Source organism: Mus musculus, chromosome 1, assembly GCF_000001635.26.
Source record: "Mus musculus strain C57BL/6J chromosome 1, GRCm38.p6 C57BL/6J".
Taxonomy (NCBI): Eukaryota; Metazoa; Chordata; class Mammalia; order Rodentia; family Muridae; genus Mus; species Mus musculus.
Window position 1 is genome coordinate 143,920,278 of NC_000067.6, and position 142,528 is coordinate 144,062,805.

Sequence of the window (142,528 nt, forward strand, 5' to 3'; positions counted from 1 at the left end):
CCATCCTCATGAGAGTCTGAATATGTATGAGTTTCCAATAATATGCGATGCTTCACTAATAGGCTCACCCTGAGGACTTAAGCCACGCTCTTGTGCTTTGTATTTATGCAGTCTTCTGTATTCTGTTCACCTCATCTTTTCAGATAGAGTGGAGGGTCTCTGCCAGCTCACTCCTCATCTATCTTAAAGTGCACGTGAGCATCAGACACTGAAGGACACGAAGCTGGGAGCTTGCCTCTTAAAATTGGAATTCCCTGCCCAGTGCTCCGTTCAGTGATGTAGTCACAGCAGCTACTCTGTAAGTGTTCACAGGAGGATGCAGCGGGTGAGAGAAAATTATCCAGTGCTGCATCGCCTCAGCCTTTACCTCTCCAACCTTCACTTCCTTACTTGAAAATTAGCAGGAGAACAGATGTTTACTCATTCATTGTCAGTACTTAGATTTGATCTTCTCATTCGCTTAATTTCGATGTGCACCCAGTACAGTAGTGGCTTTGTTAATGTAAACCTCGCAACTCTTTCCTAAAGTCTGCTTAATGTGCCTTTTCCTTCTTGCTACTGCAGACATTTTTTTTTCGTGTGTGTGTGTGTGTGTGTGTGTGTGTGTGTGTAAGAAATTGACCTAATGAAAAAATGTAAGAGGACTTCTAGTAAGAAGGTGAACTTGGTTTTGTTGTCGTTGTTTTGAAAGATGTTTACCAAAGTTTACCCCAAAGACAACTGTCTTTCCGTTCTCTCCATGCTGAAAATATGTCTGCCCATCATGTTATGTTGTAAAGTTCTGCCTTCTGGACATGACACAGCCATTGAAGTCATGAATTTATAGTAGCCGCGGTTACCTGCTCGAGAGCAGCACAGGATTGGGCTCTTCAGTGTTCTGCTGTGGATTGGAGAGGGGGTCATTCGGCCCCATTACTCCCTGAAAGGCTACTGGATATTATTTGGTTCCAAAGGAGAGGAGTCATTTCCTTCTGTGTTTTAGCCACTGCTGTTACTGAGGCTGCAGTAAATTCATTGCCCAGGGTCATGGAAATTTCTCTAATGTTCCTTGACTTGCAATTAGGCAGTCATCATGGCAGCCAGAACACGTGACATATGAGTGTCCACTCAAGAAAACCTAGGACAAAATACCTGCCAGCTAACATCAAACACACACATGTGGCTTATGATCTTCAGGTAGGCCACACTTCTAAAGCTTCCAGAACTTTCCAAAATAGTACTTAGCTGGAAATGAAGCTGTAAATACATGAATCTTTTGGAGGGATACTTTATACTCAATCTGTAACAACCAGGGTCACATGACTGTTCAATCATGCTTAGGTACAAGGTTAAGATGGGAGATTCTGGAAGACATGAAGAAACGTGCCAAAGAACAGAGCAAGCTGTGAAGTAAGATCATGAGAATAGTTTTGGCTTTCTGCATTTTGGCACCAGTCTTTAAAAGCTTCAGGAAAAGATCTTTGAAATTTTAGTAAAGGGGAGTTAATCAGATAGTGGCACCAATTATGAGGAACGTAAAATGAGTCATTTTGATGTTTCAGGACATGTAGCAGACACGCTGCCACAAGGGTAGTTTTGCCTGGCCAGAAGTGAGAATGGAGAATCTCTATTTCAAAGATTTTACTTCAAATATGGAAAGAAGGGCTGGAGAGATGGCTCAGTGGTTAAGAGTTTATATTACTCTTCCAGTGGTCTGATGTAGGTATTGGTTCCCAGCACCTACATCAGGTGGCTCACAACTGCTTCTAACTTCAGTTCTGGGGAAAAAAACCACCCATGACTTCCATGGGCACATGTGCTCACATGCACCCTCTGCAATAGACACAACTGAAAATAAAATAAATCTTTAAAAATGAGGAAGAGAGAAAGACTTAGGGATTTTATACCTTCAACTCCCTTTGAAATTAGTTTTGCTTGAATGACTAGCCAAATAAAACTTAAATTTTATCCAGTAGTAGAGGGCACTCTAGGTAAATTTTCAAGCAAGATCTCTTGTCACTACCTCCCTACCTCTTCTCCTTTGAAGGAAATGCTTTTTCTCTTCTCTTTCTTTCTCTTTCTCTCTCTCTCTCTTTCTTTCTTTCCTTCTTTCTTTCTTTCTTTCTTTCTTTCTTTCTTTCTTTCTTTCTTCCTTCCTTCCTTCCTTCCTTCCTTCCTTTCTTTCTTTCTTTCTTTCTTTCTTTCAATGAGAGGAATTATGTAACCTTGGTGAGGAAATGGTTTGAAGCAATGTCATCTGAAGCAACAATTATTCCAGTATGCAATTCATCAAGAAAAGCTAAATATAGGAACACAGGCAAAGCTACTGTCCATGAGAGCCAAGTCTTGTGTGAATCAAGGTTTTTACTTTCTTATGTTTTGGTTTTAGGTTTTTGGAGACAATGTCTTACTATACAGCTGTGGCTGGCCTGAGAATCACAGTCTTCTTCAAACTCAGCCTTCCTCCTGAATGCTACCATTCCAGATGTGTGTCTGCTCATCACACTCAAGGTTACTCCTGTATGGGTGTGTGTGCAGTTGGCTGGGATGCTATAGATGATCTGTGCTGTTAAGATCCACCCATAGCCCTCGTTTCCTTTGAGAGAAGGTCTGTCCTTGCACTTGTGCCTTGACTTATGTGCCCCATTTTCAACTGTGAGGAGCTGCCACCACAGGCTGTGCCACGTGGTCTGACTTTAATTTTATTTCTTTGGGTTTGTGTTATGACAGAGAAGTGAAAGCAAACATTGAGTCTTTAATTCTGGAAAGACAACGAATATAAACATAAATATAGCATATTTCCCCACATATGATCTAAATTAAGTTTCATGCGATTTACATTGGGATTTGTGTAAATGTTGCTTTAAATTTTTATTCTTCTTTACACAGCGACAGAAACTTTGCTTCTGATTTATTATATAATTTTTTATCTCCTTCAAATGCTTTTGAGTATTTACATAAAAACCATAACTAAAGAGGTCTGGGAAACGTGCTTTCTCTTGCCAAACACCTTTCTTTAATCCGGGCTTTGGGTTATTAGGAAGCAAACCATGTAATTCACTTTATAAAAATATTTATTAAAATGCTTCAGAAAAATACAAATAATTGAAATAGTCTTGAAAGTTGTTAATTTTTTTTTAAATGAAAAGCAACAACCTCCTTTCTGGTACTCAGCTCAATTTAATTTATATGGAAATCTCTCTTCAAAAAAGGAGCCCTATTGTAATAGAAGGTGATTTATAGTCTTAACATTGTTGTTCCATTCTGCTTGCCAAATTTAGTCCAAATAGAGGCTCCACACACGTGGACCCACAGCTGAGCTGCTCTGTTAAAGCTTGCAAGGAAAGGTAAAGGCTGAACCAGACAGGGCAGAGTGGGTTTTCTGCAGTGTCTGTGGTATAGCAGAATTGTGATCTTCAGGCCACTGGACTGTCACAGGTTGAATCCTCACTGTAGCCATGTGGCAGTGTTAAGACCCTTACAAAGAAACTTTCTGGATTGGGGATGTAGCCCAGTCTGCAGAACACCTTCGTAGCATGCATGGGATCCATCTCTACCACTACACAAATTAGTTATGATAAAGACCTGCAATCCTAGCACCTAGGAAGTAGATGGAGGCCAGCCTATGAGAAACCTGTTCAGGAACAAACAGGCAAGCAAGCAAGCAAGCAAGCAAGCAAGTCACTTCTTTGACTTGATTATTCCAGTGTGTGAAGGTCATACTAGATATTTGGTGTAATGGTTGGTGATTTGTTAGCTTTCTTGTTTTTCTATTCAATCCTTGTGATTGTTAAAGCAGTTTGCCCAATTCAAGGCCAAAATTCATCCATGAGCTCTTGAATAAAAGAAAAAAGGAGAAATTGTTTTGATTTGGTTTTGTCATTAAGTACATGACTTATTGAAAACTCCCCACTATTACTTCTTACAGCTTGTTACTGAAATTCTTATAGTGATGTCTGCTTGAGTTTAGACATTATTGACCCACTGCATTAGTAGCATCAAAGAGATTAATGGAAACTAGAATTTCCAGGCCCAAATCTAAGTCCTGATTCAGGGTCTTGGATGGGGTTCAGGACTCTTTTTATACTGAGATTCTTAAATAATTCTTATACAGAAGGAAGGACCCTGAAGCAACCACTGAGAAACACTACTTCTGCATTTGTTCTTTTTCCCCATTAAAATCCAAAAGAACACACACATACAGACACATTAACATACACTCACATACACACTCACACATACATTTACACACACATACACACACATACAAACATACACACATTCACACTCAAACACACATGCACATACACTCACATACACACACACTCACACACATACACATACATTTACATACACACATACACACACATAGAAACATACACACATTTACACTCAAACACACATGCACATACACTTTCACACACATATACACTCACACACACAAACAAAACAAAACAAAACATCTTTTTGATAAGAGATTCTTGTATGGATTTCATCAAGAAAACAAATTATAACTAATGCAGGTGAACATTTATGGCAAAGGGAACACTTATACACTGATGGAGCCATGGGAGTGGAGGTTCATGCCTGTCACTCTACTTGTTGGGAAGTGGAGGCAGGACAGGAGTATCAGGTGTTCAAGGTCACCCTTGGGTATATATCTGTCTTGGCAGAGGCTACAGGAATCTATAAGAAAACTAAACAAAAAGAAAAGAAGAGAAGAGAAGAGAAATGTAACTAGCTTTTAGTGTCTGTCAACAGATGAATGGATAAAGAAAGTGTGGTGCATACACATACACACAATGGAACTCTTTCAGCCATAAAAATGATGTTATGACATTTGTGGGAAATAAATGGAACTGGATATCATTATGTTAAGTGAAAGAAGTCAGATTCAAACGGGTAAATACTACATATTTCCTCTCATATGAAATCTGTATTTAAATGTGTGTGTGTGTGTGTGGATGTGTGTCTAGGTCATGAAAGTTGAGAGGGGAGCATGAGAGGGTGGGGAAATCTTAAACAAAGAGAAGAAGGGGAAGAGCAGGTAGCAGAAAGCATGTTACATGAAAACAGAAGTCAGGGAGATTTGCGGGAAGGAGGAGTACCAGAAAGAGGAGGGTGAGAGGAATGGGGCAGAGCAAGAGGAGATAAATAATCATAACCTATAATGACATAGAGATGAACAGATGGCCATTAAAAAACCCAGCATTTTATATGCATATTTAAAACAGCAATTTAAAATGGTCACAGAATCCTAGGGAGTCTTCTGAATAGACAGCTTTTGTTGCTGGATTACGCTGCATGTGCTCAGACCTCATCATACCAGAGTGAAGACTTTTTCTCTTTGAATCCCTTTCACCTTACCAGGGAGAAAATTTGTGCCACAGCTGCTCTTGAGAATCATGATCAAATACAGGTTCAACGGAAATTTAAAAACAAATAAAGAAACAAAAAAATACCGTAATGATCAGATTTATTTTGTAGATATTTCAGTTTATTGTCTCTCACAGTAAATGTTTTAGTTCATTAAGAATGTCTGGTGTCAGGCTGGAGAGATGGCTCAGTGGTTGAGAGCACTGGTTGCTCTTCCAGAGATTCTGAGTTCAATTTCCAGCAACCACATGGTGGCTCACAACCATCTGTAATGGAATCTGATGCCCTTTTCTGGTGTGTCTGAAGACAGCTAAAGTGTACTCATATAAGTAAAATAAATAAATGTTTAAAAAAAGAATGAATGTCTGGTTTCTTAAAGTCATAATGGAAATGTGAGCTGCCTTTGCTATGGCTTTGGAAGTCATGGATTCACACACACCACCATCATTGACCCACAAACGTATTTCACGATTGAGCAGGTGGCAAATTGGTCTTAGCTGAAAAGTGGGAGTGAGCAGAGAAAAAGGGTTGCTGACTATCTAGAATGCTTCCTGGAATTTGTCTGAAGATTCCACAGCCACATCCAAGCCTCAATAAAAAGAGTCCCAAACCCTGTTCCAGATATTCTAAATAATCCCATATTGGGAGCCTGGAAACCTGGTTTTTATTAGTTTTCCAAACAAGTCTAATATAGTGGGTTAAAGATCTTCTAAATAATTTTTTTTCTTCTAGCCCCTCAATTCTCTTCTTTACAAAGTTTATTACATTAAAATATTAATTTTAGTAAAGTTAATATTTTAATGCAGCTGCTGTGTTGCTGTTCTTGCAGGTGGGAGATGACTGTCTCCATCATAGAGAAAAGCAACAGTAATCCATCTAGAGTTCTCCAGATAGGACTCTTGTAGGGGGTGACTTAGAGGGCGAGAAGCTTTCAGGAGGTCTTCATGAGGTTCCCCTCTTCCTTGAGGCTATATGAATAATGAACAGTCTTGAATGGGGGCATTTTTGTGTGATGTAGCAACCATAAGTTGCATAGGAGACTTCATGATGGAACACATATCTTTTTATCACAACGTTGGTTCTGTAAATAACCCCAATGAACTTGTTGGCTTACCAAGTGGGCTGTTTGTTTAGCCCATGATTGCTTTATGTGTGATGGGTTGATGTTTCTTTACGTCTTCTTAAGAAAAGTCATGTGACAGCAGTCATTGTTTTACCTATATGTATAGAGAGATACTTTAATACTTACTTATCTAAAAATTAATCATAAATGACTGCATAGATTGTTGCCAGATTTTCAAGGAGGACATGTTCAGAAAACTGTTTTTCTAGGTTAACTCCAGAATGTAGAACGTTTAAGTTAATAGAATTATTAAAACTATGAAGTAAAAACTTGTATATTATTTTCGTAATTTCTTTATTTCCTTAAAAACAATTTAACATTTTATCATCACAAAGAACAAACATCTTTCCTTACAAAGTGCTTGAAAGTAAATGTTATGCAAATCTACTAAAAAACAACAGCAAAAGGACACCGTGGTGCTTGTTGTTACCATAAAACAGTAAATATAAAGCAACTCAGGTTAAACAAATACTAACGAAAAAAATTTAAAGCTAGATTAGATTTTGTGTTCTGTGTATCTCAACTTCTAAGGCCTTTTCTGTCTTTTGAAGCCTCAGCAGATGGACTTACTTGAGATTATAAGTCTCATGTGGCTAATCACTCTTTTGTTAGGCTAGAGAGATAGCTAGTTAGGTAAGTAAGTGCTTTGTGAATATGAGGATTCAACTTCAACCTTCCATAACCTGCATAGGAAGTCATGCTCTATATAGTATGTGTGCAACCCCATGATGGCATGGTGGAGATAGAGGAGCCTTGGTGCTTGCTAGCCAATCTGTGCAGCCAAATTGACACGCTCCAGGTTCAATGAGAGACCCTGTCTTCAACAAAGCAAAGAAAAGCAGAGCAGAGCAGAGCAGAGCAGAGCAGAGCAGAGCAGAGCAGAGCAGAGCAGAGCAAAGCAAGCACAATGCAACACGACACAACACAATACAACAAGTGGAGATCAACCTCTGATTTCTACATTCAGGGACAGATCAACATGTGTACCAATACCCACCTGTACACACATGAAGGGGCACACTCCCATATCATTAAAAAAATCATCTCTTCCCCAAGAATAGTGTTTTTTTTTTCTGATCATTTCAGCATTATCATTTAGATTGTTGTTGCAGCTAGCATTTTCAATTCGATGCCATAATTTGTATATGTCCAATTACAAAAATATTTGTGTTCCATGTTTCTGTGGTTACATAAGGTAGTACTAAAACAATGACAAGGCAGAAGAAATAAATGACCTCAGGTCTAGGGAGAAGAGAAAATCCTGCAGTGCCACTTGATGCTCTATGTCTCTAAGTGTTAATAACTTCGTTGAGCCATTAATCAAATGTGCTGGGAGTGTAACGGTGTTTGGAAGAAATTTATCAGAATTCACCACAAACTTATATTTATCAACCTCTATAAGGCTGGACTTTGTAAAAAGGAATTTTTGATTACTGTAAATGGCTTGTATGCTAGGGGAAAAATCAGATTATTTCTGGGACATGAGCCAGATACAATCAGGTTTAAATAGATTTCTGGAAATCTGCTTAAGCAGAAATAGAAGTCCTTGAAATAAAAATACATACATACATCCATACATCCATCAGACAGACAGACACCCACCCGTCCTGAGGACTGTGAGAAATGAGGAGCCACTCTGTCCAGTGGGTAGTGGGCAGACTGGCTGGCTCTTTCCCAGCACGGGTGCTTCTTCCGGGCAATGCTGATGTTACCTTGACTGTGTCTCTTATTTCTAGGACCCACTGGATGCATTAAGCACAAAAAGGAACATTTATTTCTTAAACTTAGAAAATGGCAGTGACAAGGACGTTTTGGTTAGCTGAGTAAATGGATGTCTGTGTGTGCGCGCTTGAAATTGAGCTTGGCACATGTTCAGTCTGCTCTTACCAAGCTATTCCCACTGGCCCTAGGTGTCTTTACTTCTGACCTTGATAAGTTTTAAGATGCCTATGGATGAGACAGTTTACTTCAGCTTGTTAATAGCAACAGTTCATATATTTTATCATATAGAATGCTACTGTAAGCTGAGTGATGATGGCACATGCTTTTAGTCCTGCCCTCGGGAGGTAAAGGCAGATGATTTCTATGAGTTCGAGGCCAGCTTGGTCTGCAGAGTAGCCCTATAGAGTAACCCTGTCTCAAACACACAAACAGACAAACAGAGCAAACAAACAACAACAAAAAGAATTCTACAATAAACTCTTAGTTTTAATCCTCTGATATATGCTTGTGTGTATATTGCTGAAGTACTGTTAAAGAAGAGGAAATTTCCATGGACTCAAGTATTGATATTCTCGTTTGACAATTTTAATATTCTATGCAGTACATTCAGCCCATGCCCCCTGCTTTCTACATGACAAAACAGAAACTGTACAGATATGAGGAACCTACTTAAATTTACACAATGAGAAACAGAATTATCTAGAAACTAGATTTTCAGACTTCTGACCCAAAGCTCTTTCTGCTGCCTTCACACTTACTGGAATCTGAATCTTTTACCTTTAGCAGTTTTGGAAGCTTCTGATCTGAGATGTCAAGTTGTTTTTATCTTACGTATCATCAACTGCAGAAGAGATTGATGCCCTAGAATAAGTTGTCTTCTGTCTGTCTGAATATATATTACTTGGGGTCATTTTGAAGAATGGGAGTTGGTTTAGGGCATTTATTTTCTTGGAGCCTTGAGCATCACAGCACAGAGCAGGAAGAAGCTCGATACAGAAACTAGAATTGTAGGTCCATCTTAATTGCTGACCCCTCAGAAGTCAGTTCAGCTCATGATGTCTCAGTGTTTCCACCTATGGAATAAAGATTGCAATACCTGCTTCTATCTTTCCTACCAGTGGCATGATGATAAACTAATTATATCAATAATGACAAAAACATGATAAATAAGCATGGTTTTGTAGTTTATGTATGTATCATGTATGTAGTTCATTGTGTATTTCAAAAATGATCATCTGAACTCATGTTAATGTGTGCAGGCAGACTAGATGATAAGCTCAAGAGGAAGTATTTGTGTCTGTTCTGCAAATATTAGGCTGAGTTCTATACCATTGCCAACTAAAGGCATGCAATAAAAACAGATATCCTATCTATTTCATCGTGTAATTCTGATGAAACACATAGCTGTGAGCCTAACAGAGCAATGACTTCTTCTAATTAGCATCATTCGAACTTTATAACTTCCCAGGGAGGGCTGAGCAGGACTGACTCATTTCTCTTGCACATGGTGTTCCCATTTGACAAACAAGAACACAATGGACTCCTGAAAGTTGAGACACGAACATTTTCTATTAATTTAAAGGAACTTGTACATTGTTTGCACAGCTGTCGGGTTCCTTTCACAGGAGGCAGAAATTACTTTTAAGAAGTCTCTCGGGAATAATAATGATAAAAAAATAATAGCTGTAATTTATTGGTCTTCTATTTCTTGTCAGTCACCATGCAAGAGGGTTGCATACATTTCTTTTTCCTTTCTACTTCTCAAAGCAACTCTGTGAAAGGTAGGTATTATCATTATGCCTACTTCGCTTTACACCATCTTTATAGAAAGAAAGTAGGATATGCTATGATTTGAGTGCCTTAGTTTCCATTTTTCCCTTGGTAGGCATCCTTGTATTTCAGTTCTTCCCATGGGTGTTCTCTAGTATAATCAGCAGCATCATTAATTTCAATTAGCAGACAAATCTAGAACAAGATAGAGTTAGTTACCATGCTCAAACACCAGTCAGGTTTATGACTGGGGCCTTAATATTATGATGTCCCCACTGACATATTTTGTCATTAGATCATTGCTTTGTACTTAAATGAATTTGATAGTTGCACAGTACAATGTGCTGGAGTTTTGAGAGACAACAGACATGGCCCCCATCCTAATTGAATGAGGAAGACTTTAAATTGGAACATTTTAAGCAGCTACCGCTGGGAGTTTCACACGACTTGGATTCCTCTGACATCGTGTTTAAACTCATTAATGGAGCCTTGAATAGTTAAAATTAATCACACCACTGTTACTTATTTAACATGTTTAAAGTGCTCAGCCTATATATCTTATTTCTATGGCATCAGGAGAGAGAAGGGGACACGGCATGAATATCAGGAGTGATAAAGGGTGGAAGCCACCACCAGAGGCTAATATCTTATTCTGTGCTGGCAGCCAGCCGCCCAGCCTCTTTCCTTATTTAGCCTCTCTGTCCTCCAGGGCAGGATGCTCTTCAGGAGTACCTGACTCATCCATCCTCTCACCCACTCTGTTCTTACCGAATGAATGAGAAGAAGTGAGGAGCTCAGACTTTGGAGGAAGCAGAAAGTCTAGGATATTGGTCTAGTTTAGGATTACTGTAAGAACATCACAGAGAATGCCTGGTAGTAGCAAACTGTGGGTATAACTTGGTTTTTGATCCCTCTCCATTTTGTAGCTTTGTTGAGGCACCAAGGACAGATGCCAAACTGAAACCGAGAGAAGTGAGGAATTTAGGGAGATCATGGAGAAACTACAGGTGAAACGCTTCAGAGCCCTCAGTGGGAGTCATTTCCGGTTTTCCAATGTACGTTATTATGAACTAAGAATAGTTCAAAGAATTTAGCTCATCTATATGGTGTGATCACTTTTAAGCAATTTTCCTCTTTATTTATTACTTAATTTATCTTCTTTAATTCCAAACATTTAGTTCTTTGAGGGCACCAGTGCCTGTTTATGGGCTTAGCAGGTTGGCTCTCTGCTGGCTGGTTCATCACCCTAAGTCTCTTGTTTATGGAGAACTTCCCAAAACATGTGTACGCAGGCTGGGGAGACAGTGTAGTGAAGTGCTTGCTTTATAAGTGTGAGACATTGGGTTTTGATCCCCAGCTCAAATAACCTACATAAAGAGTTAGGCGTGGAGGTGTGCACCTCTAATACCATCCCTGAGGAGTCACATCCCTGGGGCTCGAGGCCCAGCAAGTCTAACCTGATCAGCCAGCCTCAGGTTCCCCCCGAGATACCCTGCCTAGAACAATCCCAGGTGGACAGCTCCTGAAGAATGACAGCTGTGGACTCCATACACGGCCACAGCTCTACACACACACACACACACACACACACACACACACCCCTCAAACAGAGATCTACTTGCCTCCAGGCTGCTGAGATTAAATGCCTGTCCAATGTCCACCACACTCAGTTTATTCATGTACTTTACATTAGGTAACTAGAATCAGTTTTAAGGTGATTAACTTCATATTATCCTTTATACCTAGAATATTTTTAATGGATAGCTACACTTTTTTTCCCTAAATTTATTAAAAATTTTTGAGTTTTCCGAGTTTTTAAAATTTATTCATTATTTCATTAAAATTAACTGTGCACTCTTTGTCCTCTTGGGCAATACCGATTAAAGCTTAAGGTTCGTTCACTATCAGGCTCCAGGGGATTAGGCCATAAAATGACAGTTCAATATTTATGTTCTCTTAACATTTACTAGAACAAAGCAATACTGGACATGTTTGAGTATCTTACAAATGTTTAATAAATGACAGTATTCTATTTGATTTTCGTTATTGACAAGACATCGGGGGAAATTATCATGTTATAAAATGATAATAGTACACGCTCCTTGTGCTAGAGAAGGGAAAGAAAAGGAAGGCAGAGCTCCCTTTGGGTTTCTGGGCTTCCATCAGGACAGAAACAAGGACATTTCCAGCTTCCAGTTACAGACAGGAATTACAACGGCTCCCTTTGAGGGCCTCTGGTCCTAAACTGCCTGACCAGTTTCTTCTGCTGAGTTAAGGCAGGTGCCCTTCCAGGATGCCCTCCCCCAGTGCAGTAGTAGCTCCCTGCCCCTTTGCGTTCTTCCTGTGACATTTCCAAAACCACAAGCATACTTTTCCTGCCTTACAGGCCTGCTCTCCCTGACGCTTTGCGTTTCTTACTTCTGAAGTCCTTTCTGCCATGAGCCAGTGTGCTGAGCTCTACTGCAAAACGCTTGGCTTTCTCCTCTCCTCATCACCATCTTCCTCCTCCACGCAGCTGCTGGAGTCTTCAGCTTGCCTGGTTCTCCCTCCCTTTTCCCCCTCCTTCTCCCCCTTCTCATCTTCCTCCTCCTCCCCCTCTCTCTTCCCCTCATCCTTCTATTCTTTCTCCTCCTCCTTTTTCTCAAACTCTAATAGTCCTGCAACATCTGTCTGCTGCTTTTTAAAAAAATTCTCTTATTAACAAGATCAATAACACACAAAGGGGACTCTGATTTTCCTAGTAAGAGCTGCTTATGCAGCCATTCCTTTAAATGAAAAATAAACAGATCCGCTATTGTGGATCCTGAGTTTTTCTGTTTTTTTCCTTTCTGCTCTTTCTAGTCTACCGGGTGAATGACAATGCTCACTTAGAGCAGCCCAAATTCTAAAATGTGTGTGGAAACCTATGAGTTAGTTATATTTCCTGCAGGTTGCAAATTCAACATTGACAGTATTATCTTCAATTCAGGCTCTGAAGAAGTCAATATTAACATCCTGGTCAATAATATCATAAAGTTTTAACTCCTGTCTCTTTGGCAACAAAGATTATTTCATCATGAAATTTTCCATGCTTTATTTTTTTTTAAGTGTTTGACATTTCCTATGCATGAAATGACAGATTTATCTGTAACCACTTCCATTTGTGCTTTGCAAAAGGCAGTCCTTTGGAATAGTTACTAACTGATGCTAAATTTGTAAACAGCACTTTTATTATGACATTTTTGTCTGGAAATCCCATTACACATTAGTTCAGGACATCTTTACCCTGAGCTACTGAAGAATAAGAATAAAAATGAGAATAAGAATTAGTATACAATAACAATAACAACAGCAGCAACAACAAAACCAGACAACCAACCACTAACCCCATTCACATACCAAAACAAAGCAAAAATCCAACCAACCCAATCAACAACAACAACAACAACAACAACTGTTGTCTCAGTTGCTAAAATTGCTTGCCACCAAACCTGATAACCTAAATTTGATCTCCAGTACCCATGTGGTGGAAAGAGAGAAATGATTTCTGTAAGTTGTCCTCTGACCTCTACACATGTCGTGGCATGCACATGCACACATATAAACACTCCATAAAATTGAAGTAAAAAGCCACCATTCAATCACAAATCATTTAGACATAACATATGACAAGGTGAAACCTAGACAGTTTGGCTTGTTTGGTATTTGTCTTAATAATACCTTAGCCGCTCCTACCTCCTCTGTCTAGCAAACGAACATTTGAAGTTTATTCTCTTTCCTTCTCTGCTCCTCTAAAATTTGAAGCAGTCACTTCTAATTGACTTTTGATTGAAACGATGATAGAAACACCACAGCAGCTGCCTCCAGTTGTTTTTAAATAGCCCTGTTGGTAGCTGGCATTCCCTTCCCTTTTGTGCATTTCATATTTCTGCTTCTGATCTGATCTTCCTGACCATCTTGTTCCTTCTATTGTATCTTCTAATCATTTCCTCTTCCAGCTCTTTTCCAGTTGCTCGCTTAGGAAAACAAGTCTCCAATTTCCATTTGTACCAGTTCTTCCCGGGTAAGTTCATAAACATCTTCCATCAGACAACTACCCTTACTTTGTATTCACACTTTAGTCTCTGTAAATATTTGGGGACAGAAGTGGTATGGTGCCAACTTGTCTACTGAGTGTCTGATTGGAAAAGAGAAAGCTCGTTAGTACCGAATCAGCTATTGAAAATTAGTCTCTACTTTGAAGCCTATACACACACACACACACACACACACACACACACACACACACACACACTAGATGTTGTCTATGAAAACAGAGCAGCATTTAAGTAGACACAAGAACAGTTTATAACCTACTGCAATATATTAAAATAAATAAGACTGTGACTCTAAAGCCTGATAGTCGATGCTTCCTCCTGTAGTCCATCTTTGTGGGGTACACAAGCATTCAGTTCTTTTGGGGAGACTAACACCAAATTCAGAAGAACTGGTCTCAGTGCAGGTTAGGCAATGCAGACCTGTCAAACTGACCTGGACCAGGATCTGAAACCAAGAGAGGACCATCCTTGTAGCTGTCTCGTGTGAGGCTATGCCAGTGCCTGGAAAATACAGAAGTGGGTGCTCACAGTTATCTATTGGATGGAACACAGGGTCCCCAATGGAGGAGCTAGAGAAAATACCCAAGGAGCTGAAAGGGTCTGCAACCCTATAGGTGGAAGAACAATATGAACTAACCAGTACTCTCAGAGCTCGTGTCTCTAGCTGCATATGTAGCAGAAGATGGCCTAGTCAGACATCATTGGGAAGAGAGGCCCCTTGGTATTGCAAATTTTATATGCCCCAGTACAGGGGAACTCCAGGGCCAAGAAGTGGGAGTGGGTGGGTAGGGGAGCAGGGCGCAGGGAGGGTATAGGGGACTTTGGGGATAGCATTTGAAATGTAATAAATATCTAATAAAAAATTGAAACAAAAAAGGATTGACTCAGCTACTCAAGCCCAGGGAATTATATTTTTGCTTTTACATGATCACTAGTAGAAAAGCTAGAAATATGAATTTCCAATGAATCAGTAGTTTGTGGCTAAATCTGCTTCAATTTTACCAGCCAAATGTGATGAGAAATAATTAATCTATCGAGTTTGTGTTCTCTCTCTCTCTCTCTCTCTCTCTCTCTCTCTCACACACACACACACACACACACACAGAGGTTTGAAAAGCACTGGTGCTGATATATAAACACAATCATTACACCAGGAAGCTAGATAATTTTAATAGAAAAACCACTATAAATTAAGCTTTAATAGTCAATTTGGCACAATGTAGAATAAGATGAGAAGAGAGCCTCAGGCGAAATTGTCTACATTGAGTTAGCTTGTCAGCAAGTCTGGGATGGTCCTGATTGAGTCCGTCACTGTCAGAAGACCCTGTCTACAAGTCTAGTCAGGAAGTTCTAAACTGTATAATGGTTGTATTCTTTATTGAAGAAATTATTATTTCATATTAAAGTATACAAATATATAGTAAAAATGTAAAGTATTTAAGCAATCAAATGAGCAAAAGTAATGAACAAGTGAGCATCTGTGTATTTATTTCTTGTGGCTATTGACTGTTGATGTGAGGTTATCATTGGCCTCGAGTTCCCACCACTGTAACTTCCTTGTAGTAATAGATATCAAATTGTGAGAAAAAAAATTCACTTTCTCCCAAGGTTCTTTTTGCCAGGGTATTTTATCACACCAAAAGAAATGAAACTAGAACAGCAACCATAATCGCATTAATCAGGCAGGAGCCATCAGTAAATGCTAACATTTGTGTGTGAGAGTTGAGCAGCAACAAGGTATTTACACAGTATTAAAATAGTTCCCCTCTAAAGTCTTAGGGATTATAAAGGCAAAAACAGTGACATTATAGCAGAGAAACTTGGCAGGAAATACCTCAACACAGTGCTTGATGTGACATTTCCAGGGAAGGGCAGCCCAACCTAAAACAATATGGGCTATTGCCACTACTCTTAGTTGCCCACAAAATCTTGATGATGAGCTCTTTTAAAAATTATTAATTTTTATTTCTATGGATATTTTGCCTGCATGTATATCTGTGAGCTGAAGAGGCTAGAAGAGAACTTCAAATTCCTGGGACTGCAGTTAGACATGGTTGTAAACTGCCATGTGGGCTCTGGGAATTGAACCCCAGTACTGTGGAAAAGTAGCCAGCACTCTTAACCACTGAGATGCCTCTTCAACCCCAATTAGTAAGATCTTATTGTTGAAAATGTAGTATACCTTGGCAACTGGACATGACAAAATCAAGTCAGTACTGACCAGGAAACTTCCTGGCAGGTAGGTTTTGTAAAATTGGGAGTTGTTGTGGGGAAGGTCTGGTGGGGATAAAAATTAATCAGTAATATTACCCAGTTCCGAACCTTGCTAGTTGCAATAATGTCTGATGTGGCAATATGTGCCCATGGATATCATAGCGGCACAGTGTTATGGAGGTAATCAACTGTTTTTTGGATTGGATTTAAGTTCCACTTCATACTAGGACACATCTCCTAGTATGGTACTATAAATCTGGTCAAGAATTGTGGTTGTTGAGCTCACAGGCCACAGCGGTGAACCTTCTTATTATTTTGCTGACTCAACATAGCATTAAACTGCCCTCTGTGTTCAAATTTCTATTCCTGTAGATGACTGCAGCTCTTGGATCTCATCAGAAGAGTTTATTCGGTGGACGGTGGTTAATGCAGAAACTCATAACCTGTCAAAGGGTTGAGAATAATTGTCAGGGGAGTGTTCAGCCACAAATGGGACGTCTGTAGCTCACCCCCTTTCCAAGGCTCCAGAACAGTTGTAAGATCCAGAGGTCAGGGAGGGTCAGCAGAAAACAATGCCTTCTGAATCTACAGTACTCCTAGAATCATGAGCTCAAAACAGCTGATTTTTCCCTGTTTAAGACCTGAACAGGGTTGGGCCTGTCAATATTCTAGCATCGAGGGTGAAGGCGTTCATGAGCCTCTACTACTTACTGGGGAGCTATGGACACCAACATCTTCTGGAGGAAGGAGGGTCAGTTTTCTTTAAGGTTGCTTCTGCTGGTAGGTCTGATGAATGGCCTCACACCCAGAGGTGTGTGGGCAGGACAGATTTGAGTTTATGGGTTATTTGGGTTAAAGAGGACACAAAGTTGGGTAGAAAGTGAGGTGGGGGCATGTCTTAGTTTGAGTTACTGTTGCTGTAATGACACAACACAAAGTAACTTGGGGAGGAAAAGGGTTATTCAACTTCCATTTCTACATCACAGTTCATCATTGGAGGAGATCAGGACAGGAACTCAAGCAGGACAGCGACCTGGAGGCAGGGGCTGATGCAGAAACTTTGGAGTTTCTTGCTTGCTGGCTTGCTGGCTTGTTCAACATGGCTTGCTCAGAGTACTTTCTTGTAGAACCCAGAATCACCAGCCTAGGGATAGCACCACTCACAATAGGCTAGGTCCTTCCTTATCAATCAGTAATTAAGAGAATGCCCTTTGGGCTTGTGTGCAGCCTGCTTTTATGGAGACATTTTCTTAATTGAGGTTTCCTCCTCTCAGATGACTTTAGCTTGTGTCAAACTGACATAAAAGTAGCGTAGATCCAGTAGTGGATCCTGTGGATTTAGGGGTAAGAGTGGGTATGTGAGTATAGTTAAGTACAATGTATGAAATTCTCAAATAACTAAATATATGTTTAACTAAATACAGACATATTTAAATGTATGTATGTATGTATGTATGTATGTATGTATGTATGTATGTATGTGTACTGGAAGCAGCTTCTGAAGAACAATGGCTAAGTCTTCAGGACAGGGTGTTGGCAATACCAGGACCCTGTAGCTGCATCTTCCTTTTGGTACCACTATTCTGTTCAAGGTCCTAGCTTTAGCCTTACCTATTCACAGGAGATGAAAAACCCAAACTCTCTGCAAGTTAATGCTCAGACTCAAGGCTGCTGCTTTCAGGAGCAATTTTCACTCATATTTAATTTCAGTTTCAGTGTTTTCAGGGAGCATCCCTCAATTCTCAGTTTTAGGGTTTAATTTCTAGCTCTTAATATTATTTTTACCCTTCTTCTGGGGAAATTATGTGTCGGCTTCAGTCTCAATTAAATAGCTTTAACCTTAATTAAACTGCTTTAATATTTAAAACCCCATGTTCTTTAAATGTGTAAAATCTTTAGTGTTTCTTGGTTTCTTTGTCCTGGGCCTAGTCCTGGGCACTTGAAGGACGAACCCTCACTTTTGCTTATTATAGCTATGCAGAAGATTTCAGAAAATACACTGATGTATTGTTCAGCGAGCGTTTTGGAATTATAAGGAACATTTCCATTTCAATGAGGTTTGACTGAATTGCAGTAGTCTCTGCAAATTATCTAAAATGGTTACAGTACCTGCATTGGAAATTCAGTCATGCCTATGTAGGGATGAGAAGAGGAGAGCCGATTTCCACGCTGGTCTCTTCCATAAAAGGAAAGAGCTGCTGCATAAGCCACTTTAATAGCAGAGGAAGCTGCAAATTGATTTTTTGACAGGATTGCTGGAGAGAATGATTAGGAGTGGGTGGAACTGACTGAGCAAAATGAGAAATGAAAGAGAACAACCAAGGGTAAGCCGGGATCCTGGGAGTAAGGGTTGGCTGTAACTCAGAATAATAAAATCTATTCCTGAACCTGCTTGGCAGAAGGAAAGCCATACTTAGACAAAATTTCCAACAACTGAATTAACAATTTTTTAAGCATGTTATGGAAACCATTTTGTGAAAAAACTGTATATTCACCAAATATGTTGTATATGACGGTCTTGGTTAGTGATTTACTGCTGTGAACAGACACCATGACCAAGGCAGATCTTATAAGAATAACATTGAATTGGGGCTGGTTTACAGGTTCAGAGGTTGAGTTCATTATCATCAAGGCAGGAGAACATGGCAGCATCCAGGCAGGCATGGTGCAGGAGGAGCTGAGAATTCTACATGTTCATCTGAAGGCTGCTAGCAGAATACTGACTTCCAGGCAGCTAGGATGAGGGTCTAATAGCCCACACTCAAAGTGCCATGCCTACTTCAACAGGGCCACCCTTTCTCATAGTGCTACTCCCTGGGCTAAGCATATACAAACCATCACAATGACCTAGGACCTAATATTGCTTTATAGTTAGAGATTGAAAAAATATACATAATAAGCAGAAGGAAAAAGAAAGAACATGATGGTGAGGGGGTGTAAGGGAGGGGAAAATGGTTAGGAAAGCTTTGCAGGAAAGACTGGAAAGACCCTTTGAAATGATGGTAGAGAACTGAAATACAGTAAGTAAGCTAGAGAGGGGCTAGACCTGGGCTTGCAGAGTGACTTGCAAAAACTGCTAACTGGTACCTTAGACAGATGGACTGTCTGAAACAATTTGCATGATTGATGTGAGCAACACTCACTCATACAAAGCTCAAAGCTCAGAACTGGCAAATTGTTCGAATTTTAGTCATGAAGCAGCTAAGACAAAGGATGAAGTGAAGCAAGCCTTCTACCCACGGCTGGGGGAGAATTTGCTCATGCTTTTCATAAGAAAAAGGAAAGCTGTTTTCTCTCTCTCCTTAAGGGGGAAAAAAAAGATCAGGGTAGTGGCTCTGACAGATGAGAAGGAAGTGCAGGCAGGATGTCTCTCATCAGCTAAGGAAGAATTAAGGCTGGTTGTGCTCAAGAAGATGACCCTTCAGGTTCCACAGATGGGCTGTTCAGCATCTGAAAGTTGCCCGAGGGAGAGAGCTTGGTCCGTGGTTATCTCATCCTGAGTTGACAGACAGACCCGGGCTCAGACTTGGACGTCATCCACACGTTCTGTTATCTTCTTTCCTAATCCCAAACTTCAAAGCTATATGTGCAGTAGTTTCTCTACATTTCCCATCTTACTTTTATTTTTAGTCCAGAGAATTGAACCTGGGTTCTGTGTACACTAAGGACATGCACTCTGTCCCTGTTATTATTATTTTTCCAATGTTGGTGCTTGCCTTGTGTGAAAGGCTCTTCTCTGCGTGAATGAGGGGCTCCACCTCCTCTCAATTCCCCCAGGATTGTAGAGCATCGCCTATGATAAGATGCTCCTCTTCTCTGGATCCCGTCACGTGCATATACGCATGCTTTAATACCCCATCTAGCAGGACCACTCACGAGTACGCATCTCTCTCCCTGATTTTCAGCCTCCCCTTTATAACCCTGCTTCCTTCATCTCACTTCCATGTACTCAGCTGCCTCCAACCTGAATTCAGTCACACTCGAATGTTTTCTTTGTTGACATTAGTGACTTCCACCATGTCTCCTCCCCCCACTCCCCAATTTGATTACCGCAGTAGCTGGATAGTAATACTTCAATACTCCCTTGACTCACTTCCACATTACGCTCTTCTACACTTTCCAATAGAAACCAGCCAAGGTCACCAGTGCTTTACATAATGTTTTCTGATGGCCCTGGTGTCCCTCTTATGACTTTTCCTCAGTTTCCATAAGGAAATAGTATGCCGTCTTATTCAAAGCCAGCGTGTGGCTTTCTTTCTTGAAACAGAGCTGAGTACTTAGTATGGCTTGCCAGTTTCCATGTCTTCTTTCTGGTATCCCACATCCCTAGCACCTTTGTGAACTGCCTTACCTTTCTAATTCTCTGTTGACAATTTACCAGCAGCAGCAAATTTCCTATGACATGATCAGCCCAGTCTTGTTCTGTCCCGTGGTGTGGGCTTTCCCCATTCCTCTCTGTGCAGTGCCTACTCGCTCTTCCAACCCTATGTACTTTCCTTGCATTCTGTCACCCCCTTCAAGGACCCCCACGGTCTCCCTTCCTGAGTGGCCTATCTTGACCAATAAAATGAACTGGCCTTCTGTCTCAATCACAATCAATCTCAGTTGCTTTTCTTCATTTTTCTTGTTTCTCCCACCACTACTGTGCAAACTCAACAAGAGACTGGATTTTGTTTTACATTTTTAACCCTAAAATGGGCCACATGAATTAATGTACCCAAAACTATTTTGGGAATCTGTCTCTCAAGCTTTTCTACTTAAGTGAAAGTTTTGCTTCTTGTTGGTAAACGGAGAAGGTGACAACATCTCAACGTACTGGAGCTATCTGTGGCACAGACAGAAGAGCTTTGGATCTTTTTTAGCATCTCTCAGATCTCAGTGCGTAGATGACTGCATCCTTACGTGTTCATGAGGCTGGCGCTACCTGTTGCCAAAGTGAAACTTCCTTTGTGAAAGATTCTGGTTCAGCTTTAAAACATTCTGTGGACGGGGATGCATCCAAGTGATACAGGATGACTCCTCATGGTCCCTCAACACTCTTGGCTGTCTTTTCTCGGCTCCACCCAGTCACCTACTGCCAGTTTAAAGTGACACTGCTTCCTTTCAGGGCAGGCCTGAGCTGATTCAGAGGGAGTGAATGTGCCTGTTGGCCTCCTGCCAACTCAGAGGCGGGCACACTATGACTCCATCTCCTATTGCCTGGGCCATGACCAAGGGCATTTTGGTTTCTGTGTGAAGCTTTATGGAGCTTGCTCTGAGATGGCGAATGGAATCTCTTGACTGCACAGCGTCCTTTCTAGTAACAGAACATAGCTACAGAATATAAAACCCTGAGAGGCCTTTGTACTAATGCCAAACTTATACCTGAAATTTATTTATAAAACCTTGGTTTAAAAAGAGCGATAGGAGCCAATTGGGCTGCAATTATTTCTTCCCCTTTTCTTGAGTTTTTCCTTCTTACAGTCCAGGCATCTGGAGTGCAACCAGAGTCCTATCTGCTCTTAGGCTCAATTTCATTTAAGTTAAGCCTCAGTTTCCACACAAATCTTTAAAAAGTAGCATTTTATGATGTGTTAATAATAAGAGTTAAAGACTCAAAAAAGACACTTTGGAATATGTGAGTTTTTGGATTTTCTTCGTCAGTGGCTATGTGCCTGAGAGACCTGTCTGCCAGGGACCACGTGCCACTGCTGGCAGTGATTTCAAATACTGTAGTTAGCATGTTTGTCTAGTACAATACAGGTTCACACAGTCATGGGGGACTAATTACTACTGAGCATCTCTAAGTGTGATAACTTAACTACCATGTTGCCTTTAAAAAAATAAATCTGTAAGAGATACTTAACTTCTAATAAAATGCAGAGGAGGGTTAATTTTCCTAGTTCCTAAGTTGGGTCCCTGGCATCAGCCTTTTGCTGGCTAGTTTATGTGTCTGGCTCAGCCAGATAAGCTTTCCTCAAATACTATTTTCTCATGGAGTGCCACAATTAAAATCATTTAGTTGTTTTACATTGAGAATAGAAGCCAACTCACCTTCAAACACATGCAAATGTGCACATGCATACTCATGTGGTACACACACACACACACACACACACACACACACACACTCACTGGGACCCTACCTTTTGAGAGGCAGAGAATTGGGCTAGGAGGAAATGACAGAAATGGAGGTCTTATTCCTTAAGAGAACACATTTTCAAGGTGGGGTAAGAACTCAATTGGAAAGCTTTACACAATCAGGGATCTTAATATCTGTTCTTAATTTATGTTTCTAATTTTATCCTCACTTGAGTCTTAATCTCTTTGCTGGAGTCCAAAACACTCATTTACTCCCTTCCAGTACACCTGGTGCACATCCATGTATCTTACCTATTTTCTCTTTCCTTTCTTAAGACTTTAAAAAACATCCTACTTTTTTGTCTCATTCCTAGTCCTTAAGGTGATATTCTTCATTCTGGGGTTAGTATTCTGCTATAAGGAATAAAATAAAAATTCCTTAGGATCCTTTATTCCCATATGACTCCTATTTTTAGAAATTCTCCTCATTCGAGTACTATTTGTGAGGTTTATGTGCATGCGAGCGGGCCATAGCCCATGTGCTCGTCAGCTCTGATTGGTTTTGGGATCACTATGTCATGCTTCACTGTAACGTGTCATCATCATTCATTGGAATATCAGGTTCCCAGCAACAATTTGATTACTTATTGTCCATGGCCTTTGCTCTTCACTAACCACATCATAGCCCCAGATCATTCTGGAACATTCTCCAGCAGCTGACCTGTTCAACAGGCTGAGAACTTCTCTTCCCTCTACCCCTCTGAATCTTCTACAAGTTCATAAAAATCATGCGTATACAAAATCATTGATTTGGTTCGGGATATATCTCAGGAGTTAACCACTTGTTTAGTCTCTGTGAAGACTTGAGTTTGACTCCTGATGCTACAAGCTATAGTAATAAATTAGAAACTCTCAAAATTATTAGAGACCACAAACTCTAGGCTACCTAGTTTCCCAATATAGTAATTTGCAGCACCACACACAACATAGTCCCTCAGCTACTGCTTGTAGAGGTGTAAGCTAAGTATTTACCATGATACTGAATTTTGAGGAAAATACTCAGGTTGACCATACTCCTTCTCATGCCCTGTTAAATTTCTAGTTTGCCCACATCTGTCTGTAGCTTTGCTGAGGGGTGGATCAGGATCAGAGTGATAGTTGCTTTGCTTGAAGCTCTTTCTGTTTCCTGGGCTTGTCTTCTTTTGAAGCTTGATGCGGGAGCTAGACAGCCTTTTGGGATAGCTCCTGCATCACATCAGTCTTAGACATGGTTTTGTTCTGAGCATTCATTTCCTTGTAACATAGCCAAACTGAATATTTGCTTGTAGTAGCTACTTAACACTAAAGCCTGGATAAATCTTGTGGGTAGTGAAAAATCATAAGGTTATTTCTTACAACACATTAAATTCGTATCGAACATAAATGTGTGAGGTATAGATTTCGAAGCTTTACAAGTGTGTTTGACTGGCTTCCTTCCAGTTTGCATGTAGGCATTAGATTTTTGCAACTTGCTTTTACTAAGGGGCTAACATCTCTTCTAGCCTACCACCCAGCAGAGGTAGTGGAAGAGAAAAGTTAGTAGGATATGTGGGATGTGGACCTGTTTAGCAATATTTCTTTGGGGGCAGGTTGATCTTCTTTGGCAGCAGTTCATCCCTATAGTAAACACCAAATACGACTCAGCAGTGACAGACTAGTCCTCTCGGCAGGCAGACACCAGGCACGAACCAGCAGCAGTAGTTCAATCCTGAAGACACCGTGAGGCTCACCAACCAGCCTGAGGCAAGGCTGCTTTGGAAGCAGCAAGCAGTTGCCACAGGAACCTCACAAGCAGTTCTTTGGTGAGTTTCTCTCAATGGCAAAGCAAACAAAATCAATGCTCAATGCTTCTCTCCCACTCCCACTGTCTGTGGGGGTCATATTTATACCCCTTCATCATGGGTCCTTTCATGTGTTTGCTCTAGCAAAACATCTTTTTACCTGTATCTGCTTCAGGTAAACATTCTTTCACCTGTCAGCTTTCACATCCTTTCACCTGTGTGTCCCAGCGAAACATCATGTGACGTAACTAACCTTTCAAAGAAGCTAGAAGTTTCCACTTCAGTTGCATATTTCCCCAATAGTCGAGAGTCAGCCTAGTGTTACTTTTCTCCAGGGCATCCTTCTGAGCTGGTGCCCACGTTGAAATGTTCATTCTGTTTACTTCAGTCCTCTGCCCTAAAAGCAATCCAGGCAGGTCATCCAAAGTCCTGTGCAACAAAGCTCTTTAGTGGCTCATAAATGCCTAGGGAGAGAGCTGGGCACTGTTGAAGGAACATTGGATAAATAGTCAACAGATCTATTTTCTATCTGGGCTCTGAAACTTTTTCCTTGATGGCTTGGGACATCACTCACAGAGAGACTCAGTTTCCTTTTCTGTGTTAACACTGGATGCCAAACACAGGAAAACATGCATCATGTGCTCAATCTCACAAGAGAAAGCTACAAAAATCAGCTTGGATGCAGCTTGGATAGCGGTCACTAGAGGCTGGGAAGGTAGAAGATGGATAAAAGGAGGCTGGATGCTAAGTACTGAAGCCAGGAGTTTATATCAGCCTATTCCATAGCCTATGAATATCTAGAAAGGAGGATCCTAAAGGCTCCAGACATAAGAAGTAAGAGGGAAATGTTAACTGCCTTGACTTGATCAGTGTAAGATGGATGCATGTATTGAAATAGCACACGGGGCCCCACTAATGTGGCCAGCTACCCAGTGGGTATTCAGTTTCAGGCAAATAAAAGGAAGTTCTGGAGTATGATAGGATGACTATAGATAGTCATAATGAAATATAAAAATACACACAGCTAATATATTTTATTAAAAAATAAGTTGGGAACAAAATAGTTCATATATCAAATTTAAAGGTTAGGGGGACTTTAGAAAAGATGATGCATGTGAAAATTTGGACCTATAAGATGTAGAGATTTTTAAAATTGATTTTTTTAAGATTAAAATTCAAATTACTGGGCTTCACCATGACATCATCATACATGTGAATCATTATGCTTTGTTTTCAGTTGTTCACCAGTTCCCTCCACCATCCCATCTCCCATCCATCTTGTTGCCATTAGTTCCCAAATTAGTCTCAACTTCAGCTTTCTTGGTACATTTGTTCCATCACCCTCTAAAGCCCACCCCCCCTTTACAGGCTCTCCAGCTCCCTTCTCAATATCCCTTTGTGAGTCTCATGATCCTGCACGCATTTATACATTTGTAATTTTAAATTTAGGTTATGCATGTCTGTCTTTCTAAATCTAGCTTATTTTGCTTAACAGTTATTTTTAATGCCATCCACCTTCCTGAAAGTGTCATGATTTCATTTTTGTTTACTGCTGTGTAAATTTCTATTCTGCCCACCTCTTTACTAATTTGTTGATGAATATGAATGCTGGCTCTATATACTGGCTATTGTAAATGGTGTAGCATGGAATGTATGTCTTATTAAACATTTCTTTCTTCATTTTGTGGGTACACACATGGATCGTGTGCATGTTTGAACATGTACTCTATTGTGACCACAAGTGTACCACAGTATGCCTGTGGATGCTAGAAGTCAGCTTGTGGGAGTCACTTTTCTCCTTCTATCATGTGGCCTCTGGGGATTTCAGTCAGGGTTGACATGAGGTGCCTTTACCCAATGAGCCATCCCATTGGTCCATGTAGATCTAATGACACATAGAACATGAAGCACTGAACTTGTTTTTCTCTGGCTCCTTCACTTGCTCCTAGGTCGAGGCCAGATTCAAGTGTGACTCCTTCCATAAAGGCTTGCTTTTCATGGTCAAATTTAATTTCCTCCCTTATGATTCCTATAGAAGTTTCGTATCCTTGACATTTCAATTTCTCCCCTGTGTTGTTTTCCTGATAGTCCTGTTCCTATGTGCTTAGCCATCTTGATAGGTAGGTCCTGCATATTGTGTACATTTATATCACCACAGTAATAAGAGTTATACTTTGCTATTATTCCCCCCTTACAAGGGACTCAAGCAAGATAGAGGAAACCATTTGCTGAGCTCATGTTATATTTTAAGTGCCAGAAAGATCTGCCTGACTTCCAGTCTCAGGCTCTCAGTACAGCTCAGGCTTCTTCACTCTGTCTTGATGACTCTCCATACAAACTTGCTAGATCTTCCTCAGCCTCCTTTTCCACCTTTAGTTCCCTACTACAGAACTGCATCTGTCTTCAATTAGGGATTGTGAAGTATGTTGTCATCTAGAAGACATGGCTTACAAGTGTCCATGTTGACCCTCTTTTGCCATTAAGAAGGTTATGGTAACTTGGTGATTTTTTTCTTCTTCCCTAAAGCTTTTATAATCCTCATAACACCAGTTAGATGGGTCTTGCTAATAAGAATAAATCCATAGTGTCAACTCCTTAGTGTTTACTCTAACTTCTGAGATGTGACCTTCAGTATTGCATATTATGATGCAAGCCACACTGAAATCCTGTGCTGTTGAAGCAATGTTTAGTGTACACTTGGCATGGGCCCCTGGGCTTCTGCCTCCTCTCTGCTTGCTTGTTTACCTTGGACTGGTTCTTGTGAGCTGGATCTCTTCCTAATTACCCTTGCTTCTGGCCTCCAACCAGTCTCTTGCCATCAGGTAGCCAGATGCAGGATTCAGTCCAGCTTGGTTTTAGGGCATATATTACCCTATGATTTGATAAATTAACTTCTAGCTTTAAAATCTATTTGTAATAACTATATTATTTATGTATGGTTTTCTGCCTTATTCATAATAATGTCTAAAGTTGACATTTATTGTTTGCACCATGACAGGAATGGGACCAATGTTCTTAAATATATTGCTTTAAAAAAATCTTAGTGTGATGGAAGTATTTCTATTTGACAGATGAGAACAGGAAACTTATAAATGTTAGACGAGAAGACAGGGCTTGATTCTATATCTGCCTGGAACCGAAACACCAGATCTTGATCAGGGTATAGTCACTGTTGTCTTTTCTTACCTGGAAGCTAATCATGAATTGTCAGTTGCACCTGTGTTATTAAAATTAAATTATCTTGGGCTTGGAGAGATGGTTTGGTGGTTAGGAGTGCTTGCTGATCTTGCAGAAGAGCTGGGTTCAGTTACCAGAACCCAGAAGGAAGCTACAATCACCTACAACTCCTGTTCCAGGGGAATCCAGAGCCCTCATTTGAACTCTGCAAGCACCAGGCATGCACACAGAACACACTCATACATACAGGCAAAACAGTTGTACACATAAAAATAAATATATATATTTAAAAATAATTTATAATTTAATTACATTTACTCTTTTAATTTGTGATACTAAGGATGAAACCCAGGGATTCTTTCCTGTTTGGAAAAACTCTCCACCACTAAGCTACATATCCACTGTTTACATATCCATGATCAATGATATAGGCAAATATATAGAATTGTTACACAGGTGGGCTTTTAGTTTTCTTATTTTAACAAAACTAGGGGAACTGACCAATACCATTTTTTAGAAACCTGCAGTTATTATTGTACTTTATCTGTGGGTTTTACTGTGTGTGAGGCATCAATACTAACCATGAATTTTATCATCATGATAATAACATGACTAGAGAACAATATAGTAGGTATTGTCTAAAGTGCTTTTCATGTATTATTTCATTGATCACCTTATTATTCCAGTGAAGCAGTAATGCTGTCTTCCCTCATCTCTTCTTCTTTTCTCCTTTTCTCTTTCTTTTTATTTATTTATTTTATTTTACACTCCAGATTTTATTCTGCCACCCACCCCATCCATCCTCCAATTGTTCCACATCCCATGCCTCCTCCCCACACTGCTCTCTCCATGAGGATGTCCCTACCTCCCACCTCCAACCTCACCTGACCTCTAAACTCCCTGGGGTCTCCAGTCTCTTGTGGGTTAGGTGCATCATCTCTGACTGAACACAGACTCAGAAGTCCTCTTCTGTATATGTGTTGTGGGCCTCATATCAGCTGGTGTATGCTGTCTGCTTGGTGGTCCAGTGTTTGAGAGATCTCGGGGGTCCAGATTAATTGAGACTGCTGGGCCTCCTATAGGGCCACCCGCTCAAGGGGAGATCCCTCATCCCTTAAGGATTTGAAATAGAGAGGGACAGAGATCTTTTGCCCTAGATCCTCGAACTAACTGCATCTGCATCAGGTAGTCAGAAGAACTCTGAGTGTAATTTAACATAGTACCTGCATCTAAATAGAATTCATATGCTAGTGGATTATGTGAAACATGGGTCAATTCAACTTTAATAACTATGTTTAAATTCTGGAGAGTTGACTGAGCAGCTAAGATTACTTGCTGCTCTTGTAGAGGAGCCAGTTTCCTTCCCAGTACTCACGTGGTGGCTCGAAACCATTTATAACTTTAGCTCCAAGGGATCTGATACTTTTTTTCTAGCCTTTACAGGCATGCAGTACATGTACATACAAGTAGGCACACTCATTTCATATCTCATTTCTCAGAGTTCACTTTTACATTTGGTCAATATCATAATCCAACTTTATTTCTGTTTTTTATTCTCCCTCTTTTCTTTTTTACTCATGCTCTGAAAATTGCATTCATGTCAGAATCCTTTTGTAAGTAAAGTAAAAAAAGGAGCTCTTCTATCCTATAAGCATTTGTAGATTGTGTAAAATTATTGAATATTTCTTTTACCTGTGGAAAAAGAAAAAAAAATTATATACAGTTCCTGATCTCAGTACTGAAATAACATTGAGAAGCAGACTATTGCATTTTACATTTATTTATGCAATGAGATTACATATTCAGTGCCAGGGGAACTTAGCAAGAAAGTATGACTGAGCTGAGATTGCTTCAGAAAGATCTTAAGACAAAAATTGAAATGCAAGTAGCATATTTGGTAAGTAAAGGGGCTTACAGTAGGGGTGGATTCAAAGAGCAGGGAAAGAGAATCTGGACCACAAAGAAAGGTGTGTCAAGGTATTACCATGTCATACTGGGAATTTAATCCCACGTGGGAATCTGAGAGAGTTACTACTGATTAAAAGGTAGGGAGTCAGACTAATACCTCAGCTTCTACTAGTCATGAACTGAAGTTGCTCCTGAAGACATCATTCAGGTTAAAGTTTGTTCTATGATAACCAACAAGTGTCTGTGGCAGACTGATGCAGGTGCTGACAGCTGGGAAGCAAGCTTGAGTATCCTGGAGGGCTAGGAATATGGGCTAGGCTTCTAACAGCCTCTGCTGCAGAGGGGTGCTCATGGCAGGCTGGAGGCTTTGGGAAGGTTTTGATAAAGATGTATCCTGAGTAAGTTATTGATGATAATCCCTTTTCCTCTAAGCATGAGTGGTAAAATTGTGAACTTGTTCCCGGGAGAGAGAACAGCAATTGCAAGGCCGAGAGGCATGAGAGAGCGGGGAATATTAGAAATATTTAAAGTTATTGAACACTTCTTAAACCTGAGGGGTAGCATATACATGAAGCAGGATGCCTAGCAGCTGAAGAGTAGCCTTGTGTTTTGTGCCATGCTGAGTCTTTTGTATGGGAGATGGAGAACTGCTCAAGATTTTTTGAACAAGAAAGGAGATGCTCATATTCATAGTTTTAAGGTCATTTTGGCTAGCGTAGTAGAAATTAAATAAAGGGGTTGAAGGCAGGGAGACTTGGAAAAGGAGTCTAGCAAGATGGAAGTTTGTGTTTTAAAGAGATAGCACTTTTGGCTAGTTTACAAAGGAGGTTAAGTGGGCCTGGGCATGGCCAGAGAGGAGTCAGGGTACCTCTAGGACCCTGCAATAGGTGATGGAAGGTGGAGATGTTGGAAACCACAAAAAGTTGTAAAAGGCAGGGATAAGGGGCAGAAGGACATCCTAACCTGTGAGTGTGGACAGTGGATGCATGTAAGAGAGGCTGCATGTACAAATGCACGTGAGAAGATGGGTGGGAATGAGTTAAGTACAAGGTGCGTTGGAATCACCAGAAGGGACGTTTTAGAGGCAAAAGGACATAAGGGTCTTGGGTTTCAAAGAGTCACTAAATGGTCTTCTATGGTTTCTCTTCTACATTAGAAAATGTAATCCAACATTCCTAGAATATGTGGCTCTGGTGATTTCTGAAAATAAAAGACAGAGATGGAACCAAAGGAAACACATGTAAAAATTCTAAAGAAATTCCAGTTTCTAATAGCTGATGCTTTGGCTGAAATAACTTGGCATCGTTTTACATCAACTTCCTCTGCAGATGGCTTAGAAAAATGGCCTCTGGTATATTTGGGATTAAAGGTGAATGCCACCACCACCCTGTGAAAAAGACGTTTCTTAAGAGAGCCTACTTCCTCCACCTCATTTGGGTACATTTTGAACATATTTTCATTTGAACACAAATCATAAGGAGAGAAACGTCTTTGATATTTGAGGTTTTCTGTAATTGGGCAAATAAAGTCTAAAGAAAATATTCACTGGGGCCAGCCAGGTTACCAGCTGGGCCACCAGCCAGGCTGAGTTAATGTCTGTGGCCCATGTTACCTCTGAGGGCTATGGGGATGTCTGGAGTCTGTGCTGCAGCCTGAAGTCATGTTGACGTTCATGGCCATGCTGCAGCTAGGGTGGGGGTGCATCCTGATCTGAGTAGCCTGTAGTGCCACCAGGGGCCTTGTTGGTGCCCATGGTCTGGACTACCTTTGAGGGCCTTGTCTGGGTCTAGGGTCCTATTGCAGCTTGGGCTGTGCTCATGGTCTGTGAAATCGTCAGAAACCATGTGGAAGCCCCATGCTTCCTGTTCCTGCTGACTGGGAAGAGCAAGGAGGCTACTTTTGCTGTAAATGACTACAGACGCATAGCTGAGGGGGAAGGACATGGAAGGCTTCTTTGACAGCAACTCCTCCTCCTCCTAAACAACAGCCTAGGCAGGAAACAACTAAAGAGAACACTTAAAAAGTGTAATGTCCTTGGGCGGTGGTGGCACACACCTTTAATCCCAACACTTGGGAGGCAGAGGCAGGTGGATTTCTGAATTTGAGGCCAGCCTGTGCTACAAAATGAGATCCAGGACAGCCAAGGCTACACAGAGAAACCCTGTCTTAAAAAACAAACAAACAAAGAAATGTGTAATGTCTGGAATGCTGAAGAGTAGTTCACTCTCCACAATTGGTGGCTTGGGGTGTGGGGAGGACTTAGGTCTATTTATGGGGTAGGCGACTGAGAGTTTGAGTATGCTCCAGTGAGTATATACACACAAATTGGTCCTTTTTTATTTTTATTTTTACATTGGGGGGAGGCAAGGACTAGGAAGTGAGTGTGATGGGACAAATGATGTGAAAGTCCCAGAGAATCTATAAAACTACTATGATAACAACAACAACAACGGCAACAACAAAACCAAAGCCAAAAAAGTCCCCATAAGACAGACAACCAACACAGCTGTCTTTGCACCCCTTTCTGTTTCCCTCGTGTTACTTTCTTTTTCCTAGCTATAAATGCAGCCCCCTCCTTTGATAGAGTGATGCATTGTGAACCACACCACTATGTGGTTCTCTAGAATAGTAAAAGGCAATTAAAAAGTGGAAATTGGGGATGGAGAGAAGACCCCATCGTTAGAAGTGCTTATTGCTCTTGCAGAGGATCCTGAGTTGCTTCCTCAGCAGTTGGTACCCACAGCAGGCATCCCTCAGCCACCTGTAATTCCTGTTCCAGGAGATCTAACACCTTCTTCTGACTTCCACATAGACACACAGACAGACAGGCAGGCAGGCAGGCAGGCAGGCACACAGGCAGGCAGGCAGATCTTAAAATGAGGCATGAAGCTAGAGAATGCAGCTTAGCTCAGCGGTAGATTACTTGGCTAGCCACTGCAAGGGCCCCAGTTTTGTCTCGGGACTGGAAAAAGCAATTTTTTAAAAAAGAGCAAAACACAGAACCAACCAACTAGCCAACCAACTAACCAACCAACCAACCAACCAACCAACCAACCAACCAACCAACCAACCAACCAAAACATTCATTGAAATGTCCAGTAGAAGTAGTAAGATAAGTTATTCATTCATCAGTACACTCATTGAATAAACAGGATAATCTGATTAAGCCTTAATTCCAAGATAAATATAGAAGTTAGCATAGTTCTTGGATGCATGGATAACAGAACATCTCCTCAGTTTTAAGAGAACACTGTCCTCTCAGGGAACACTCATGGAAATAACTGTGGTACTGTGATGCCCAGTGCTCACAGGCAGACACACAGTGTTATTGGAGCACAGAAGAAGCCAGAAATAGGGAAGCCAAAAAGTGAGGGGAAAATAGGAGCTTTGATTCTTCCAAGTCTGTAGCCTGGTATTGCTCCACCACCACCACCACCTCCTCCTCCTGTTCTTTTTCTTTTCATTTCATGTAGCAATTGAGAACAAAGTTTACACTCTAAATGTTTCATGAGCTCAGTATCATGAAAACATATCAGTGTGTAAACATCGGCCTCTCACTGCATGGCCTGTTCTGCCATCCTTTTTTCTGGGAACTGCCAAGTGATCTCACTGTTCATAAAGTTACAGAAGTTGACCCTTGGGAATAGTTCTTTAGCGACTATCTCCAACTCCTACCCAGGGAGAGTAACATGATCCAAACTCAGAGTCTCTTTCCTAGAACTTCAGAACTGAGTCCCAGAGAATGGGACTGGTTGTTTTTAGAAGAGACACCCCTGTCTACTAGTTGCTGCCCAAGGTTTGCTTTGCTGTATAGATTTTAAATAGAGGAAAGAGGGCCGTAGACAAGGAGAAGAATTCATAATCACATGCAGCAGCAACAAAAGGGGACTGGAAATTCCAGTGACTTTGTGGTTGCCATAGAGTCTTCCAGAAGTCTTGTAGCAGTCACATCTTTGAGCCCAAGGATCTTTTTTTACAGGCTTTTCACACAATTCCCATTAGTCACAACTGTGTCCCTACAGTTCAGACACAACCTCAAACTGCAGTGAATATCTGCTGTTTGCCTCCTTGGATTCGTCTTTGAGTCCTTCTCGCCTGCTCTCCCCCTTCCTTGTTTCTATGCACTTCAAGAATCTTCAGAACTCTGAAGGTGAGGACAGGGGAGCTCATTTCACCCCCAGGTCTAAGACGCCTGCTTGTGGCTGATCAGGGAAGTCTTCAAGTGGCTCTGTTGAAGGTGGACCCCTGGGGAACTACCTCCCTAGCCCCGAGTCCCCATAAGCGAACCAGAGGAGGAGGTGTTGGAAGATTCTGAGAAACCACATCTACAGCAGGGAGACAACAGCTGAGAGACAATAGCTGGGAGAGGGTCCCTTCTCTTCAGATAGTGTGTCCTGGGACATGAGGTCTGAAGCTGCCTCAGATGTCCCACAGGGAAGGACCCAGAGAACAAGGCTGTGCAGGGCAAGAGAGTTGAGGGGGCAGAGCCTCTGCCAGGGCAACAAGGTGGATCCAATCAGGACTGAAGGCCACACTAGTTCTGTAGATGCTTTCCCCTCTAGCTGTGTTTTTTATTCTCTTGTTTGAGCCCCTGGTTCAGATTTGCTTTTATCACCCAGTCAAAGCATCATATCCAACAGAATCCACAATATTTTCCTCTTTGCTGATGTTGTGAGTCCTGAAAATCTTTCTGGTTTATACCTGCAGTCACTTTTGGGTTATTTGCTGAGGTGTGTTGTTCTTATGTATCCTGAGAGTTGGTTTGGACAGGTCACAAGTAACAAATGGGTAATGGACAGTGAGACCAGAGAATAGGATGTGCTTTTTTGATTAGCAAACTCTTAATGCAGTATTGGTGTCTTTAGGAAACTGAATAATCCCAGAATTCTTTGGTGTTATTTTTTTAAAGAAAATATTTGTAGCTAGTATATTTTAGAGTGTCTATTAAATATTAATCATCTTGTCACATTTCTTGAAGCAGACCACCATTTACCGTACACATAATTACATCTCAGAGCTTTTTTCTAGTTTATTAATTAATTAATTAATTAATTAATTAATTAATCTGCTGTATATTCCAAGTGGTTTCTCTTCCTTCCTCTTTCTAGTTCTTCTCTTCCCCTCCCCCATCTACTCACTCACTTCTCCTCTGTTCCTCTTCAGAAAATGATCTGCCTTGATGGACATCAATCAGTTCTGACATCAAGTTGCAGTAAGACTAGGCACCTTTTCTCCTATTGAGGATCGTTGAATCAACCCAGTAGGAGGAAAGGGTCCCAAAGGCAGGCAACAGAGTCAGAGACAGCCTCTACCTTCACTGTTAGGAGTCCCATAGGAAGACCAAGATACACAACTGTAACACATGTACAGAGGACCTAGGTTCAGTCCCGTGCAGGCTCCACAGTTGGCAGTTCAGTGTCTCTGAGCCCCTATGGGCCCAGGTTAATAGATTCTGTTGGTTTCCTTGTGGTGTCCTCAACCCCTTTGGCTCTTAAAATCCTTCCTCTTCCTCTTCTACAGGATTTCCTAAAGCTCCACCTAATGTTTGGCTGTGGCTCTCTGTACCTGTTTCCAGCTGTTGCTGGGTGAAGCCTCCCTGATGATGATTATGCTAGGCTTCTGTCTGTAAGTATAGCAGAGTATCATTAGCAGTGTCAGGGGTGGGCTCCGTCTCATGGTTTGGGTCTCAAGCTGGACTAATCATTGGTTGGTCCTTCCCCCAATTTCTACTCCATCTTTACACCTGCACATCTTGTAGACAGGAATCAGTTTTAACTTAGCTACTTATGATAAAAAAGGAGAATCAATGTGTCTGCTAGCTTGAGACCACTGTTACTGTCACTATGGGAGTTTTCCTGTCTGGGAGATTCCAGCTGAGATTCGAGAAGGAATCTTTTCATCAGCCCAAGCATGTAAAAGTCTCTGCAGAATGACATACCATGTCAAATAGAATAGAAATACAAAGAGAAAGTTCACACCCTCTTTCTTCCCTTTTCTCTTTTTCTAGTCCCTTTCTTTCCTTTTTTCCATCTGACACATCCAAAGTATGCTTTTACTGGAAACATGGTCTTATCTTTAAATCTGTAATGAAAGAAACCAATGAATCAGCTTTAAACTGTTCAATCAAATCTTTATTTGCACTTAAATTGCCAGTTAGCGGTGGAGAAGGCAGGAAACCTAAACTACCTCTTTCTATTTCGTGTTTGAGAGAGCTGGCCTTTTATGAAGAAGCTATTTGAACATCTAAACTTCATCAGGTTTTCTGTGTCAGAGTGTTAGCTGTCTTATCTCTACTTGGAAGATGAGCAAGTTTGTACAGAGACAGTTTATGCATCTTCCAGACTGTTTGTTCTTTGTCCGAGGAAGCTTCTGGCATATTGGAACCTTTGCTACTTGACAAGATGTGTTCTCGGAATTACTGGTAAACTCGGGAGGTCTGCGAAACTCATAGAGTGACATTTAGACGTCGAGCTCTGGACAATAACTCCTTGCCCTGCTGTGGTCTGAAAGGGTTGTTACTAAAATGTCAAGTTTAGAAAGGAATCCCAATACACAATGTTCTTTCTTATAATACATAAAATGGGAGGTGGATGCAGCTGTCTGGGGCATGGAAACAGGGCTACCACACAGACAGATTTGGTGACTTGCCTTTGATTACACAACTGGGGAGAGGGAGAGCAGGGGTTCAATTGTTCCAGTCTTCCTGACCCCATAGTCCACATTTAACCACAAACATAGTTGCAAAGACTGTCTCTGTACTTGGTGTGAACCAGGCACAGCTCCACAATGGGGAAACACGGTGGTAACATCTTTTGCTTAGCAGTGAGACTCTTGAGCATAGGGTGTGGCTCTGTGCTTTCAGTATTAAACAAACCACTGGGGAACCTAAAAGATAGGGTGGATTTTGGAGGAAGTAAGACCAGAGTGAGGGGCTGGGTATTAGGGTGGGAACCTCACAGAGTAGAGAGAAATGGAGATTTCTTTAAGGACAACTGTCCTGCACAGATGTGACTATGGTCCTCTTCACAGTGGTCCTATACCACAGGCTATGGTAGAAGTTGGATGCTTTCTCCTCTTTTTTTTTTCCCCCAGAATAAATCTCTTGCTTGTAACTGAACTCAGCCGTGGAAGCACTGTGTGTGACTTCTGGATTGTGTTCTCTCAGTCACAGGAAGACACTTCTTATCTGCTCTTGTCTTTTTGAGAGGTTTGAGAACTGAATGGTCAGAGCTCTATGAGTCACTCACCAAACATCACAGGGAGCTTTGAACGTGGCCCTTCACTGGGTGCATTTTCCTCTCCATTTGATCATGAAGGAGTGAACATCACCCTAATTCTATACGTGCTTTTCTCTCTCGCCTCTCAGTTTTATTCTTTTGCTTAAGCCTTTGGATCAGATTTGCTTTTATTACTCAGGCACAGCATCCACACCCTGCAGTATACATTCTGAGTATCAGCATCTCAGGACTTGAGCATCTGGTTTAAAACTGCAGGTGCTTCAAGGTGCACTGTCCTTACATCTTTCGAGAGTCTGTTTTGACAGGCCAGCCACTGTAACAAGCGAGGAATGGAATGTGAAGGATGAGACCAGGGAATGGCCTGTGTGATAACAAGATACCAGTGTCTCCTAAAACGTTGCATCTTTGAATGTGTGAATGAGAAGAAATTTATTCTGTTGAAGTCTTGGTTTTCATTATTTATTTGGTTTGGTACTCATGTCATTTGACCCTGAGGTAAGTGCTGTAACTGTCTTAATTGGAAGTTGGAGAAAAGGAGGCCATAAAACCTAAATAGCCTTGTCAGGGTCAGACAGCTATTGAGAGAAGAGCTGAGGCTCTCATGCCCCTCTTGGGTTCTCTGCTAAATTCATACAGAAAGGACTCAAACGAAATACCCCACTATGGTTTTGTATCTGTAGTCAGGACCCCTTTCCTTTTGCATGTGAGTGTTTTATTTGTGTGTGTGTATAAGTGATCATGTATGTGCAAATATTCATACATGTATGTGCACCTGTGTCTGGAGGCCAGAGGTCGATGCTGGGCATCTTTCTCAATTGCTCTTCAGTTTATTTTTATTTTGAGAGAATGTCTTTAAGTGAACCTGGAGCTCATTGATTTAGTTAGACTAGCAACAAAACTTCCTGCTCTCCTTTCTCCACCCCATCGCTGAGATTACATGCATGTACTGTCATGCCTGACTTTACAGAACTTGGAAATCTAATTCAGGTCCTTATGTTTGTGCAACAAGCATGTTATCTACTAAGCCATATCCCCAGGCCCCTAGGGCACCTTTCTAATAGACTAAATGAGAGGTATAACCTGTTAGTGATCTATGGAATAAAGGCAGATAGTTCTATACATAATCCTTGTCACAATCAGAAACCCAATAGAGAACACAGGATGTTTTATTTAGTATGTAGTTTTATATCAGGTCACTAAAAATCCAAATCAGAACTTGCTTGACACATTAGGAATTTCTTAGTTCACATAAAAGATAAGTTGGAGCAGGGGTCGTCTTAAAGGTTGGTTGACTCTGCAGTCTAGTGAGCCCACATCTTTACTTGTGCAGTGTGGCACACAGCATGAGCATCAACTGGGACTAAGCACAAAGAATCAAACAGCTAATAACCATGGGTTCTTCTCGGTATGATACACAGGCACAAACTGGGGAGATTGCTTTCCTCATCCTAAATACTCTTATTTTTGTTAACATGGCTGAATGCTACTAGATTATATGGACAACAATAAATTATCAGTATGAACTTGAACTTCAAGGTCTTTTGCACAGGAGTTACTTCTCAGATGCATCCCCAGTGGGCATAGAGATCAGAAGTGAGGAAAGGAGTATAGGTAGGTAAAGTCAAAATGTCATCAGAAGACCAGAGTGTGGTTTGTTCCCATCCTGCCCATTTTTTTTTTTTTTGAGTAAAAATCCCCCTTGCCCCAGCATAAGCTCTAGAGTACACTGATGTTAGTTCATGCTTGAAGTCCCACATTTATGAAGATGTTCACCAGGTAGGATAGTGCTGTGTGGAGAGAGGACATCCCCATTGCTAGTTTTCTGTATCTCAGATACAGTGAGGTGCAATGGGTGCTGCGATTCTTAAGACCCTGAGTGAAGACACTGCTGGCTTTGTGTAGGACTGGCTCCAAGACAGAGTGCTCAGCCTGTTAATGTCTTTGTGTTCCTCTCTTGAGGTAGGGGAATTGTGTTGGAGGAGTCTGAAGTCTGTGTTGCATCTGTAGGGAAGATAATGAGTGGCAATATGGAGGAATAGTTCTCTAGTGACCTCTAGAAATCCCCCTGGTTTCTGTGCTCAGAGGTAGCCAGCTACCGGGGACAGAAGTGAAATCTTTCTTCTTCCTCCAGTAAGACAATTTCCTTCTTTTCAAGTTTGTAATCATCATAAATCAGCTTACTGGGTATCACAATAGCAGGATTTTCTCTTAGAATATGGCTGTGAGTTGTGATATAGTAGAAAGGTTAGCTAACTCAGCACTCTTTAAAGTTGTTTAAGAGAGGGAATTTCAGCCTCTGATTTGAAGGTCTGTTGATATCTCTGTCCGCATTGTGTTCTTAACTCAGGTACAGAGCAACATTCTGTCAAAGTTTGCACACTCTTATTAGGGGATTGACCTGGGTGGTCTGTGTCACCTGCTTTCTCTCTGACACAGGATGGAGAGAGAGGGGAGGGGAAGACAGAGGGAGAGAGGGAAAGAGGGAGGGAATGGGGGAGAGAGAAAGAGAGAGAGAGAGAGGAGAGAGGGAGGGAGGGAGGCAGGGAGAAGAGAGAGAGAGAAGAGAGAGAGAGAGGGAGGGAGGGAGGAAGAGAGAGCACAAACTTATTTAGGGCGCAACAAATTAACAAATCCATTAATGCCTCTAGGCAACCACTACTGTGTGTCATAAATTTTTGCAAATTGGCATTTATTACTCTGTAATGCCAAAAAAGTAAAACAAGTTTAATGAAGAACCTGCAAACAAACCAGAGTATGTTTAATACCAGAGTCCATTTAGCATTGCTCGTATGTACATGTGTTTAGGACTGAGCACCTGGGTTGGATAAGCTAGCAGCTCACTCATCCCTGAAGAAAACTAATTCTCCCTCTCTCAGCAGCATTGCTTGCCGGTAGCTCTTTATTTAGGAATTAGGACCTTGTGAAATTTCTGTCATACACACTGGCTTGCTAACCAGTGTTGTCATTATGTGGGTGTTATTTTGGCCAGCATACCATTGAGGCTTCTTGGGTGCAGCTTCCCTCACGTGTCTAAAAGACACTGCCTCCTCATAGTAAGCAACCAGTCCTCTGGCTCTTACAGCCTTTATACCCATTCTTCTGAGGTTTCCAGTGAGCCTTGGGTGTGCAGATTTGTGTTGTAGCTATAGCAGTTGTGGTTGGGTACCCATGGTCCATATCTTCTGTGTTTTGACTAGTAATCTCTGCAGTAGTTTTCAATTTTAAAAATAAGCGTTTCTGACGAGGGCCAAGAGCTGCACTTTACCTGTGGGGATTAAAGATAAGTGTTTAGAATATAGTTGGGTATTATATTGGTTTAGGAAAATGGCAATAGTAGTTTCTCTTCTAGGCTCTATGACCTCTTCAGCTATGGGCAGTGTCTTAGAGTTTCCATTGTTCTAAAGAGACACCATGATCAAGGAAATTCTTATGAAGAAAAACATTTAATTGGGGCTGGTTTACAGGTTCAGAAGATGGGAGCATGGCAGCATCCAGGCAGGAATGGCAGAGGAGGACATGAGAGTTCTCCATCTTGTTCTGAAGGTAAACAGAAGACTGACACCCACGTGGCTTGGATGAGGGTCTCAAAGCCCACCACCCACAGTGGCACACTTCCTCCAACAAAGCCATACCTACTTTAGCAAGGCCACGCCTCCTAATAGTGCCACTCCCTGGGCCAAGCATATTCAAACCACCACAAGCAGTTAGCTAGGTTTGCAGTGGCAGAGTGGACACTCCTAATGAGGCCGAGTTTAAGTTGAAATAGATGGCTGTCAGTTACCCCCAGGATGTCAGTGTGGTCATTGCACCATTGGAGACACATTGCTAGGCCAGTCATTGTGGTTTGTAGGCTTTGCAGCTGAGTAGGACTAATGATTGATTTTTTTTCCCCTCTTGGCAGCTTGTATATGATCTTCCTGTGCTAGTTCTCAGGGAGGAGGCTTCCAAGTCAGTTCTAGCATAATTTCTCTAAGTCCTGCATCTGAAGTGTGTGGTGCCTTCTGCAATAGGGTCCTGCCTTTAAGTACTAGTAGGCAGCCAATGGCTACAGTAGTACCCTATATAGTTTGGGGGTGTCCTCAAGGAAACCTTTTCATGCCTGGTGCCAAAGTTTTTGTTAAATCATCAATGGCTCTTAGAGGAACTTTATCACCTATGTGGAATAAATTCTTCGAAAGTACATGTCAGTGCCAGCTCTCTGTAGTAGTTAGCTGGGGATCTATGGGATCATTCATTGTCAATCACCAGGGATTTATCAATCATCTGCAGAATTTATAGAAGTGTTCAGGCTAGCTCACATTTAAGAGTTTATTGAAGCCTTCTTATAGCTATACTCTTAGAGAACCCTAGCACTTTTGCATATGTGAAAGGAAGTATTTCCATTCATGTCTTAACCCTCTGGATGACGTTAATGCCTTTGTGGAGAAAGGACCTTATGAAATGCACTAGCAATACTTTAGTTATGCAGAGTCCTAGGCTCCCTCTCAGACTCACAGTCAGCAGTTTTGGGGATGGATCTCAGTAACCCTCAGGGTAGCCAAACTTTTGACATTTCGACATGGAATTGTTATCTTCAAACTGTGTAACTGAATAACAAAATTATTGAAAAAAAACCTCATAATTTTTAATGTAAGTTTGCAATTTTTGTCTTGGGATCCACTCATGGTTATTGTAGGCTGCAAGAGGGCACGTGGTCTTCAGGTAGGAGAGCCTGGTACACCAGGATGTCCTTCGAACCGTTCATTTGGCTGATGGAAAAGTCAGTTTAATTTTTCAAGAGAAGTAATTTTAAGAAGCATAATAATCACCATTTTTTTTTCTTTTCCCACAAGTCTGAGGTCATGACTGAGAAACAGGCTTGTTCTATCTCATGGCCCACAGTCAAGGCAGATCCTATTACTGTCCCTTTCTGGCTTTCCTTTTCCTAATTACTTAAGAAGGCCTCCTGAGGCCTTTTGTAATCACTGCTTCCCACTTTAGGGTTCCCCAGGAACAGGTGCTAGTTATTTGTATATGCCTGAGCTTGAGAACCAGGCCCCAGAGCTTCCATCCTCCCAGGCCACAGTGTTAGTGCCCACTCCTCTAGAAATATGAAAAGGCACTTTCAAAAGGAATCTGATGCTTGCTGTTGGCCTGGGTATGGACTGGACTATCCTTTGATGGTACATGATTGATGGCTTGTTGCTGGGGGCAAGTGCTATTGAAAAATGGTGAAACCTTTGGGATACAATGCCTAGCAAGAGGCCATTAAGTCTTTGGGTCCGTGTCCTTCGAAGGGATTGAGGGACCCAACCTGCCCTTCCTCTGCTTCCTGGCTGGAGCTGTGACTTGCTCTGACAGGAACTCCTGTCTTTTTTCCCCCCTCTTATTAGAGGCCAACCTGGCAAAGCCCTCCACCCCCAGGCTTGGATTTAAGACTCTAACATTGGGTGCTTAATAAACGTTTCTTCTTTACAAAGTTAGTTGTTTTCAATATTTCAGTTTGGTAACACGGAGCTGAATGTCATTAAAACATTAAGATATTCTTCCTGTCTCTTCCTGGAATGTATTAATGCATAACTGAGAGTTGTCCTTGGCTCTTTTGTACTTTCTGGCATTTTACTCAACTACTCATTTCTTAGTTCATTCCCCGAGGAAACATCAGTGCCAGTATATTATTCCTAGATCTTGGGATGAATCTCCGGAATGTAAAAAAAAAAAAAAAAAATCAACATCTCTAACAGTACTTCTTGAAGAGTGTGACTAATTACAATGTCGTTCAAAGATCTTGGCAATAATCCTGCATCTATGGAAGGTTCAGGATGAAGAAGCACATGTATCCTTAAAAAATATTTGAAGTGTTTGAAGGGAGGTTGTTTATTTGTTTTTGATACAGGGTTTCTCCATGTAGTCCTAAATGTCTTAGAAATCTCTCTGTAAACCAGGCTGGACTCAAATTCAGAGATCCATCTGCCTCTGTCTCCCAAGTGCTCAGATTAAAGTTGTGTCCACCACTGCCTGGCTGGACGGGAGTACTTTTATTTTATTTTTTTTAAACTTATTCAGTTTACATCCTACTTGCTGCCCCTCTCCTGGTCACCCCCTTCCACGATCCTTCTGCCTCTTCCTTTCCTTCTCTTTTGAGAAGGTGGGGGGCCCCACAGGGTATCAGCCCATCCTGGCACTTCAAGTCTCTATGAGGCTAGGCACTTCCTCTCCCACTGAGGCAAGCCCAGGTAGAAGAACATATCCCATATACAGGCAACAGCTTTTTGGATAGCTCCCACTCCAGTTAGGAACCCACATGAAGACCAAGCTGCACATCTGCTACATCTGTGCAGGGGGACCTAGGTTCCACTCATGTATGTTCTTTGGTTGGTGGTTCAGACTCTGAGAGCCCCAAGGGTCCAGGTTAGTTGAGTCTGTTGGTCTTCCTGTGGAGTTCTTATCCATAAAGGGAGTACTTATAAAGAGTGATTTACAAGGTTTAAAAAGGAACTGAATATCAAAGGATAACTAAGACCTTAGTAGGTTACCAAATCGAGATGGTACAGAAGAGATGAGTGAGCATCAGAAAGCAGAGGAGCCCAAACATTGGGAGCAAAGCTGAGTACATGGAGAAGCAGCTGAGATGGCAGAAAACAAGAGGGAAAAGCGGTGCAGACTGGGTGGTTGACATTCTCAAGTTTGTCTGGTTAAATGTGAACATGAAACTGTTTTTCTCTGTTGCTTAAGAAAAGAATGAGGAAAGAAAAACCCCTTTCATTTGAAATGCTCTTGGAGGTATTTATAGAGTGATCTGAGGCCCACCAAACTGTGAATAGTCAACTAAATGGGCAGAATACTTCACTCAGGGGATTGGGACTCACATGCAGAAGTTAAAATAAAAATCAGCTCAGTGTCTTAGATGAATGTCCCCCCAGGGTCACTCTGCTAACTCTCTTGACTTTTTCCTGTGGTTTGTTCTTCAGTTGGTCAGAGCACTTTGTAGGAAACATCAAGCTTTCATGTAATACCAAAGAGATCAAATAAAAAGCATGATGCAATGCTCTGTTTTTCCCTTAGTAATTACTGAAATTACTTTTCCTGGAAGCGGGCAACCTAGTAGCTTGGCTTATAGGACCAATCTGCCATCTTTTAAGCAAACAATTTTTCCACTTTAGGTTCTGTTCATAGAAGAGCTGAAGGAAGCTGTGACTGAGAAAAGATCCTGAATGGATAATCCTTTATGTTGTGACTCAGTACCTTTTGATGTCAGCAGTCCTACTAAACCTTGTTTGACATTTTAATATGAATGTTGGTTGGGTCTTCTTGGCTATTTTCAAAGCATGTGGTACCCGGATTCATCAGAATCATACAATAACTTGTAAAATATAAACAATATGCTAGTCATATATGGCACTTGATTAGCCTGCTTAACTGCCTAGTAAGACATTACTAAAATCTGTTCCTCAGAAAAAAACTAGTCAACCATATAAAAACCAGTTTATCATATAAAAACCAGGTAGGCAAAGCACCCTTATATAATTACAGAGACTTATCCTAGGAGATAATCAAACATATTCTGTTCATAATAGTAAAAAAAAGCACAAATGTCCAATAATATGATTTAAAAAAATTGCGGCAAGTTAATACGAGGTAGTTTGAGTAAGAATGGTGCTCATAAGCTCATGTATTTGAACCATTAGGGAGTGGCACTACTTGAGAGGGATTAGGAGATGTGGCCTTGTTGGGATAGCTGTGACCTTGGTAGAAGAAATGTGCCACTAGGATGAGTTTTAAGGTTTCAAAACCCATGCCAGGGCCAACATCTCTCTCTTCCTGCTCCCTGTGACTCTGAATGTAGAACTCTCAGCTGCTTCTCCAGTGCCATGTCTACCTGTGTGCGACCATGCTCCCTGCCACAAGGAAAATGAACTAAACCCCTGAGATTGCAAACAAGCTCAATTCAATGTTTCTTTTTTTAAAATAAGAATCGCTTTGGGTACAATGTCTCTTCACAGCAATATAGCACTGACTAAGAAATCATAACAGCTGAATCCAGTTACATTTTATAGCTAATGGCAAAAATGCTATTGAGAAGAAGAAACAAAGAGGTTGTTATTAGAAAAAAGTATGTAACAGAATAGCACAGAATCTCACTATTAAAATGAATAGTTAAAGTCCAGTATGAAACCACCGGAAATAATTTTTTTCTTGAATTTTCTTTGATTTTCAATTTTTCCCCCTTAAAACCTTACCTTTTTCTTGATATTTTTTTTCTTTTTTTTTTAAATTAGGTATTTTCCTCGTTTACATTTTCTTTTTTTTTTTTTTTATTTTTTTTTCCATTTTTTATTAGGTATTTAACTCATTTACATTTCCAATGCTATACCAAAAGTCCCCCATATCCACCCACCCCCACTCCCCTGCCCACCCACTCCCCCTTTTTGGCCCTGGTGTTCCCCTGTACTGGGGCATATAAAGTTTGCAAGTCCAATGGGCCTCTCTTTCCAGTGATGGCCGACTAGGCCATCTTTTGATATATATGCAGCTAGAGTCAAGAGCTCCGGGGTACTGGTTAGTTCATAATGTTGTTCCACCTATAGGGTTGCAGATCCCTTTAGCTCCTTGGCTACTTTCTCTAGCTCCTCCATTGGGAGCCCTATGATCCATCCATTAGCTGACTGTGAGCATCCACTTCTGTGTTTGCTAGGCCCCGGCATAGTCTCACAAGAGACAGCTACATCTGAGTCCTTTCAATAAAATCTTGCTAGTGTATGCAATGGTGTCAGCGTTTGGATGCTGATTATGGGGTAGATCCCTGGATATGGCAGTCTCTACATGGTCCATCCTTTCATCTCAGCTCCAAACTTTGTCTCTGTAACTCCTTCCATAGGTGTTTTGTTCCCAAATCTAAGGAGGGGCATAGGGTCCACACTTCAGTCTTCATTCATCTTGAGTTTCATGTGTTTAGCAAATTATATCTTATATCTTGGGTATCCTAGGTTTGGGGCTAATATCCACTTATCAGTGAATACATATTGTGTGAGTTTCTTTGTGAATGTGTTACCTCACTCAGTATGATGCCCTCCAGGTCCATCCATTTGGCTAGGAATTTCATAAATTCATTCTTTTTAATAGCTGAGTAGTACTCCATTGTGTAGATGTACCACATTTTCTGTATCCATTCCTCTGTTGAGGGGCATCTAGGTTCTTTCCAGCTTCTGGCTATTATAAATAAGGCTGCTATGAACATAGTGGAGCATGTGTCCTTCTTACCTGTTGGGGCATCTTCTGGATATATGCCCAGGAGAGGTATTGCTGGATCCTCCGGTAGTACTATGTCCAGTTTTCTGAGGAACCGCCAGACTGATTTCCAGAGTGGTTGTACAAGCCTGCACTCCCACCAACAATGGAGGAGTGTTCCTCTTTCTCCACATCCACGCCAGCATCTGCTGTCACCTGAATTTTTGATCTTAGCCATTCTGACTGGTGTGAGGTGGAATCTCAGGGTTGTTTTGATTTGCATTTCCCTGATGATTAAGGATGTTGAACATTTTTTCAAGTGCTTCTCTGCCATTCGGTATTCCTCAGGTGAGAATTCTTTGTTCAGTTCTGAGCCCCATTTTTTAATGGGGTTATTTGATATTCTGAAGTCCACCTTCTTGAGTTCTTTATATATGTTGGATATTAGTCCCCTATCTGATTTAGGATAGGTAAAGATACTTTCCCAATCTGTTGGTGGTCTTTTTGTCTTATTGACGGTGTCTTTTGCCTTGCAGAAACTTTGGAGTTTCATTAGGTCCCATTTGTCAATTCTCGATCTTACAGCACAAGCCATTGCTGTTCTGTTCAGGAATTTTTCCCCTGTGCCCATATCTTCAAGGCTTTTCCCCACTTTCTCCTCTATAAGTTTCAGTGTCTCTGGTTTTATGTGAAGTTCCTTGATCCACTTAGATTTGACCTTAGTACAAGGAGATAAGTATGGATCGATTCGCATTCTTCTACACGATAACAACCAGTTGTGCCAGCACCAATTGTTGAGAATGCTGTCTTTCTTCCACTGGATGGTTTTAGCTCCCTTGTCGAAGATCAAGTGACCATAGGTGTGTGGGTTCATTTCTGGGTCTTCAATTCTATTCCATTGGTCTACTTGTCTGTCTCTATACCAGTACCATGCAGTTTTTATCACAATTGCTCTGTAGTAAAGCTTTAGGTCTGGCATGGTGATTCCGCCAGAAGTTCTTTTATCCTTGAGAAGACTTTTTGCTATCCTAGGTTTTTTGTTATTCCAGACAAATTTGCAAATTGCTCCTTCCAATTCGTTGAAGAATTGAGTTGGAATTTTGATGGGGATTGCATTGAATCTGTAGATTGCTTTTGGCAAGATAGCCATTTTTACAATGTTGATCCTGCCAATCCATGAGCATGGGAGATCTTTCCATCTTCTGAGATCTTCCTTAATTTCTTTCTTCAGAGATTTGAAGTTTTTATCATACAGATCTTTCACTTCCTTAGTTAGAGTCACGCCAAGATATTTTATATTATTTGTGACTATTGAGAAGGGTGTTGTTTCCCTAATTTCTTTCTCAGCCTGTTTATTCTTTGTATAGAGAAAGGCCATTGACTTGTTTGAGTTTATTTTATATCCAGCTACTTCACCGAAGCTGTTTATCAGGTTTAGGAGTTCTCTGGTAGAATTTTTAGGGTCACTTATATATACTATCATATCATCTGCAAAAAGTGATATTTTGACTTCCTCTTTTCCAATTTGTATCCCCTTGATCTCCTTTTGTTGTCGAATTGCTCTGGCTAATACTTCAAGTACTATGTTGAAAAGGTAGGGAGAAAGTGGGCAGCCTTGTCTAGTCCCTGATTTTAGTGGGATTGCTTCCAGCTTCTCTCCATTTACTTTGATGTTGGCTACTGGTTTGCTGTAAATTGCTTTTATCATGTTTAGGTATGGGCCTTGAATTCCTGATCTTTCCAAAACTTTTATCATGAATGGGTGTTAGATCTTGTCAAATGCTTTTTCTGCATCTAACGAGATGATCATGTGGTTTTTGTCTTTGAGTTTGTTTATATAATGGATTACATTGATGGATTTTCGTATATTAAACCATCCCTGCATCCCTGGAATAAAACCTACTTGGTCAGGATGGATGATTGCTTTAATGTGTTCTTGGATTCGGTTAGCGAGAATTTTATTGAGGATTTTTGCATCGATATTCATAAGAGAAATTGGTCTGAAGTTCTCTATCTTTGTTGGATCTTTCTGTGGTTTAGGTATCAGAGTAATAGTGGCTTCATAAAATGAGTTGGGTAGAGTACCTTCTACTTCTATTTTGTGAAATAGTTTGTGCAGAATTGGAATTAGATCTTCTTTGAAGGTCTGATAGAACTCTGCACTAAACCCATCTGGTCCTGGGCTTTTTTTGGTTGGGAGACTATTAATAACTGCTTCTATTTCTTTAGGTGATATGGGACTGTTTAGATGGTCAACTTGATCCTGATTCAACTTTGGTACCTGGTATCTGTCCAGAAATTTGTCCATTTCGTCCAGGTTTTCCAGTTTTGTTGAGTATAGCCTTTTGTAGAAGGATCTGATGGTGTTTTGGATTTCTTCAGGATCTGTTGTTATGTCTCCCTTTTCATTTCTGATTTTGTTAATTAGGATTTTGTCCCTGTGCCCTTTAGTGAGTCTAGCTAAGGGTTTATCTATCTTGTTGATTTTCTCAAAGAACCAACTCCTCGTTTGGTTAATTCTTTGAATAGTTCTTCTTGTTTCCACTTGGTTGATTTCACCCCTGAGTTTGATTATTTCCTGCCGTCTACTCCTCTTGGGTGAATTTGCTTCCTTTTTTTCTAGGGCTTTTAGATGTGTTGTCAAGCTGCTAGTATGTGCTGTCTCCCGTTTCTTCTTGGAGGCACTCAGAGCTATGAGTTTCCCTCTTAGAAATGCTTTCATTGTGTCCCATAGGTTTGGGTACGTTGTGGCTTCATTTTCATTAAACTCTAAAAAGTCTTTAATTTCTTTCTTTATTCCTTCCTTGACCAAGGTATCATTGAGAAGAGTGTTATTCAGTTTCCACGTGAATGTTGGCTTTCCATTATTTATGTTGGTATTGAAGATCAGTCTTAGGCCATGGTGGTCTGATAGGATACATGGGACAATTTCAATATTTTTGTATCTATTGAGGCCTGTTTTGTGACCAATTATATGGTCAATTTTGGAGAAGGTCCCGTGAGGTGCTGAGAAGAAGGTATATCCTTTTGTTTTAGGATAAAATGTTCTGTAGATATCTGTCAGGTCCATTTGTTTCATAACTTCTGTTAGTTTCACTGTGTCCCTGTTTAGTTTCTGTTTCCACGATCTGTCCTTTGAAGAAAGTGGTGTGTTGAAGTCTCCCACTATTATTGTGTGAGGTGCAATGTATGCTTTGAGCTTTACTAAAGTGTCTCTAATGAATGTGGCTGCCCTTGCATTTGGTGCGTAGATATTCAGAATTGAGAGTTCCTCTTGGAGGATTTTACCTTTGATGAGTATGAAGTGTCCCTCCTTGTCTTTTTTGATAACTTTGGGTTGGAAGTCGATTTTATCCGATATTAAAATGGCTACTCCAGCTTGTTTCTTCAGTCCATTTGCTTGGAAGATTGTTTTCCAGCCTTTCACTCTGAGGTAGTGTCTGTCTTTTTCCCTGAGATGGGTTTCCTGTAAGCAGCAGAATGTTGGGTCCTGTTTGTGTAGCCAGTCTGTTAGTCTATGTCTTTTTATTGGGGAATTGAGACCATTGATATTAAGAGATATTAAGGAAAAGTAATTGTTGCTCCCTTTTATTTTTGTTGTTAGAGTTGGCATTCTGTTCTTGTGGCTGTCTTCTTTTTGGTTTGTTGAGGGATTACTTTCTTGGTTGTTCTAGGGCGTGATTTCCGTCCTTGTATTGCTTCTTTTCTGTTATTATCCTTTGAAGGGCTGGATTCATGGAAAGATATTGTGTGAATTTGGTTTTGTCGTGGAATACTTTGGTTTCTCCATCTATGGTAATTGAGAGTTTGGCCGGGTATAGTAGCCTGGGCTGGCATTTGTGTTCTCTTAGTGTCTGTATAACATCTGTCCAGGCTCTTCTGGCTTTCATAGTCTCTGGTGAAAAGTCTGGTGTTATTCTGATAGGCCTTCCTTTATATGTTACTTGACCTTTCTCCCTTACTGCTTTTAATATTCTATCTTTATTTAGTGCATTTGTTGTTCTGATTATTATGTGTCGGGAGGAATTTCTTTTCTGGTCCAGTCTATTTGGAGTTCTGTAGGCTTCTTGTATGATCATGGGCATCTCTTTTTTTTATGTTTGGGAAGTTTTCTTCTATTATTTTGTTGAAGATATTAGCTGGCCCTTTAAGTTGAAAATCTTCATTCTCATCAATTCCTATTATCCGTAGGTTTGGTCTTCTCATTGTGTCCTGGATTACCTGGATGTTTTGAGTTAGGATCCTTTTGCATTTTGTATTTTCTTTGACTGTTGTGTCGATGTTCTCTATGGAATCTTCTGCACCTGAGATTCTCTCTTCCATTTCTTGTATTCTGTTGCTGATGCTCGCATCTATGGTTCCATATCTCTTTCCTAGGGTTTCTATCTCCAGCGTTGCCTCGCTTTGGGTTTTGTTTATTGTGTCTACTTCCCCTTTTAGTTCTAGTATGGTTTTGTTCATTTCTATCACCTGTTTGGATGTGTTTTCCTGTTTTTCTTTAATGATTTCTACCTGTTTGGCTGTGTTTTCCTGCTTTTCTTTAAGGGCCTGTAACTCTTTAGCAGTGCTCTCCTGTAATTCTTTAAGTGACTTATGAAAGTCCTTCTTGATGTCCTCTATCATCATCATGAGAAATGTTTTTAAATCTGGGTCTAGATTTTCGGTTGTGTTGGGGTGCCCAGGACTAGGTGGGGTGGGAGTGCTGCGTTCTGATGATGGTGAGTGGTCTTGATTTCTGTTAGTAGGATTCTTACGTTTGCCTTTCGCCATCTGGTAATCTCTGAAGCTAGCTGTTTTAGTTGTCACTGTTAAGAGCTTGTTCTTCAGGTGACTCTGTTAGCCTCTATGAGCAGACCTGGAGGGTAGCACTCTCCTTAGTTTCAGTGGGCAGGTTATTCTCTGCAGGCAAGCTCTCTTCTTGCAAGGCAGGTACCCAGATATCTGGTGTTCGAACCAGACTCCTGGCAGAAGTTGTGTTCCACTCACTAGAGGTCTTAGGATCACGTGTGGAATCCTGTGTGGGCCCTTGCGACTCAGCTGGCAAGGTAGCCCGGGGCTCGAGTGGAGTGGAAGGGGTTTGTGCCCCAGATCAAGCCCGGGTAGCCTGCTTCCCTATGTACCGCAGTCTCAAGTTCCGCGCGATTGGATTGGGGCAGGCGCTGTGTTCCACTCACCAGAGGTCTTAGGATCCCGTGGGGAGTCCCGTGTGGCTCTTGCGGGTGTTGGGCAAGACTCTGCTGGCAAGGAAGCCCGGGGCTCGAGTCGAGCGGAAGGGACTTGTGCCCCAGATCAGGCCCGGGTAGCCTGCTTCCCTATGTACCGCAGTCTCAAGTTCTGCGCGATTGGATTGGGGCAGGCGCTGTGTTCCACTCGCCAGAGGTCTTAGGGTCCCGTGGGGAGTCCCGTGTGGCTCTTGCGGGTGTTGGGCAAGACTCTGCTGGCAAGGAAGCCCGGGGCTCGAGTTGAGCGGAAGGGACTTGTGCCCCAGATCAGGCCCGGGTAGCCTGCTTCCCTATGTACCGCAGTCTCAAGTTCCGTGCGATTGGATTGGGGCAGGCGCTGTGTTCCACTCACCAGAGGTCTTAGGGTCCCGTGGGGAGTCCCGTGTGGGCCCTTACGGGTGTTGGGCAAGACTCTGCTGGCAAGGTAGCCCGGGGCTCGAGTCTCGAGTCGAGCGGAAGGGACTTGTGCCTCGTTTACATTTTCAATGCTATCCCAAAGGTCCCCCATACCCTCCCCCCTAATCCCCTACCCACCCACTCCCCCTTTTTGGCCCTGGCGTTCCCCTGTACTGTGGCATATAAAGTTTGCAAGTCCAATGGGCCTCTCTTTGCAGTGATGGCCGACTAGGCCATCTTTTGATACATATGCAGCTAAAGATAAGAGCTCCCGGGTACTGGTTAGTTCATATTGTTGTTCCACCTATAGGGCTGCAGTTCCCTATAGCTCCTTGGGTAATTTCTCTAGCTCCTCCATTAGGGGCTGTGTGACCCATCCAATAACTGACTGTGATCATCCACTTCTGTGTTTGCTAGGCCCCGGCATAGTCTCACAAGAGAGAGTTCTATCTGGGTCCTTTCAGCGAAATCTTGCTAGTGTATGCAATGGTGTCAGCATTTGGAAACTGATTATGGGATGGATCCCTGCATATGGCAATCACTAGATGGTCCATCCTTTTGTCACAGCTCCAAATTTTGTCTCTGTAACTCCTTCTATGGGTGTTTTGTTCCCATTTCTAAGAAAGGGTAAAGTGTCCACACTTTGGTCTTCGTTCTTCTTGAATTTTATGCATTTGGCAAGTTGTATCTTATATCTTGGGTATCCTAAGTTTCTGGGCTATTATCCACTTATCAGTGAGTACATATTGTGTGAGTTCCTTTATGATTGGGTTACTTCACTCAGGATGATACCCTCCAGGTCCATCCATTTGCCTAGGATTTTCTTTTTTTTTTTTTAATTAGGTATTTTCCTCATTTACATTTTCAATGCTATCCCAAAGATCCCCCATACCCACCCCCCCAATCCCCTACCCACCCACTCCCCCTTTTTGGCCCTGGCATTCCCCTGTACTGGAGCATATAAAGTTTGCAAGTCCAATGGGCCTCTCTTTGCAGTGATGGCCGACTAGGCCATCTTTTGATACATATGCAGCTAAAGACAAGAGCTCCCGGGTACTGGTTAGTTCATATTGTTGTTCCACCTATAGGGTTGCAGTTCCCTATAGCTCCTTGGGTAATTTCTCTAGCTCCTCCATTAGGGGCTGTGTGACCCATCCAATAACTGACTGTGATCATCCACTTCTGTGTTTGCTAGGCCCCAGCATAGTCTCACAAGAGAGAGCTATAACTGGGTCCTTTCAGCGAAATCTTGCTAGTGTATGCAATGGTGTCTGCATTTGGAAGCTGATTATGGGATGGATCCCTGCATATGGCAGTCACTAGATGGTCCATCCTTTCGTCACAGCTCCAAATTTTGTCTCTGTAATTCCTTCTATGGGTGTTTTGTTCCCATTTCTAAGAAAGGGTAAAGTGTCCACACTTTGGTCTTCGTTCTTGAATTTCATGCGTTTGGCAAGTTGTATCTTATATCTTGGGTATCCTAAGTTTCTGGGCTATTATCCACTTATCAGTGAGTACATATTGTGCGAGTTCCTTTGTGATTGGGTTACTTCACTCAGGATGATAACCTCCAGGTCCATCCATTTGCCTAGGAATTTCATAAATTCATTTTTTTTAAATAGCTGAGTAGTATTCCATTGTGTAAATGTACCACATTTTCTGTATCCATTCCTCTGTTGAGGGGCATCTGGATTCTTTCCAGCTTCTGGCTATTATAAACAAGGCTGCTATGAACATAGTGGAGCATGTGTTCTTCTTACCGGTTGGGACATCTTCTGGATATATGCCCAGGAGAGGTATTGCGGGATCCTCCGGTAGTACTATGTCCAATTTTCTGAGGAACTGCCAGACTGATTTCCAGAGTGGTTGTACAAGCTTGCAATCCCACCAACAATGGAGGAGTGTTGATATATTTTTTAAAATCTATGTATTTTGAAAACGTTAAAGTCCTTCATTGTATAATGCCCTTCCCATTCATCTTCCATTTTCCATTTCAGCTTTGTGCATGCCTATTCGTATTATTAAAAATACATGGGGACTGGAGAGATGCCCTGATCAGGTTAAGAACATTCATTGCTCTTCTAGAGGAGCAGAGTTTGTATACTACCTAAGGCAACTCAAAACCTCTGTAACTTCAGCTTCAGGAGATCTGACAACGTCGTTTGGTTTCCTACAAAGAAATGGGATTCAATCACACAGACAAACACACATGTAAAATTTAAAAAAAAATTTGTAAAAGATTATTCCCTTTGTATGTAAGTTACCGCTCTCAAATTATAGCACTCACTTTTGTCTTCATGAAAATATGATTTGCTTCTAAGCTCTGGGTGGACCAAGTGAAATTTCATTGTCATCTTTTGGTGTAAGAGATTGAAACCTGGGATTTTAAAGCACATGTTCTCCCACTGAGCAGTAAACCCAAAGTCTAGGTAATAGATTTTGTTGTTTGGCTGGTTAGGTTTTCTAGACAGGGCTTGTCTACGTAGCCCTGATTGTCCTGCAACTCACTTGGTTCACTCATTGATCTACCTGCCTCTACCTCCCTAGTGCTGGAATAAAGGCACGAACCACCCTCACTTGGCTGTTGTTTTTGTTATTTTTCTTTTCATTTTTTTGTTTTATTTTAGACGAAGGAAATCTTTACCTTGGTATCAGTCGACTATTCCCAAGATATGGTTTGCAAACCTTTGCTGTTCTCAATAGCTGGAATGTGTTTCATAGATGAAAGAAAGAGAAACCAGGTAATTTGAGGATGTTTAACTTTTGAGACAGGGTCTCACTGTGTTGCCCTAGCTGACCTAGAATTCACTGTTTAGGATGACCTGGCCTCAGATGCACAGAGTTTGGTTGTCGTCCTCTTGAGTGCTAGGAGTAAAGGAAAAGTGCCATCATACCCAGGTAATTTGAAGCTATTCACCATATGCTGACAGTAGGTGAGCTGTGACAATCTTACTCTGTTAAGGAAATACCACTTAAATAAAAGGAGGAGTATCGACATAACTGGTATACTATGCCTGTTCCCTCCTTACACTGGAGACCTTTCTATTTTGAATAATATCTAAATAGCCAAGGAAAGGGGTTTTGCTGACCACCAGTAAAATTTAGCAAGTAAGTTGTTTATAGATCAATACTCAAGCTGATGTGAGGAATAAGGGAGAAGCTAGGGAATGTGTGAAATAGTGGGTGCAGAGTTCCATCCACCAGGCTGCTTTTGCCTTATGAGTCAGGGACCCGATCTATCATAATGGAGAAACTGAAGAGGAGATGTGCTCATATCTGGGCAGATCAGGAAGCAGCCAAAACAGAATGCAGGTGTTCCGCTGACTTCCTCTTTTTTCCCTTTTTATTTGACATAGGCACATGCATGTCCATTGGATGGTGACATTCATTTAAGGGTGGTCTTTACTCCCTTAGCTAAACCACCCTAGAAAAAGCCCTTCAAAAGGCATCATAAGGATTTTAGATATTTCTTAATTTGTCCAAAATAACCATCTAAATTAATCATCATGGGGACTTGACTAAGAACCCAGATTCTGATTCTAAAAATCTCTAAGGATGGGTACTTTTTTTTATTAGCTATTTTCTTTATTTACATTTCAAATGCTATCCCAAAAGTCCCCCATCCCCTCCCCCCACCCCAACTCCCCTACCCACCCACTCCCACTTCTTGGCCCTGGCATTCCCCTGTACTGGGGCATATAAAGTTTGCAAGACCAAGGGGCCTCTCTTCCCAATGATGGCTGACTAGGCCATCTTCTGCTACATATGCAGCTAGAGACATGAGCTCGGGGGGTGGGGGTGGGGTACTGGTTAGTTCATATTGTTGTTCCACCTATAGGGTTGCAAGACCCCTTTAGCTCTTGGGTACTTCTCTAGCTCCTCCATTGGGGACTCTGTGTTTCAAGGATGGGTACTTTTAATTCTCGGGAATTAAAAAATGGCGAGTGAAAGAAAGGACCTTGCCTAGTAAATTCTAAGAACGTAGAGTTACTATTATTGGGGAGGTGGATTTAAAGATATATACAAGTAACAAGCAACACTCTATGAACTAAACAGGTTGTATTAAAAAATACAATTGTATATACATACGTGCATGCAATAACAAAGTGTATTTCTTTATAAGAAAGTAAAATGGGTTTATAACTTGTCAAAAAGGGGCTTCCTAGCTAGGCAGTGTTATAGGATAAACCCCTGCAGGGAACAGTCTCTGCCTCAATGGATAGCACAAGTGGCTTAGAGTGTATTTGTATGAATCACACCTACCCATGATTCCCTGGCTTTCAACTTTGGATTGGTTTTCATAATCAGTGTTCTTCCTATGGGTTTTACTCTAGTGGGATGAAACAGGCTTAGAGATATACAGATAGGGAGGGAAAGCTAAGGCAGCCTCTTGCTCCCAGAATTCTGATTTCAAGAAGAAACAGCAGGAAGGCACAGGAGCCAGTGTCTAGACACAACCAATAGGGAAGTCAGATGACTCAGGGCTCTATAAAATACTCAAGCCAGCATCTCTTTAGTGGATGCAAGCCTTAGGTCTCTTATTCCAAATGTATAAAGTTGTTACTTTCATTTTCATCATGGATTGGCCTTTTGTCTTTTCCCATGGTTCAATTCTTTGTGCCAGGGAATGAATTTAGAAACGCCTTAGACAACTGAGGTCACTGTGTCATAAGGATACTTAAATGTACCCTTGCTTATAAATGCCCCTAATACAGAACCATTAAAATATTTTATACTTTGTTGAATTATTCCTAGTGGTAAATAATCAGATTTCAAAACAAATAACTGGCCTAATGGCAACTTCAGCAAAGTAGATAAGTAACACTGTGTAGATATTATAATAAAATACTGAATTCTAGCTTTATCATTAATATAAATGTTGATATACATATAAAAGTGTTAATTTTTCCCCGTGAACCAGTAAGTGTGTTGAGGGAATTATGTCAGGAACTCTTCCATAAAAGAGTCCTTTGAAACTTAAGCAAGGAAGGAACCAACATGAATGTCTGGAACAAAAATCAGCCAAGAGAAAAGAATTGTAATGAACAACATATTCTGTGGAAGTTGTATTTGAGCCCTAAAAGTCAGTTCATCTTGTAAGGATAAAAGTTACATGTTTTTAAGCTTCTGTAGTAGATGCTTATGTTAATCATAAGCATCATTACAAAAGAGAAAGTCAAAATTTTAACAGCATAATGGAACTATAGTGCATCTGTTAACTCCTACAGGGTGAACAGATACTCCAAACAGACTCTTGAGTGCTTTCTAGAATATTTTAATAAATCACCACATTTGCCAATTTTTAAAAAAAGTACCATGTCCTACTTAATAATACCAAAACAACTATAATACTAATAAATGAAAAAAGTCATTACTCAAATGCTTTCTCCATAGCATTTGCTGTTCGTAGTTAACTAGTACTCTTGGGAACGAGAAACCTGAAGTCTAACTTCTTATAGAACCATTTTTTTTTTAACAAAGCTAGAGAAATGTGATAAAAAGAAGCCTGTTAGCACAGCCCTGGTCTCTAAGCTAAAGTAATGTAGTCATGACACTTGTCCAAGGCAAGCCTGATATCCTACATATTGAATTTATACAAATGCTCTGGAAAGATGGTAGCCACATTGCCAATATAGGTTTATATGCACCAAATGCTCAAGTTAATGTAATTCCATATTGGAATCTATCCTTCTGTATCCTATACCTAGAACTGTCTTCACACATTTATAAGGAAACACTTGGAAATGACAGGAAGTGAAGATCTTCTTGTATCCTTAGGCTTCATACAGTGCCAGAAACTGGCAGGTAAAGCAGGCTCTTCCAGAACTAAACATGTTCCTCAGCGAATTCTTCTCTGGAGCAGCTGTCATGTTCTCCATGATGAGATACCTCTGAGAGAACATAAAATCACTTGTCTGAGTTTCTGAGCATAGAAATTCAAAAGCAGTAATATTGTTTTTACTTTGGTTTATTATTAAACAATACAATGTTATACTCTTCCTTTGGTGGGAACTGACATGACTGAGTGGAGGTGGCATCAGCTGTCTAGGTAAATGTTGAGTTGGTTCGATAGCACAGACTCTGCTTCACTGGGGAAAGTATATTATCCTGTTGGAGAATGCAGAGACGTTTAATGACCTACTTGAAGGTCCAGCATTTATACGTGAAATTATCAGAATTTAAAATATAAGATTTCAAAACATATGACATGTTGCTTTTTACTTTTATTATTAATATGGATATAAATTCACAGATTGATTCATTTTAGGTGCTTCTTCATGCATTATCTATACCTCATATCATAAAAGTAATGTATTGTGTTATATGCTATTGATGATTATAGCTATTTCTTGCCATGTCCCTATCATATTCCAAATTCATTAATTATAAAAATAGATCTCTTTACCCAATCCTACCTGGTTCTTTCCATCCATCCACCTTCAATGACTCTTTTGTTTCCCTTTTTGAGTGAGATTCATGCATCCTCTTTTAGGCCCTCCTTATTGCTTAGTTTCTTTGGTTCTGTGGTTTGTAGCATGGTTATCTTGTGCCTTATGGGTAATGTCCACTTATAAATGAGTAGATATCATGTGTGTCTTTGTGGATCTGGATTACCCTACTCATAATGATATTTTCTTGTTCCATCAGTTTGCCTGAAAATTTCATGATGCCTTTGTTTTTAATAGAATAATAGTCTATTGTGTAGATGTACCACATTTAAAAATCCATTCTTGTTGAGGAGCATGTAGATTGTTTCTAGTTTCTGGCTGTTACTAATAAAGTTACTTATGAACATAGTTGAACAAGTGTCCCTGTGGTATAGTGGGGCATCTTTTGGGTATATATCCAGTAGTGGTATAGCAGGGATAGAACTATCCCCAATTTTCTGAGAGTCCACCTAATCAATTTCTAAAGTGGGTGCACCAGTGTGCACTCCCACCAGCAATGGAGGAGAGTTCTCCTTGCTCCACATCCTCACCAGCATGTGCTGTCACTTGAGTTTTGGATCTTAGCCATTCTGACCAGTGTAAGATAGAATTTCAGAGTTGTTCTGATTTACATTTCCCTGATGGATAAGGATGTTGACCATTTCTTTAAGTGCTTCTAGGTCATTTGAGATTCCTCTGCTGTGAATCCTATGTTTGGCTCTGTACCCCATTTAGAAAATTTGTTGATTTGGTTTGTTGGTGTCTAATTTCTTGAGTTCTTTATATATATTGGATATTAGTCCTATGTTGGATGTAGGGTTGGTGAGATTCTTTTCCCATTCTGTAGGTTGTCATCTTCTCCTATTGATGGTGTCCCTACCCTTGCAAAACTTTTCAGTTTATTGAGGCCCCACTTATTAATTGTAGATCTTAGTGCCTGAATAAGGATGGGAATCAGATGTGGAGTGGGGCAGAGATGGCTGGGATTGAGACTGGAAATTAATGGGGGGGGGTGCATCTCTGGGATGGACTGGAGACCTGGGATGAGGCAGTTCTGGAGAGTCTATTGCAGTGAGCTTAGTTGAGACGCCTACCAGCAGAGGGATATAGAGACCAAATTGGCCAGTCTTGTAGTCAGGCAGGACTTCCTGTGGAGGAAGGAGGATATCAACACACCCACAAAACTTTCAACCCAAAATTTGTCCTACCTATTAGATGCACGTGGATAAAGATGATACAGAGATAAAGGGAATGGTGAGCCAATGACTGGCCCAACTTGAGGCCGACCCCATAAGAGACAGCCAACCCTTGACACTATTAATGATACTCTGCTATGCATGCAGACAGGACAGGCTTCATCCTGAAGCTTATGGAAACAGATTCAGAGAACCACCACTGCCAAACATCCCAGAGTTCTGGGAGTCTTATGGAAGAGTGGTGGATAGAACTGAATGAGCCAGAGGGATCAAGGACACCACAAGAAGACCTATAGAGTCAACTAACCTGGGCCCATGAGAGCTCCCAGAAACAGAACCACTAACCAAAGATCATGCAGGGGCTATATATGTGCTCCTTACATAATTGTAGCAGATTGCAGCTTGGTCTTAGTTTGCATCTCCTAACAATTGGAGCAGAGACTGTCTCTGACTCTGTTGTCTGCCATTGGATCTCCTGTCCCTAACTAGACTACCTGGTTGGGCCTTAGTTGGAGAAGACACACTAGGATTGGTTGTCCCAGGGTGCAATTGTATCCAATGGGAGTTTCTCCTTCTTCTAAGGAGAAGGGGAGGGAATATTGGGTGTGTGTGAGTGTGTGTGTGTGTGTGTGTGTGTGTGTGTGTGTGTGAATTTGTAAGGGTGAGACTGGGAGGAGAGAAGGGAGGGGGCTACAATTGTAAGGTGAATAAGTACAATAATAAAGAAAAATAGATCACATTATTTCTATTTTACTGGAGTTTGAAGGGTATACCCAAGGTCATACATTGGTAGAGAGTTAAAGCTGACTGTGGACTCATTTCTCATTTAACTGGTTCCAAATTTGGTCCTCTTTATGGGGGATCTTTTACAGAATAAAATCCAGACTGAGTTTAAAACATTTGAAATAGTCATTATTTGTAAAAATTCACTCTGAATTCAGAATATGCATTTAAAAAAAAAAGATTAATTAATTTATGTATGTGAGTATACTGCTGTTGTCTTCAGTCACACCAGAAGAGGGCATCGACTCCTGGTTGTGAGCCACCATTTGGTTGCTGGGATTTGAACTCAGGACCTTAACTGTCAGTGCTTTTAACTACAGAGCCATCTCTCCAGCACCAGAATATGCATTTCTTACCTCACTTTATATCTGTTGGCCTTTTAATGGCAACTTCTCCTTGTCCTAACAGTTTGTTGTGTTGTGGAATAAATGTCATATCATTGTGGAATATGTGTTATCCATTGATTTCTGCAGGATTGTTTGAATATCTTATCAAGGATAGTGGGAAAGTTGGATGCTTTGAAGCTTACATGGTCTGTGTAATTAACAATTCTTTCATGTTTTAATTTTCGCTATTTCAAAATCTTTGCAATTCCAGTTCAAAGTTTGTCAACAGAATACTTGAACTTAGGGCAGCAGAAAACATGTTTATTTTTCCTCAAAAATATTGGAGTTTATTTTTTTTTGGAGTTCATTTTTAAATCTATAATCTCCCTAGTACTTAATAATGTAAATCAAAGTCCTTGGAAAGATTGAAAATAATAGGAGAATGAATTGCAAATATAGGAAAATGTCTTCAACAGAAATTCAGTGTTTGGTGTTTTGTAGTTCTACCAGTCTCTAGGTTGAATTATAGGGCTCAAAGGTTAAGAAATAAGTCCCAGGAAATCAGTGAACTCTATGGAAAACAAGTTGGGTTCTTGGGTTCTCAAAAGGAAAAAGAAACAAAACAAAAGCAAAACAAAAGCCCTCCCTCTGAAGGAAAGGAGCTCTTTCCACCCTGGTCACCTTCACTCACCTTTGGACAGTTTCCACCTCTGGCAAGGAGCTGGTCATTCCCCATGTGCCACCTGGCACTTTGCCTTTTGGTGATTTAAAGTGGGTTTTAAATAAACCACAGCTAAGAAATCAAGACAGACTTTCTCCATAATGACCTATTTCTTATGGTAGCAAGTTATTAATGTGGGAAGGCATCTCTACCCACACTTACTGAATTTATTTATTCTGGATTATTTAAAAACCAAATAGACAGGGCACATTCTCGTGATTTAGTTGTGACTGTATGTGCTTCATTTTAATTTTCTGGGGTGTTGGAGATATAGGGCTTTGTATATGCTAGGCAACTGGTCTATCACTAAACTACAGCCTCAGCCTTGATGTAGAAAACATCCTAAATTAATCCTGTATTTTAAACTTAAGTAGGAAAGTGACAGAACATACTATAAAATGTTGGTGAATATTTAAATATAATAGGAGTTTTCAAATAAATATGACATTTATTTGTCAACCTCAGCCATTATAGAGTTCATTTTCCTTGGCTTTTTGAGATTAGTTAATAAATCTCACCTGAAGGACAATTTGAGAACTAAGTCTCAGACCCATCCTGATACAGAAGCCACTAGAATTATACAGGAACAAACTACTAAGGCTATGACAAAGCAATAATGTAACTCTCAGCACATTTCCATTTAGACCTCCCATCTCACCTCCTTTATATGTACATAAGACCACAACTTGTACTATTGTCTATATGAAAGTGTTTGGTAAGTTCACAGGGTAATGGGAGATTTTCCTCTAGACTTCTTTCTTGCCCAGTCCAGCCTGTCTTATAAAACCTTGGCTCTTCCTGTACAGCCATGCCATTTTGCTTAGTCTGGCAATTCTGTCATTGTGCCCTAGTTGAACTAAACAGTTGGCATGTACCCTAAGCTTCTAATATTAGGTCCTTTTTGGGGCTCACTTGCTTAATTGTTCTAATACATGAAATCTAAAAGTCAGCCTCCCTTCTGAGATTGCACCTCCAATTGCACAAGGATTTTTGAAAAAAAAAAAATACTCTGACCTTCTATCAAGTGCATTGCCACTACCCTACTAAAATAAGCCACCTGGTCCCTTAACCCTTTAAGGTGTCCTGCTAAGAGATCACACCACACAGAGCTAGGGCAAGAGGTTTATTGGAGAGGTGGGGAGAACATAAGGCCTACTTAGGGCAGGGACATGAGAGAGGAATTGAGACAGACAGACAGGCAGGCAGGCAGACAGATAGACAGAGGGAAGGAACAAGACAGAGACAGAGAGTATGGTCTGGGGTTGGGGTTGGGGTAGGGGCTTAAAAGCACTGCACTGCACCTGGTGGCAGTGGGTGATGGCATAAACTGTCTGAGCCGTTGCCACTGAAAGGTGGGCTGGAGGAGTGCCAAATATGGCTCCTGGCCAGCAGGGCACTGAGTTCATATTCACAGCCTTTCACCAAATCATTTTGAAACCACACTACACAGCTTACCCTTTGGAAGACTTGGGGAAAGGGAGAATTTCCCTGTACACATTCACACAGATACTGAAATCTCCAGATCTCAGCCCATACCTTTAATTATTCTGCCTGATAGCTCTGTGAAGCAAGGAGTGCCCTAAACACTCTATGTAATCTCATGCGTCCCATGAAGGAGATTTCCATTTGAGGCATCATTACCCTGATCTGACAAGTGAAGAAAGCAAGATTTAGAGCAGTCAGGTAACACATCCAAGGCAATCAGGGCTTTATTTGTTTGTTTTTTAAAGATTTCAAGTTTTTAGAGAAGTTTTAGGTTTAGAACAAAATTGAGAGAAAGTACAGAGATTTCTCATATGCCCAGCTCCCCTGCTGACATTATCAATGCCCCTCCCATTGTCTATGTTCTTATAATGGTGTTAGCTTTTCCGGCAGTCAGTCTGCACTGACACCTCATTATCACCTAAGATCATTCCTGATGTTCAGCAATTGCTGGGTTGGCAGCGGGCCTCTCTAACTTAAAAGCTTGTACTTTAAGTGCAGAAGCAGAGCATAAAGAAAAGTAATACATCTAAGGAAAACGAAGGAGATGGGGGGGAGGGGGAGATGACAGGCAGAGGCAGATTCAGAGAGAAACACAAAGAGGCAGAGGAGAAACACAGAGAGACAAAGACACACACATACACACAGAACAGGAGAAAGAGTCAGAGAGGCACACAGAGAGAGGCATATGAGAGATGGAGAAGTGAAAGACAAAGAGAGCCACAGACAGATGACAGACAGAGACAGAGAGACAGACAGAGAGGCAGAGGAGAAACAGAGAGAGACAAAGACAAAGAGAGAAAGAAAGAGCGAGACAGAGACAGAGAGATGCAGAGGAGAGACAGAGAGTGAAAGACAGCAAGAGAGAAAGAGAGTGAGAGAGAGAGAGAGAGAGTGTGTGTGTGTGTGTGAGAGAGAGAGAGAGTGTGAGTGTGTGTGTGTGTGTGAGAGAGAGAGAGAGAGAGAGAGAGGACTGCTAGTGACTAAAGATGTTCCAAAAAACCTGGCACTTTGATTAAGATTGCGTTGATTCCTCAGTCAGATTAGACAGAACTATGTGGTGTCCTCTGACCAATGAGGGTGTGTTGAAGGTTCCTGCTGGTGTCCTGGCTGGCAGGGAACGGCTAAGAAGTGAAAAGGAAAACTCAGTACAGCCAGACTTGATCATTTCAGGCCAGATTCAAAATACTAGAGTGTCTGATCCCCTAGTTTAATTTTCTTACACATGGGGGAAAAGTCTCCATATGACATTTTTTATAATGAAGTTTCAGGGATGGCTACATCAAAATTCCCTTGCAAAATACACCACTATAGCAAAGTATCTGAGAACTTTTCTATAAGAATAAGTTCTATTGAGTGGCAAACAGTACTCAGAACTAGGAAGGATTTGTAAATAATCCATAAAGATGGAATCTATCGATGCAGGATGCAAAGTACATTGGACTTCCTCCCCAAGAAGGAGTTCTGTTCACTAAGAGACAAAGTCCACGATTAGGGACTAAACAATTTTCAGGATTTGGGGAAATTCAGGTGGAGACCCCGCTCCTAATACAGCAAAGGATCGCCAGGTTGTTTAACCCCATTCACACAGCATTCCAGGTGATGAGGCATTAGTCTTCTTTCAGTTGAAGAAGGCAGACCTTGCTCAACAGTTATGGTGTCTCCAATGCTTACTCTAGGCTGTGCCTCCTACACACGTGTGGATTTTTTTTATCCACTTACATCCCTTTTAATTTCCTCAGTAGTTCACAGTGTCTCGATCTCCAAAACACTGTCCGTCATGATCTTTGTTTTTTGTTTTAGTTTCTTATTGCAGGGTACTAAGAGAAATTAATAAAACTGATTTGTACATATTAGTGCTGTAGCCTGAACCCTTTTTACTGACTGGATCCTTTGTGCTATGCTCTTTTTAGGCATAGCCCTTGAGATTCTATAGATGATTCTATATCATGTTAACTTCAGGAGGAGATAGTTGGGTACCTTTTATTTAGATTTTCTCATTTGAGCAGCCACAGGTAGGCAAGAGTGGATTTCCTAGTCCTTCTCTTGATCCCAGGAGGAAGGAGATGTCCCTCTCTTCCTCCCTGCCTCCTCCTTGCTTTCCTGACTCCTTCCTTGCTTCCCTGCCTTCCTCTTTTTCTTCCATCCCTTCCTTTCTCCATCTCTTTCTTTCAATAGTGTCTGACTGTAGGCCAATCCCAGGCTTATCTGGAATTCTCTCTATAGGCCAGATTGGCCTTTACCTTGCTGTAATCCTTTGCTTCAGCCTACCAAGTACTAGGATTGCAGACAGGAGCCCCCAGATGGGTCATTTATTCAAACTTGCCACCCTACTGCTTCGTCACTTTGCATGCTAGATCTCAGGCATGCACCCACCATTCCCACCTCCATAATTCATCTTATAAAGCATTTGTTCATGTTTTGCTGTCTGTTATATTTGAATCTAAAGTATATTAAAGAATTAGGCCCCAGTGCAAACATTCAGAAATGGAGCTTTGGAGAAATGTGTAAATCCTAATGGTTTTACCTAGGTCAGTGGGTTAATCCACTCATGGATTTAAAATCTGAATAGCCTATTGGTGGGGGGTGAAGGAAATGTGGAAGATGGAGCCTAGTTGGAGGAAGTGGGTTACTGGGTGTGTGACCGGGGAAAGCAGCCTCTTGTCTGTGGCTTCCTCCTGTTACTTTCTTTTTCCTAACTCCTAGGAGACTGCTTTGCTCTACAATGCCCTTTACCATGCCTTCCTGACTCTTGTCTGTGGCTTCCTCCTGTTACTTTCTTTTTCCTAACTCCTAGGAGACTGCTTTGCTCTACAATGCCCTTTACCATGCCTTCCTGACTCATCCACAGACCCTGAAGCTCCTACCTTGACACCTTGACTCACCAGAGACCCTGAAGCAATGGAGCCAAGGGTGACGAATGAAATTCTCTGCAACTGAGCAAAACTAAATCATTCCTCTTTAAAATGGTGTCCTTCAGCTATTTGTCACCGTGAGGAAAAAGCCTCACACAGTGTCAGAACTTCCCGGTGTGTTATATGCATTTGAAAGTCAAAATGAAAACGCCGGAAAGACTTTATGTAAATTTGGCATTATTTCTTCCTTGATGTTTGATGCAACTTGCCAGAGGCCCAGTCAGATTTATGCATGGAGTTTATGCATGGAGGTGATTTTTTGCATATGAAATCAGTTTTTAACAGATGCAAGACTTGAGATTATCTATTTTTTTCTTGAGGGAACTTGGGTAGTTTGTGAATTTAAGAAATAGTCCATTGCATGTCTGTTGTCGAATCTTCGGACTCCTATCAGACTAATATCTGTAGATATGTGTGGCTAGATGCCACATATAGATTTTCGTAGTGTGTCACCTTTAACCCTCTACATAGTTAACTTACGGCACTTCCAGCTTGTTGATCTCTTAGCGAGCTTTTTGGACCCTTGATGCCACTTTTGCGCCTCATTGAGCCCTCCTCTGACCTTTGTTACTCCTTTTCTTTCGACCCATTTCAGCTTCAGCTGTCATTATTCCTCAGAATGGAATTTCGGGTTAGTGATAATAACCTTCTTAATAATTAAGGTGTGTTTTTCCCGTTGAACAAAAGTTTTCAGAAATTACACCTTCAACTGAACCTTCTGCAAAGCTGATGAACTGATAAGATGTCCATGTTTGTGGAGGGGTTGGAATGTTGCAGATCCAGAGCTTAATTACCATTCGTCTTGGACTATCATTTAGTCCCTTATTTGTCATTCCATTCCCACCTTTGTTTCTAAATCTAGATTCTTTTTGACTATCAGATGAAACCATTTGAAGCATACTAACAGAACACTAATGATTTCCACAAACAAAAGCGCAAAGAATATTGTCAGGGAGCCTAGGAGACCTACAAAAGAGATCTCTCAGCTCTGCTGTAACTCACCCTCTGAGGTTTCCATTGGTGTATGTGAGAAGTGCTTGATTGACCTAGGACTTTCTTTGCTCTCTTACGTCAGTAAGACGTAAAATGTCAGTGGACAGATAAGTGGGACATGAGCTTTGAGGTGACTTAAATCTGTGTTCCTCACCCTGGCCACTCATATTTGGCTGCAGGATAAACTATCTCCTATCCTCTTAGAGGTGAGAGTTGTACTTTGAAGGTCAACACTGCCGTTCCCACTCCTGACCGTTTCCTGATCCCGACTGTTGCTTTATTTCTCTTTCAGTTTTCTGTTGGCTTAAGTGAACATTAGGAAGATCCTGTGCCATCTCCTCCCTTATGCTTGATTATTCTCTTTTGGAAAAAGATAACTTTACTTTGACGCTTCTAACATGCATTTACAAAGCATCTAAAACGATGACCATTGATGTCATCAAACACGAACCCACCACTTTCTATATAGGGTGTGCAAGTTAGGGAGTTCCTAGTGTCTTGCTTCTGTCCCTGACGGCAACAGCAGCATTCCTTTCATTTCTCCATAAACTATAATCATGCTACCGTGGTTGCTGTGATCACTGTAAGGAAGCACTCATCTTTCAGACCAGGTAAGAATAAGAACAATACACGGCTTTACCATATTTTCATTGGTTCTTCTTCTGTGATCATTTCTGAGCCCCAAGCTTTGGGTTCATCTCATTCACTTTCTCTCTGAAAAGAGTATGTTAACATTTCATGCCCACTAGGACTCTTTAGAGGTAAATTCTCTCCATGCTTTACCTGTAGGATAAGGTTTTTATTTTGTTTTCAGGTAGGAAGAATGATTTTTACTGGATATAGACAGCTGTGTGAATGGTTTTCTAATTCTTTCAATGTATTAACTACTTCATTTTGCTTTCTATTTGTATGATTTCTAACCGGAGGTCCACTATGATTCTTACCATAGCTCCTAAGTGCTAAATGCACTCCTTTTAATCTGATTTGCTTTCAGAGTTTCCTCCAATGTATATCTGTTCAGCAAATGATGTGTTCTCTCTCTCTCTCTCTCTCTCTCTCTCTCTCTCTCTCTCTCTCTCTCTCTTTCTGTTTATCCCTCTTACTAGTCACTGAATTTAAAAGACAATTTTCTGCAATTAGTTTTGGAAAAACCATCCCTTCCTTCCTTCCTTCCTTCCTTCCTTCCTTCCTTCCTTCCTTCCTTCCTTCCTTCTTTCTTTCTTTCTTTCTTTCTTTCTTTCTTTCTTTCTCTCTTTTCATTTAGAAAAAGAAGCATTACAAAAGCGAAATGATATAGTTAGTATGGAGAATGAGCAAAATTTCCAGAGCACCTCATCTTTTCTCCAAGCAGTTGGTTTCTTTAAGCCATTTCTGCCTGCTTTGCTTTCCCTTTGATTTTAAGGATAGTCTTAGAGCATCCTGACATCTAATGTAAGTAGAATAGCCCAATCTGAACGCGTTGGTTCAGATCTTGAACTTGAGTCTTAGTATGGGCTGGGAGGATATTGCTTCCCCATCTGCTGTGACAAGGACTGGAGATCCTCAGGCCTGATTCTTGCATGATGGGAACTTGTTTTGTAGTATCACTGAAGGGTACTTAGCAAACTTATTTTTGGCTAGGCTGCCATGTTCCTAGTATAGCCAGCACCCCTGCAGGAAGTAGCAGCTGACCCTGTTCATGAGGAGGGTGAGACTCTGGCTTTTCCCTAAGAATCTTTTACTTGGATAGTTTCTTCTTGAAATTTGTGTTTTACATCTGGGTTATGAGTTATGGGGATCCTTTCTTATAATACTTGTTCTGTAACCATTGTCTTTACTGTTTCAAAAGCTTGAACCCAGACTGTTTCCATTACCTGGTGAGCATCCTGCCTTCCAGCTTCAGACTGTTGACCTTCCTCTATGGATTCATTTGAACAGTTTTGTGCTGGCTAGTTTTATGTCAACTTGACCCAAGCTAGAGTCATTTGGGAAGAGAGACCCTCAACTGAGAAGGTATCCCCACTAGGTTGGTCTGTGGGAAAGCGTTTGGGCCTTTCCTTTCCTTTCCTTTCCTTTCCTTTCCTTTCCTTTCCTTTCCTTTCCTTTCCTTTCCTTTCCTTTCCTTTCCTTTCCTTTCCTTTCCTTTCCCTTTTCTTTTTGGTTTTTCAAGACAGGGTTTCTCTGTGTAACCCTGGCTATCCTGGAACTCACTTTGTAGACCAGGCTGGCCTCAAACTCAGAAATCCACCTGCCTCTGCCTCCCAAGTGCTGGGATTAAAGCCGTGCGCCACCACACCAGGCTGGCATTTTCTTGATTAATGATCAAAGTGAGAGGTCTCAGCTCACTGTGGGTGGTGTACCCCTGGGCTGGAGGTCCTGAGTGATATAAGCAGCCTGAGCAAGCCATGAGGAGCAAGCCATTAAATAAAGTTCCTCCATGGCGTCTCTAGCAGTTCTTGACTCCAATGCCCTGCCCTGATTACCCTGGATGATGGACTATAAGTTAAAAGAGGAAGTAAACCCTTTCCCAGTGACCTGGTCTAAATCTCTCCCACATGTTTAAAAATAGCAGGCATCTGATTAGTCGTTTCTTCTACGTGATTGCTTAACTCACTTTTCTGTTTTACTCCGAAGTCTAGACTCAACAGTTCAAGTGCAAGGTCGTGTCTCCAAGCCCTCAGATCTGGCATTTGTTAGCATAGAAAAACACATCTTGCTTCTTTCATACTCCTTCTTGAGCATCTTCCCGGCCAATTCTATCTCTTCCAGCTTGCTGGTTTGTATCTGCATCTCTTTTACAACATCCAATTGTAACTATTTTTCCTCCTTTAACTACTTTCTTGTTCACTAGGGGCTGCTGTTCTGAGTGCTGCCTTGCTTCTGGGGAAAATAGAAGGTAAGGAAAGACTTTAAAGAGAAATGTTGTCTAGATAACTAAACAGTTATAGGAAATACAACAATCATAATAAGAACAAAACAAATCCATTTCACACTTTAGGTAAAAATTAATACAAACAGCTCATCTTATTAAATGTAAGGAACTAATTTTTAGGTAAAACTTTAATATCAACATTTGAGAAAATTCTTGGGACCTAGGGCTGGACAAGGTGTTTATTGGCTTAACATCAAAAGCAAAATTCATAAGATGAAATCTAGGTAATTTTTAGAGTTCATAAAAACTGAAAATGTTTGTTTAGATGAGGAAACTATAGATGACAGAACTATGTTGCAAAGCATACATCTGATGGAAGATTAACAGATCTCTCTCTCTCTCTCTCTCTCTCTCTCTCTCTCTCTCTCTCTTTCGGCAACTGAGGACCGAACCCAGGATCTTGTGCTTGCTAGGCAAGCATTCTAACACTGAGATAAATCCCCAACCCTGAACAAATACTTCTCTATGATCACCAAATTCTTCATTGAGGGAGAAAAACTAGATCAGTCATGCTCTATTAGCATAGCTCCTCTTCTCTGGAAAATTTGGGGTTTGGTCCGCCACTCCCCCCCCCGCGCCCCCCCCCCCCCCCACACACACAATGAACTGAAACATGCAGCTGTCAAACCTAACAACAGCCATGCTTGACTGGATAAAAACAATAGTCCATTCAGTCACGATCAAATTTAGACGCATCCTGGAATCCCACATACAGAGTCATGAACTAACTGCTCAGTGACATTAAGATAAACACATCAGTCCAAAGAGCTGCTTAGCAATTAGTATTGTTTGATACTGTGGGATATTCACAAGCTTTTTTTTTTTCTTTTTCTTTTTTAAACTAAACCATGACTTCCTTCACATGAGTCATGATCAAAATTATTTCTAAAGTGATTACATGGTTAAATTATATTGCCCTTAAAATCTTGATGCCTTTAGTTGTACTTTTAAACAAACTTTACAGAATTTGTGTGTCTCTGGAACCTGACACAAATTGAAAACATTTGAAAGAAGTAGTACTTGCAGCCCTGACATTTATGTTCCAATGATTAATGTCGACTTCTATGAGAGCTATCCTCCAGGAGGCCCTGTGCCAAATGACGATCAATATCTCAAGCTTCCTCATCAACAGGAAAAATAATACCACTCCGTTTCCGAACCAAAGCTTGTTATCTTGCCGTTGCCAGACTACACTAAGCTCCTGGAAATGTAGTGTTTTCAACAGTGCTCAATGGTACTGTCTCAAAATGCTGTCACTGTTGATTACCTGAGATTACATTCTGAAGCTTAAGACTGAGAGAGTAATTTGAAATAGGTTGGAAATAGGCCTAAAAGATTGGAAGCTCCAAGTGCATTAAACACCAAGAAAAAAGTTAAAACGAAACAAAACAACAACAGCTACCACTCTGGGCTTGCCCTCACTCCAAAAACAGTCACCAGACAATAGCTTCTACTTACTCCTATTTGGAATGTTTCATTTTTTATTATTTTGAATATGATGTGATGTCTGTACATGCCTAAGATATACTCAAGCTAAATAAGCACACTTGTTTTATTTAGCCTTGCTCCCCAGGACGTTTGAATAGGGCTTAGTGCACTTTTTAAATCAATAACAGATGACTTTTGGGATGTGAGAAAATCAAACATTAAGACCTTATTCAAGCCCCACATGCTTTAATGCTCTCTAATTTTGTAAGGAAGGCATATAGAAGGAGAAATTATTTGGACTCATGAATTTATCTTTTTTTTTGCAAGTGAGTTTGGCATATTTAACTGAAATCATTTGCTATTACATACATATTTAGTGGAGAATTTGTGAGTTAATCAGTCACGAAGTCAAAACCCATGAATTAGTTGGACTAAATCTTTCGTATCTGGATATTTCTAGTTACTCTTAAAATTAAGCACAAAAAGTCATACTGGTCATTGTTGACCATTTCATTGGAATCTAAAACAGACCTTCACTTGGGAAAATTTCACAAAGCTGAAACTTCATGTGCACCTTGAAGAACAGGTAACATTTAGGAGAAGAGAAAGCAGCTGCATGCAAGGTGCAATGTTTCATCTAGTTATTATGGAATACTGACAAGAAAACCCAGTATCGAATGCTTCTAGTCAGTATCAGGATATAAGGTTAAATGGGCAGAAAAATCAACCCAAAATCTAGGAATGTTTTAGCCATTGGCCCATCAATTTACCATGTCAGAGAGTTCTTAAATGTTTCTAAGCATAGAAATCACTTGAGAATACCAATATTAGAAGAATATTCTAAGGAACTGATTGGAAGTATGGTATAGGATCTGGGGCTTGCTGAGCATTGGGTAAGAGTGGCAATGTGGAATAAGCATGTGGCTCTGATTTGTGTTATGGTTTGGACATGCAGTGTTCCTTCAAAGACTCATTGGTTGAAGGTTTGGCTTCTACATAGCAGATTCTATCCTGAGTGATGACCAATCATGAGAAGTACTAACAAATTAATGAATTGACCCATCAATGGAATATACATATACATACATACATACATACATACATACATACATACATATTTCCATGCACATATACCAGCTATTTTATGTATTATAAAGGAATGGGTAAGGGTAAAAATGAAAAAAAAAATAGAGAAAACCAGACACAGTAGTTAGGATATGATGGAATCAAATTGTAGTTTTCACATTCTTGATCTATAAAATCATTCTGGGGTAAAGTAGCAGGGTATGTTTTAAGTAGACATCTAATGCTTGCTGTGGAACATATCCATTGTGTCTTTATTCCCTATTTCCTTTCAGTGTGCCTGCTTCATTGATTGGTTACCTTCAAATATGAATCTGATCTACCTAACTGAGAAATCCAATCATTCACACTAAGCTTTTATTACTTCATTAACTTGTGTATTCCCCTTAGTCTTAAATTACTTGCTATAATTGTGCTGCTCTGCCACCTTCAAACTAATTTGATTTTTGTTCTTAGTCTTGACTCCTTCCTTGTTAGTTAATTAATTTTTGGCCATGGTAGGTGCCAGTCTCCTTAACTGCACCTTCATAAAAGAGGTGCCAGGTCTATGCATAAGGAGCACACAGTAAGACCAGAAGCTGTAGAAGGAAATGGCAGCACTGAATGAGGCAGATGAGATGCCTGGATTCATAATTTGATCACATTTTGGGAGGTTTAATCTTGTCTCATCTGCTACCTGACTTGCTATGGTATAAGAAGCTTTCTTTCACCGTGCCCTTCTGTCATGATATTATAACTTGCTATGGAAAATAAAAACAATGCAATTATCTGATCAGACACTGTACCTCTGAAAACCTGAGGAAAATACATCTTTCTTTCTTTAAGTTGTTGTCTTAGTTCGGGTTTCTATTGCTTCATTGAAACACCATGACCAGAAAAGCAAGTTGTGAGAAAGGGTTTATTTGGCTTGCACTTCCACATTTTGATCCAGCATTGAGGGAAGTCAGAACAGGAACTCAAAACAATCTAAAATCATCTTCCTATACCTACTAATATTTTCTTAAATCTTAAACCACTTAAGTTTTTATTGTGAGACTAATATTATCTAGTCTTCAACTCCATTGGTGACTTGAGAAGTAATAAATATTATTTGAGAATGTAGGAAATGTAGGTAAGCAGCTTCCAAAACTAAAGAGATGACAGAGAACCGTATCTGTACGGTTCCCCAAAATTCCTCTATAACATTGGAGCATCTGTTTTCAGCCTCTGGCCCATTATATCTGACAGATTTTTCTGTGAAGCAAGAATTATGAAGGACTTGCCTACTTTGTTCTTGCAAAGCTCAGCAATTGACTTCTCTGCATTCTGCTTGTCAATTTTGGACAGCATTCTGTCTGTAAAAGAAGCAAGAACAGTTTCTTGCCCAGTGGATGTTTGCCACATTTGAAAGAAACTACGTAAGGATGTTCTTTGATGCTTATCATATTCTTTGAAGTAGAAAAGGGTGCTGCTAGGAGCTAACACATCTCATAGTGAAAAATAGTCATGGTTAGAGTAATAAAACATCTTAAAATGCCATTTTTCTGTAGGTCTCAGGTTCTTGAAGACCATGCATTTATCTAGTACATCCAAATTGGCAAATGTTGATTGTTACTAGCTATTTACTATCTGTTCAAGTTAGAGAAAGCATATTTCTGTAATTAACTTAACTAGTATCTGACATGACCATAAGTTTGACTGACTAACTATTGACTTGTATTACTTAATATCCTAAACAATTGTAATAGCAGCTTCTAAAAGAACTGAAACTTAATATTGAATTAAAAAAATCACCTAGGTACCTCAAGCAGTATGTTGCAGCAAAACATAACCTCAATTTTGCATCAATATACAAAGATCTATACCAATATAAAATTTTTTGGCTAGTAATAGCTCTAATACTTTAATAGGAGATCACTCTGTATTTGACTATAATCGACTATTCCTATTATTCTTATTCTATATTCACCCTTTCTCTTTCTATCCCTTCTCTTCCCTCCCCCCTCAAAGTAAGATAAGAGAAATAGAAGAATAAAAGGGAGAAAGAGAGAGCCCCATGAATCTAACCTCTTATATTTTCTTTTCTCCCTGATCCAAGACCATAAACAACCTCCAAACAACCCCCCTTTAATGACGACAACCATCCACCATCCTAAGGATGACCAAAAACCATCTACCCCAACTCTTGGGAATATTGGAGCTGCTCTCTTAAAATTGCTTCCTGCTAATTTGTGGTGTCATTTTCCCTTTGCACCCAAATGGGATAATGGTCAGTCTTAAGAAAACTAACTGTAGCATTTGTTGTCCAGAATCTGCATGCAGTGAAAATGCAGGCTTAAATGAAGTCCTGACTGGAACAATCAGAAAGATTGCAACAAATGGGGTTGGCAGCTTTCTTTGAAGCTGTCCTGGAAGCAGATTTTGATGAAAAAGCTATTAAGGCAGTCTGAGATTGGATCAGGCAGGATACTGGAATAAATATATCTCAGTGTTTCAGCATCCTTTTCAGCATCCTCAACGTGTTTCTTGTCAGGCTTGCTTTTCTGGTTGTTTCCTCTGTGAACAAACACACTTTCAAAGGGATTGTACAGTTTTTGCATTAACATAAATGTGGAATGTGCAGTGTGCAGAAATCAGTTACAGATGATTCTTTGCTCTTTGTTAGAGCAGGTGAAAGAATCTTTCTTTATAGGTTGGCTTGGATTGTATGACCAGACTGTAACACATATTTTTATCTATGCCATATGAAGGAAGGCCTGCTAAGTCTTGAGGATTCTGTAGCTAATAAGATTTATTCACTATGTATAGCTGAAGTTCTAGCTGGTGACATTCTCATGTCTCTGCCAGTCTCAGAGCCCCCATGTAGGAGGAGCAGTATACAAATTGCTTGTTATTGGTTTTCATGATTTTTTTTCTTGTCTGTACTCAAGATCTTCACGGGTCTCCCTCTGCCATATCTGACTTATATCAAGAAATAATAATCTGACTTGAAAGAAATCCAGAGCTTTTCTCTTCCTGTTGAAACAAGAGCATATTCTCTTCCCCAATATAACGTCTTTCTTGTTTTCCATTTTGAGGATATCACATTTATGCCATTATCACATTTTAGTCCTTCCTAAAATCCAGTGTATTTTCACAGTTATCTGTTTCATTGACATTTAAAAATTTTAAAATCAATAACGCATTATTTAATCTCTCCTTGGAGAATTCCACATCATCCTTCTGCTCTATGGGCATTTTCTTTAATTTTTTGTTAGGCGTCTCCATAATTGCTTGACCTTCAGGATTGTAAGCTATGTCTGTAACAGATTTTATGGCATGATGTTTAAAATTATTTTATTTTATTGGATATTTATGCATGAGCATCATCAGTTTTTATTTGCAAAGGCATCTCTAAGATACCTATTATCCCTAATAACTCTGCAATCTCAGAATCATCATTTTCAGAATTCAGGGCAAAAGCCCATTGGAATTCTGAACATGCAGCAGTAGTATGGTGTATCAACATATGTACATATCTTAATTCTCCAAACTCTATAAAATGAAACAAAATCTATTGTATGACATAGGTAGCACCAATACGTCAAATCTGAATTCTTACATCAATATATTACATTTCTATAGTTACCATTCGAATTCCTCAAGCCTTTGGAGATCTTTTTCACCTGCAACTATCTCTATCTTTTATTAGAGGTTCCAGATAGGATTCTTTTGGAGGTTCTTTATTCTGATAGAAAGCATATTCTAACCTCTCTTCTATGGCCTTTAACCCAGCATGCAACTTCTCAGTCTCTTCTTTCTCTAAGTCTGTCTTATTCTGATCTCTCCTAAAGAGGATATACAAAATTGTAATTATTATTGAAAAAATAATTATTTCTATGTTGATAAGTATAGCAAAATTATATGGCATCCAGATGCCCTGTGCCACTGTGTTTCTCTATTTTTAACAGAGAAAGCACTCTATATTTTCAATTTCTAACTCTCTTCTTCCTTCTGAAACATTTTTCTTATTTTCAAAGGAACTATTTCTTCCTATGAATTTTATACTCAGTTTCCTTTCTTTTTTTACTCCTTTAAAACTTAATAACTTAGCAGTTTAAGGAAAAGGTTTCTTTTGCCTTCTGTGCATCTGCACGCTCCTCTGACCAGCATGTGTCTATGATGACTAACTCTGCCCCCTTGGTTCTGTTCAGAAGGATTCCCTTGTTGGTACTATAAATCCAACCAAATTCCTAGTGAAGGTCATGGGTCTTAGAAAAGAGCTTGCTACCACCACTTTACTAAACCAGCATATAATTCCTTACTATATGTACACAGATAGTGGATATAAGGATAACTAATACCTTTTCTGTAAAAGCATCTCTTCTCTTCCCAGCAAAGAGAAACCATCACAGAAAACTGCAATGGACACAGTACATTGGATACAGAGATCAATAGATCATGAGGAGCATAATAGCCCCAGGAGATTCAGCTCCTGAATCTGTGACTCAGGGAACATATCAGAAGGGAGGTCAGAAAAATTGTCGAGCCAGGGTACCTGGAAGTCTTAGTTAAACAGTCTCCCCTAGAAATGGATGCATGAGCCATATGAGACAATAGATACATCAAACTACAGGAAAGAGAATAAATGTCATAGATCCCATTCCTTGGCAAAGAACTAAAGAAAACTAATGACTGCTGGGAGAGTCCTCTTATGACTTATCTCATACAAACTGGTAAGCCCTGAAGCCATATACACATAAATAACAAAAACAGATTCAGAAGGGTGAATTTATATGTTTGTGCACATGCATAAATATACATACAGGTATATAACGATAATAATTAAGAAAAAGAGGCTATCAATTTGAGGATTTGTGTTGGGGTCAAAAGGGTTGAAGCGAGGGTACCTGGGAGAGGCTAGAAAGAGAAGGCAGAAAGTGGTATAGTTCTATTTTAATTAAAATGCATAAAAATTAAACAATGAAACTAAGTGCAGCATTTGAGTTCTGCTTTGCATCTGCCTGTCACAACAGGGGGTAATTGGGTCTACTCTTGTACATTTTCTGTACTCAGAAACCCCTTATAAACATTTGCTAATACTAAAGTCAACAGTAAACTTCAAATATGTATCCCTTCAAAATACCTGCATTTCAAATTATTATCATAAAATGGAGACGTAATCCTGTGGTTCCTCTTTTAGATGATTTCTCCTTTCTGAATATATCCTCTCTTTATTTACAAAATCCTTTATTTAATTTAAACCCAAAGTATCCTTTTTTCTCTTTATTTCCTTTTTTCTTTCTTCCCCCATGCACTCCCTCCCTCCCTTTTCTTCCTTCCTTCCTTCCTTCCTTCCTTCCTTCCTTCCTTCCTTCCTCCCTCCCTCCCTCCCTCCCTCCCTCCCTCCCTCCCTCCCTCCTTCCTTCCTTCCTTCCTTCCTTCCTTCCTCTCTCCCTCCCTCCCTCCCTCCCTCCCTCCTTCCTTCCTTCCTTCCTTCCTTCCTTCCTTCCTTCCTTCCTTCCTCTCTCCCTCCCTCCCTCCCTCCCTCCCTCCCTCCCTCCCTCCCTCCCTCCCTCCCTTCTCTCCCTCCTTCCTTCCTTTCTTCCTTCCTTCCTTGCTTTTCTTTCCTCTCTTCCTTTCTTCCTTTTATATAACTGAACTCTCAACCTTCCTCTGTCATCATGCCAATTGGTAATATTAACCATGTCACCATTCCTGGCTATCTATTTTTTTTATATGTATTTCATCACTTACTTAATTGGTGCTACTTGGAGAACAGGGAGTACATGTTTTCATCATCAGTGCTTTGCACAGAATAGATAAATGTGTAACTTAATATAAGCTACATGGAATTATTTACACATGTTCTGGTGTAGACAGGTAGAATTTCATATCTGACTTAAAACTACAATCTTTTAACTATCTTCCAAGTTTCCATACTTTCAATCTTCATATTGCTGTCTGAGATATTTCTATTAATTTTAGCTAAGTTTGGTGTCTAATGCTTTCATGATAAAATCTTAACCTTGAATATGCAAGGCCCTTCACCTCCTGTACTTCCCTTTGCACATTACCCTTAACATTGTGTGTTGGCCATGCTGGGTCATGGATCAGAAATGGTTAATATCAGGCCTTTATTTCATGCTCAGCCTTAGACTACCTCTTTTATCCTGTAGGTTACAGGAGAACTTCTGGGATGTTATCACATTAAGTAACTCCAAGCTGTTCTTCAGCCAAGAATTACAAACGATTACTGAAGACTCATTGGGCTGACATTGGCAAAAAGGACTAGGTACGTCAAAAAGCATCTCAACCAGACCTGTTAAAGTTTGCCTTTTGGTGATGATAATGCTCTCTGTAGCTCAGGCTAATCCCTCAGATGCAGTTTCAGACTAGGGAAACAGTGTTTGGCATAGGGCAGGCTTCTCATCTCCACATTCTCTGATGACCGTCCTCCTGACAGAAGCTCCCAGCCTCTGCCTTTTCTTACTCTCCAGATCCAAACAATGGAATACTACAATCAGACAGCACAAAAGTACCACACAAGTTTTTCCTACTACATTTTGGGTTATTTCACTGAAAGTTATTTGTTGTCCCACTGTGCTCACATGACAATAAAAACAACTTTTGCTATATTTATTTTATGGTGATTGTGTGAAATGACTATATTTTGAAAAATCTTTGGCATTAAAATACATTCACAATGAAGAATTATCAAAATGAATGGACTGTCTGTCCAGAGTGTTTGAACTGTGGGAAACTGGAACAGTAAGTTATACTTATTTGTGGAGGTATGTGGTTTCTAATCTGAAATCTGTTTCAGTTTGTTCCACACGAGAGGCCATGGAAAATACCATCTCAATAAAGCTTATGCTTTCAAAAGCACTGCAAGTTGAAACTTTTGATTTATTTATTATTTTTATTACTGGCTTTTTCTTTCTACCAAAGGTCAAATGGCATGGGGAATATGCCTAGTTAAAAATATTTATTGATTGATTGTCAAATGAAAAAGTTCTGAAAATATCTACAACCATTCCCATTCGAGACTGGAATTTTCAAATCTTGTACTTAAAAAAAAAAAAAAAAGCTAGGTATTGTGAAATATGCCTGCAGTCCCGTATACTTCAGAGCCTGGAGACAGGGGAATCACTCAAGTGTAGTAATTTAGGACTAGCTTGGGAATTATAATCTGATCTCTTCCTTAAACAAACAAAAAATAAACAAACAAAAATCCACCCAACAACAAACAAAAAAATCCCTAGTAAAATTTGTCTTTATCTTTCTGTGCATTGACAGATACTTCCTATCTCACTAATTCCGTACAGTTTCTTCCAACATCCATCCGTCCGTCCGTCCATTCATCTATTTATCCATCCATCTTGCTCAAGCTGTATAACAGATGCTGGAATCTGCAGAGAGGGGAGAGAGAGAGAGAGAGAGAGAGAGAGAGAGAGAGAGAGAGAGAGAGAGAGAGAGAGAGGCACAGGATCTTCACTTGTGCTTTTCATAATCTAACTGAAAAAGTTAAAATTATCAAACAATTATGAAAAATGAGAAATACCTTTATTAAGTATTAAATTACAGAACCCATTGCTGTGACAACATCTAAAACGAGATGTGGTCTAGGTAGGAGATCAGAGTCCACTTCCCTGGGGAAGTGGCAATTGCATTGATAGGTGTGTGGTGAGCAAGAGCTAAAATTACACTGCGGAGAGGAACCATTAGACAGAAAGATTCCCTGGGGCTGAGGGACATAGCATCTTCAAGCAAATGGAAGGCGGCCAGCAATGCTGGTGCAGGGGATTGTGTACCAGGTTGGAACGTAAGAGGAAGTCAGCCCTGTGGGGTTATGCTATATTAGGAATGCTGCTTTCATCTTAATGTTCAGGAGAGCCGTCAGCGGTTGGTAAGTGACAGGAGGCAAGATCAGGTTTGTGTGTTGAAAGCATCACTAGCGTTAAGAAGGAACTATATAAGGTGTAGGAGGTAGCAGAGAGTGGTGGGTTAACTGCAGGCATGGTGGCATCTTCTATCAGACTGGGGACTGAGGAAAAGCTGCACAGAGTGTGAGGTAAATGGAACTTAATGGCAAAGGAGATTTGTTAGGCAAAGCCTTTATGAATTAAGCGCTATAGAGACCTGGCATATTTGTCATATTTCCATCACAGTATCACTGTTTCAATGAATTCAGAACTCACTTATGCCAACGGTATTTATTTTATTCTGTACCTGTTATATGTCATTCTGGCTTCTGGTGATACAGAAATGAGCCAGGTTGTCCCTCCTGTACTTGTGCTTGTTCCAGACATCTGGTTAAAGGTGTGAATTAGGGTAGTCATAAAGACTATTTCTTTTGGCAAATAGATAAAAAGTTACCCATTTAGTATGTTCCAATTCTCAAGTCCCCATTATTGTGTATATTAGGGAGATGGGTAGAGAGGTATCCAGGGAGGGCCCAGGGACACAAAGCGATGGGATGTCATTGAGTTAAGGTCTTCCAATTTCAAGCTGAGGGTGCCCCCCATCTCCTCCCATTTACTAAAACTTCCAGATATAGAAAATTTGCTTCAGAAAGGGAATTCCTCCAAATTAGCCAGAATGAAGGCTTTTCTCAGCTAGAACATATTCCTGCATTTAGTGCAAGCAAAGCACTTGCTTTCTTCTTCAGTGTTACCCAGAGTAGCACAGATTATTAGCCAAATGAAGGCAGGAGGTGCAGGAAACTTGGGGTTTTCGTATTGCCCCATCACAGAAGAAAGAACTGACCAGGTTCTTGCCCATGCCAGGTGTCTGGAACCAAGCATACGCCAGGCAGGCCCACATTTACACGAACCTTTTCCTTTTCTTAGGCTGTTTGGCCCTGTAACTTTACTTACTAATATTTAGCTGGTCCTTAACACACAGGTCAATGCTCTTTTTTTCTTTTTCTTTTATTAAATAACACATTTGACTTTCACAATGAGTGGTTCTAGGAATGTGGTCTGATGTTTTTAAGACTACATAATGTCTATAGGTTTAAGGAGAACATCTTCCTCGAAGCAAGCATTTCCCACTTCTCAGCTGTTGATTTCTCAGTGGGCAGGTACAACAATTGATCCACACTGATACCTCTTTGCTAGAAAGTTCTTTTCTCTGATAGCTGACATATTTCCAGTTACTGAAATCAAACAACAGAACCACATCGGGACTTCCAAATGTTCAATGACATTATTTAGCAAAATAAATTTATTAAAAGTATTCAAAAACCACTTCAAAGTTTAGCTGCCCGCAAGACAGTTTTTGGCACTCGTAACAGACGCTGGTTCTACAGCACGGCACAGCATTCGGTCCATCACACACACCATTTAACAACTCAAACATACTTCTCAGTTTCAGTGATACGTGACACACTAGTACTAATGATCTGTAGTCCTAAGAACGTCAACACCCTTGCACACAGTAAACATTGTAATGTTACTTAGTACTAAAATATTAAAACTAGAACTAACACCACTATGTGGTAACATGGACTAGTTTAGGGAAGGTGTACAGCCAACTAGCTAAGGCCACATAATCCCAGACCTATTGATTTTAAATGCTCCAACAACATTGCATCGGATCTTTCATCTCAAACTCTGCTTTCCCGACAAGGAGGAAGAACACATTCAGAGGCCTGTTCCCTCCCTCTGTTCTTCACACAGTGAGGGAAGCCGTTCTCACACAGAGCCTCTCCTAGGTTGCTGACTTCCTGATTCACTACCCAACATTGAATCAATAGTTCTGAGCGATGTTTTCCTAACACTCAGGCTGAATTCAAGGTCAGTTTTTTTTTTTTTTCTGGCAGGTCACAGCCTTTGCTCTTGGGAGACAGAATGGAATGTCCTTTGTGTGTGGGGGGACTCCTGGTCTCATGTAGCATGGGGCTCCGTGGTGATCTGTGGCTTTTTACATAAGTCCTGGTAGAATTCGGACTCCAAGAACCGAGGATAAGAATTGTTCTCCATCAAACTGTACACCCTCTTCTGAGCTGTGGTGAAGCAGCCACTTGTAGCCTCTTGGATATTTTGGGCAATCAGAGATTTCGTTTGGAAGTCTATGTTTATCTGAAAGAACAAAACAAAAGTCCATTTATTGGCTAGTCAACACTGCAGATTGATGCTTAATAATAAAACATAAAGGTGTAACTTGTGATCAGTTATAACTGTCAACTTTGGAGAAACTTAAATGTTAGGACAGCTGGGATGAGAGGCGCACAGGGCTCTTCTCACTTGTGCTTGAATGTGGTGTATTCAAGTCTCAGGTTTCAACAGTGTTGAAGGTGATCTGAGGCGCCTGTCTTCTTACCTCTTTGGGAGCTTCCTTCTCTATGAAGTCGGTATAGATTTTCCTTGCTTTTGAGGACAGTTTTTGGGGTGATTTGGTTTTTTTGAAGTCTTCACAAGCCAACCAGAATTCAATGTTTTCTTCACAGAACTCGGACTTTAAAAACGCCCTGAATGCAGCCAGCCCATCTGGAAGCACAGGAAAAGCAGCATGAATGGAACGACCGAATTATACACAGTTCTTCTGCACAAAATGATCAGTTTCCTAGACTTCATTCAAGCCTGTCATTCTCTAGGTCTGGCTCTTTAAGCACTAAGATGCCAGTAGGCAAAAATGCTTAAGTTTGTAGTCTGCAACAAAAGTATACTTAACTTCACTGGCACTGCAAGACCAGTGTTTATAGGCCATAAGTTCACTAGGAACTAGGGCTTTTGAAAATATTCTATGCAATGGAAAAGCTGACTCAACCACAGCCTGAGTAACTGGCATTTTAATTTTTAGGCTAACTTTTCTTCCCCACCTGAGGTGAATACCTCTTGCTTCCCCATGATTAAACCCAGTGATATAAGGGAAAGAAAAAGAGGCTTTGAACTGTCAGTGGTGGTAATGTCTAATGCACTTCTTGCAATCATTTCTAGGCTTTTAAAGATACTGGTGAGAGATCACATTCAAGAGGTGAACTTACATTTACTGGCCAGCAGTTCATCAAATGCTTCTGCCCAGAGCTGCGCTTCCTCAGGAGAAGGCCTGCAAGAGAAGTTCCGCAAATGAGCTCCCCAACACACATCAGTTCCCCTTCCCCTTTTGCTTGGCTTGGTTAGATATTCATCTCTGTAACTACAGGATCCGAAACTTACTTGATAAAAGTTTGCTGTTTGCTTTTCTTGCCAGTTTTGGGCTTCCCAGGAGCAGAGGAATTCTGCAAGAAGTAGCTCAAACGGGTCTTCCAATCCTTTAAGCTGGAAAAAAAAAGAGAGAAAAAAAAAATACTTCAAGTGGCAATTCTTGAACGGTCAAACTATCATCAGCTGCAGTAGCTACAAACAAAGCAGATGAGTCTCTCCCTCTTAGCTTTTAAACCCAGCACCTCAGAACACAGTTTTATCCATTCATCCGACTATAATGAGCTTTACAAGCAGGATAGGACTACATAACAGCCAGGGTATTTTAAATTTTCACCAGTTATTTCTGACCTAATAAACAGGTAGTGGATTTTCTGCATGGTTAAACTACAGCTTGCTGTCATTTTTCAATTGAGAACAGCAGTCTTGACCCAGCTGATGTTTCTTCCCTTTCTGCACTGGGGGTAGGAGGGTCTGCACTATGCCAGAGACAATGCATAGGTGTGTGTGTGTGTGTGTGTGTGTGTGTGTGTGTGTGTGTGTGTGTGTGATGGATTCCCTAGCTCCCCTCTGCGACCGCCCACAGTGCTTCTCCGCAGCAGATACTGCAGAGCAAATTACTCATTCCATAGTCGTGACTGGGTGAGCCCTACTTTATGATTTAAAAATGGATCTCATACATTGCGAATCAACTCAAACATCTCCACCCAGCAGCTATGCAAGCAGCTCAGAACTAACAATGCAACGTCCAGACGCCGGTGGACGTTATTCAGCTACAGGATTCTGATGCCACATTAAATGCAGAACAAAAAGCCAACCAGCCCTTCTCAGATCATCTACCGCCACCTTCTTCAACCATTTCCTATAGTTCCTAAACTCTCGGAGCTCACATAGAAAAAAAGCAAATACCACCATATCTAGCAAGCTAACCCCCCACCCCCCAAGCCCCCACACTTTCTCTGCAGAGGTGCAGACTAGAGAGCATTCAAAGCCGAGATCGAGGGAAGGTAGGTCCCTAGCAGCAAAGCCAGGCTGGGTATGAAGAGCTCTTCGGGAGACAGGGCATACTCACAGTGTCCGCTTCATTTTCTCCCGCTTCTCCTCGACCTTGGGGCCGTTGCCTGCACTCTTGTCCATGGGTACGCAGTCGTGCTGGACAGCCAGGAACATGGCACTTTGCATTCTCAGACTCCCGCGGCCACCGCAGCTGTTTGAGGCCGGGAGCGCGCCGCGGGCTTTTAAGGCGGGCGGCGGCATAGGGGCGGGACCTGGAGGCGTCAGCCACGCCCCAAGAGAGCGCGGATTGGCTCGCTGCAGACGGCACGAGGGCGGAGTCGCCCCGGCCTGTGGCAGTCACGGCAGCCCCCGAAGGGCCTGGAAGCGAGGGCGCTGTTGACGTAGGCGCCGCATCCTCGTGCGCACACAGGGTGGGAGGTGGCGGGCGGGGACACAGAGAGATTTGGTAGGCACTTCGGGCAGCCACGCGGTGAAGGGTCTCCGAGTTCTTGGCTTTTCCTTTACTGAAGACCGTACCTTTTACTCGTGTGCGTGTGTGTGTGTGTGTTCGCGCGCGCCCCACCTTTGTATCTATTGTTCATCCGGACACCCATAAACTGCAGCTGGGATGGGGAGAGCCCTGCTGGCTGCACTCAGCAACTCTACCTATTTTAGAGAAGGAAATCAAACAACTAGAAAAACCTGAAATATGGACTGTTGAGTAAGGTGCTGTAGCTCGCTCAGGCACCTTGGAATTCCTAAAGGGAATTCCACGCTACTCAGGGAGGAAGCGGGAGAAAGTTTCTATTAAAACCTGGTGTTTTAACCAGTTCTGCAGTTTTGATCTTTAAATGCATGGCTGCAGCAGGCTGTGGCTTTGCAGGGTCGTTCCCCAGGAGACCCGAGGGGCATCTCCTGCGGGGCACAGCAAAGATCAGAGAGATAGGTGAGAAATACAAAGGGAAACCCAGGATCTCGCAGTTCTGCTGCACACGGATCATGTGTAGTTTCAGAGCGTAAGGAATCAGGATTTCCTCATGAGTCATTCACGGTTGAACAGATTTAGGAATTACTAGATGTTCAACTGCTTAAGTTAAGGTGGCGGTGCAGTGGGGGCTAGAGCTAGATGTGAGAGCCGGTTGGTGTAAAGAATTTGTTTGGGTAAGCTTCATTTGTGAGAACCCCTGTCTCTGCTCCTGCAGGGTTTAATAAGCCCTGATTTGTAAGAACTAATACATGACTTCAACTACAAACTGATTCAGCTTCCTATGTTACCAGAATGATGCGGCGGAATACCTAAGTGGTTTTCCCATAAAGTCTGAACAGACTAACAAAAAGGTACGGCTTAGGCTCTAGTTATTCTGATTCATACTAGATCTACTAAAAGGAAAATGAAGACCCATTCTCAAACTGGGAACCAAGCAACACATTGTGACAAGCTGAGGGTAGTTTGAGTCAGAGATCAAAGTCTGCAGTCGCTAATGAAGAAGATTGGTATAGCCTTATTATAGAAGGAATATCATTTCGATTTTAGCAACAAATACTTGATAGCATGCTTATGAATCTGTAAGATGAAATTTTTAATAAGCCGAAAAGATCTGCACTGTTTCTACATTTGCTTTAATTTCTGACGATTTAATACATATTTATTAAGCTTGTGTTAATAAAATAGTGTTGCTCGTTAAAATATCTGTAATGTGCAGGCATAGTTGACTTTTTTTTAACAATACAAAACAGGACTTTTTTTTTCTTACAACCCTGGGTATTAAAATCATCAATATAGGTCAGGTGACCCTTGACACTTGTGGCTGTTAGCAGGTGTAATCAGAGCCAGTAGTTGCTAAGTCTCTGTTAGGGCAGTCACTTTCCTCCTGCCTGAGCCCTAATTTCTCATGACTAAGAGCAGCAATGTGATTTTTTCTTCTCCTTTTTTTTTTTTTTTTTTTTTGCCAGTCTCAAAAGATACTATGCAAATCTTGCATTTAAGACCCTTTGTAATGGCAACAAAGTGCATTATTTTGCACATACAAACAGAGCAATGTCAAGCTAGCTTTTCAGCATAAAAAATCTGTAAGAAGTAACTCAAAATTAATTAGGTTCTAAATGTGTAAATTCTATCAACTAGCAAGATAATGCAGTTTGTGTGTGTGTGTGTCAAGCTTATGACAAATTGATGTTTATATAATAAATGAGTAAGGACAAGAAACAAAATAGTTCATATTTAGCACCTTCAAGATCTTTAAACCTGAAAAGCTCTGCTCTTTTTATACATTAACAAAGTGAATTTACATGTGCCCTACTAACTAGTTGAAAGGTAGACCACCCTAGATGATTTTTGTATTTAATCCACTTTAATACTTTTTTTTTCTCTACAAGCCTTTTCAGACTGACAATTGGAAGTAAGTCACAAAATTATTTTTTCTCCCTGGAAATCGTGGATAAATTTACAACCACTGGTAATTTTGGGAGTTTAGGCAGTATCTACTACAGACAGACACCTTTTTTCTTGAGAAGACACCACATGGCACTGGGAGGGAATATAGTGGCAGAATGCTTGTTGAGCACGAAGGGGCCCTGGATTCTATCTCCACCAAAAATACCCCCCCCCCCCCAGGTCTTTTTCAAAACCGGCTTTCATATTTAAAGTAATAGCTTCATGTCTGGCAACTTCCCTTTAGAGTTTGTTGTTGTTACAGTTGGCTTTTAGGTAAATAGGATTGCTAAATACTAAGATGACACACAGTTTCCATTTTGTGGTGGCGGAAGCAGCAATGCAGTGGGTTGAAAAAAGACTGGCCGGCAAAGCCACAGCCTGAGATCTGCTGATAAACAAAGCGTAGGTTTCCATTTTGAAGCTGCCATGCCCTCTGCTGGAGCTGCCTGAGCGCATGCCGCTGGATTCTCCCACAGCGCAGACTTTTTTTCCTTTTCCAAACAATACCACACAGATAACACGAAGGATACAATGTCTCACTTGCCAAACACCTATCTTCTTCATTAATTCATTGTTATGAATATTTATATACTAACTCATGCTCTAGTAATTTAAAGCCAATATATGCTTAAAAATTCACGGAAATATTCTGTGTATAACTAAGTGCTTAAAACAAAACAAAACAAAACAAAACAAAACACAACTTGGCAATATGTTTAGATATTAATTTGAAAGAACTCCAAAACTGTGGCTCACCTTTGTGAAATGTTCTTTTCAAATCAAGAAAACATGGGATAGGTAATTGAAAAAAAAATGTTAATAATGTTCATATAGTCAGAAATGTGACACAGGTTCTCCCCCGCACCCCCCCCCCCATTTTATTTTGTCTAACTTTTTTTGTGAAATATTTTATCAGAATGAACACATGCTTTCACAAGACTCTTTTCGTCACCCTTTTCCTCTAACATGATCTCAGATTTTAAAGTTATTATTAATTTCTTAAACGGTAACTTCTGTGCCCAGAAGCTAAGAGAGAAAATTAGTGTTTTTGTCGGGATTGTATTGCTTTAATGCTTGACCTGTGTTTCAGAGGACTTAGTCACTCAACCAGTGTGTGTCGGTGGTTTCACTTAGCCGTGGCCCTGCTTCCTCTATGCTTTGAGGTGCGTATTCCAAATGCAGGCAGGCAAGGCATTGCGAAATTTAATCACCTTCTTTACCAAAACACTGAGAATAATAGGAACCTAAGGATGTTTTTTATTTCTGAATGAAAAATGCTAACATAAACCAAATACTGCATATAGTTGTGTTCAGTAGTTGTTAAGACTGTGAGTTAAAGACTGTGCCTTTGCTGTCTAAAGCAGGGAGCTGTTGCTTGCTGTGAGTTGAAAACTGATGGGAGAATGTGGTTAGACATACTGCCTTGTACAGTAAGTTGCATAAGTGACCTGAAGACTGCAAAGTATAGAAGCAGAGACTGATTTCGCCACATGTCTTCTGACTGGAATTTTAATTTTTTGCCAGAGAAACTGGAGTGTTAGTTGGAATGGGTTTACTATTGTTCTCAAATTGGTCATGTTTGGTTAATGAAAAGTTAGATTTCGAAGGCTTATAAGCTGCCGGTCACTGGGGATGTAGCTTCCTTCACATTTCTTTTTTCACGTATGAAAGGACCATTGCAATACGAGATGTGATGCACTAGTCCCCACCCCACCCCCACAGTGTACTGAAAACTTTTAAGTAGGGAGAAATGATCTGTTTTATGTATTCTTTAGGCCTTTGATTCATAGACTACTTTATAATACTAGATAACCTTGTATATATTCTCTTCCTTCACTTTCTTTTCTTTTCTTTTTTTTTCATTTTTTTCTTTTCCTCTGCCTCCTCCTCTTTTTCTCCATCCTTTCCCTTTCTCTGTCCTCTCTTCTGTTCCTTCCAATGGACTTCTGCCCTTCCTTTCTTTCACTGTCTTCCTTCTCATCCCTTTCCTCCCTCTCTCTCCCCTCCCCTTTCTTTCTCTCTCCCTCTTTTCTCTCTCTCCCTCCCTTCCCCTTCCCTTTGTTCTCCTTACTCTGTTCCATAGGCTGCTCTTCCAACTCTTGATTTTATTGCCTCACTCACCCAAGTACTATGATCACGCACACACACACACACACACACACACACACACACACACACACACATCTTAGAGTCCCAATAGAAATAACTGGATAATAGAGGATGCTTTTGCAGAGAGGTGAATTCAAGTTGACACAGTTGTGCTGTAAATATCCAACTCTAAACTCGGAGCTAATGGCACAAGAGTTCGGCAAACTTCCCAGCTTGTAAAAGTGAGATACTTCTGTCTTTCTTTTCATAAAATATGTTTGTTTAACAGAGCAGGTTGGTTGAATTTCTTGTCCATAATTGGGACACTTGCTTTTTATTCTTACTGTTGCTGTTTCACTAAATTTCACTGTTAAGTGTAATTACTGGGGTGGCCTGTTCCCCTTTCAGGTGGAAAGAATGGGCTGCCAGTTTAAAGAGCATCAGCTAAGTTCCACCTTGGTGTGCTGAAGGCCAGGTGTGTCAGGGACTGAAGTCTTCTTTCTTCATTCCACAGTGCTGAAAAGTGATGGATAGAATCTGCATCTAAGCTGACTCTGCCCCTCAGTGTCCTGCCATCTCAGCTTGACTTATCAACCTTTTTTGGGTGATTGGTTATCTGTTTCCGTTCTGGGTTTCCTGGTGGTCCTTTTAACTTCTTTCAAATACCGTATTGGATACATCAGTGATTATTAATGATGTAAGATTATGTTTTTAAAAGACTTTTACAAAATAAATAATAAAGAGAGAAACAAAGTTAGGTTCATATCAAGACTGAGAAAGCAAGGTAAAGAAATAGCTCTTTGGCTTCCTGTTCCCATGCATTCATACCTTCTCCCATTATCAACATACCTCACCCAGATGACAGATATGATGAGCCTGTATTGACACATCATTATCATCCAGAGTTGTTGGTGGATATTAGGGTTCATTCCGGTTGGTGTACATTCTGTAGGCTTAGCCACAAGTTCAGTGACCAGTATCAACCATTGTAGTATCATGCAGAGTACTTTCACTACCATAATTACCTCTCTGTTCGAATTTATCTCTCCCTCTCTGATACCTTTGGCACCTGATTTCTTTTTAAACCATTTTCATAGCTTTGCCTCTATTAGAATGCCTTCTTAATTAGAGTTTGGCATTTGGAGTATATAGAGCTTTTGGATTTGGTTACGTTTCTTTCATGGCCTTTCCCCCTTGGGGTTTGATAGCTATTTTAATATCATGTAGTTAATAGTCCCTTACTTGAGGTTTCCATAGTGTATTTCTCTATTCACCCACTAAAGGATATTTAGGTTGCTTCCAGGTTTTGGCAAACAGGAGTAAAGCAGATTTAAGTTTTGTATGGGCATGTTTTCAAACTCCTTGAAAATACCAAGGGTTGAGTTGCTTAATTACAAGAACATGTTTAGTATTGTAAGAAAACATCACCTTGTCTCTAAAAGTTGCTTTACCTATCATGTTCCAATTCCAAATGTCAATTCCTGTTACTCTGCATCTCTGGCAGCATTTGATGCTCTCAGTACCATGCATTTGGACATTTCTAAAGGTGTACACCGATATTGTCATGGTTTTAATTCACAGTCCTCTAAAAGCATATGATGCAAACTTTCTTTTTGTCTGTATATTTGGCATTTGCTTGTTTTCTTTGGTAAGGTGTCAAGGGTTTTGGCTAATTTTAAATCAGACTATTTTCCTACAGTTGTGTTTTAAGTTTTCTATATTTTTAAGTAATGGCCCTTTGTAAAATAAATGCATTTGCTTTTTTTTTTTTCCTCTAAGCCTGTGGGATTTCTCTTTTTATTCTCCATTTTTTTTTGTTTTTGTTTCTTTTTTGTCTTTTGAGGAGCTGAACATTTTAATTTTAGATAAGTCCATCTTAGTATTTCCTCATTTTGCCAAAAGTTAGTTTTCATCTGTAATGAAATGAGCTTTTTCTAGGGTGTAGAGGGTACTTGGTAAAATTAATATATTCTCTCTCATCTCCTTCTCCCATTCCTTTTCCTTCTCCCTTTGCCTCTGTCTCCAACCCTCCTTTTCTGTCTTTCTGACTTTCTGTCTGTCTGTTTGCCTGCCTTGTTGTTTTCTTCATGAACCACAGTCTTTCTGTCTTTCTGTTTGTCTATATGTCTGTCTATCTGCTTGCCTGCATGCTGTCTTCTTCATGAACCACAGATGGATTTATCTGTCATGTTTAGAAACGCCTGTCTGCCTGTCTGCTTGCCTGTACATCTTTGTCTTTAAGATAGGATCTCACTGTGTTCTGGCAAGCCTATAAACTTTCTGTGCACAACATGGTGGTCTTAATCTTCTGTCAGTCTGTGTGCTTGAGTTACCCAAATGCTGGGTGTTTATTATCACACATGGCATCATTTCTTTTTATCAGTGCAGTTTAGCAAGGACTTGACATCTCTGCCTGTCCTTTCCCTGTACTCTGTCACACTGGACTGAAGCTTTATCATTTGGGGTCTTCCAGTGCATCAACCCTTTTGTCTCCTTCGGTGACTAATTTATAGTGTATATTTTATTTCATTTCTTTAAGAGTTTTACGAGAAATTTTAAAGCAAGCCAGATGAAGACACACTAGCAACCTTGTCAATCTTCATCTAGATAAGCTGTATTTAACTGAGCAACATTAGTTGTTTTCACAAAACAAAAGATGAATCTTTGGATTCTTCTTTTTTTTTTTTTTTCTAGAGTGGCCATTTTCTGACACATTCATTTAATTCAATTTCAAGCTTTCATTAACCATGTTGTCTTCTTCATGAGCCACAGATGGATTTATCTCGCATGTTTAGCAAATGCCTACATTCATAAGGAAGAAAGGGCTCATTCCGGCTCACTGTTTCAGGATCCAGTCCATTACAGCGGGAAAGCAAGATGGAAGGAGGAGTTGGAAGCATCTAGCTACAAGAAGCAGAGGGCAATGAATGAATAAGTGTGCTCAGCTCCCCTTATCCATTTTATACAGTCTAGGGTCCCTGCAAAGGGAATGGTTCCACCCACGGTTGAGACCACTCTTCTAACATTGGTTAATCTAGCTAAGATCATCCCTTATAGGCATTCCTGGAGGCCCACCCCTCAGGTGATTATAGATCTGTCAAATTACCAACACAAAACATGACAGTTTCCTATGAGCTTGACCTGACTTTATCATTTAGAGTTTATTCCATATGCACTTTTTTTATTATTAAACTTTTTTCTAGATTAAAAAGTTTTCTCACTTATCTCCTTTTAAACATCAAATAAGAACAGTTTTATGCTTAACCAGAAATAAAACTTTCTACCTTTGAAGATGGGAATTTTCATGTGAAGCATCTTTTTGAAGTTGTTCTTCCTTCTTCTGACGGATTTTGAAAGCCATTTTGCTTGTACATTCTTGATATTGGATTGCTTTGATTTATCTTCTAAAGATGAGTGTTTCTTGTAATGTCAGGCTCAACTTGTTCTGAATGTTTAGATTTCTCCTTATTAAGTCTACTGCAAAACTGCTTCAAGTTGGCTTAGAGATAGAAATCTCCCACTCCTTATCAACGACCTCCAGTTTTTTTTTTTTCTTTTTAATAATCATCAGCTTGATTTAAATTGAAATCGATTCAAGTTCTTCAAATTCTTTTGCAGATTGAACAGTTTATAAATTTTATGATTTTCTCTTTTGGAAAGACAGTATTTTCAGGGTGGTCTTTCACAGCCCAGGCAATTGCTAAATCCCTAGTACCCGGTGTCTAAGTTTCCTTTACTTGCAAAAGATGGGTTTTAAAATATTCAAATATTAAGCATGACTGTAAACAAAACCATCTCCTACAAGAGTCCATGGATATCTGTGCAAACTTTAAGGTTCTCTGATGGGACTGCCATTTGACTGGCCCAGAATCTCTAGAATTGTGGTATGCAGAGCCTCCCAGCTATGAGGAGATCCCATTAAGTCTTCTAGACTACTACTTTAGGTTTTCAGGACAGTGATGGCTACACAGTCCATCAGAGAATACCAGTGAGCTTCTATTTCCTGGAACCAAACTAATAATGCCATGTAACTATGGTAGCACCTGCCCCATGCACACAAGGGAGTAAATTATTGGCTATTGTTTCCTTTTTCTGTAAGACAAGCATTTACTCCTCTTGCCCTGTTTCTCATTTTCTCCACAGAAACACAGAATAATTTCTATTTTCAGAGCTTTTTTATTTCTAGCTAGCTTTGATGTAACCTAAGCAAGACTGGGGAAAAACTGGAAAAGGCTTAGGAACCTTAAAGAATATTTCAAGTTACTTTTCCAATTTTATGTTTCAAAACAAAAAGATGAAATAAGTAGAGTTTAAAATTTATTTCACATGGCCAGAGAATTCTGTTATGTGACCAATGGTTTACTAGAGTCCTTCTAGGTGCTTCTGTTCAGAATGATTGTCCCTCGGTGTATTAGCTATTGAGGTCAGTTGTTGTCAAAAAAGCTGATCTGTAGACCACTGGATCACAAATGGCCTAGTTCAATTAGCAACTTGAGTACATGAACAATGAGAATATATGTTAGTTGGGGGACCATTATGTTTTGGTTGGGGTAGGCTCACTAAAGAATCTTAGATATGCTGAAGATTGGCCAATTTGAACTTGGCAAGGCTGGCTGGCTCTGCAGGTTTTAGCTGCGCTTTCTCATGTGTATGTGTGTCAGCCCATACATGTTTGTACAACTCCATGCCTGCTCCATGTGACTTCCATCCTTGTCTTATAACCCAGGTAATAGATGCCTTTCCATATTAGTACTAGAAGCAGAAGGCAGCCAGTGGAAAGCAGTTACATAATTTGAATTTCACAAAGTTTACTAGACCATGAGATGTCAACATGTTATCCTTACCTTTTTATTAAGTCATATTCTTCTACAGGGGGACAGAGACAGGCTAACAGGTGACAAAGTTTCCCATTTCATTTATTTGTGTGACTCCATTCATCATCCATTGGGAAGAATAGTTGGAGTGTTTGACATGACAGAGATGAAAGCCTAGCGAACTTCAGCTCAGAGACGCCCGTATGTCAGTAATGTCAATGTTTATGGGACAAAGAAATGCATACTGCAAAAGAGGATGGGAAATTGCTACAATCTACTGATCATGGAAGCAGAAACTCTATGGTACACACTATAGAGAGATGAGGTGGTCAAGATGCTGATAAAGCAAGGCCTTGTTCAGAGTAGCTGAGGAATCCCAGGAGATTCCCTCATACGCTTAAATCTCATTTTCTTTTCTAATGAGGATAAGATGTGTGAATAGCTTGCACAAATTAAACCTAGTGGGGCAAGACTCAGATCTTTTGTCTAATAGTGTGTGTGTGTGTGTGTGTGTGTGTGTGTGTGTGTGTGAGAGAGAGAGAGAGAGAGAGAGAGAGAGAGAGAGAGAGAGAGAGAGTTCTGCAGTTAGTATTCTAGGAAGAATAAGTCAATATTGGTTTTAAGGAAGAAGCGATAATGCACCAGATCATTTTTCCTACTAGATTACCCAGAGATGAGATGATGTCTTTAATTTTTGTTCTGAAATACCAACCATGACTCAGAATTTCAGTCATGATAATGATTATAGTTATCTTCTTTTTTTCTGTTTCTAAGGTGACTAGGTGCTGGGTTTCTGCTACTTGGAGAATACCATTGTCCTTTCTTGGCATGGGTTGTCTGTGATAAAACTTGGCAAACATCTGGAGGAACCATTTTGTGCTTTGCAACAACTGATAAAGAGGAACTTAGAGGGTCTTTCTTTTACAGTTTAAATATTCAATGTTTATTTTCACCTTATGGAACATAAAAAGACATCTTTGGGACACTAGAATTTGGAAGTCTGATTTTTTTGTGTGCATGTGTGTGTTCAGGTTTGAACTCAGGACTATGCTCATCTAAGTGTGTGATCTGCTGATGAGCTACTTGTCCAGACTTTAAATTGCTGTCTGGTTTGAAGAAGAAGGACAACTCTGGTTCATTAAAGGAAGAAGTATGTTTCTGTGTACATGAGTTGGAGGAGGATAAATGATAATGGTTATGAGAGGTTATACATCTGACCGAGCTGAGTACAAGATGGTCAGAACACTTTCCACATAAATATCTCAGATCTAAGTCAGAGACTTTGTGGAACATTGAATTTGCTTTCTGTTTGGAAGAACTTTTTCCCAGCCTCTTTTGCAGCATGCATTTCTTTGTCCTGTAAACACTGACTTTACTGAGATGCGGTCTTTGCTCTGCATTCATTCTGCATCTGTTCTCATTGTTTATGCTGGTTAATCCCTGTGTGGAGCTCTCAGCTCATCTCAGACTTTCATGGCTAATTGTCCTAGCTTGGTTCATTCTGCAATTTAGATGAACTTGTTCTCTCTTATTTTGTTCTCAAACTACTTCTTTGAGGGAAACCAGCATCTACAGTATTAGAGAAGATATAGGAGGTAGATAATAGTCACCATTGACTTATCCTTTTCCAATTCTGTATAAAGTCTATCCTGTTGGTTCATTCTACTTTACTTCTTAAAATATGAATGCTTCCTTTCCTTCTTTCTACTCCCAGCCACACTCTCTAATTTTCTCTGCCTCTCTTTTATTAATGGAAACAAAGTTCTTAGTCTTCTTATTCCACTATCAAGTGTTATATACATTTACTAAGGCTATTATGTATGTATGTATATATATATGTATACATACATACATATATATACACACACACACACATATATATATAATTTGTGAATAAATAAAATATTTTATTAACATGGCTTGTTGCTTAGACATTTAGGAAATTTCCATTTTGGACCATTATGTAATATACTGTTTCCATCAGACAAGTGGATGGAGGCCTAATATATTACATATTAAGAGCCTAGAACAGTCCCTAGTGATTTCATCTTTTATAGTTCTAAAGGACTTCATCTATTGTTCTTAAGTGTTAGGGTTCTACTCCTCCATTGTTGGTGGGATTGCAAGCTGGTACAACTACTCTGGAAATCAGTCTGGCAGTTCCTCAGAAAATTGGACATAGTATTACCGGAAGATCCAGCAATACCTCTCCTGGGCATATACCCAGAACATGCTCCAACTTATAATAAGGATACATGTTCCACTATGTTCATAGCAGCCTTATTTATAATAGCCAGAACCTGGAAAGAACCCAGATGTCCCTCAGTAGAGGAATGGATACAGAAAATGTGGTACATTTACACAATGGAGTACTACTCAGCAATTAAAAACAATGAATTTATGAAATTCCTAGGCAAATGGATGGATCTGGAGGATATCATCCTGAGTAAGGTAACCCAATCACAAAAGAACACACATGATATGCACTCACTGATAAGTGGATATTAACCCAGAAACTTAGAATACCCAAGATACAATTTGCAAAACACATGAAACTTAAGAAGAAGGAAGACCAAAGTATGGATACTTCATTCCTTCTTAGAATGGGGAACAAAATATCCATGGAGGGAGTTACAGAAACAAAGTTTGGAGCTGAGACAGAAGAAAGGCCCATCCAGAGACTGCCCCACCTGGGGATCGACCCTATATACAACCATCAAACCCAGACACTATTGCATATGCCAGCAAGATTTAGCTGACAGGACCCTGATATAGCTATCTCTCGAGAGGCTAAGCCAGTGCCTGGCAAATACAGAAGTGGATGCTCATAGTCATCTATTGGATGGAACACAGGGCCCCTAATTAAGGAGCTAGAGAGAGTAACCAAGGAGATAAAGGGATCTGCAACCCTATAGGAGGATCAACAATATGAACTAACACACAGAACTGTGTCTCTAGTTGCATATGTAGCAGAGGATGGCCTAGTCGGGCATCAATGTGGGGAGAGATCCTTGGTCTTGGTAAGATCATATGTCCCAGTACAGGGGAATGCCAGGGCCAGGAAGCAGGAGTGGGTGGGTTAGGGAACAGGGTTGGGGGAGGGTATAGGTGACTTTCGGGATAACATTTGAAATGTAAATGAAAAAATATCTAATAAAAAAAGAAAAAAGTGTTAGGGTTCTGTTCTTAAATAGATACAGATAAAAATTTTGTTATATTATGGCCATTATAATGGGAAAAATTATTAGTTTTGACCAAATTCCAAGATTCAAGAAAATGACTACAAATTTAAAATAAGGTCAATTTGGTTGTGCTTGAAAAAGTAAAACATAAGAATATGGATTTTCCTTAACTCTATATATTTACCTTCTGTGGAAAAAAACTGAAACTGTAACATAATATAATAGTAGAAATAAAGTGGAAACTGCTATAGAACTAATGGAAAAGAAAGAATATGGATCATTGATCTGTATAAAATTATAGAAATCCTGGAATAAAGAGAGAGAGTACTGGGATCGAAGTGAAGCAAAACATAGCTAACTTGATACATCAGTGTGAGATCCACACAGAGTCTCCCCAGATTTAAGTAGCTCGTTCCTTCAGTGGGTCCTGAAAAGGCTTGGATGGTGTTTTAAATATGAGCATGCTGGAAGGCAGGAAGCAAGGGTTAAAGTAAATTATTTCAGAATTTGAGGTAGTAGCCCATGCAGAGTATTTGATTAAGTCTGACTTAAACTTATCTTTGAGTTATTTGAGAATGTTGTGTAATACATTTTGATCACATTTCCCGTCCCCACGACTCCCAGTTCTCCCCATCTCTCTTCCCCAGAAAACATTGCGTTCTCTTTTATTTTTCCACCTGTTAAGTCCAATTTGTACTGCCCATGTAGTCTTGGATGTGTGGCCTCCCACTGGAGCATGGTGGACTTACAAAGGACTAAGCTCAGAAAGGAAATCAATCCTTTCCCAACAGTTTACAACTGCCAAATACCTTCTAGGTTCGGGGTGAGATTTAGTCTGGCTGAGATCATGCCAGTCTTGAGAATGCTGTTGTAACTGCTATGCATTCATAAGTGCTGCCTCCTGTCCTGTTTTGTCTGGACGACACTGTTTTCTTGTAATCATTAAATGCCTCTGACTGTTATACTCATTCTTCTACACTCACGCTTCTACAAAGATTCATGAGACTTGGGAGGAGGGGGTGTGATAATGATATTTAGGACTGAGCATCCGATAATGTCTTCTGCACCTTGCCACTTGTTGGGTATCTGCGTTAATTACTAGTTACTGCAAATAGAAGCTTCTCTGGCACTCACAGCATGTGACTAGACTGGTTAAAGGGCTTGGAGGAGAATCTATTACTTTTACTTTGCTAAATGGACATGTAGTGTTAAACTAACTTCTAGTGACTTATTGTTATACCCATTGATTAATGCAGTTCTCAGCTCTCACCAGGGAAATTTCTACTAGGTTTGATCTTACACAGAGAGTGTGATAAATGATCTTATAAGTAAAAGGAGACATAAATATGAAAGGTAATGGGTATTTAAAAATTACAAGTTAGTCATCACACACGATCTTTTGAGATGAATCAAAGTCATATATAGAAAATAATTCAATAAAAATTAGTGTTTTTTTTTTCTTGAGGAAAGGGGTTGAAAACTGATCAGGGAATATGTTTGATGTGTAATGGTCTGAGGGAGGATTGAGTTAAGGACTCTGAAGTTGAGTCAGAGCTGAACAGGGAGCATGGCTGTTGATGAGTTCTGACATCAGGGTTCGGTGGGTTGTTTATATGAGCTGTATCAAGCCATTCAGGGTGGAACAGTTCCCACATCGCTTCAAAGCATAGAGTGATATTCTCAATCTCTGCTTGAAGTCAACAGCCTGAAGAAGAAAGCACTCAAGAGAAAAACCAAAGACCAACTCAATTTTAAAGCTGTGGGAATGTTAAAATATTTTCAAATGGGTTCCTCCAGTAAATATTGTAAAGTCAATAGAAATATTTTTATAGTGGAATACAAAATTCCTGCCTTATACTGGTGCTAAATGGAGCTCTTTTTAGCTTATGACAAGAAGAAATGTAAGATAGTGTGCTATGATTTACAGACAAGCTATGCCCTAGGTAGTTATGTCCTTAGTAGTGCTCCTAGCTGTGGGGTGGACTGTGTGGCTGTGGCCCTGCTGTTGGCCTGTCCCCACACAGAGTAGGAGGCAATAGGAGCAGTCTGATCCGAAGTCTGAGCCAGGTGACTGCTAGGACACACTCCTCAGCAGGTTTCCTGTGTGTTCACTTCTGCTTCTTAATGTCTTACATTGGTCACCTGTATGGCTGACCTATTTTGCTTTGCTCTCATGAAATAAGAGCTATAATTATCCACCGTTGTCACCACCTAGGACAAACTTTTCCATAAAACAGTGCCAAGAAAACACTTGGTGGATGAATCTAATCAAAGAAGCTGTGTTACAGTGAGAAGTCTATTGGCTTGCGAGCCGGCGATTTGGTTTGAAGCCCAGGCTGCTAATGATTAACCACCTTCTGTCAGGGTACTTCCTCCCCCGTCAGCTAAGACTTCCCCTTGGGAGCCTCCCAGACACCCACACTATCCAGCATCCAGAATGAACTCATTGTACCGTGCTTTCCCACAAAGCCAGGTTTCCCCTTGGGCAGGTTACACTCTGCTGTTTCCTCTATGAGCTGGTAGGTAGGTGCTTTCAGTACAGACTCTTTTTTCCCCCCTGCATATTAGAGATTCGCTCTGGTCAGGCTTGTGTAGGTGCTAGCAAAACAAGAATGAGTGGCTTAACTTACGTGACAGTGGGAAGACAATAGCATGGTATTGGGGTTTCCAAGAATGTTCTTGAGAGAACAGACTGTCTTTCTCCCACTGCAATACTAATTCCAATAGCCACACTTCCCTTCCAACCCTGACTTCAATACTAATCCTAAACCACTTTGTTACCAAGCAACAATTGCATTTTCTCCATTCCTTATTCCCAGTGCTTATCATGCCAGCCACTGTCAAAACTACCTTAGAATATCTACCTAAAAGGTGGAGAAGTTTATTATGTCCTATAGTATCAGGGTTACAGAGAGGCAACGTGGCTCACCTTATGGCAGCCAGGCATCAACAAAGGAGGAGGAGCTATCTTCCCGGTAGGTCACATCTTCAGTGACCTAACTTCCTGCAACTTGGCTCTATCTTTTCAACATAGGGTCTTTGGGGGACCCTTAAGCTCTAAATCACGGCATGTCTTTAAGATAGGAGCCATTGTGCCCATTTTCAGGTCTTTGGAGAAGTGAAGAGATGGCCCTGCATCATTGTCATGGCTGATCTGGAATTTCATGTCCACAAGTGTAATTTTTGGGTTGTCATTAAGAGATTTTTTTCAGGACCCTGTGTGATTATGCTCTCTGAAAGGCTGACCTTAAAAGTTAATCTAGTTATTAAATATCATCAGGTTCCTTATAGCTAGCAGGCTCATTTCTAGACTCTGAGGTAGATGAGTTTGACTAGTGAGCAGGACAGCAGTCTTTAGGAGAGAAATAGCTGTTAAAGGCTTTAAGAAAGAAACTAGATCAGATAAAAACAAAACAAAACAAAGCAAAGCAAAGCAAAGCAAAGCAAAGCAAAGCAAAGCAAAGCCAGTAACCATCACAATCCTGATCTGACTTAAAAAAAAAACAAAACCTTTGTATCTGATGAAATGTTTTCATATGATACATGATAGGATTTACACAAAGGTAAAGACATATGTGAAGAAATATGTGATCCCTTCAGATATGCAAAATGTGATGTCTCACCATCAATGGGAATTACAGACTCTGGAAACCAGCTGTGTCTACAGAGACTGATTGACTGGCTAGAATTGCAGTGATACGGAGAGGTTGGAATGTTGCAGGGCCAGAGGCTAATTACCTTATCTTGGGCTAGTGTTAGCCCCATGAGTAGCTATTCCTAGCTATTCCTTGCCCACCTCTGTGTCATAACTAATATCCTGTGACTAATAGACAAACATCCTTTGAAATGTATTAGCTTAGGAGACCACTATATCCCATGAATTTCAAAGCCAAGAAAGTCATCAGCTAACATCCGAGACACATAGAAAAGCTTCCCAATAGATTATCTGTTGTCATCAACCCTTTTGATGTACCTACCAATGTGTTTTAAACTTCCCCAATTGCTCTTCTTTGACCTTCTTTGCTCGACGAAATCGTAAAACTTCATGAAGCTACTTCCAGCTTAGAACATAGAATTTGGGGTAAATCTGTGGTCCTAGGACATGTTCAGTTAACTTTAACTCCAGGATAAACTATTCACTTATTCATTTAAGGAAAAAAGAAAGTTATGCTAGTGAGAGCCAGTATCAGATGCCCTGTTTGATTTTGAATCTGTAGTTGTTCAGTAACATAGTGAAGTAGCTATTCATAAAAAGGCTATAGACAATATTAGTAATTCAGGAATGAAAACTAGAGGCTCTTTTTCAAAGTATAAATCTATTAGTTACTATGTTTGTACATATAGAATTGTACAGATGTCTGCAGACAGCCCATAAAACACTTCTCTCTATACTAGTATCTACTGTTTAATATGGAGACATCCCTATAAAGTCATTTTTTTTTGAGTCCACTATTTGTTGGTCAACTACTCCTGAACATGAAACATACCCTAGTGTAGTTGGTCTACCTCTTGTCATTTTATTGGAGAAAACTGATTTTCCTCTCCATGGAGATGTAAGTGACAATTTTATTGTTAACTAGTTTTACATTCATCCCATCATTCATTTTTTTAAAAAAATAGTAAAATAAAACATTGCAATATAAAAACAAAACCTATCACATAGAAATTAGATGATACAAATGAATAGAAGGAAAAAAAGTCTCAAAGAAGGTATGAGTCAGAGACCCAATTGTTCACACACTCAGGAGTCCCTTAAAATCACCAAACTGAAAGCTATTATATAAGCACAGAGGACCTGGTGCAGACCTGTGTAGGCCCTGTTCAGGTTCTGTGCATGGTGTTTCTATCTATGTGAGTTCACAGAAACTTTCCTCATGTTGATTTAAAGGGCTTTGTCTTCTTTTCTCCATCACCTCTGACTCTTAATGCTCTTCCCTCTGCCTCTTCAAAGTGGTTGCCTGAGCTCTAGGGGGTTTGATGGAGACATCTCATTTAGGGCTGGATATTTGAAGGTGTTTCACTCTTTGCTTAATATCTGGCTGTGGGTCTCTATATTTGTTCCCATCTGCTACAGGAGGAAGCTTCTCTGATGGTGGCTGAATAAGGTACTGATCTGTGAGTATAGCTGAATGTCATTAGGTCATTTCATCCCTACATTGTTTTCTTTTTTCTTTTTTCTTTTTCTTTTCCTTTTTCTTTTTCTTTCTTTTTCTTTCTTTCTTTTTTTAATTGTTTGCCATAGGTCATCGAGCTATCTAGTCTCAGGTCCTTGGTTATCCAAGCAGTGTCAGATATGGGTTCCATCTTGTGGAATGGGTCTTATGACAATCAGTTATTTCTTGGTAACTGCGATACCATTGCCTTAGCATATCGTATAGGTAGTAAGTATCATTGCATCATAAGGATTTGTAGCTGGCTTGGTCTTTATGTTTCTCCTCTTTTAATAGCATGCAGAGTCACCCCTGTAACAAAGATACTGGAATGTAGGGATGAAGGTTCTATGTAGGCACTAGGTCAACATCTCCATGTTCAATGAGCTGTGTGGGTGTTGTCTTAAGCAATAGGGCCTTACTGTCAGTTTGTGGGAATAACCACAACAAAGTTGGCAACAACTTGAGTTGTTTGGGGATTTTTATGGGATCACTTTGGCCAACAACTCAATTAGATATATTCTAATCCCCATACTCGAAGCTTCGTTGGGTGACAAGAGATGGTCAGTCCTGACTCTTTGTCTCACCTATTATTTGGTGATTTCATTTAGATTGCCTTCATATATGTTTGTATTTTAGGACTTTTCTAGTGTATTAGGTTTCTATACAACCACTTAAATGCCCCTTAGTTTTGGCAATCTCTCCCCATTTTCTCTTCCACTACCTTCTCCCATCTCCCCTCCCCATTAAGCAGTAAGTACTCTTAATAAACTGCAGGAAAGTTACTATAATTTATAAAAGTGGTATTTGTTAATTAAAATGTTGTGACATATGAATAATTTATAGTTATACATTTATATATTGTGTCATATATTTCCAGACAAATGCTACTGAATACATATCTTCCTATGTAAATAAATACAATCTTACTAAATTTTGCATTCATATTTTATTCTCAGATCTTGAAATTTGAGCATTTCTCTCAAAAGTTATCTGAGGTTGAAAACTATATGAGTAATTTTATTCTTTTGTATCTCATTTAAAATATTTTAGTTAGAATAGATATGCTAATTCACAGTAAGTATGTATATTAAAAATATACTCACCATCCGTCCATCCATCCATCCATCCATCCATCCATCCTAATAAATTGACAAACCAAAGTATAAACACCTTTTATCATATTAGTAAGAATTCAAATAGATATTTCAGGTTTAAGTATCAACTTACATAAGAGAATGAAATAAATGTTAATGTTTTATTTATAATGACTTATTGATAGTCATTTAGAAACCTTAGTATAACTGAAATTTTATACCTGCAATACCATTAGCAAAGTTTGCTTTTAAATACTTTTGAGGCCATGACAAAGCATTTTGTAAAAAGAAAATAACGAGGTCTATTATATTTTGAGACAGGCCCGTGGTCTCAGGACTTGGGAGACTGATAGGTTAGTAAGTCCAAGAACAACGTGGACCACATGTCAAACAGAGAGTTGGGAGCAGGAAGGGATCTAGGATGAGAAGAGCTTAGATGTGCAGTTACATCAGAAGAGAAAAGGCTCTTTCAGGCTGCGAAGGAAATGTTTGTTTTGTATGATCCCAAAAGCAAATCTCATTGATTTAATAAATGAATCCAGTGTCATGTTTGGTTATTCCGGGGCTGACATTTTCTCAGGTTACATTAGGTGACTGTGGTGCATTGTCACGACCAGGAACACTCTGAAAGGGGAGACAGGAAACTCTGAGGCAGCCTGAAGCTCAGGATCAGCAACGCTGGGAGCTGGAGTGATTGCAGTCATCCATCATGCTGGTGACTCAGTACCTGCTTTTTGGCTTCCTTCTGCAATGCCTTCTATACCATCATCAATTACTCCTTTCAAATCTCCCGTTTCTGCCTAGTGGTTTCAGATATTCCATTTCGATTTAAAAATAGAAATGAAGAGTAGTTTGAGGTGTACTGTAAGCTAAGCACATTCTCCTTTTTATTCTCACAAATAACCTTCTGAACAAGGTGTGGGATGTTTATCTCTTAGGATCATTCATCATCTGTGACCTTAAGTTAGTATGTAGGGGTCCACAGACAGCAAACTTGGAAAATATTCCATAATAAACTTAAAGCGAATAGATTGTCCACTCAAATCCTCCTCCCAACTAGATATTAATATATTAACTACTCTTGTATCATTGTGACAAAAAAGGGGAGATTTAGTGTAACTTGAGGCATCAGATGTTTAGCCATGGTGTAATTCTATCTCTCATGGAGATGGGACCATGGCACACAGGAAACAGTTGGGAAAGAAGAGGGTCTAGAGACAAGATAGATCTAAGAACCGAAGGCCCACTTCTTCCCATTAGGTGCAAGACCTTCCAAAAGAGCACCAGCAGATGTAGAGCTAGCAGAGTATAATTTTGCAGCCCAGCCATACCATTCTGTCTCTGGTCCCCAAAGGCTCACAGTCATCTTATATCAGCATTTGCTTATCTCTAATGAGAGTTTCCAATGCTCAAAGACCCAACATTGTTGAGAGTTAAAGTTCATAAATCTCTTGAGTCTCAAGACAAAATCTTAACTGTGACCTACTGTCACATAACCAGAAAGGTACATATTTCTAGGCTATCATAGCTTAGTAATCATTCCTACTATAAAAGGGAAAAACAGGAGAGTAGCAAATAGAGTTTGGTGCAAAACTAAGACCAAAACCCAACAGGGAATCATTAAATCCTTTACCCCTGTGTCTATCATTCAGGGCATGTGGTGGTAGAACATGAGATCCAACATGATAAACAACTTTAGCTCTGTGGCCTTTTCATTATCAGCCCACATGGTCTCTTCCCTAGGCTGACATCACTTGCTGCCCTTGGCTTTCTTCAGCAAATGGTCAATATTCTTGCTATTGGAGTCTATACTACACCTTTGTGGTTTCGTGTGTTGTTACATTAGGCAATGCCTCCAGAGACCTAAAGACCCTCATACATACAGTGTGGTATTTTAGGCCTCCATGGACCTGAAACTCTTGGATTCTGTGTCACATGAATGATGCTAAGGTCTCCTGCTGGCTTTTGACTGTAGAAAACCCTTTTGATGGTGGCTGCAGTAGCCTCTGAGGGCCTGAGCAGTTGAACACAGGGAGACATTTCTTAGGTAACCCTGTGTGAGCAGGATACCCCATAGTGCTCTTTACTCAAAGGAAAGTCTTTTAAAATGAGTGTATGATTTCATGTCATGGAGTTCTCAATGGAAGAGGTCTGACAAATTCCTGAGACGGCCTCCAGGAATTTTTCCTCTTATCTCTGCAAAGTGCCTGGCTTCATTTGACTGTAAAGACTCTTTTAACTACCATGCCCTCCTGGTCTACAACTGGAACTTTTTCTGTCTGACAAAAAAGGTTTTTTTCTTTCTTTTTCTTTTTTTCAAGACTATTTTCCAAATCCTTCAGCTCTACTCTTTGCTTCAAAATTTTGGTATAAACCTGGCTAAAAGCTGTCAGAATCATCTGCAATGTCCACATGGCCTATTAATTTGGCCTTACCAAAAATTTTGAGAAAATGTAGAAAAATTACTTTCAGTAATATAATCGGAATTACAATAATCACTCAACAGAGCCTTCTTTCCCATCTAAGCCTTCTTCCTGTCCCTATTCTGCTCTCTTAACTCCTACCAAATTGTCTCATTAAGTTGATCATACAGCACTCTAGGCTGTAGGTTTTCTATGTGATTATTGTATCACCATGACACAGTACATGACATAAAGGGAGGGAATCATTTATTTTGGGCCATGGTTTTAGAGGGTTCAGTCTGAGGTCACTTGGCCTATGTGTTTGAATAGATCATCATGTCAAGGGATGGGAAGGAGAGGGAGGGAGAGAGTTGAACAAGATATGTTCAAAGACCCATTCCGAGGGACCTATTTACTGCAGCTCTGAAGTTAAGGGACTCAGTGTTCAACACATGAGGTTGAGGATGACATTTTGTGTTGCAACCATAATGATTAGTTTTGGCAATTAACAACTATTCATGTTATGTAAATGTCATGTAAAACATAATAACCACAACTGAAGGTAGAGAATTTCAAGAAGTGGAAATCAATAGAAAAGCCATTGACAAGTGAAGGCAGTGTGGGTAGCTATCAATAGGAAAGATTAAACGAACACAAATAATGTCACAATAAGCACGCAGAAAGAGAATGCTTAAGCACCGAAATAAAAATTTTTAAAGTTTTGAAATACATATATATCACAAAAATGTAATATGAGTGAAACATGGTGGAGTATATTGTCTTTAATCCTAGAACTGGAGAGGCAGATGCAGACAGGTCTTTGTAAGTTCAAGTCAGCTAAATCTACACAGAGAGTTACAAACCAAACAGGGTAACACAGTGAGATCCTGCTTCAAAACAAAACAAAAGAAAAAAACAAACAAACTAAAAAATGTAGAGTAAATAAACTGTGTTATGCTTTCATTTTGTTTACTCTTTGTAACTTCATAATTTGAAATGTTTTTTATTCTAATACTTTGTAATTAAAATTATCATGGGACTCTCCTAACTACTGGAACAGGGGCTATTCCTCATTTTTTTTTGCCTGTTTGTGGGTTCCATTCCCCTAATTGGCCTTACTGGGAGAGGATGTGCCTAGTCCTGCAGGGACTTAATGTACCAGAGTGGGGTGTCTTCAGAGAGGAGACAGGGATGGGGGAGTGGGGAGAGTAACTGTGGGAGGAGAGGACTAGGGGGAGGCAGGACAGATATTGGGATGTAAAGTGAATAAGTAAATAAAATAATGAAAAATTAACCTAAATATTCTTAATATCTTTATTTTTGTTTTAATAATTCTGTTTTGTTTTTATGATGATCAATATCTATGATTCATTCACAAATTTTGGACTTTGCTGTAATGGCTTTATTTCTGGGTGGCTTCTGAACTATTCTCAATTACTCTTTGTAATTTGAACAATGAATACTAATTATGCTATTTTCTAATTGTACAAAGACCAGAACAATGTGCTTACTTGCTTTCAAGCTTTATAGCTGATGAGAAAGCAGGAATTAGAAAACAGACATATGACGTCCCACACTCATATCTGTTTGAGTGTTTTTAGATATGGTCTCTTAGTCCATGTTATTCATCAGCTCTCTGCATAGCCTAAGCTGGCCTCTAAACTGTGATCTCACTGTGAATGCTCCTTTGTAGTGCTGGGATTACAGATGGATGATACCATACCCAACTCACATTATTTTTACATACTAAGTCGTACTGTCCCTGTCCCTTATTGTTGTGTGCCTTTTCCTGGGGAGAGAACATATGCATTTTCACCCCAGGTAGGGCACTGAGAACAGGTCAAATAAAGTGATTCAGACTAAGTGTAGCTTAGTGAACCAATGGGTTTATTGAGGTTGCTTACAGAGTCATTGGTCACACACAGGTAATGGCACCATTGAAAAAAATCTCAGCTCCAGTGTGAACTGCAACTCACAAACCATCTCTGGCTTGTTTAAATGTTCTTTTATTTATTTACTCAAATTTTTTATTTAAAATTTTTTTGAAAATTTAGTTATTATTTTTATTTTCTGTATATGAATGTTCTGCCACGATGCAAGTATGTGCTTTGTATGTGTGTCTGGAACCCACAGAAGAGGGCACTGGGTCCTTTGAAACTGGAGTTAAGCAAGGTTGTAAACTGCTGTGTGGATGCTGGGACTTCCAGGTCCTCTGCAGGAACTGCAAATGCCCTGACCCATCTCTCCAACCCTGGACTTCTTGCTGTCAGCTCCATAAGAGAATATCCTTTCCCAAGCAGGTGTTCATTATCTGTACCATCCTGTGGAAGGCCTTGTGAGGTCTCTAACCTTCTACACTTGTTCCTGATCTTTTAAGTTTCCTTAGGACTCTCAATCTTATGAAATTCTATCTGTTTTCAGGAGGAACACCTGTTTTTATCTCAAATTATGATTAGCAGAAGTTACTATTTTAGTCTGGCTTGTCACCATCATGCTTAGAGGCTCCCCATTGAACAGAGCTCTGATTCCAAAACATTTTATGTCATGGGCTGAGCACAAATCCTTGGTCTAATCAGTTGCCATTAGCTTAGTGGCAAGATTATAGAATGCATGGCTAGTTACTTTCAGTAACTTTCTTTACTGTTTTTTATTTGAAAACAAAACAAAACATTGAATCCAGCACACAGTTTCTATCTTCTTAAAAAGTGGAATAAATGATATGAAGTCTCTTGCATGGCCCATCTGTTTCTATTTGTTTCTATTTAAACAGGCAACCTAAGTAAATAGAAGATGCAGCTGTAGCTTCACTCCTATCAGAAGTGATGACATAATACACAATGCCTTTTTCTATTCAATGTTCCACATAGTTTCATCTTTACTCTCATGGGTTATGTTAGTTTTGCTACTTGGACAGTGGCTTTGCTATTCTGCTCTTCTGAAATACATTTGGAAATCGTTGGTGTGTGCACTATAATATGAGTGTAGGCATTTGCATTGTCCAGATTTTTATCCTTATTGGTCCCCAGATTTTTGTGGAATAAGACATGATCTCCTAGAACATAATGGTGTGATTTTCCAAGCCAGGTATGATAATAAGGTTAGAGAAACAGGAATGCCAATTTGAAGCCTTACTAAGTAAGGGTCATCTACAATTATTATGATTATTATTTTGGCGACAGGGTCTTCTGGAAGTAGGCTGATCCCGATCTACCTGATTCCACCTCTAAAACTACTGGATTTGCAAGTGTTTCACACTAGCCAGATTTAAGATTTGTCAATGATGGACTTTGGGGCAGATTGTTATTTTCTTTTAGTTGCGACAAGTTATGCACAGGTCCCAAAAGACATTTTAGTTTTAACTTTAAAATCCCACTCATAACATCTTACATGTAGACAGTATACTATAAATTGAGAATGTCTTTAATCTACACTTTTTCATTTCATTGTTAGAAAGCTCAATGAGATGGGAAAGGAAAATGGCATGAACCAGTTTAAAGAATTTGAGGATGACAAGATTGGCCTAATGTCTAAGACAAATACTAGTCCATCCCTGAGATGATTCTTCTGACTTAGCTTGCCTTGCTCTCTGTAATAAAGAGAATGAGGTAGGGGTGAAATGATGGTGAACATCAGACATCCAATACCATTGGTGTGCTTAATAGTCATTCTTTTTAAATTAAAAAGTACTATTAGCATATGTATATATATATACATATATATATATACATGGTATGAGTGTGTGTGTGTGTGTGTATGTGTGTGTGTGCGCACCCTCAAACCATGGCACAGATATGGCAGCTAGAGGACAAGTTTGTGAAGCAGGTTCTTACATTCCACCTTTACATGGTGGTCTGGAGATTGAACTCAAAGTGCCAGGCCACAAGAGCAAACACCTTTACCCACAGAGCCAATTATGCAGCTTTAATTTTTAATTATTTTGCATATTATGACTACATAACTGTCTTAAATTAATTTTCTCTGTTAGGAAGATTCATATATCTACTTTATGCCTGACAAAACTACAGAAAAACAATGAATTTGTAGTAGGAAAGCCAACTGGCTAATGAAATAGTAGGGTAGTTGCTGAATATTTAACAAAAGGGAATTACTCTCTTTACTCAGATCAGATTTTAGAATTTACCCATTTTTTTAACCTTTTAAAAATATTTTATTTATTATTCCTTGCTTAAAATTGTTTTAGTAACTATAATTAATCCTATAAATTAAAAATTTTAAGAAAGTTTTATTTTTCTATTTTTAGTTGTCTTGGCTAGTACCTTTATACTTTTTTTTCTTTAGGAAAATAATGCTTACTTCTACACATTTACTTAGAAAAGAATTAAACACAAAACACAGCAAAAAAACCCCTGCATTCAAAAAAGACTCAGTCTTAAGACACATGCGTGTTTTATTTGTAATAATCTTTTAGGGTCCAAGTTTTTTGTTTTGGTGTGCGTGTGTGTGTGTGCACGTATATGTGTATGTGGTGGAGAGAAAATTGATCAAAATTCTGTGTAATTATATTTCTGATGGATTTATTATTCATTATTATTATTGTATTTTTAAATTATGCTTTACAACTATGTGTATTCAGGAATGTGCTTCTGCGCAAAGATTGGCGATGGGCAGTAGTAATATAGTTTGTTGCAATGGTCTGGAATGGAAACGTCGTGACGTGCACAGACTGATTTTATCATATGACCCATTTCATGGCAGAACTTATTGGCTAAGAAATTTAGCGAACGAGCCACTTTTAGCAAGCTCCTGAAATAAGCGAAGCTTTTTTTAGAGCCATGTCCTCGCTGGGAGTGCACAGGATGGCATAGTTTTGACTCTGGGCACTTTGAACCTTCCTGATTTTCCCGACTGGTTGCTTGAGGCCAAACTAAGAAAAGATTCAAAATGAAGAAACACATTGTAAGGCAGTTGTGTTTCATTTTAAGGTCTGATAAAAATGTGTCTTGAGCATTTGAACACTTTGTCCCCAGTTGGTGGCTGTTTGGGGAGGTCAGGTGGTGGAGCCTTTCTACAGGAAGTACGTCACTTGGGGTGGGCTTTGGGATGGAAAGCCTCATGCTGCCCGCAGTTTGTTTTCTCTGTTTCCTGCACATGGTTCAAGATGTGAGCTCTCAGTTTCCTTCTCTTGCTGCTATGCCTTCCCACCATGGACTCCCGTCCCTCTGGCACCACGAGCTCCCCCAATCTGTTTCACTTGTAAGTTACTTCCGTCATCTTGTTTTCTCAGAGCAGCAGAAAACTAATATACCTCCCGTGGTACCTGATATATCGAGATGTTACATAGACTCGAATTTCTGACTCTCGGTTATGTAATCATGCATAATTCTTTTATAGGCTGGTGTATACATTAATACAAAATTTAAATTATAAAAATCCACATATATTGTTTTTATTATGCTTGTTCCCCAAAGATTTTTCAGAATCAATGGGTTGGGAATTCCTTTTTCTCATGATTATTTAAAAAAAAAAATCTTCCTAATGAACTCCGCCCTCTCATCCGTGGAAATTGATATTCAGAGCGACCCGTGCTCATTAACCATGCATCCAGATAAAGGCTGTGTGTGCGTGCCAGGCATTCCACATACCCAGTGGAGGGAGTAAGATCCTGAATGGGCAGGCCAAGTCTCTGCATGCTCAGACTAGTTGGGAGGAGGCACGAAGCTTCTAAATGTTATGCCCTGAAAGAGTTGCAAGATCAAATACACATTTCTAAGTAATTCCACAGTTACAATAATTGACCAGGAAATAATGACAGAAAGAGTAATTCTATCAGCAGAGGACAAAGTGTTTCTGAACAGTTCTGCAATGCATGGCTTTGTACTTCAGTAAAACTCAATGAAAGGAGGAGTGGGTTGGAATAAGAGTCAGGGTGGAAAATGTGCTTGAGAAAGAAGAGGATTTGATATGATCAAGTAAAACCCATTGATCATATCCATCCTTGTTACAAAGGAACAGTCACTGTAGTTGAACTAACCAAACCCATACTTTATTTTGAAAATGGTTTCCTGCTTTCTTTCTTTGCTTCTGGTTACATTGCATGAATGACTTAGCTTTAACTTGGTCATAAAATAAGCACCCACTTTTTCTGCACCACCAATGATGGTCCTTGTTGTTTAGATTGTGTGTGTGTATGTGTGTGTGAAGAATGTATTTCTTTTTTCCTTTTCCCTCTCAATGGAGCTGATTGTTTTGCATCTAAATGACCACAGATACTTGAGGACAAAGGTGGGATTTAGGAAAGGTAGCAGTAGTAACTAAAAATCTATAGCACCATTGTCTTTGATACATCCTAAAATTAGTACTTAATTGGTTGGAACAGAAAGACCACTTTAAAGAACTGGTTCTCAACTGAGATTGCTTCTCTCCTGTACAGGAGGACATTTGGAAAGGCCTGGAGATGTTTTTATTGGCTTACCTCTTCTGATCTGTTCTTTCCTCTTCTCTCTCTCTCTTTTTATTCTGCTCTACCCCACATCACCCCAAGACAATCCCTTTTTTGTTTCACCTTATTGCAGTGAACTATATAAAATCACGAGATAAAAACGATCACGTGCTATAGAGTCAATGTTAAGAATCTATAGTACCTTTGTCTGTGTTACATTCTAAAACTAGGCTGGAACAGGGACACCACATTAAATTTGTGGGAGGGTAGGTGGTATAGTCTTGTTAGAGGAAGAAGTGTGGCATTTGGTGTGGGCTTTGGGATGAAAAGCCTCATGGTGCTCACAGTTTGCCTTTTCTCTCTTTTGTGCACTTGGTTGAAGATGTGAGCTCTCAGCTTCTTCCTCTTGCTGTCATGCCTTCCCACCATAGGCTTCTGTCCTTCTGGAACCAAGAGCTCCCCAAACAAACAAACAAACAAGCAAGCAAGCAAACAAACAAACAACAAAACACAAGAAGTGCATGAGAATATATTTCCTGGCATTGGGTGGGAGAACTCAGTGATATCTGCAAACACCCTTTAAGACACAGAATGGATACCACAACATTGATCTAATCTAAAATGTCAATGGTGCTGAGGTAGAGAAGCCTTGCTGGTTTTCAAGGTGATAAAACTTTATTATGAAGGAATGGTATATTACTATACCATTAAAAAGTATGTTGGTTCTAATAATAAAATTTAGAATTTTTTAAAGACAAAGTTGGAAAACACTTATTTAAGAAAGGTATTTCAATTTTATCTCCACTCATTCATCTCATGGCAATACATTATGATGAAGGGATTGGAACTTTTGCTGGATCTCACAGCCAAAATTAACAATATTCTTTGAGGTCACTTAAGACTTCAGACTGCTACCTTACTGCGTACCCAGCCTGTTTGTTTAACATGCCTTTAGGAGAACAATGTAAAAGTCAACCTTGCTTGTCTTAGATTTTCCATTTAATTAACTTTTCTAATTGAAGGTAGTGCATAGTTGTAATATTAAGTTATGTCCTTGATGCAGAACAGTGCATGTGCGTTTCCATGTATATCATTCTTGGAAACAGCAGAAAGACAGAAAGTAGTCTTATAAAATGAATAGCTACTATAAATGTTGAATACAACATGTGGATATTGCTTGTTAAACAATGATGTTTATAATACTGTTTGTTTTCTGGGTTAACTGGAGTCTGATTTAATCACTTGTGAAACTCTGTTAAAGATTTCTGTAAAGTGTCCCTCATTCCTTCCCTATATGATGCTTTATGTACTATTCAATAAGTATATAGCAAACCCCTTTGTTAGGGAGACAGCCACCCACAGACACACAGGAGAGACAGACATGATCACACAAGGACAGACATAGAGACAGATTCACAAGGTTACCTCCTTCATGCAGGCACAGATAGAGACTCATACAACAAACACAAAGAACAGCAAACACAGGGAAAGTAAAAAAGAGAGTTAAAATCTGGACTGGCTAAGGGACACACACACAGACACACAGACACACAGACACACACACACACACACACACACACACACACACACACACACACACACACACACAGACACACACAGATACACAGACACATAGAGACTTGATTTCTTTCCTCAATGTGACATTGATGCCTTACTGGTGACTCTTAATGCATTTAAATCAACTTCATATTCAAAAGCATTTATCCACTACCCAGTGTGGGCCAGATCATGTTCTCAGAGTCCTGTTCAGATCATGTCATACCCTATCCTACATTACTATAAACTGTACAAAATGGTGTTGTCAAGATGTGCCTTGCTTTGTTTTACAACCAGATTTTGACTACATTTTCAAAGTGGAGAATTGTTGGGCTTCAGGCTGAACCTGAAACAACTCTACCTGCCCAGCATAAACTATGTGACACAGATTTATAAAATGACTTATTCCTGGAAGTAGAAAGGATGCTATTCTACAGAGTTATCAGGATGAATTGATATAGTAAGGGCATATGTGTGTATGAAAATCATACCAGGGAAGCCATATCCAAGGTGTTACTGACATGTCAGACCCAGAGAGGAGTGTAACTCCCTCACCTGTCCCTCATAATGTGGTACACTAGATGTCTAACAGTCAGATGATTATCATCTGGTACTTCCTGTGCATCAAAGATTGAGAGGCAGATAACACCTTTGGTTTTCTTGATTTCCTGCTATTGATTTGGCCCACTCAACTGCCATTATCCTGTCTGTATATCTGTTTGCTCGTCTAGACCTAGACATCTGTTTTTGCTTTGGACTTGGTTCTGCCCTTAGACTTTTATAGCTTCACTTTCAATCTTGTCTCTCATAGCCTGACAGAAACAGCTTCTTCCTTGCCAATGAGATTATTACATTATCAATACTGACTCTACTTGCATTTTGACTAGCCCATTTATGAAACCTCTTGAACTCTATGGTAGCTTCTCTAATTTGTATTCATTCTTACACACACACACACACACACACACACACACAGAGAGAGAGAGAGAGAGAGAGAGGGAGAGAGAGAGAGAGAGAGAGAGAGAGAGAGAGACAGAGACAGAGAGAGAGAGAGACAGAGAGAGACAGAGACAGAGAGAGAGACAGAGAGACAGAGAGAGACTGAGAGAGACTGAGAGAGAGAGAGAGAGAGAGAGAGAGAGAGAGAGAGAGAGAGAGAGAGAAACTGAAGGGGGGAGAAAGAGAGACACAGAGACATACAGAGGCAGACAGACAGATACTGGCTGATGCTCTTGTGGTATGAAAGTAAATTTGGGATAAAAGAACCTATGTTTGTCTCAGCCAGATTACAGAGTTAGGCATTATGTGCTGACTTATTTTCAATGAAACTGCCTTCAGATGTATTGTTATCTAATGCATTCTGACATAGTGGAAAGATACACATGTGTAATTCTCATCGTGTTTCTGCTGTGTGCTCATGACAGGCCCCATGTGAGTTAGGATACGGAGCTTGTACATGTACATATGGATTTTCCATATGTGACTCCATGAGGTCATTCTAGTTTTTCTCCACAAGCCAAATCAAACCAAACTGAGAGTCTGCTGGATAGATTTATTGTGATCCATCGTTGCAGGTGGACTGCTGAGTTATTTTTTTTAAATATTTTTTATTACGTATTTTCCTCAATTACATTTTTAATGCTATCCCAAAAGTCCTCCATACCCTCCCACCCACCCCCTCTACCCACCCACTCCCACTTTTTGGCCCTGGCGTTCCCCTGTACTGGGGCATATACAATTTGCAAGTCCAATGGGCCTCTCTTTCCAGTGATGGCCGACTAGGCCATCTTTTGATACATATGCAGCTAGAGTCAAGAGCTACGGGGTACTGGTTAGTTCATAATGTTGTTCCACCGATAGGGTTGCAGATCCCTTTAGCTCCTTGGGTATTTTCTCTAGCTCCTCCATTGGGGGCCCTGTGATCCATCCAATAGCTGACTGTGAGCATTCACTTATGTGTTTGCTAGGCCCCGGCCTAGTCTCAGAGTTATTTTTTAAATCTGGGCAAACTGGAGTTTTATTGGTGTTGCTGTTGTTTAGATTTCTACAACAGGTTCAAATCCTTCAGTCAGAAACTATACTCAGAATCAGACCTCTCTTAATAGTTTCCCAATCAACAAGAACACAACCTTTCTTTCAAAGTACTGTACCATGACATTTTAGTTCTTAGGATAAGCATAGTAGTGCACATGCTATTGCTTAAGAACTAGATATTAATTTGGGTTTGATCTGGCCTTGCACTGGAAGCTGAGGGGAGAACATGTATGTGGAGTGGAACACTTAGTTTGAGATGTGTTAAAATAGAATCAAATGTCATTTAGTCAGAGTTCAAAGCTGATGATAGACTTAGAAATATAGATTCTTGAAAATGACCTATGGAGGTTGTCCCTAAAGCTACGAATAGATTGAGAATGGATATTAAGTAAAAGAAATGTCTCACACACTGTTGCTGAGGGATGGCAAGAAGTTATGTTGGATTGGACATGGTGGAGATTGTTGGTGATCTTGTTGAGCACAGTTTTTGTGAAATGGTGGAAGTCCAGTTAGATCAGGTTGATAAAAGTTCATGAAGAAGTGAAGTGAAAGACTCCAGATATGGTGCTAAGTGTTTTGTTAGGCAAGCAAGCAGGGAAATAAGGTTGTAGCAGTGAAGGTGTTATGAACAAAGGAACAATTTTCCACCTGTCCATTCATCCAGCCATTATTTTATTATGTAATTACCCAGCTGAAAGATAGGAGGTTACATAACATGTGAAGTTCTTGAGCAGTTCATAGAGGGTGGCAAGGCATGCAGAAATGGAACAGATAATTCTTTAAAACAGAGAGAAAGAATTAAAATGTAGGAAGATATTTTACTGGTGGAAAAATAAGGGGAGTATTCATCCAATATCTTTTTTATGCCTAGTGAATCACATTGGATCTTTAGAAGATAATGAGAGTGCTGGCCAGAAATGTTGTGGACTTTAGAAGGCAGAAAGGTCATGAAGTAGTAATTTGGTTGTTGGGGAACACATAGATCAGGAGAGGTTTGCAATACCCATCAGTATTGAGGTTTACTTGATATATGAGATTTTTGAATGCTGAAATGGAATTGTTACCATGCTGTGTGTTTTGTTTACTTCAGTCCAGCTGATTTTGAGTTAGATAGATCATATACTGAGTCCTTTATTGACATAGAGTAAGTGAGAAAGATGAATGTTATAGAGTAAGAGAGGGCGGGCCATGAGCCTGAGGTGCTCAGAAATGAGTCTTTCATCACTGGCATTGTGTATAATTGTTAGCACATGGTGATACAAAACCTCAGATGGTCTTGTAGTTGTCTTCATTATTTATTCTTTTCCATTGTATACTATGTCTGTCTTTATGCCAATATCATGTAGTTTTTGTTACTATAGCTCTATAGTACAACTTGAAATCAGAGATTTCAAAAAAAAAGTACCCTGGAAGTACTTTTATTGTGTAGGATTGTTTTTAGCTATCCTGGGTTTTTAAAATTTTTCCATATGAAGTTGAGAATTGTCCTTTCAAGGTCTGTATATAATTGTGTTAGAGATTTGGTGGAAATTTCATTGACTCTGTAGATTGCCTTGGTAGAAAGTCCAATTTACAATGCTAATCTTACTAATCCATGAATATAGAAGCTATTTCCATGTTCTGAAATTTTTTTCAATTTATTTATTGAAAGACTTGACATTTTCCTCATACAGTTACTTTAATTGCTTGATTAGGGTTACCCAAGGATATACTATTTGAGCCTAATGTGAAAGCCAGTTTATTTATTTATTTTTTTATTTCTTTCTCAGTCCATTTGTCATTTGTATATAGGAGGGCTACTGAGTTTTTTGAGTTATCTTCTATCCAGTCACTTTGCTGAAAAAGTTTGGAATCTGTACAAATTCCCAAAGGAATATTTAGGGTCCCTTATGTATACTGTCATACCATCTGCAAAAGCGATATGCTGTGTCCCTTTGATCTCCTTCAGTTCTTTTATGCTCTGGCTACACTTTAAGCAATAGACTGAATAGATATGGAGAGACTGGACAAACTTGTTCCTGATTTTAGTGGAGTTGTTTTGAGTTTCTATTTAATTTTATGTTGGCTATGTGTTTTCTGGAAACTACTTTTATTATGTTTAGGTATGTCCCTTGTATCCTTAATATCTCTAGAACTTTTATCATGAAAGGGTGTTGGACTTTGTTAAAAGCCTTTTCTCCTTCTAATGAGATTATCATGTGGTTTCTCTTTTTCAGTTTATTTGTATGATGGAGTGCCTTTACTGATTTTTTTTTTTATATATATTGAACCATCCCTGCATCTCTGGGATTAAGCCTACTCGATCATGGTGGATGATTTTTTTGATGTGTGCTTGTATTAAGTTTGCAAGTATTTTATTGAGTATTTTTGCATTTATGTTCATGAGAGAAATTGGTCTATATTTCTTTGTTGGGTCTTTACACAATTTCATAAAATGAAGTAGGCAGTATTTGTGGAATAATTTGAGGATTATCAACCTTTTTTTGAAAGCCTGATAGGCTCAGTGGGTAGTGATGACACATGCCTTTAATCCCAGATCTTTGTGAGTTCAAGGCCATCCTAGTCTACAGAGCAAGAAAAACATTAAAAAAAAGAAAAGAAAAGAAAGAAAGAGGAAGAAAGAAAGAAAGAAAGAAGAAAAGGAAGAAAGAAAGAAGGAAGGAAGGAAAGAGAGAGAGAGAGAGAGAGAGAGAGAGAGAAAGGAAAAGAAAGAAAGAAAGAAAGAAAGAAAGAAAGAAAGAAAGAAAAAAAGAAAGAAAGAAAGTCTAGTAGAATCTGTGCCAAAATCTTTTGGGCCTGAGGGAGTTTTTGGTTAGTAGACTTTTAATAACTGCTTCTATTTCACTATGGGTTATAGATCTATTCAGATTATTTATTTAAACTCGATTTAATTTTCTTAAGTGATACCTATTGGAAAAATTATCTATTTCTTTTAGAGTTTTAGTTTAGTGAAGTACAGGGTTTTAAGATATGTCTTTATGATTTTTCTGGATTTCATTGGTGTCTATTATTATGTCTCCATTTTCATGTCTGATTTTGGTAATTGAGATATCCTTTTTTTATAGCTTTTTAGTTAGATTGAATAAGGGTTTGTTTATCTTGTTGATTTTCTCAAAGAACCAACTCTTGTTTTTTTCATTGGCTTTTTGTATTGTTCTCTTTGTTTCTATTTTGTTGGTTTCAGCCCTTGGGTTGTTATTTTTTGCCTTTTACTGCTCCTCTTGGGTGTGTTTTCTTTTTGCTCTAGGCCTTTTAGATGTGCTGTTAAGTTGCTAACATGAGACCTCTCCAGTTTTTCTATATGGGCCGTCAGGGCTATGAGCTTTCTTTTTAGCACCACTTTCACTGTCTCATAATGGACATACGTTTGCATATCCATTTTCATTGAATTTCAGAAATTCTTTAATTTCTCCATTTCTGCCTTCACCCATTTCATTCAGTAGAGGGTTGTTCAGTTTTCATGAGTTTCTAAGCTTTCTGTTGTTTCTGTTTTTGTTGATATCCAGCTTTAGTCCATCCTGGCATGATGGGGAGAGAAGGTTACTTCAATTTCCTTGCATCTGATAACGGACTAAAGCTCGGACATTGTAATCCAGCCCCAATTAAATGGTGTGCTTTGTAAGAGTTGCTGTGGTCGAGGAATGGATACAAAAATATGGTACATTTACACAAATGGAGTACTACTCAGTTTTAAAAAGAATGAATTTATGAAATTCCTAGGCAAATGGATGGACCTGGAGGGTATCATCCTGAGTGAGGTAACATAATCACAAAAGAACTCAAATGATATGTACTCACTGATAAGTGGATATTAGCCCAGAAACTTAGTATAGTGAGATATAAGATACAATTTGCAAAACACATGAAACTGAAGAAGAACAAAGACCAAAATGTGGACACTTTGCCTCTTCTTATAATTGGAAACAATCACCCATGGAAGGAGTTATAGAGACAAAGTTTGGAGCTGAGACAAAAGGATGGACCATCTAGAGAATGCCATATCCAGGGATCCATTCCATAATCAGCCTCCAAACAATGACAGCTTTGCATACACTAACAAGTGTTTGCTGCAAGGACCCTGATATAGCTGTCTCTTGTGAGACTAGGCCGGGGCCTAGCAAACACATAAGTGGATGCTCACAGTCAGCTATTGGATGGATCACAGGGCCCTCAATGGAGGAGCTAGAGAAAGTATCCAAGGAGCTAAAGAGATCTGCAACTCTGTTGGTGCAACATTATGAACTAACCAGTACCCCGTAGCTCTTGACTCTAGCTGCATATGTATCAAAAGATGGCCTAGTCAGCCATCACTGGAAAGAGAGGCCCATTGGACTTGCAAACTTTATATGCCCCAGTACAGGGGAACGCCAGGGCCAAAAAAAATGGGAATGGGTGGGTAGGGAAGTGGGGGGGGGGAGGGTGTGGGGGACTTTTGGGATAGCATTGGAAATGTAATTGAGGAAAATATGTAATAAAAATATTTTTAAAAAAGCCACTTCAAAAAAAAAAAAAAAAGAGTTGCTGTGGTCATGATGTCTCTTCAAAGCAATAGAAACCCTAATTAAGACACTATTATTTTTAGGTTTGTTTATTTTTCACTGGGTCTCAGATTTCCTGGATATTTTTGCCATGAGTTCTTTAGATTTAACATTTTCTTTGACCAGCGTATCTATTTCTTCCATCATATATTTATCACTCGAGATTTTCTCATCCATCTTTTGTATTCTGTTTGTAAAGCTTGCTTCTGTAGTTCCTACTTGAATTTCTAAATTTTTCATTTCCAGAATTCCCTGTTTGTGTTTTCTTTATTGATTCCATTTCCTAAACAGTTTTATTTCCTTACACTGTTTGTTTGTGTTTTCCTGGATTTAATTAAGGGATTTATTCATTTCCTCTTTAAGGACTTCTATTATATTCATAAAGGCGGTTTAAGATCTTTTTTTCCCATTAACTAATTAATCAATTAATTAATTAATTTTACATCTTCATCATTGCTCCTTTTTCAAGTCCTCATCACACACAATTCCTCTAAGAGGGTTACCTTGCTCAGGATATTTTCTATTCCTTTCATTTGCCTGCAAACTCTATAATGTCCTTGTTTTTAATAACTGAATGGTATTCCACTGTGTAAATGAACCACATTTTCTGTATCCATTCTTTGGCTCAGGGACATTTGGGTTGTTTCCAGTTTTTGGCTATTATGAATAAAGCTACTATGAACACAGGGGAGCACATGTCCTTGTGGTAGAGCATCTTTTGGGTATATACTTGGAATAGGTAGACCTGGGTCTTCAGGTAGAATTATTTCCAATTTTCTGAGAAACTGTCAGATTGATTTCCAGAGTGGTTATACAAGTTTGCTGTCCCACGAAGCAATGGAGGAGTGATCCTCTTGCTTCACATCCTCACCAGCACATGCTGTTGTTTGAGTTTTTGATCTTAGCCATTCTGATTGGTGTAAAATGGAATCTCAAGGTCATTTTGATTTGCATTTCTTTGATGACTAAGGACTTTGAACATTTCTTTAGTGCTTCTCAGCCATTAGATATTCCACTGTTAAGAATTCTCTGTTTACTCATTTTTGAATCGGGTTATTTGGGTTGTTGTCTAACTTCTTGAGTTCTTTATATGGTTTGGATATTAGCCCTCTGTCAGATATAAGGTTAGTGAAGATAGTTTCCATACCTGCAGGCTATCATTTTGTCCTATCGACAGTGTCCTTTGCCTTGTTGAAGCTTTTCGTTTCATGAGGTTCCATTTATCAATTCTTAAACTTAGAGCCTGAGCCACGGTGTTCTGTTCAGAAGGTTGTCTCCTGTACGAATGCGTTCAAGAGAAGAATCTTCCACTTTCTCTTCTATTAGATTTAGTGTGTCTGGTTTTATGTTCAGGTCTTTGATCCATTGAACTTGAGTTTTGTGCAGGGTGATAAATGTGGATCTATTTGCATTCTTCTACATGCAGACATTCAGTTAGACCAGCGCTGTTTGTTGAAGATGATTTCTTTTTTCTATTATATGGTTTTGGCTTCTTTGTCAAGAATCAAGCATCCGTAGATGTGTGGGTTTATTTCTGAGTCTTTGATCCGATCCCATGGATTATCTGTTTCTGTACCAATATCATGCAGTTTTTATTATTATTATTGCTCTTTTTCTTGGCGTTTTACTTTGTTCTTTGTCTTTTTCTTGTACTTGAGCTGTGGAATGTTCAGTGTCTGCTGTCATAGGATAGCTGGGATGTATTGAAGATATATTGACCTGGCTGTTATTGATGGTCCTCTTATACTATTGTCTAGGCATCTGGTTTTGGTATGATTATAGGTCTAAGCACTGACGAATGAGTTTGTCTGTTTTGGGTGGGTGTTTAGTTCCTTGGTTTATGTCTTCTTTCTGGATTTTCAGAGTCTATGTTGGCTGTGTGTTATCTATTTTCCTGGCCCGTTTGGCTTGTGTGTTTTCAGTGCTCATGCCTGCTAATGTTGGAGGCTGGGATATCTTGATGAGATGAGCAATGAAAGGTTGGCTGAGAAGGTGTTTGTGATCTGTTGCTGATGGGATCAGAGAGGAAAGGGAGACCAGAGCAGTTTTCCTGTTAGAGAGTTGGGGTGAGACTATGGGCATTGGATCTCAGGAGTGGGAGAGGTGTGGGTCTACCTTCAGCTTACTTGTTGCCATGGGAGAAATGGTCTTTAGGTTATCAAGGGGTGGCTGCTAATGTTGGGAGCTGGGGCAAAGCAAGGAGTGGCAGGGGTTGGGGGAGGTTGGAAGAGGAAGCTCTGTGAGATCAACAGAAAATGGGAGCAGGAGGGCAGGGAAAGCTGCTGAGCATATTCTGCTGTGGATCTTGGCATGAAACTTGGGGTTTAGATCTAGGGGAACAGAGGGAGAAGAGAAGATGTGCAGGAGGCCTGCTTGGTTTTCCGGCAGGTGTGGGTTGTGGTTAAGCAGGGAGTGTTTGCTGAGTTGGTTCTGGGTTGTAGCAATGAGATGAGGAGAGAAGTTTGGAGAGGATAGTCTGTGTGATCTTCAGGACATTTGGGCATGAGCGAAGGGAGGCTACAGTTCTATTGCAGCACTAAGGACAGGACTGGGGGGTTGGGTCTGGGGGAACCCAGAGAAAAGAAAGTCTGTGTTAAGCCCTGCCCCCCTTATTGATTTCTCTTAATTCTTTCCATGCCCTCTTCTGAAATGTTCTCTGAGTCTTAGAGAGAGGTTGATGTACCATTTTAGAGTTTAGCAGTCATGAGTGACATACTCTCAGCATTTTTGATCAGTTATGAGTCTCATTAATGACTTTTTACTGCAAAAAGCAACTTTTCTGATGAAGGTTGAGAGCACCATTAATCAAGGGGGTATAAAGATTATTATTTGGAAGGCCGTTTGACCACATGTGCATTTTGCAAAACAATAATAGAGTCCTCCCTGGGCCTATGACCTCATAGCCACAGGGTTTTGACCAGGTTTACCAGTATTAGCCATGAGTGTCCTATGGACTAGGCCTCTAATCTAATCAGAAGGTAGCTGTTTACTTCCATAATTATCATGCTACGTTTTAACCCGTGGGCGTATCTTGCCAGACAAATTGCTAATGTAGTTCATGGGGTGAAATCTGTTAATTTTGTTTCCTCCTAACATCCTGCATTGAAACTTCTGGCACTGTGAAAGCTGGTTGGAGTGAAGACATATCTAAGTTCCAGTTTGATGTTTCTGTATCTGGCACCTAAGTATGTATGATTTTTAACAATCAGATCTTACTTTTTATTCCTAGTTGGGGACCAAGAACAATGGCAGTATTCTGTATTGGAGGGGGCAGGGGTGCTCTGAGACATCCTTGAACAACAACTTGAAGAAAGGAACCCCACAGCAGATACTAGTTTTGCTATTTAGTAACTTTTGGCAGAAGCATTATCCACTTGCCAGATGCCTCCATTAAATTTTTAATTATGTTTTTTAGTATACTTACAAACTAGAAGGTCTGCACAAGGGCTTTTCATATACCTGGAGTTTTGGTTAACCCTGCTCCTCACCCTCTTCCCTGCTTACCCTTTCCAACTCCAGTGTTCTACACTTTGTGTTCCTGTCACGTGTGTTCTACTCTTCCCCTCTGTTTCCCCCTAACACTGTGTGTATACCTCCTATACACACTCCAAGTTAAAGACAGTTGTCTAAGAATTCAAAGCTAGGATTTGCATATGAAAAAAACACGTGGTATTTTTCTTTTTTAGGCCTGGGTTACCCCAGTCAGTATAATATTTTCCAGTTCCATTTATTTACTTGCAAATTTCCTAATTTTATTTTTCTTTATAGCTTAATACACACACACACACACATGTATCATACACATACCATATAGAGACATTATAGTACATATATATGCATACACACACACACACACACACACACACACACACACACATATATATATTACAGTTTCATTCTTCTTTTATCTGTTGATAGACATGTAGGCTCTTTCAGTTCCCAGCTCTTATGAATGGAACACCAGGAAATGTGGATGAGAAAGTATCTATCATAGAATACTTTTGAGTACATGCTCTGTTGTGGTAAAGCTTGACCACATAGCAAATCTACTTTTAGGTTTTTAGATAGGTCCATACTGATTCTCATTGTGTCTTCATGAGTTACACTCCTACAGAGTGAGTAGGATTTCCTCTTTCTCTACATTCTCTTTAGCATTCAAGGTCATTTGTTTTCTTAGCAATAGCTTTTCTAACTCAGGTGAGATAAAATCTCAAAGTAGTTTTAATTTGCATGTCCCTGATGTCTAAGGATGTTGAACACTTTCAAAAATATTTCTTAGTCATTTGTATTTTTCTGGGGAATATTCTATACATTTCCACAGCTGATTTCTTTCTTTCCTTTTTTATTTGTTTCTTTTCTTGATGTTTAGCCTTTTGAGTTCTTTATATAGTCTAGACAATTATCAAGGAGGATTATTGTCTTAGTCAGGGTTTCTATTCCTGCACAAACATCATGACCAAGAAGCAAGTTGGGGAGGAAAGGGTTTATTCAGCTTATATTTCCATACTGCTGTTCATCACCAAGGAAGTCAGGACTGGAACTCAAGCAGGTCAGGAAGCAGGAGCTGATGCAGAGGCCATGAAGGGATGTTCTTTACTGGCTTGCTTCCCCTGGCTTGCTCAGCCTGCTCTCTTATAGAACCAAGACTACCAGCCCAGAGATGGTCCCACCCACAAGCGGCCTTTCCCCCTTTGATCACCAATTGAGAAAATGCCTTACAGTTGGATCTCATGGAGGCATTTCCTCAACTGAAGTTCCTTTCCTTGTGATAACTCCAGCTGTGTCAAGTTGACACAAAACTAGCCAGTAAAATTATATTGATCAAATATTGACTTTGAAAGAATTGAACAAATCCTGTGTCAGAGAAAAGCCATTTCTGTGTTTAAAAAGTTCTTTAAGTCCTGTCTTTACTAGGTAGCTCCTTGTGCTGTCTAGTTTTTTTGTCAACTTGACACAAGCTAGAGTCATCTGAGAGGAGGAAGCCTTAACTGAGAAAACGACTCTGTAGATCTGGTTGTAGGGCATTTTCTTAATTAGTAATTATTGGGTAGAGGCCTGCCCATTATGGGTGGTGCCATCCCTGGGATGGTGGTTTTGGGTTCTATAAAAAAGCATGCTGAGAAGCAGGCCAATAAATAGCACCCATCTATGGCTTCTGCATCAGCTCCTGCCTCCAGGTCCTGGCCCTGTTTGAGTTCCTGTCTTGACTTCAGTGATGGATTATGATGTGGAAGTGTAACCCAAATAAACCTTTTCCTTCCATGCTTCCATCCCTCATGATGGTTCAGTATAGCAATAGAATCTCTAACTAGGACACAACTATAGTTCACGTCTTATTGAAGAAGTATTCTCTGTCTCTCTCTCTTCTCTCTCTCTCTTTGTCTCTGTCTCCGTCTCTTTCTCTCTGTTGCTCTCTCTGTCTATCTCTCAACAATACACACACACATATTTATTTAGTTAGTTTTACAAATAAATAACAAGGGGTGCACACAGGTGTATACATTCCATGGGGGCAAGTTCATTGGTGATTAATAAACACGATTAAAAAAAACCTACACTCTTATTTTTCAAGGTTTTGTGCTTTTTTTTTCAGTGATTGAGCTAAGTATTATTTCTAAAATGTCTTCATTTTTTTCTCACCCCCAAATACTAAAGGCAACAGCAGACACATTTATAATTACTATAAGGATTGTTGTTTCAACATAATAATGTGAGACTGGTAAATAGAGTTTGCTTATATGAATACACGATAGGAGATTTTATCTTTTAATGTGTAACTCAGAAAACAGAATTATGAAAAGCTAACAATGAACATTTTGTATCTATGTGGTTCTGCCCTGTTTCCCTTTCTGTTGCTGTGGTAAAAAGCAAAGGTAGGGAAAAGGTGCTTATTTTAGTGCAAAGTTCCAGGCTACAGTCTGCCCTTGCAGGTGAATCAAGGAAGGCACTTAAAATAATTAGTCACATCCAGTCAAGAGCAGAGAGAGCATAAATGCATGAATGCCTACTTCTCAGCCCACTTCTCTACTCTTGTATAACTCAGAACCCAGACCTAGGGAATTGTACTACCCACTTTTACCCCAGATCTTCCCACATCAATTAATGAATGTAATCCAAACAACCCCCCACTGACAGGCACACAGGTCAGCCTAGCTGACACTCTTTTCTCTAGTGTTTCTGGGCTTCATCAAGTTGGCAATGAAAAACTAACAACTATCATAGGTTACTGTCCTTTTTTTTCTTTTCTATTTTTCTTATTTGATGAATTCCTTATTATTTTGTATTTGACTTTTAATTTTTATGGAATAATGCATTCATAGAAATTCAAATTAAGAAGGGTATGGGCACAAGTATAAATGCTATCTGGATCAAGAGATAGGATTTGTAACATGATTGTTACCTTGTGAGTCCCTCTATTGTCATCTTCCTTTTTTTTTATTTTCTCCTTAGAAGTAAGCATCCTGGGCACAGAGTTGGTGGACACCCCAAGGTCCCCTAGAGGACTCTCCACGCAAACTTAGGACCACTGGTGAGTGGAACACAACTTCTGTTCCAATCCAATCTCACGGGAACTGAGACAGCATTAGGGAAGCAGGAAACCCAGCCTACCCAGGGTCACAAGTCCCTTCTGGTTGGCGGCAGCATTTGGTCACCTGGGTGCAGAGTCAGCGGACACCCCCAAGGTCCCTAGAGAACAGCTTCTGAGACAGACCCCGTTTCGGGCTCCAGACATCCGGACACCTTCCCTGCCAGAGGAGATGTCTACCCTGCCCGGGAGGGCTTTGCTGGAGCACCTGGGGGAGCCATCTTGGTTCCCGGATCCCTCTGAAACTAGTCTGTGCAGGTGAGAGTGTGGACTACAGAAGCTAACAGCTTCTGTGACAGGCTGAAGCAAAACAGCTTCCCGGACAGGTCCTGTTTCAGGCCTTCATCTTCTGCCAGGAGAGAGGTCCAAACGCCAGATATCTGTGCGGCCCTCCCTGTAAGAAGAGAGCTTGCCTGCAGAGAGTGCTCTGACCACTGAAACTCAGAGAAGAGAGCTAATCTCTGAGGTCTGCTGATAGAGGCTAACAGACTCACGAGAGGAACATCTCTAACCAGAGACAGCTATGACAACTAACTCCAGAGATTACCAGATGGCGAAAGGCAAACGTAAGAATCTTACTAACAGAAACCAAGACTACTCACCATCATCAGAACCCAGCACTCCCACCTCGCCCAGTCCAGGGCACCCCGACACACCCAAAAAACTAGACCCGGATTTAAAAGTATATCTCATGATGATGGTAGAGGACATCAAGAAGGACTTTAATAATTCACTTAAAGAAATACAGGAGAACACTGCTAAAGAGTTACAAGTCCTTAAAGAAAAACAGGAAAACACAACCAAACAGGTGATGGAAATGAACAAAACAATACTAGACCTAAAAAGGGAAGTAGACACAATAAAGAAAACCCAAAGTGAGGCAATGCTGGAGATAGAAACCCTAGGAAAGAAATCTGGAACCATAGATGCGAACATCAGCAACAGAATACAAGAGATGGAAGAGAGAATCTCAGGTGCAGAAGATTCCATAGAGAACATCAGCACAACAATCAAAGAAAATGGAAAATGCAAAAAGATCCTAACTCAAAACATCCAGGAAATCCAGGACACAATGAGAAGACCAAACCTACCGACAAAAGGAGTAGATGAGGATGAAGATTTTCAACTTAAAGGGCCAGCAAATATATTCAACAAAATTATAGAAGAAAACTTCCCAAACCTAAAGAAAGACATGCCCATGAACATACAAGAAGCCTACAGAACTCCAAATAGACTGGACCAGAAAAGAAATTCCTCCCGACACATAATAATCAGAACATCAAATGCACTAAATAAAGATAGAATATTAAAAGCAGTAAGGGAAAAAGGTCAAGTAACATATAAAGGCAGGCCTATCAGAATTACACCAGACTTTTCACCAGAGACTATGAAAGCCAGAAGATCCTGGACAGATGTTATACAGACGCTAAGAGAACACAAATGCCAGCCCAGGCTAATATACGCAGCCAAACTTTCAATTACCATAGATGGAGAAACTAAAGTATTCCACGACAAAACCAAATTCACACATTATTTCTCCAAGAATCCAGCCCTTGAAAGGATAATGCAGAAAAAAACCAATACAAGGACGGAAACCACGCCTTAGAAAAAGCAAGAAAGTAATCCTTCAACAAACCTAAAATAAGACAGCCACAAGAACAGAATGCCAATGTTAACAACAAAAATAATAGGAAGCAACAATTACTTTTCCTTAATATCTCTTAATATCAATGGACTCAATTTCCCAATAAAAAGACATAGACTAACAGACTGGCTACACAAACAGGACCCTAGATTTTGCTGCTTAAAGGAACCCATCTCAGGGAAAAAGACAGACACTACCTCACAATGAAAGGCTGGAAAACAATTTTGCAAGCAAATGGTCTGAAGAAACAAGCTGGAGTAGCCATTCTAAAATCGAATAAAATCGACTTCCAACCAAAAGTTATCAAAAAAGACAAGGAGGGACACTTCATACACATCAAAGGTAAAATCCTCCAAGAGGAACTCTCAATTCTGAATATCTATGCTCCAAATGCAAGGGCAGCCACATTCATTAAAGAAACTTTAGTAAGCTCAAAGCACACATTGCACCTCACACAATAATAGTGGGAGACTTCAACACACCACTTTTATCAATGGACCCATCATAAAAACAGAAACTATACAGGGACACTGTGAAACTAACAGAAGTTATGAACCAAATGGATTTAACAGAACATTTTATCCTAAAACAAAAGGATATACCTTCTTCTCAGCACCTCATGGTACCTTCTCCAAAATTGATCATATAATTGGTCACAAAACAGGCCTCAACAGATATAAAAATATTGAAATCATCCCATGAATTCTATCAGATCACCATAGACTAAGGCTGATCTTCAATAACAACACAAATAATAGAAAGTCAACATTCATGTGGAAACAGAACAATACTCTTCTCAATGATACCTTGGTCAAGGAAGGAATAAAGAAAGAAATTAAAGACATTTTAGAGTTTAATGAAAATGAAGCCACAACATACCCAAACTTATGGGACACAATGAAAGCATTTCTAAGAGGAAAACTCATAGCTCTGAGTGCCTCCAAAAAGAAACTAGAGAGAGCACACACAAGCAGCTTGACAACACACCTAAAAGCTCTAGAGTAAAAGGAAGCAAATTCACCCAAGAAGAGTAGACGGCAGGAAAAAAATCAAACTCAGGGGCAAAAGCAACCAAGTGGAAACAAGAAGAACTATTCAAAGAATCAACCAATCAAGGAGCTGGTTCTTTGAGAAAATCAACAAGATAGATAAACCCTTAGCCAGACTCACTAGAGAGCACAGGGACAGCATCCTAATTGACAAAATCAGAAATGAAAAGGGAGACATAACAACAGATCCTGAAGAAACACAAAATACCATCAGATCCTTCTACAAAAGGCTATACTCAACAAAACTGGAAAACCTGGACGAAATGGACAAATTTCTAGACAGATACCAGGTACCAAAGTTAAATTAGGATCAAGTAAACGATCTAAATAGTCCCGTATCCCCCCAAAATAGAAGCAGTCATTATAAGTCTCCCAACCAAAAAAAAGCCCAGGACCAGATGGGTTTAGTGTAGAGTTCTCTCAGACCTTCAAAGAAGTTCTAATTCCAGTTCTTCACAAACTATTCCTCAAAATAGAAGCAGAAGGTTATCTAACCAATACATTCTATGAAGCCACAATTACTCTGATACCTAAACCACAGAAAGACCCAACAAAGATTGAGAACTTCAGACCAATTTCCCTTAGGAATATCGATGCAAAAATCTTCAATAAAATTCTTGCTAGCCAAATCCAAGAACACATCAAAACAATCATCCATCCTGACCAAGTAGGTTTCATCCCAGGGATGCAGGGATGGTTTAATATACGGAAATCCATCAATGTAATCCAGTATATAAACAATCTCAAAGACAAAAACCACATGATCATCTCGTTAGATGCTGAGAAAGCATTTGACAAAATCCAACACCCATTCATGATAAAAGTCTTGGATAGATCAGGAATTCAAGGCCCATACCTAAAAATGATAAAAGCAATCTACAGCAAACCAGTAGCCAACATCAAAGTAAATGTTGAGAAGCTGGAAGCAATCCCACTAAAATCAGGGACTAGACAAGGCTGCCCACTTTCTCCCTACCTAGTCAACATTGTACTTGAAGTCCTAGCCAGAGCAATTAGACAACAAAAGGAGATCAAGGGGATACAAATTGGAAAGGAAGACTCAAAATATCACTTTTTGCAGATGATATGATAGTATATATAAGTGACCCTAAAAATTCCACCAGAGAACTCCTAAATCTGATAAACAGCTTCAGTGAAGTAGCTGCATACAAAATTAACTCAAACAAGTCAATGACCTTTCTGTTCACAAAGGATAAACTGGCTGTGAAAGAAATTAGGGAAACAACACCCTTCTCAATAGTCACAAATAATATAAAATACCTTGGTGTGACTCTAACTAAGGAAGTAAAAGATATGTATGATAAGAACTTCAAGTCTCTGAAGAAAGAAATTAAAGAAGATCTCAGAAGTTGGAAAGATCTCCCATGCTCATGGATTGGCAGGATCAATATAGTAAAACTGGCTATCATGCCAAAAGCAATCTACAGATTCAATGCAATCCCCATCAAAATTCCAACTCAATTCTTCAACGAATTAGAAAGGGCAATCTGCAAATTCATCTGGAATAACAAAAAACCGAGGATAGCAAAATCTCTTCTCAAGGATAAAAGAACCTCTGGTGGAATCACCATGCCTGACCTAAAGCTTTACTACAGAGCAATTGTGATAAAAACTGCATGGTACTGGTATAGTGACAGACAAGTAGACCAATGGAATAGAACTGAAGACCCAGAAATGAACCCACACACCTATGGTCACTTGATCTTTGAGAAGGGAGCTAAAACCATCCAGTGGAAAAAAGACAGCATTTTCAACAAGTGGTGCTGGCACAACTGGTGGTTTTCATGTAGAAGAATGTGAATTGATCCATTCCTATCTCCTTGTACTAAGGTCAAATCTAAGTTGATCAAGGAACTTCAGAGAAAACCAGAAGCAGTGAAACTTATAGAGGAGAAAGTGGGGAAAAGCCTTGAAGATATGGGCCCGGGAAAAATTCCTGAATAGAACAGCAATGGCTTGTGTTGTATGATCAAGAATCAACAAATGGAACCTCATAAAATTGCAAAGCTTCAGTAAGGCAAAAGACACCATCAATAAGACAAAATGCCACCAACAGATTGGGAAAGGGTCTTTACCTATCCTAAATCAGATAGGGGCCTAATATCCAATATATATAAAGAACTCAAGAAGGTGGACTCCAAAAAAATCAAATAATCCCATTAAAAATGGGGTGCACAGCTTAACAAAGAATTCTCACTTGAGGAATACCGAATGGCTGAGAAGCACCTGAATAAATGTTCAGTATCCTTAATCATCAGGGAAATGCAAATCAAAACAACCCTAAGATTCCATCTCACACCAGTCAGAATGGCTAAGATCAAAAATTCAGGTGACAGCAGATGCTGGCAAGGATGTGGAGAAAGAGGAACACTCCTCCATTGTTGGTGGGATTGCAAGCTTGTACAACCACTCTGGAAATCAGTCTGGCGGTTCCTCAGAAAATTGGACATAGTACTATGGGAGGATCCCAAAATACCTCTCCTCGGCATATATCCAGAAGGTGTTCCAACTGGTAAGAAGGACACCTGCTCCACTATGTTCATACCAGCCTTATTTATAATAGCCAGAAGCTGGAAAGAACCCAGATGTCCCTCAACAGATGAATGGATACAGAAATTTTGGTATATTGACACAATGGAGTACTACTCAGCTATTAAAAAGAATGAATTTATGAAATTCCTAGGCAAATGGATGGATCTTGAGGGCATCATCTTGAGTGAGGTAATCCAATCACAAAAGAACTCATGTGACATGTACTCACTGATAAGTGGATATTAGTCCAGATACTTAGAATACCCAAGATATAAGTTACAATTTGTGAAACTCATGAAACTCAAGAAGAATAAAGACCAAAGTGTGGACACTTTGCCCCTTCTTAGAATCGAGAACAAAACAGCCATGGAAGGAGTTACAGAGACAAAGTTTGGAGCTGAGACGAAAGGACAGACCATCTAGAGATGGCCATATCCGGGGATCCATCCCATAATCAGCCTCCAAATGCTGACATCATTGTACATACTAGCAAGATTTTGCTGAAAGGACCCTGATATAGCTGTTTCTTGTGAGACTATGCCGGGGCCTAGCAAACACATAAGTGGATGCTCACAGTCAGCTATTGGATAGATCACAGGGCTCCAATCGAGGAGCTAGAGAAATTACCCAAGGAGCTAAAGGGATCTGCAACCCTATAGGTGAAACAACAATATGAACTAACCAGTACCCCCCCAGAGCTTGTGTCTCTAGCTGCATATGTATCAGCAGATGGCCTAGTCACCCATCAGTGGAAAGAGAGGCCCATTGGTCGTGCAAACTTTATATGCCCCAGTATAGGGGAATGCCAGGGCCAAGAAGTGGGAGTGGGTGGGTAGGGGAGTTGAGTGGGTGGTGGGTATGGGGGACTTTTGGGATAGCCCTGGAAACGTAAATGATATGTGTGTGTGTGTTTACTGTAGAAGATTTCTTCTACAGTAGTAGATTTCCACATGGAATTTTCAGAGGTTTTTAGCATTAGTTATCTTTGTCCATACTCCCTTCTCTACCCTGTCTTATCTTTCACCCTATTTATTCCTTCCTCTTCTACTGTTCCCATTTCTTCTTCCTTCTACTTATGTTTTATTCACACACACACACACACACACACACACACACACACACACACACACACATACACACACACACACACACTTTCTAATTCAAAGCTATGTCTCTTCTTAGAACTCTAACTTTATTCCCCCAAAGAAAAAAATGCCTACTTTCATGTCACAATGTAGAAATCTCTCCCTGGTCTGTCTTCTGCTTTTATATTGGTTGTTTTTTGTTTACTTAATACAAACCTAGATATATCTAGGAAGGAAGAATCTTAATTAAGGAAATTATTTCGTAAGCTTGAGTGCATAGTTATAGGTAGTTCTTAAAATACCTACCAGCTCTGGACTGGAGAGATTCATCAGTGGTTAACAGCCCTGAATGCTTTTCTAGAAGACCCAGGTTCAATTCCCAATATCCACATGTCAGTTCACAACTCTCTATAACTCCAGTTCTAAGGGATATGATGCTTTCTCTATCTTTTTAAAAAAAGATTTATTTATATTATGTATGTGAGTACACTATTGTTCTCTTCAGACATGCTGGAAGAGGGCATTAAATCCCATTACAGATGGTTGTGAGCCACCAGGTGATTGCTGGAAATTGAACTCAGGACCTCCGGAAGAGCAGTCAGTGCTCTTAACCATCTCTCCGGCTCATGATGCTCTCTTTTGGCCTAGGCAAAATATCTGCACACACACACACACACACACACACACACACACACACACACACACACACGACATAGGTTTGGTTCCCAGCAACTACATAGCTTACTACCATCTTTCTGTAACTCCAGGTCTTCCAACACTGTCTTTGGTTCTCCATGGGCACACTCACGTTGTATGTACCTACAAACAGGAAAACTATTCATAAACATAAATTAAAAATAAAATTACTAAGTTAAAATACTCAGAAACTCGTGTAACATTACATGTGCTAATTAGAATAGATGTCAAACCAACAGACACTAGCCATAAAGAACTGATAAAGCTAGCAGAGGCAAAGAATAGGCTGTCTCTTGGAACCTCTCTTCTGACCTTTACCCCAGACTTCCAGCCAAGAGGAGCTGATAGCATATACCAGGGGTGGCAGAGAGCTGAACTGCTCCCTACCTTATCATGTGTGTGTTTGTGTGTGCGCGCATGCGTACACATGTGGGTGCATGTGTATCATTAGTGCCTGACTTACTGGTTTGCCTGGAACTTACTATGTATACCATATCTCTAACTCTCAGAGATCCTCTTCCCTTTGTCTCCAAAGGCATATATTATTACACTTAGCTTACACACACACACACACACACACACACACACACACACACACACACATATACACACACACTGTTTTGGAGACGGTCTGCTCTTGGACTCACTGTGTGGCTCCGGCTGTCCTCAAAGGCATGATCTTCCTATCTGATTGTCACAAGGGCTGTAATTACAGACATGTGTCACAATGTCTAAATCACTGATACAACTTAATTATAAAGTTAAAATATTTAGTTCTCTTAGAATTCATATTTATATAAAGAATAAGACATATCTTGCCAAAAGACTATCCCTATAAAAGTCAGTTATCCCTATAGCATTTATTGAGGCAACTATTTTTTAGGAATTCTGGCATTTTAAATATATGGAAATTGCAAAATATAAATTTATTTTCTGAGTATTAATATTCAATCATTACACAGTGTGTTGCAATATAGAACACACGGGGAAGGAATAATTGCTTCTCTGGAGAAATTCTGAGCACCTTTTTGTATGGGTTTTAAAGCATGTTTAAACTCTTCGAATGCCCTCCTTGGAAGGAGTGGATGCGCCATCCCCAGTTCTGGAGTCTGGGCGTCCTTCATGGTTCATTTTCAATAAGTAGGGATGGAAAATAGGGATATCTTTTGTGAAGGACAGACATTAGAGTTTCAGTTGAAGAAGAAAGCAGTGTGTTTTCGAATCACTTATTACAGAGCAATAATACCTCTGAGGAGAAAGAAAAATATTTGAGTCAGTTCTTGAAGGACCAATGTGGAAACCAATTTTAACTGTTTTAGCAAAGAAAATGAAGAAGGCAGCATAATCATAGTACATGACAAGTATAGAGTAAAAAAAAAAAATGTTCTAATTCACCTAGGATCAAGTTTCAAAATTCTAATGAGTTCAACCATACCAGAGGATGTTATATACAGTGAGTGCTCGCATGATTTGAGGGTAAAGTTTGCAATGGTCTTTAGTAAAATTAAGATACTTGAAGCTGTTCTGAAACCCGTCCAGAAGCAATGGGCTGTTTGGTGGTTGTGTAATCCTGGAGATCAAATCCAGAACCTCTTCCATGCTAGACAAGGACATTACCACGGGGCTGTACTCCCATCCTTCTTTTTGGTGGATTGATTGGTTCATTAATTCAGGCAAGGTCTCATTAAGTAGGTCATGCTGGCTTTGAACTTACAATTCATATTCCTGACTTGGCTTCCTAGAAACTGGAATTATAATGAATTTTATCTGATCTCCATCTTTAGAGAGAAAAGAGAGGTCTAGTAAAGTTAACCCTGACGGTTGAGAGCCGTGTCATCCACATGAACCAAGGAAAATTAATAGTTAATAAAACATTTATGACAAACATTGACATTAGTACAGCAAAGGTATCACTATTTTAATGGATGAGTGCTGTGAATGAACAGGATTATGTGACGACTACACGGTTTGGAGGAAGAGCTCAGAGCATTGTGTTAAATTTTCTGGAATCTTTAACACTTGGTAGATGTTGTCCGGAGGCATGCTACCGTCAATATTGTGAGCACTCTGAATGTGAGCATCAAGCGAGAAGGTTGGACCGACTTTTGTGTTCTGAGATAACAGAGGTGTGAGGAGAATGGTCAGGAAACATTCGGTTCAGTCAGGAACACAGACTTCTGCTGAACATCTTGTTTGTACTTGTCTGTCTCCACAGAGTTCTAAGAAGAGGGTTCTTTTCTTCTGCATTTCAAGAGTTCTAACTACAGGAGAGTGTGAGGACAGAGAAGGATTCTGCAGCCTCATGATGCTTGTTTGCACTTACTTCTTCATGCCCCCTATGCCCTGCCTCGCAGAGGATGCACGCCAGGCCCCCAAGCTGAGGGGTGGGGCGTGAGGCAGTTGGAAAACTCTCCCTGGGTGATCCTAATGTGCCCTTTTCACCACCTGCTATCTTGCTACCCACTCCGTCCTGGAAAATCACAGATTAGGTGCCAATAGTTAAGGCCACGAGCATGTTTCCTAAGCACTGGTTGAGACATGCAGTTAAATCTTTAGGAGTTTATGTCGGAGAAAGCTTTCGAGCCCGAAACTGTAGTCTTCGGTGCCTCAGAATATATGTCAAAGGTTTCCATTTGACTTAAGAGTTGTTTTAAAATGGGTTTGCCTGATCTTAACAATACATGGAGACGGAGGGCACATACAAATGTTTTCCTGGTTGTCCTAGGAACCCTAAGTGTCTGCTTTCACTAGAGCCACTTCATTCTCACTGAGGCAGTGCAGAGCGGAATGAATTGAATGCTGAACATTCCGGGCACATCCAGCTAAGGGAGATGTATTAGCAAACAACTCCCAGGATGCTCTGAGACTCAGGCCAGGGCTACTAGATGCAGGCTGGAGTTACACTGCCATTTTCTCGTCTTGTTAAGTGCAGTTAATAAGATTATGCCCTATGCATAGTTCTCTTTGTCACCTAGTGCTTTGGTTCAAAAGTGTAAATGTGAGATACTTTAAATTGTCTCTTTCTTTCTCTCTTTCCCTCTCTCCCTCCCCTTCCCTTCCCCCCCCACATATATGCATGTGTGTGCACGCACACACACGCACACACACACACAACATATATATATCATGTCTGTCTTCCATTTCCTTCCTCCTGCTTACCCTTACCCTCATCATATCTCCTACCTCTTAAAACTTAATATCACTTAAGAAAAATGCATTAAGTTAAATTAGTGCTGCTCATCTTGACTCTAGCTGCATATGTATCAAAAGATGGCCTAGTCGGCCATCACTGGAAGAGAGGCCCATTGGACTTGCAAACTTTATATGCCCCAGTACAGGGGAACGCCAGGGCCAAAAAGGGGGAGTGGGTGGGTAGGGGAGTGGGGGTGGGTGGGTATGGGGGACTTTTGGTATAGCATTGGAAATGTAAATGAGCTAAATACCTAATAAAAAATGGAAAAAAAAATAGTGCTGCTCAAATGCACAGTCCTCCACTGAGGTATAGGCAACCAAGCAATGGCTTTCCCCTGATTTATTTTATTTTGGAGTATGTGTGTGTGTATGTATGTATGTATGTATGTATGTATGTATATATGTATGCATGTATGTATGTATGTATGTGTTCATGACTGGGTGCACACGCATGCAAGTGACTACAGAGGTTGAGAAAAGGGCATCAGAGCCCTGAAGCTGCAGTTACATATGGTTGTGAGATGTCATGTGGGTGCTGGGAACTGAACTCATGTTCTTGTCAAGGACAGAACTTGATCTCAACTGCTGAGTCACTTCTCCAGTCCTAATTCATTTGTTCTTTCTTTCTTTTAAAATTACTTATGAAAGTTAATATGTTAAAATAATGGGCTTCACTATAGCATTTCACACATATGTGTCATTTTACTTTGTCTTAATTTGTTCCCGTTTTTTATATGTAAATAATAGTTCACTGTATGCAGCTTCCTGTAAAGCACCGGATATTTTATACCTATGTCTTACCAAGGAAAGAAAATGAGACCATCAGAAGTAATTGTTTCAGTGAGGCTGAGCTTGGGTATGCTTCAGGGTCAAAGGTGCCACAAAGTTTCCATTTGTTAATCGTGAACATTTTCTGAATACCTGGAAGATTTCCAGGATAACTTGTTTTAAGCTATGACTCAGGACCCATTTTGTTACTGTCATCTCAGCATTAGTTTTCTATGTTAATTCAGGCACAGGAGGGTCCCCCCATCCCCCCCGCTTGTCTTTCATTGGCTAACCTGAAAGGCAGGCACATCACTGCTTCTCATAGTTTCTTTGGTCACAGCTACTAACATAGCTTACCCACTGCTGCAGAGGTTACAGCATCATGACCAAGACAAGGCAGTACAAGAGGGAGTCATTTGCAGAGTCAACAACTTAAATTTGTTGCCTTCCTCTGTGTGTGTGTGTGTGTGTGTGTGTGTGTGTGTGTGTGTGTGTGTGTGTGTGCTCACATGGTCCTGTAGGTGTATGCACATGCATATGAAAGCCACAGGTTGTGTCTAGTGGTTTTCTTTTGAACGACTGGCCTCCATGTGCCTGTGCACCTGCATACACTCGTGCTTTTCATCAGATATTTTCTCAGCAATTCTCTTTCCAGCTTCAGACATCTAGGCCACTTCCATTTTTTGATGTGACAATTTTCCACTTGTGAGATTCAAGGTCACCATGGAACCTAAGCCTAAACATGTGGGAGAAAGCAGTGATTCTTGAAATCCTTTGTTCTCAGAACAATACGCGTTCATTTATACTATACGGACCTAAACTAATTACACTGTTAGAGGAAGATCCTGCACACTGGGAAGTTACACCGATGCTCCTGGATGAACACATGCTTGGCTCAGCAGACTCTCTGCTGGCCCCCAGTCATTCTCTGGTCAGCTGCTGTGGTGCGTTCCTTACCCCTGCATCTAGACCAGCTGAAGTCAGCAAACATCATGTTTCCAATAGCTAATCAGGGATATTACAGCTAAGTGAAGAATAAGAAGTACCCCTGTACTTCCCACAGGAAAGCACGGCTCCCTTAGAAGAATGAACCAGCTAAGAATCTATTGAACAGAATTGCATGTTAGTAAACTTTGTGCCAGCACATGGATTTTTAAAGAGATTTCTGACTTAGATGCCATCGGCCCACTTGCTCTTGGGAAAATCATGCCTCTTTTCCTTTAGCTTTTTTTTTTCCGTATCAGGAAGCCGATTCATCATTTGGTTTCCATACAAACCTAAAATCTAACAAATGATTATGAGACCAGGGACACAGACTATTACTTACAGAGAACCCATTTCTTTTTATTTGATTGCTTTCATTTAGAGGCTTTTTTTCCTTTTTTTTTTTGTATCTATTTGCTATACACATAAATAATGATTCAATTATAGGAAGATATTATTTTGTAGGTGTGTTTATGATGAAAGGGAATTATGATCTCTTCCATTAGAGTTGAAGATTCACACAGCTATTGTGGAAGCATGGTGGGTTTACTGGGTGTTTGCTACACCCTCCTCCTTCTTGGACTCATTATCCTCTGGTCTCAGCCTCCCAAGTACTGGGATTGTAGACGTGTGCCACTATGCCTGGCTTCACTTATTTTTCTACAGTATTTTAGCATGGAAATGACATTGAAGCAGCTGGCCTAAGGCAGTGGTTCTCAACCTTCTTAATGCTGACAACCTTTAATATATATAGCACATGTTGTGGTGACTCCCATCCATAAAACTATTTTCATGGCTACTCCATGGCTGTAATTTTGTTAATGTTATGAATCATAATATAAATATCTATGTTTTAGGATGGCCATTTGACCCCCAAAGGGTTCGATAGCCACAGGTTGAGAACCACCTGGCTTCAAGGTTCTTCTTGCAGAATGGGCTGTCACTGATACAGAACTGCTTATGGAAACAATTGTGGCACGGTTCAACATATGAATATTCACTATACTGGTAATGCCCCCAGAGTCTGAGTGCAAACCAGTTTTTTCCAAGTCAGCAGCTCTGGTTCCCTAATGCTGCAGCTCTTTATACTTTTTTATCTTCAGCAATTAGTCCCAAGGCTTTGCTACAGTGGCTGAGTCAGCTATATATAGTGCCTTCAGCCAACCCATGAGAATATAGCCCTTTTGCTGAGTTAAATCACTATTTGAAATTCTTAAACCATACACTGTGAGTGCTCCACTGATTATAAAAACAAAGCTCTAATAGGGTTGGACATCGTGATAAGGACTAGTTGGGATCAACTCTGTGCAAGTTTTGAATGACCTATCTCTAAGAGATTATGTTTCCCATATGGGTAAGGGATATATAATCAGGAGAGATTTTAAACATCATTACTCTATAGTATTAATTTAGGCTTTGAATCTTACTTTTTCCATTTCTAGGGTGTTTTTCTCTAGGAATTTCCATACTCATTCAACCACTTAAGAAACACATTCACCTACTTTTTATTATCTTCAGACATAATATTTATCATGCCTAGTTTTAAAAGGTCTTCCATCAACATCTCAATGTATAATGAACTGACATAAAGATGTTTTACAGAGATGTTCTTACAGACTGTCTCAGAGATTGACATAAGAAAACATAGAGGAAATTTCCAGATGGGTGAGTTAGTCCCTGATCTCTAATTGGATTGTTGAATGCTTAAGGATGCTAAGAGGCAGGTGGTGTGCTCCCAGAGGTGACAGCAGGTCTCAGGAATGGTTTAGACGATGTTCTCTGCCTGGTTCCATGCTTCAGTGAGGACAGCATGCAAAAGCAATCCTGGGAAGACAGAGTGACAAACAAACTATGGTAATGCTTCTAGTCCCGGACTTGATGAGTCCTGGAGTGAAGGCACTGTAGAAGCCATGAGACCTCAGATCAAATCTAACACCAGAATGTTATGAGGTCCTATGGAGGGATAAAGATAGCTGTCTATTTGCATAAACCAAGGGTTACAGATATCTTTAAAGTTCTGATTGTCTATGTGCTGTGTTTGAGAAATACTCCCTAATATATTTGGATTAATTGATCTTACTTAAGGTTTGTGTTAAAAATGTACCGTGCATTTTAGATATTTTCAACAACCAAAAAAAAAAAAACAAAACAAACAAACAAAAAAAAAAACAAAAAACGCAAGGATCACAACTGAAATTATTCAATGTAAATAATGACAGAATTGAGTAAAATAGTGTATTCATGCTCCGTCTTTCTTGTCGTAGTAGCTTGCAAGCATTATTGAATTTGACTCATAGTTGGGAAAGTAAAGGAGAGCAGCTATCTTGCTGTGATTTTAGCAGAATCATAAAATTTTAAAATTATAACAAAATATTTTTAGGCTTTGCAAAATATTATATTGGGATAATTCTTGAGTGTAGGCATGGTGGCTTACACCTTTATTTTTATTTATTTATTTACTTTTTTGGTTTTTCGGGACAGGGTTTCTCTGTAGCCCTGGCTGTCCTGGAACTCACTTTGTAGACCATGCTGGCCTTGAACTCAGAAATCTGCCTGCCTCTGCCTCCCAAGTGCTGGGATTAAAGGCATGCACCACCACGCCTGGCTACACTTTTATTCTTAGCTCTGAAAAGGCAGAGACAGTTGGATCTTTCTGAGTTTAAAGCCAGTCTGATCTACATAAAGTTCTAGGCCAACCAGAAATACCTAGCTGAGACATTGTCTCTAAAACACACACACACACACACACACACACACACACACACACCCACACCCAAACAAACAAAAAAACCTCCCAACCGCCCCCCCAAACCTATTCTCTCCTCAAAAAATGAAACGAAACAAAACAAAACAAACAAACAAACAAACAAAAAACAAAAACAAAAAAAAAAAGAAAAGAAAAAAATATTCTGGGTCATAAAAATGAAAATGACAGATTGGAATCCATGGAAACTATATTTTTCCAGAACTTCATTGTGTTCTGTAAAACATAGACAATTGTTTTACGAAGGCCTACAGAATCAAAGAGAAAATACCAGGAATTAAAAATAAAGTGCCAGAAAAACATTAGGCTACTGACTGCTCTGGAAACAGTCTCTGCTAAAGGAACTGACCTATTATAATGCTTATAAACAATGTTGATACTCAGCGAACTTAGTGGGTTTTTTCCCTTCCAAACCATTTTTCCCTTAAACAGATGAGTCTTGACATCATGTAGAGTATGTGCAACACAAACATTTGGGCCAAAGAGTCAAAACAGTTTAGACAGATAACATCTTTGAGACAATCTGCTAATTTTGGCATTTGCAACTCATAGAATCAGGGAGAATGCAATGGGGTCATAAACATCTGGTCGAAACCTCATGAATTAGCTGCCAGCTGCCAAGTGGGTTAGAGTACGAGAGGTCATAGGATGTCTATGGCACTCACTTCTGGTAAGAGGACTGGAAAATCTGTGTCTGGATTTCATATGATGGAATAATTTGAGGGCCTGAAAATTTCGTATAAAGACAGAGGAAAAGTAGCCCTTACTAACTCTTAAACGGACTAATGATAATATGCCTCCATTTTAGAACAAATGTCTTTTTACTGGGGCTAGGGAATGTAAATCCGTAGGCTGAATGCTCACTGAGCCTCAAGCCCTGGCTTTGATCATCAGCATGGCACCAATGAGTTGTGTGTTGGCACTTCTAGCTTTAGGTGTATAGAGGATGGAGGTTAAGAAGTGCAAGGCAAGTCTGAGGCCTGATCACCCTGTATTAAATTAAAAAAAATAGAATCTTTTGCCAGCTGTGAAAATGTAATATATAATAGACAGTATATTAGTTTCAAGCTACAACTCAGTACTGCAGATAACCAGAATCTTTGCAACGCATAAAGGCACCATAAATATTTCTTTGCAATGTTTGTGCTTGACTGTCGGGATAGTCAAGCATGGATCTGCATGAGGAGAATTCCGAGTACTTGTGAGAAAACAAGGCAAGACTCCCATGGCCTCAGTTTCTTCAAAAACACAAATAGTTCTTGGATTATGCTCTTGTACCTTTCCCAGGTGTAGAAGATTGAGCAAATTTACTTCAGATTGTTCATTAAAATTCTTTATTGTTACTTGTTTATATGCCTCTATGGAAAAATGTTTTTGCTGCCTGTGGCTTGTCTATACCATGCAGCTTACCTTGTGATTGTACACTTTAATCACGGAACCTCTCTTAACACTCCAGGTATTAATTGTGTGATAATCAGAATAAAGTTGAACATTGCATGAGACGTTAGTCTGCCTCATCAGTTCCATTTTCCGCTGCTACCGCTGCCTTTAGATGAGTAAACAATTGACCAGATGACTAGTTTTCAAATAGTGTCCACACTGGATGAAGGTGAGGCACTCAGGAGCTGGCTCATGCTGCAGTATTGGGGAGAAGAAGATTGGAGAACTGGCAGTCCCTTGCTAGCTGAGAATGAGGGGCAAGTCATTTAGCTCTTCTGGGTTGACGTCTTCATCTCTCAGAAGAAAGCAACAATAGGTTGAGTGTTGAGTTCAAGAGAAAAGGAGGCATCTAGAATGGTGCTGGGCTTTGGGATAGTCAGTTGTAGCTGCTATCAACAGGGATAGGGGTTTGGGA

General features: G+C 40.0%; 1 protein-coding gene and 1 long non-coding RNA gene across 2 annotated transcripts; one reads left to right on the forward strand and one right to left on the reverse strand.

Annotated features, from left to right (window-relative positions):
- Nucleotides 1-18,331: 18,331 nt before the first annotated feature.
- On the forward strand, nucleotides 18,332-78,394 carry Gm41964. Its single transcript, XR_878589.2, has 4 exons — nucleotides 18,332-18,584; nucleotides 34,746-34,850; nucleotides 68,963-69,007; nucleotides 77,692-78,394. It is a non-coding gene; the product is annotated as a predicted gene, 41964 (long non-coding RNA).
- Nucleotides 78,395-79,060: 666 nt separating this feature from the next.
- Rgs2 (regulator of G-protein signaling 2) lies at nucleotides 79,061-83,872 on the reverse strand. The gene is made up of 5 exons (NM_009061.4): nucleotides 83,732-83,872; nucleotides 82,675-82,776; nucleotides 82,503-82,564; nucleotides 81,839-82,005; nucleotides 79,061-81,597 (listed from the first exon to the last, which is right to left on the reverse strand). The coding sequence occupies exons 1-5, from the start codon at nucleotides 83,839-83,841 to the stop codon at nucleotides 81,403-81,405; spliced, it is 636 nt and encodes a 211-aa protein (NP_033087.2). The 5' UTR covers nucleotides 83,842-83,872; the 3' UTR covers nucleotides 79,061-81,402.
- Between the last annotated feature and the right edge of the window lie 58,656 nt (nucleotides 83,873-142,528).

Excerpts from the sequence above, each read along its gene's own strand:
- Rgs2 (NM_009061.4), bottom strand. The coding sequence starts at position 83,841 with ATGCAAAGTGCCATGTTCCTGGCTGTCCAGCACGACTGCGTACCCATG. Across the intron at positions 82,777-83,731 it reads GAGAAAATGAAGCGGACACT|CTTAAAGGATTGGAAGACCC; the intron begins GTGAGTATGCCC and ends TTTTTTTTCCAG. Across the intron at positions 81,598-81,838 it reads AGAAGGAAGCTCCCAAAGAG|ATAAACATAGACTTCCAAAC; the intron begins GTAAGAAGACAG and ends TTGTTCTTTCAG.